This window comes from Telopea speciosissima, chromosome 3, assembly GCF_018873765.1.
Source record: "Telopea speciosissima isolate NSW1024214 ecotype Mountain lineage chromosome 3, Tspe_v1, whole genome shotgun sequence".
Lineage (NCBI taxonomy): Eukaryota > Viridiplantae > Streptophyta > Magnoliopsida > Proteales > Proteaceae > Telopea > Telopea speciosissima.
The window spans coordinates 69,088,009-69,222,370 of NC_057918.1; the positions used below are offsets into that span (position 1 = coordinate 69,088,009).

General features: G+C 39.4%; 9 protein-coding genes, 1 non-coding gene and 1 pseudogene across 13 annotated transcripts; 5 read left to right on the top strand and 6 right to left on the bottom strand.

Annotated features, from left to right (window-relative positions):
- Positions 1 to 1,136: 1,136 nt before the first annotated feature.
- Positions 1,137 to 5,238, bottom strand: LOC122653734 (LRR receptor-like serine/threonine-protein kinase RGI1). The gene is made up of 2 exons (XM_043847672.1): positions 1,923 to 5,238; positions 1,137 to 1,813 (listed from the first exon to the last, which is right to left on the bottom strand). The coding sequence occupies exons 1-2, from the start codon at positions 4,873 to 4,875 to the stop codon at positions 1,299 to 1,301; spliced, it is 3,468 nt and encodes a 1,155-aa protein (XP_043703607.1). The 5' UTR covers positions 4,876 to 5,238; the 3' UTR covers positions 1,137 to 1,298.
- Positions 5,239 to 15,080: 9,842 nt separating this feature from the next.
- On the bottom strand, positions 15,081 to 26,913 carry LOC122656871 (golgin subfamily A member 6-like protein 1). Of its 2 annotated transcripts, XM_043851559.1 has the most exons (4): positions 26,443 to 26,913; positions 15,245 to 15,471; positions 15,162 to 15,209; positions 15,081 to 15,124 (listed from the first exon to the last, which is right to left on the bottom strand). In XM_043851559.1, exons 1-2 carry the CDS (start codon positions 26,866 to 26,868, stop codon positions 15,301 to 15,303), a joined length of 597 nt encoding a protein of 198 aa, XP_043707494.1. In that variant the 5' UTR covers positions 26,869 to 26,913; the 3' UTR covers positions 15,081 to 15,124; positions 15,162 to 15,209; positions 15,245 to 15,300. The 2 variants fall into 2 exon arrangements, with proteins under 2 accessions (XP_043707494.1, XP_043707495.1); XM_043851560.1 differs by lacking the exon at positions 15,081 to 15,124 and having other exon boundaries at positions 15,152 to 15,209.
- A 94-nt stretch (positions 26,914 to 27,007) lies between these two features.
- On the top strand, positions 27,008 to 29,688 carry LOC122656872. Its single transcript, XM_043851561.1, has 4 exons — positions 27,008 to 27,290; positions 28,821 to 28,882; positions 29,025 to 29,129; positions 29,348 to 29,688. Exons 1-4 carry the CDS (start codon positions 27,029 to 27,031, stop codon positions 29,486 to 29,488), a joined length of 570 nt encoding a protein of 189 aa, XP_043707496.1. The 5' UTR covers positions 27,008 to 27,028; the 3' UTR covers positions 29,489 to 29,688.
- Positions 29,689 to 31,181: 1,493 nt separating this feature from the next.
- On the bottom strand, positions 31,182 to 33,221 carry LOC122655471 (annotated as a pseudogene).
- A 3,220-nt stretch (positions 33,222 to 36,441) lies between these two features.
- On the top strand, positions 36,442 to 48,741 carry LOC122655843 (ER membrane protein complex subunit 4-like). The gene is made up of 7 exons (XM_043850206.1): positions 36,442 to 36,462; positions 36,504 to 36,644; positions 36,853 to 36,909; positions 38,159 to 38,312; positions 46,844 to 46,941; positions 47,084 to 47,149; positions 48,323 to 48,741. Exons 2-7 carry the CDS (start codon positions 36,522 to 36,524, stop codon positions 48,359 to 48,361), a joined length of 537 nt encoding a protein of 178 aa, XP_043706141.1. The 5' UTR covers positions 36,442 to 36,462; positions 36,504 to 36,521; the 3' UTR covers positions 48,362 to 48,741.
- A 1,539-nt stretch (positions 48,742 to 50,280) lies between these two features.
- On the top strand, positions 50,281 to 52,826 carry LOC122655842 (putative kinase-like protein TMKL1). 2 transcript variants are annotated; one of them, XM_043850204.1, is made up of 4 exons: positions 50,281 to 50,311; positions 50,348 to 51,721; positions 52,022 to 52,669; positions 52,702 to 52,826. In XM_043850204.1, the coding sequence occupies exons 2-3, from the start codon at positions 50,365 to 50,367 to the stop codon at positions 52,663 to 52,665; spliced, it is 2,001 nt and encodes a 666-aa protein (XP_043706139.1). In that variant the 5' UTR covers positions 50,281 to 50,311; positions 50,348 to 50,364; the 3' UTR covers positions 52,666 to 52,669; positions 52,702 to 52,826. The 2 variants fall into 2 exon arrangements, with proteins under 2 accessions (XP_043706139.1, XP_043706140.1); XM_043850205.1 differs by having other exon boundaries at positions 52,022 to 52,663; positions 52,696 to 52,826.
- An 8,305-nt stretch (positions 52,827 to 61,131) lies between these two features.
- On the bottom strand, positions 61,132 to 66,133 carry LOC122655726 (probable pectate lyase 8). Its single transcript, XM_043850023.1, has 7 exons — positions 66,029 to 66,133; positions 65,520 to 65,573; positions 64,401 to 64,472; positions 61,962 to 62,604; positions 61,748 to 61,851; positions 61,486 to 61,624; positions 61,132 to 61,373 (listed from the first exon to the last, which is right to left on the bottom strand). The coding sequence occupies exons 1-7, from the start codon at positions 66,124 to 66,126 to the stop codon at positions 61,152 to 61,154; spliced, it is 1,332 nt and encodes a 443-aa protein (XP_043705958.1). The 5' UTR covers positions 66,127 to 66,133; the 3' UTR covers positions 61,132 to 61,151.
- A 21,453-nt stretch (positions 66,134 to 87,586) lies between these two features.
- On the top strand, positions 87,587 to 92,980 carry LOC122655724 (purple acid phosphatase 23). 2 transcript variants are annotated; one of them, XM_043850021.1, is made up of 7 exons: positions 87,587 to 87,901; positions 88,064 to 88,255; positions 88,934 to 89,270; positions 91,292 to 91,509; positions 91,671 to 91,861; positions 92,120 to 92,401; positions 92,661 to 92,980. In XM_043850021.1, the coding sequence occupies exons 1-7, from the start codon at positions 87,628 to 87,630 to the stop codon at positions 92,976 to 92,978; spliced, it is 1,812 nt and encodes a 603-aa protein (XP_043705956.1). In that variant the 5' UTR covers positions 87,587 to 87,627; the 3' UTR covers positions 92,979 to 92,980. The 2 variants fall into 2 exon arrangements, with proteins under 2 accessions (XP_043705956.1, XP_043705957.1); XM_043850022.1 differs by having other exon boundaries at positions 92,676 to 92,980.
- A 1,138-nt stretch (positions 92,981 to 94,118) lies between these two features.
- On the bottom strand, positions 94,119 to 94,893 carry LOC122656711 (transcriptional regulator SUPERMAN). Its single transcript, XM_043851329.1, has one exon. It carries the CDS (start codon positions 94,847 to 94,849, stop codon positions 94,232 to 94,234), a length of 618 nt encoding a protein of 205 aa, XP_043707264.1. The 5' UTR covers positions 94,850 to 94,893; the 3' UTR covers positions 94,119 to 94,231.
- Positions 94,894 to 96,693: 1,800 nt separating this feature from the next.
- On the top strand, positions 96,694 to 96,773 carry TRNAL-UAG. Its single transcript has one exon. It is a non-coding gene; the product is annotated as a tRNA-Leu (tRNA).
- A 3,202-nt stretch (positions 96,774 to 99,975) lies between these two features.
- LOC122656155 (sterol 3-beta-glucosyltransferase UGT80A2-like) lies at positions 99,976 to 117,532 on the bottom strand. Its single transcript, XM_043850611.1, has 9 exons — positions 117,420 to 117,532; positions 117,139 to 117,196; positions 116,845 to 117,022; positions 116,192 to 116,322; positions 110,625 to 110,727; positions 110,414 to 110,490; positions 101,733 to 101,780; positions 101,497 to 101,646; positions 99,976 to 100,305 (listed from the first exon to the last, which is right to left on the bottom strand). The coding sequence occupies exons 1-9, from the start codon at positions 117,512 to 117,514 to the stop codon at positions 100,123 to 100,125; spliced, it is 1,023 nt and encodes a 340-aa protein (XP_043706546.1). The 5' UTR covers positions 117,515 to 117,532; the 3' UTR covers positions 99,976 to 100,122.
- Positions 117,533 to 134,362: the final 16,830 nt, after the last annotated feature.

Genomic DNA, 134,362 nt, shown 5'->3' on the forward strand with positions numbered 1-134,362 from the left:
CTCCTGTTACTGCAGAGTCTGGGAGTAAAGATGTAAACGGATCGAATTTGATCGGCTAGTGGCATTATCATATTCATATCCAATTATATTCGGATGGATTCGGATAACATCTTAATAGTTTTTGGACGGATTCGGATAATATCCTATTCGTTGACATCTTTACCGTTCTGTTGATGAGGGTTAGAGTTGAGACTTGAAAGTTCAGCAACTACCCTTTCTTCTATTCTTCTTAGCCTTTGTTTTTCTTACATTTTTTACTTTTGATGTTATCTTGTATTTATTTTAATAGATATTTGATTCCATGTATCACAATGCATAAAATAGTATATATAAAACATTGGAAAATCTTGAAAAAGAATCACATTATCTAAACTTATAAAATTATAAAAATAAAAAAACTTAATCGGATAGGCGGACACAAAGATGTATTTCAGACATTTTATTACCGTTGAATTGTTAAACGAATCGGATAATAATCGATCGAATAGGGTGATTATCATATTCGTATCCGATTAGTTTTCGAACGGATTTAGGTTCCCCTAAATAGATAAGAAAGTGGATCGAATAAGGAATTTTTGAATATCCGTTGACATCCTTATCTGAGAGGGGCAAATGTACGCAGCCTTACCCCTGTTTCGAAAAGAGGCTGTTTTCATGTTTCGAACCCAGAACCCTATTATGTACTGAATTTTTATGCTATCATTCTACTGCAAGGCTGAGTAAATTTTTTTTTTTTCCTCATCTTTTCCTACCCTCAAAGAGAAAGATCAACCCAAGCAACATTGTACTGCATTTGACCATCTAAGCATCATTCTTTCATGTCTGTTGCTTAATGAAGCAGAAGGTTGTGTGATCAAATACAAGGGTTTAGGATGACAAAATATCAAGCAGAACGTCCTTCTGAAGCCTCACAAAATTCAAACTCATCAGGATCGTTTCCGGATCAAAGTCTGTTGAAGTACAGTATTTATCATGGTTTGATCGTTGCAAATCACAGAGAAACTGTGTGAGTAAGATTTTGCAAACTTCTGTCCAAGGAGATGCTCTTCTCATCTCAGATTCTCAGGTCAGGTGTGATTTGGAACTTGGGAAGGAGCTTTGGGATCCCAGGGTAACAAATCACAATCAATCAAATATTCAAAAAGCCAAACTGCAACTATTGGCTTAATTTGTTGGACTACTTTTCATTAACAAATTGTCAAGCTTTCTTCTTTACATCAAGAGATCATGGAAATGAGAAAAACTAAGGGAGAGGACAAGCATCTTGTGTTGAGAAGTATCTAAGTGTAATTATTAAATCACTTGAAGAGCGTTTTGGCGATTGAGGAAGATGAGTACAGGAGTGAGGATGCAGAGAAGCTGGTGTTGTTGCTTTGTGGGAAAGAGCAAGTCTTCGGTGTGGTGGATGATGAAGTTGTTGGACCTGCTCCAGTGTTGTTATTTTGGCGATCGGTCACAGGAGATCCTTTGAGGAGTGCATCCACCTTTGCATACTCCTCTCTCTCGTGCCTGATTTCCTTGAGCATGGCTGCTACATCTTTCATGGTTGGCCTTTCATCTGGGGAAGGATTTACACATAATAAGGCCACACCCAATGCCTGCATCATCTCCTCCACCTCTGACTCAGGCCGAGCACATAGACTCGGGTCAAGAACCTCAATTCCTCCCTTCCTTTGTCTGACCCAGTCTACTACATGGAGCCCATCTGGTATTGTTGGATCAATGGGTTGCTTCCCTGTTAACACTTCCAGTACAACAACACCATAACTGTAGACATCACTCTTTTCTGTGATCTTCATCATGTATCCATACTCTGCAAAAATAATATGACAACCATGTTAGTGTGAGGACCAACAAACATGTAAGTTGGCACAGATCCAAAATTGAGTTGAATTGATTTGAAGAATGGAAGGGATACCAACCAGGAGCAATGTACCCATATGAACCAGCAACTGTATTGGATGACCGGGCGTAATCTCCGTCATCGACAAGCTTAGCCAGGCCAAAATCAGCAATGTATGGCTCGAATTCAAGACCAATGAGGATGTTGTTGGCTTTGATGTCCCTGTGAACAATGGGAGGGACACAATCATGGTGTAAGTAAGCCAGGCCTTGTGCAGCTCCCAGCACAATCTGGTACCTCAAATCCCACTCCAAGCAACCACCATTCCTCTCATGGAGGAGGCTACCCAAGCTCCCATTGGGCATGTAATCATACATTAGCAGTCTTGTGTTTCGATTCCAGCAGCAACCCAAAAACCTAACAATGTTCTTGTGACGGATAGAGCCCAATGTCTTCACCTCTGCCGAAAATGAGTCGCGAACACTGCACCTGTCATCATCATTGGCCACAGCCATTGTAGTTGGCCACAGCTTCTTCACTGCAATTACTTCACCATTGTCCATATCTGCTCGATATACCATTCCAGAACAGCCCTTCCCAATCACATTGGCATCCACAAGGCATCTCAATACTTGATCAACAGTGAAGTTCAGCTTCTGGAATGGAGTGAATCGCCAAGGCCAAGACTCTCCCCCCATCTCCGAATCATCATCTCTGATGACTCTACGAGCTCGAATCACTGCAATTGTTCCAAGAACCATCATCACCGCTGTCAATGTGATCAGCAATGCAATTGCCAACTTAAGCTTTCGTGATCGAGCCAAGTCATCGCTGCTTGTCATTTGCATCCCAGCAACATTGCTCAAGAAACAAGAGTCCCGGCCCCTAGCACACAAGCCTTGATTTCCACCCAACTCTGCTGCCGATAACTGTCGGAATAGCTTGTTGTCAGGAAGATAACCGGTGAAATTGTTGTAGGAGATATTCAGAGAGACAAGATTCTGAAGCCCAGCAAGCGGGGTCAAGTCCCCCTCAAGTTTGTTATGTGAGAGATCAAGGATGGAGAGCTTGTTGAGTGATGATATCTGGGTTGGAATTGGCCCTGTAAGCCCATTGCCACTAAGATTGAGAGCAATGTCAAGACCCTCTATCTGACACAATTCAGTCGGGATATGGCCAGAGAGTCCATTACTGCTAAGATCAAGATATTGGAGATTTGAACAGAGGCCGAGTGAGGGAGGTATTGATCCAGAGAACGAGTTCCTGCTGAGAATGAGCTTATTCAGTGAAGAAAGACGGCCAATGCTTGCTGGAATGGGACCAGTGAACTGGTTTGAGGAAACATCTAAGACCTGAATGGCAATGAGAGAGGATATAGAGTTGGGCAGATCTCCTTCAAGTGAGTTGGAACTGAGATCCAGCATCTGCAACTCTGTACAGTTTCCGATCTCATCTGGGACAGACCCAGTTAACCGATTCCCAGAAAGATCGAGGAAATTGATGCTCTTAAGACCTCCGATCTGCTTTGGGATCTCTCCCCCTATCCTATTGTTCCCGAGCCGCAACCGAACAAGAGACCTGCAGTTGACCACCTCCGGCGGAATCGAACCAGATATGTCATTAGATATCAAGAGAAGCTTAGTTAGATTCTGAAGATGAAATAGGTCAGGTGGAATGCTCCCAGTGAGCGCATTGTGGGACAGATCAAGCAATTGAAGGCTACTACAATTCTCCAAGCTCGATGGAATGCTACCCTCAAGCTGGTTTTGCCAAGCGAAGAAGACGTTCAGATTCGTCAACATGCCGAGCTCCAGTGGGATCAAACCCGAGATCTGGTTAGTATCGAGTTGCAACTGTACAAGATTCGTAGCATAGGAGAGAACAGAGGGTATCGAACCAGAGATGTTATTGTTACTCAGCATGAGCTCTTGAAGCTCAGAGAGACGCTCAATAGATGAAGGAATGCTTCCAGAGAAAGAATTGATGGAGAGATCGAGCATAATCAAGCTGCTACAGTTTCCAATCTCATCCGGAATCGCTCCGACGAAGTCGTTCTGCCATAGAAACATCCTCTCCAGCTTCCCAAGCTTGCCGAGCTCCGGCGGAAGCGAACCAGAGAGAGAGTTCTCATAGAGATACAGATTCACAAGCTCGGAGCAGTTGCCAATCTCCGCCGGAATCTTGCCAGAGAGCATGGCAGTGTAAACAGAGAGAGTCTGGAGCTTGCTGAGCCTACCCAATGTAGCAGGCAACGACCCAGAAATCTGAGTATCTGCCAGACCCAATACAGTCAGGTTTCCACAGTCACCGATTTCCTCTGGGAGTTTTCCGACGATGTCTTTGTTCCCTCCTGCACGAAGGACTTGAAGGCTAGACAGTTTGCCGAGCTCTGGCGGCAGAGAGCCCCCGAGACGGTTATCTAAGAGGATTAGATTTTGAAGGCTAATGCAGTTGCCAACCTCTGCTGGAATCTTGCCTGTGAGCTGGTTCGAGTTCAAAATCAAGTCTTGGAGGTTCCTGAGCTTACCGATACTTGCAGGAATGCTACCCACGAGACTGTTGGAGCTGAGGTCGAGGACTGTGAGTGAAGGGAAGTCTCCAATGTCAGCGGGGATAGTTCCGGTAAGGTTGGCGTCGGAGATAATGAGCTGTTCCAGGAAAGCGAAGGAGGAGAGATTGGAAGGGACAGGCAGGGCGAGCTGGATGGATTTGATAGTAATTTGGGTGACGAAGCCATGAGCAGAGCAAGAGATGTAAGTCCACTTACAAGGGTTTGGGTCTTGTGGGTTCCAGTCGTGGAATGCAGAGGATACAGTAGAATCATGTATCCATGAGAGCAGTGCAAGTGCTTCATGGTTGCCGGCGGTAACGGCTTCTGATGATCCGACATCAAATGCTAATGCAATTGAGACAACGACAACAATGGCAACGACGAAGATGGGGGTTCTGTGAATTTTGTTGTAGATGTAACAGGGTGGTGATGGTGGTGGTTGTTTTTGCTGCCGTAGTTGCCTCGAGCTGGGCATCGACATTGTTGCATCAAATCCCAAGTCTCACTTCTCGCGCTTGCATCGGGTCTCCTGCCCACACCACCTCTTTTCTCTCTTTCCTTAAACTCCTCTGCTCTTCTCTTTCTCTTTCTCTTCTACTTAGTTAGCAAGCAAAAACACACACGCACACATACAGAGGAAGGAGGAACAGGGGAAGGAAGAAAGAAACAATAAAGAAACAGAAGACAAATAAAATAAAAGAGGTTTAGCAGGTTGCAGCTGTAGCGCCACCTCCTCCTCCACCACCACCTGCTCCACCGTCACCTCGGTTGCTTCACCACCCTCCTCTCTCTCTCTCTCTCTCTCACAGTGTGTTGTGTGTGGAAATTTAAAAATACAATAAGCACTAAGCACTAAGGCATAGTCTGGTTATGAGCAGAGGGAAAAGGGCAGAGAGAGAGAGAGAGGATTTTTATATAAATACATGAATGAATGAAACCCAGGAAGCATATATAATTAAGCTTATAAGGTACGTGGTTGAGGGAAACAATGCATGGACACATATGGTGTCTCAGCTTGCTTCCTGCGCGTGAAGCCATCTAGCTCCACCCAACACTTAAATAACCTATACAAAGAATTTAAATAAAAGCCAGAGAGAGAGAGAGAGAGAGCAGTGGGTTTGGATTTTTTTTTTCTTCCTTTTTTGGGTTCAAATTAAGAGATTCTCTTGTGAGCTTTATAGTAATTGATTTGGGTTGGTGTTGAGTAAAGAGTAAGGGACTCAGGTGACTAAAGAAGGGTATGGTGTGATGATGAGAGGAGTAGTGTGTTCTCTTAATTGTGCAACATCAATGGACATGCTGTTGCACGTGTCATGGTGTTGGGACCCAGCACAAGATCATGCAATGGCACAGCCATGAAATGATTTTAGAAGATTTCATATCAAAATCTTATGTCTCTCTTGTAGTTTTTTAGTCTTCCTAGAGTTTGCTTTTTCCCACCACTCTATATTCATTAATCTAACTCCCAATTATATAGAAACACTAGAATTTACAAGCATATAAATGCAAGTGAGAAACAATTCCTCTAATCTCTCATCCACTCTTCCTTTTAGGTGTGGATATGGTGATAAAACTTTGGGAGGAAAGACTTCCCTACACTGCCCAAGTGTAATTTCGGGCGAATGAGAGAAACTCCCTTTAGAATCCGACAATAGGGGAGGGGTATTTATGATATATCACCTTCTCTCACATGAACAGTAATGTGTGAGGGGGGTGTACAATTGCAATTTCATTTTTGAGCTGGCATCGAGTATATTTTTTCCCTCAAAACTCCTACCAAATATCCCCCTCAAAGGACAAGTACAAGAAGTGTTATAAATGGACTAGGATTTTCTTGTGCTAATGGAATATAAAAATCTCTTCCCTACGAGTAATAGTGACCATGTGATTGGACTCTTGGTACCTCATATTGACTAAGTCAATATCCCTCTCTAATGCAATCCGATGGCACCGATGGAAGTGGATGTGGAAATCCCCTCCACACCCACGATGTAGAGAAACTCGATCGATCCCCTAAATATTATTTGCTTATATTTAATGGAAAACAAGAGAAGCTAAAAATGTGATCGCAAAATAATTGCTCTAAGATTCCTTTCATTGCTTATTGATTATCAAAAAGAAGAAGAAGAATTAATAAGACAAAGTTTTCCTCCACCGCCTAGTGAACATTCAATCACTATCCTAGGGTTCACAAACTCATACAGATTTTAATATGCTCCCCAAAATACCTTCACGATATCCCCACACGCGCATCTGAATCCACCATGGTGAATGGATTTACACTGAAGTTAAAATCCATCCTAAGTAATATGATGAGTCTAATCAATTATTGCTAACCCTAGGCAAAATCAGGTTACATAGAGTACTTAGACTACTTAAAAATCTGAAAATGCGCTTAACCAGCTTTCAAATTTGCAACTTAATAGACAAGTAAATTAAATAATTGTATGCACACCTTACGATTAAAAGTTCAAAATATTTTATTTGTATTAAGATTAGAGTCTTTTGTTTAACTTGAACTTTAATAAAACTAAGAAGTACAAATATTGTTAATGCTCTCTATCTTGCTATGAGAGAGACTTAAATTGAGAGTTACACAATAGGTTCTTCTTCCTCACTACAAGAAAGGCGCCCAAATATTTGATGCTACCCTCTCATATTTCTCCATGAAATACTCTATATAGGAAAAGGGGGACTTAAATTCAGAGTTACACAATAGGTTTTACTCTCTACAAGAAAAGCGCCCAAATATTTGATGCTACCCTCTCATATTTCTCCATGAAATACTTTATATAGGAAAAGGGACAATATTCTCTGTGCCGCAGCGCAGGCTATGCCCAGGGACATGGGCCTACCACTCAGGGGGGTAGGGTGGTCATTACGCCCATCCCCATGTGCCTGAGCGCAGCCTATGTTGCGGCATAGAGAACAGCGCCCCATAAGAAAATTAGCTGTTCTAAGTCAATTTGGATCCTCTATTGCTGAGCTGCCCGGCAAGACCGTGCTGCCCAGACACGGTGAGGCATGCAATGACCACCTCACCCCTGCCCGAGCGCCTTGCCCGAGTGGGTGTAAGGCAGTCATTATGCGCCTCATCATGTCTGGACAGCACGGTCCTGCCGGGCAACTCGACAGTAGAGGATCTGGATTCATTCTAAGTGCTAAAGAGTGATCATTTCATAGCAATTAAATTTGAAGACAACTTTTAACAAGTAATTGTACGGGCCAAGATTAATTAATAAAGTTATCAATCTCGTACTTTACTTAAACATGTCTCCATTGGACCCCCCTGAGCGATTATCCCGTGTCATTAAGCTGCTCCTAATTTATGATATTAGCATAATAATGCGACAAAGGTTTCGAAGACAGAAAGTGATGGGAGAAAAAAATTATTGTTAAGAGATTAATTAATTAGTTGTTTACTATATATAAGAGATTAGCTGTTTAATATCTATGGATTATGGTACTACTAAAACCTCAAAAGTTCTGAGAAAGCCACATTCTTAAGATTTGATTCCCTTCAAGACCCATTCAAAGTCTTGAGTTCAAAATAATCTTGTTTATGAATATTTCTAAATCCATCTGATTTCCTCAATGTGATTGAGTTAGAACCCTTTTCCCTCTTATTGCTGCAGTTAGCATCTTTAAATAAAAGTTAAATTGGCCCTAATTCAGAATGTTAATGAGTTAATCTTGAGAGTACTCAGATCTGAGATTGAGGATTGGATAACGGGTGCATGGTTCGTAATCTTGGATTGGGTCGGCCGATATCGGCCGGATTGGATCGGTATCGGTTGAGGCTGATCCCGAGATTTGATAGATACGGAAAGGTTTGACTGGATCGGTCAATCCGATCCGATCCTTGACCGATCCGACTGAATATTTTTTTTTCAAAGTTTTTAATATATATATTTTTTTATATTATCTAGAGCGATACTGACCAATACCAACCGATCCGATCCGGATAATATCGGCCGATCCGATCCCGAGATCAAAACATCCATTAACTTTGGCCGATACATAACCCGAGCCATAAAAAAACTATTTTGGGGGTTTTTTTTACTGATCCAATCCCAATCGGAAAAGGTTTTGGCAATGACCGACCGATACCTGGATTTTGAACCTTGAACAGGTGCGATTGACCTTATTAATTAACTTCGTTAATAAAACAAATACTAATACTAAGATTGTATATTTATAGAATTGTACTAAATTTTCCTTCTTTTTTTTTTATAATTTAGTTTTTAAGAGTATCCATCGATAAGCGATTAGTGCTGTTCGCCGTTAGATCCAATGGGATTTGTATGTTAATATTCAATTAAAAATACTAATCTCAAGGTGATATAATCATATTTCTAATGGATAATTAACTTCTCTTACCTTTATAAACCCATGATTTTAACAATAGGGAGAGAGCATAACTCTTAAGTTTTTGAGACAAGTAAACTAATCTAGATTATAGTGGTATCCTAAGAAAAGATGCATTATTAAATCTAAACCATAACGGTTCGTTCGATGATGATCGGACGGTGAGGAATGGATGAATGATTATGATGAAAGGGATTCTAGGTGGGACCCCATTCTACAATGGTTAAGCCCACACTAGATTGCATACTAAAAGAAGAGAAAAGGAAAGGCATGGGTCAAATTAAGATTTTTAAGTAAAGGTTAGAGATAGAGAATAATTAAGATTTGGAAGGAGTGGGGAGGGTTAGCTTTTAGAACACATTCCTGATTTTGAGGCTAAACCACGTGGTGGGAATCCAATTTCCCCACTAATTTACCTGATTACCAAACAAAACCAAACCAAACCAAACCCTCTTTTGTCACAGTAATTTTAATAATGTAATTGAAATAGAACCCTTCTTCCATGGAAGGGAAGGGGTTAAGGGAAGCTGAGAAGATCACTTTTAAACAAAGTGACTTTAAAAAGGGCCACACTACAAAGGCACAAACAATAAGGACCCAAAAAAATTAAAAAGCTAAACGGCGCAAATCACAGCCCTCCCTTGTTTTTAGGGTCATGACCTGACCTGACCTGACCTGACCTTGGGAGGCTCCCCAATGGAATCTTTACATGTTGTTACCTGTCATAAGCCCACCTAAAACCCTCATTTCCTACTACTATACCCACTTTAATTTTCTAAGTTTTTTTTGTTTTTGTTTTTTGAGTTTCAAATTTGTGAGAGAATGAATGGAGTGAGATAAGCTAAAAGAGTTATAGCTAGGTTCTATGTGATAGTGATTCAAAGTTAGAGAAGAGAATGACCATTTAATGAAGACTCATGTGCACTACTGAACTCTCTTATATAAACAACTCAAAAAGGAAAAATGCTCTTTTGACCCAAAAAAGGCCTCACTCAACCAAATAACACAAGCTTATCTGTCTACCAAACTATCTGTTTTGGATATATAATATATATCGCTCGTGTCATACGTGTGTGTGTGTGCTTGATTTTGCTAGGAAGACTGTGAATTTAGGAAGCAATTGGTTGGACTAGTTGTATTTGAAGCATGGAGGTGATCATTGTAGTATGTAGATTGAACAAAGTTCTCACTTGTAATGATAAATCCCACATAAGAGTTCTTTGTAGGGGATAATATGATGATGGGAAAAAAGAACTCTGTCCGAGAGTGTGACCTACGTTAGCACTCACATAAGTCTATCTCTCTCCTTTTCATATGAAAAGACAGAAAATTATCGTTTCTATTTATCTGCCCTTCCATTTCCTCCATTACATCTAATAGGGGGGGAGGGGGAGTGGACCCCACCTGGGTAGTGTGTTCGGGCAAAGGGTAGGGGTGGTCATTTCCACCCCCTATTAGATGTAATGGAGGAAATGGAGGGGCAGATAAATGGAGACGATAAAGATCCTGAAAAGACACCTTTGTCCCCTTATTTTGAAGAGGAGTGAGATAGACACAGATAGAAAACTACTTCCCTTTAAGGGGCAATGTTCTCTATTCGGGAGCACACGAGGTTGTAGACTATGCCAGACACATGGGGTGGAAAGAGCGCATCATTTCAGTCATTCAAGAGGGTGGGCCGATCATTACGCCTACACCATGTGTCTGGGCGCAGGAAGTCCGAGAACATTTTCCCATATTTTAAAATCTCCTCTGAAGTCAGCTTTTGGAGTAAGAGATATCCGATGTTGATATTCCCATAATCTCTCTTCCTTTTCATGAACTTTACAGTATTCCCTTGTTTGTGATTTCAAGTTCCCACTACATAAGAGTATAAACATCCTCTCTCTCTCTCTTACCAGATTAAGCATTAAATTTGAGGGTGTTCCATTGTTAACCTGTTGGTGAAAAATCCAACACCTACACACAGGGGCACAACGCACGTGGTGGAGGTAGCGCGGGCGTGCCAGAGCCTTTGACGCAGGTCCAAACGGAATTGAAAATGGCCTGTTTCAACTTTCGACCAGGACGAAACGGCCTGTTCTAACTTCTAGCCAGGCCAAAACGGCCTATTCTAATTGGCGAAACGGCCTGTTCTAAGAGGCCGGAGACGGCCTGTTCTGACTTCTAACCAGGACGAAAAGGGGATCTTTTCGTGCCTGAGTAGCTCTAAGGTCTTTTGGGTGAAAAAAATTACGATAGACGAAGCAAAGGAAGAAGATTGAAAATCAAAGTTGCTTACTTGCAATCTGTGTCCGCTTGGAGTCGGTATAATTTGTGAAATCCGACATTGATGAGGTTTACAACTTGGTATTTACACTACAACTATTCTACGACCAAATCGCATAATCTCCCAAAAAACGAACTCAATGAAGCTTCCACAACTCTGCCAGCCATGGATTGATGGAACTTGCAACTTGATGTTAATGGTCGTCTCCTGAAACACGGACCAAAAGACAAGATTGCTGGAGTTGTTCTCCAAGCATATCCCAAAAAGGGGATCTGATGAAGTTTCCACAATTCTGCCAGCCACGGACTGATGAAGTTTACAACTTGATGATGATGGTTGACTTCTGAAACACGGGCCAAAAGACATGGTTGCTGGAGTTATTCTCTAAGCAAGACCTACATGAATGCCCCTTGAAACACAAGCCAATGAGACATTGGTGGCTGGAAGCCAACTCCAGCAAAAATTACAGGGAAAGATGAAAGACTACATCTTGAAAGATAAAAACAATGAATAAAGATAATAGAGTGTTGTGTTGTTGATTGTGGTATCCCTCTTTTGCTTGGCTTTTGTTTTATATATAGAAGACATTACTTGGTAACTCCCGTAACCACCACTTCCACTTCCTTGTATTGAGGCCACTTTCATTGCAAAGTGTTAATCTCCTGCGCCGTGTGGCCATGTGGGGTTTGTAACCTCCTACCATCTATAGTCATGGCGGATCCCACCTTTCCACTTCGTCATTCAAAATAAAAAAGGGAACCTCTATGATGGCAACGTGCAATGCATAGCCTTAAGGCATTCATAACCGAAATAATTTTTATAAGCAAAAATGGGGTGTAACATAACCATCATTCATTTTTTTAACTAAATGAAACTTTTAGAATCCAAGTATATGAAGATACATTCATACACATTCGGGCACTCTGAAACTGCATGCTCTCGACTCTAGATTTCAAGTAATTTTGATGTTGTCTCTGCATCTGTTCTCACTCTCACTCTGCTTGATGTCACTTTTTCATCCACTCTCGATCTCACTTTGCGGTTTGGCACTTTGTTCTATGTACCCTTCAGCAATTGGTCAACACATTTTTTATTTAACTTAAAAATAAAGATGAGGGTTCTCTACAACACCAATATGGGAAGGAATCTTCTTATCGCACCAATGGTTGTCCTGAAAATCATATCCTCACAGGACGACAAGACTCACATATTCAAAATAGGAGAAACAAAAAAGCATGTGAGAAAAATTACACTCTGGCATCATGGGAAAGTTTTATCCTTAAATAATTTAATGTAAATAACATTTAGTTCAATAAGTTAGGGGAAGTAGTTTTATGTTCGGGAGTGTACCCTACGCTAGCACTCCCATGAGTCTATCTCTCTCCTCAAAACAAGGGGGCAGAGGTGTCTTTTCATATGGGGAGGAGAGAGATATACTCATGGGAGTGTTGGTGTAGGCAACACTCTTGGATAGTCCTTTTTCATAAGTTAATTGGTTATATTGTCAGGTTATTTTTGAATATTTGAAATGATGTGATGTCTTCTCTGAAAAGAGAAACTGATATATCCGAGAACCAATTTAGTTTTATGTCAGGAAGCTATACAACAGAAGCTATTTACCTTCTAAGGAGGCTTATGAAAATTTTTAGAGATTACAAAAAGAATCTCTATATGGTCTTTATCGACCTAGAGAGGCCTTTGATAGAATTCCTAGAGAACTCATTTGGCTTTTCCTAGGGAAGAGGAGCTCAAGTCACTATGTGGATATAATTAAAGACATGTATAAAGGTGTGGTGACAAGTGTCAGAACTACAGAAAGCCAAAGTCGTGAATTCCCAATTACAATTGGGTTACACCAAGTATCAACTCCAAACCCTTATTTGTTTGCACTCATCGTGGATGATTTAACCAGGCACATCCAACGATGGGGTCCATTGGTGTATACTTTTCGTTGATGATATTGCTTTGATAGACGAGACAATGGAAGGGATTAATGTGAAACTGGAGTTATGGAGATCATGCTTGGAATCAAGAGGTTTTAAGTTAAGCAGAACAAAGACTGAATATATGATGTGTAAGTTTAGTCAAACCAGGAGATACGATGAAGTGGTGAAACTTGAGGAGCGAGAGATACCACCAAGTGAATACTTTAGATACTTGGGGTCAACCATTAACAAAGAGGGTGATATATATAGAGGATGATGTTTCTCACAGAATTAAAATAGGATGGATGAAGTGGAGAGGTGTATCGGGAGTATTGTGACAAACGCATGCCTATTAAACTTAAGGAAAAATTATACAGGACAGTAATAAGACCAGCGATAATTTATGGGGCAGAATGTTGGGCCGTTAAGAAGAGTAATATAGATAAGATGAGTGTAGCGAAGATGAGGATGTGCGGCAAGACCAAGAGAGATAGAGTAAGGAATGATTGTAGTAGAACCGAATTGGGAGTTGCACCAACCAGGACAAGCTCCGTGAGAGTCGCTTAAGGTGCTATGATCATGTCTAATGGAGACCCATGGATGCACCAGTAAGGAAGAGTGACCAGATTCAATCTGAAAGAGCTAAAAGAGGTAGGAGCAGGCCTAAAATGACTATTAGAGAAGTGGTAAGAAAGGATATGCATGTGGTAGGGCTCGATCCTAGTATGACCGCAGATAGAGTTGTTTGGAGGACAAGGACCCATGTAACTGACCCCTTATAGGGGGATGTCCCTAGGGTGCTACTTTGACTACTGCTTAGACTTTTTCCTTTAGTAATTTTATTTTATCTTTTTTTATTTTCATTTACTTTTTACTTTTTTTTTTCTACTCTCTTCCACTTCTCTCATTTCTATTACTGTCATGTCCTCTTCGGATCGACTCCATTTAGTTGAGATAAGGTTATGGTTGTTGATGTTGTTTGGTCTGATGTCTTTACTGGTTCGAAGCATGGCAAGAGTCGAGAGATGATGGGCCTGATGCCTATTGTCCATGAGATTCAAAATCCTTCACAATGGGTCACTGTTAGAAAAACAGTGATATCAAAAGAAGAGGACAAAGAGATAGCCTGAGTAAATGAAAACGCTCTGTCCTTAAGACAGTATTTGCACCTTATTACTACACTGGGTTACAGCAAATCTGCCTCCCAAGATAAAACAGACTAGACTGATTACTGATTTGCAGAGACAGTAATCACTTGAAACTATCAGAGAATTGAAAATTTGTTAATGCCTAACTGACTGAAATCGTATTACAAAAATTGAACGATTTGGACTGTCCATTTCACCTCTATTTATAGTGGTGGATGTATTCCTTCAAGACACCTCATGGAATGGGTGTGTCCATTGACATGAGTGGATAGGATTAAAAAATTCTAATCCAAGCACTTATATGTAAGTGTCTCTTGAAGATACCCCATGGTGTAGGTGTGTCTCTCGGTTCAATGCATTAGATTTAAAAGATTCCAATCCTAGTGCTATGAATGCACCTATACTAAATGGATGTCTCTTTGAAAATACATGTCCCTTGGATATATCTCTTTGAAGATACATGTCCCTTAGCCAAAAAATCAGACCAACATTGAATCAAAGAATGATCCAAAATCGCTAAAAAATCAGGCTAACATTGAACCAAAGAATGACCCAAAACCGTCTACACAATTATTGAAAAAATTCCAACAGTTACTTTTCAAATAGTCCACCTTCTCCTTATAAAATTGTAAGGGAAAAAGCTCTCTAAACCACCAGGGCAAGATACATTAGCACCTCTGTGTCTATCTCTCTCCTCTTCACATGAAATGACCTTGTTGCCCTTTAATGTACGATGACCTTGTTGCCCTTTAATGTACGATGCCATTTTGCTACACCTCATTGTCATTGGTGTGCTCCTCTATGCGCTTGCTCAGAGAGCCCTCTCTCAAATTATAATCTAACCTAAAATTTCAGCTGTGAAAAACCCATATTTTAAATCTTTTATTTTTTGGGGGGGGGGGGGGTGGGGGTGGGGGGGAGGGGGGAGGGGTTACACCAAATTTTAAATCTTGCGACTCAGAAAAGGGCTAGGCATTTTGGAATTCATTCACTTCACAAATGGCGAGTTCAACACTTCACCTGTAGCACATCAAATACAAAAAAAAAAACACTTCACCTGTAGGTCAATCCAGAAGAGGCCGATAAATTGATCAGTCCCCATCATTTATTATTGTAAGAAAATCAAAGTAATGAATATTTATGAAAAGACTAAAATATACATAGATTGATGGGAGGAAGTATAGAGAAGCTTGGACTTAGAGAGGGGTCATATCAATAATGGCCTCCAATATTTTCTTCTCCAGCTCCTGTTCATCTACCCACATGGAACTCTGTCGATGCAAAAGCTCTTTCTTTTCGTTCTTTCTATCCTTCACTCTTTTTTCTCTTGATCTCCAATATTCGAGCTTCTCTGCTCTTTCTTTCAACTGCATCAACCAGAGACCCGAAATGTGAGGGGATGACCCAAAAGAAAATCAAGAATTTAAAAGAACTTGTTTACTGACCGAGTTTCATCACATACAATGCAATCCCAAAACATTAAATGATTGTAACAAAGACTAGAAACAAAATAACAAACCACTTCAACTGTTTCTTCATCCTTGCTAAGATTAATGGTAAATCAACCAGGTTCTTTACCAACCAGGGTTGACTACCTCGTCAGGCAACATTTGGTTATTGATAAAACAGAAAATTGCTCTACATTCTCGTGGGAACTATTCGGTAAAATATCATTTCTGATTATCAGAAAAAAGGGGGAGGGGGAAGGAGGATTCCTACAGTTCAAATCCCACAACTACTTAAACAGACAAGATCAGCCAACAGTTCCACCAAACAGCCTCATTGCCACATACAGATTGCCAGTCCTTAAAGGGAGAAATATGAAAAACTTCCCAACTTCCCATTACAAACTACCAACTTTGCCAACATAAAGAAGATGTGAGTTGGACGAGTTCTCAGTCTTCATACACAATATTGACACTTCTATGAGCCTTCAGACATTAATAAAAGTTTATAATTCCACACACACATGCACCTATAAAAGTTTCAACCTAATGTCAAAATCCATGGTAAAAACCTATGGAAGGTAATCTAGCACCTACAGCAATCATCTCTACATAACCATGGAACAGCAAAAGCGGCACCCTGAGTCCCTTATTACCCACAGCCAACCAGAACCTTTTGGGAGAGAAGCCTCTGAGCCGGCAGGGTGGGGGAGCCATCCAATAGAGAGTACGGGACACGGTTCATCACTAGGGCGCAGAGAGGAGAGAGATAGAGAGCGCTAGTGTAGTCTACAACTTGTGCTCAGAGACACTAACGAAATTGGAACGAAAAACCATATTTATTGATGGAAGTGGAATTTCTTGAATCTCTTGGATTCTACTCAAGAAAATTTCAGGGGAAAAAAGAGAGAGAAGCAGAAGCAGCTAGTAAGCATATGGAATTGATTCTTTTGTTCTGCATAACACAATAATTAATAACTGCGTTGAACTTCAATTATCAAATGGAGAGCTCAAATAATTGTTTTGAAATCAGATTGAAGACCTGCCAGTAAATATCAGAAGATTGTTCAAGGAGTTGACATTCAAGGTCTCAAAAGAATGGAAACAACTCCCAATAACTTAACAAAATGAATGTGTTGAGCTAGTCCAAAGTTGGACCAATAGCAGACTTCCATTTTTAACTGAGGAAGAAACAATCTCCATCATATGTGAAGAAGTGGAAGATTCTAGCCGTTGGAGACGTTTCAGAATTTGATTATAGTCATCTAGAGACACAGGATCTGAAGGAGCAACCCCAAATGAAGAAGCAAGATTAGTGTCATTAGACAACACCATCTCAGAACTCCCACCATTCACTGCTGAGTTTGCCGATTATTGTACCCATTCAGGTTTACCATATTTCACCCAACACTTGTCGGCAGTATGGTTAGATCTGCCACAGTGTGTACACTGTTGAACTGACTGGTTGGTCTGTTGTCCTTCCCGACCACCTGCACCAAGTCCTCTACCTCCCCCTGAACCACGACCACTACTACCAGTAACAAATGCCAAACTATCCTTGGACGAAGATGATGAAGATGATTCAGATTTTACAAGATATATATATATATATATAGATATATATAATGCGTTGAATCCAACAGAACGCCTCATTCATGCAGGGAACTTCTCACATGCAAGAATCTGACTTTTGGCAGATTGCAAGTCGGAATCCAATCCAAATAGAAATTTTACAAGAAGAAATCCAGCACACTGAGATTTCAACACTTCAAGACCAGTAGGTAGGGGTTGATAAACATTGACTTCTTCCCACATATCCTTGAGTGCACTATAATAATCACTAACAGATTTGTCACGCTGCTTGAAGGAGAAGAACTTTACATAAAGATCATATACTGAAACACATTCTTATCTTGAGAGCAACTTTCCTTCAAATCATCTGAGACACCCTTAGCAGCATAGTCGTCAAAGCGCTAGGTGAACCAAGGCGGTTGAAGGGGGGTTTAAAAAATTAAGGCGACACTAACAAGGCACCCATCAAATAAAGTTGCCAAGACACCTAGGCGATGCTTTGAAAACCTTGCTTAGCAATTGTGTGAAACATTAGTACATCACATTAGCAGCCACAGATAGTTCTATACTATTCCATAACCATACAAGTAACGTATCATTCTCATGCATCCATTCTTATATCCTTTATCTCTACAGATGGTGGGCATAAAGAAAGGTAATCCAATTTACCCTTTGCATTGATGTAAATCCATATGGCCAATGACCATAGTAGGTAATTGGAAGCACCACTCAACTTGATAGAGGTGATTTGAACATTAAAAATGTCCACACAAGGCTTTGGATAAGCCATTTATAACAATAAATAGGATCACAGAAAAATCCAGCAACCAATGAAATAGAATAAAACTGTCCAACAATCACACTGCAGACCAGCACCAAGCCACAGAAGAGGATAACCAGCAACCAATGAAAGATAGAATATGGGTAGACCAGAACATTCTACCAACCACACCGCAGACCAGCAACCAATCCACAGAAAAAAAAAAATAAATAACTGCAGGGGAAAAAACAGGACAGAATAGGAGAAGTAGTATATCTCCCAATCCCCTAATCTGATCCTCTTCAAACTTTGGTCGAGTTAAGGGAGTAGGCAGCAGATGTATTCCTCAAAATTTGATATAAATCCAACGGTTGGATAGGTGTATACTGCTGTGTAACAAAAATAGCAACTCAAGATCCTAAAAAATAGGAAGCACCACAACTTGTAATCCAGTTACCTAATTTAGATTTAAAAAAATTGATCAAATGAAAGTTGCTGTTGTGTAGAAGGCAGCCCCAAAATATGAGCAGAATCCATAGTTCAAAAACTCACCAAAATTCCGCTAATTTTGACGTGTCCAAGACGAAACAAGAGGCGAAACCCAGAATCAGCACTGTTTCACTGAAATTTCGCTCATTTCGGTCACAAAAATGCACTGTTTCGTCAAAATTGCGGTCATTTCATTTTGCTCATTTAAGACCGTTTGCCATCCGAGATGGCCAAGCAAAACTCAGTAACTCACAGAAAAAAATACACTTTTTCGGCGAAGCTCGTTTTGGTCTGACCGAAATGGCCTATTGAAATGAAATTTTGAACTATGGCAGAATCCAATGACCACATTTCCCTATATGTTGTCTCCTATTAGCAGCAGGAAACACTCAAGAACAGGGAACCATGGGACAGGAAATAATCAGGAACTGCAAAACACAACCACAACAGTACCTGGGAAGAACTGTATAGATATGAGATGAACTCCATCTTCCACAGCAACTGCAGGAAGGAACTTCACCAAAAACAGCAACCACAAGTCTTCATAAGCAGCCGCAGGTTTTCATGAGCAGAGAATTCCATTGCAAGTAATGGCCAAAACTGAATCTGATATTCAACATATTCAGCAGAACGAACCCTAGTTTATATTCATACTGGATCAACTAGGGTCTCACAACACACAATGCAACATAGGTTGTTGCAGACCTCAATCAGCAAGCTTATAAGGGACATCAGAGTACAGCCACTGTTTATTCCCGCTCGGATACCATGTGACAAAATCAGAGATAGGAAGAACAGCACCAGCGTATGACAAGACCAGGAGAAGAAAGAGAGAGATAGAGAAAGAAGAACAAGAAGAATAAGAAGTCACAGTTGTGAGAGAGCTATCCCAACCGTGAGTCTATGGTGTTTATTTACAATTTAGAGAAGGAGATTACAAAACAATGAAGGACTGCTTATGTAAATTGACATGATATTACACAAAAGCCCCTAAAAAATTAAGTTCTATAGTAGATGATAAGAAAGAAATATAAAAGAACTAAAATTAACAAAAAGAGTAAATTACTCTGACCTCCCCTGACCTTTGCCTTAACTACAAGGACCTCCCCTGCCTTTCTGACAAATACCCAAACCTCCCCTACTTTCCAAACTTCATCATACTCAGCCCCAGTCCGTTAGTGTTTTAAGGTTAGGTAACGGCTTAATTTGAAAATCAGATTTTTATAGACCATACTACCTTTGATAGGGTTGAAGTTACCGTTTTGCCCCCTTAAAGAAGTTACCCTTTTGCCCTTAATGAAATGCAAACTCAATCCATCGTCTCTGCTACCTTCCATGTCCCAAAAAAAACCCTAATCTGCAAATCTGAACAATCTCTCGACGATCTCACAAGGTTAACCGGCAACCCTGCTTCCTTTTGTCATCACAGCACCTCGCTCTGATCAGAGTCTCATCATTTGAGAATTCTCTGCAATGCTTTTATACCAGATTTCTCCATTCCCGATCGATTGAGGGGCTTCGTTGTTCTAAGAACATGCACAGAGAAGTGATGGTCACCCTACTTGGATCGAGTGTAGAGAACAGTAGGGGAAAGCTTGCCTTCAAAATTGGTTGAATTCTAATGGTCTGATGTAGAGATATCAAAGAGTTACCAAAATAGAAGGTTTGAAGAAACCTTCCAAAACAATGCTGTTTTGGGCTTCCAGCAGCAACCGTGTGTAAGGCTTGGTGAATGAAGACTGGTCTGCAACTTTGGATCAACTCTGATGGTTAGAATTGGAGATGGAAGGGTGAGAATGAAAATAGAAAGTGAGAGGATTATGGAAGTTTCGGGCAGTGGAATGGAATGGAAGTGACAATCAAGTGTAGGGAATGGAAGGGGGAATCTGAGTTTCAAAACCCAGCAGAGTTGGTGATGATTTGAAGGTGATATGGAATTAGAAAGTTTCAGTCAGAAGAGTTGCAGAGGTGTACAGCAGCTTCAATTAATGGATCTCAGCAGCAGCAATCACAGTGAATGAGAGTAGTCTTCAGCCTTGAATATTGTTCACCAGCAACAGCAGCAACCACTTGGAACAGCAGCAGCCCACTCGAGTAAGCTTTCTGGGCAGAGGGAAGATCACAAAACAGTCCTGGCTTGATGGAAGAGAAGAAGAATCGAGAAGGTGACAGTGGGGGGCTGGGATAGGTGGATTTGGCTCTCCCAGCAGGCTCCTTCTGCCCTTCAAGTCACAAAACTTGAGAAGAAACATACTTGCAGCAAACAAAGCTAATTTTCATTCAACTTGTAAATCGTGGGGAGTGGCTACAGCAGCCTTACAATTAATAGAGGACAAGACTTGCTCCTCAAGAAAAAAGAAATAGAAACTTGACTTATTAACTCAATCTAAAAATTAGAAACTACTCTAATTACTGACTCAACTAAAATAGAAATATAATAGATACTTCACTCCATCAAGTGGGGACCACTATAAGTGAAATCGGCCCACACTTGAGTTACAAAATTTTTTTCAATAGGTTGACAAATATACCCCCACGATTCTGGGTTTGAGAGACCCAGCAACTCCCAGCCCTATTGGGCTGGCCCAACTTAAAGTTGGTTGGCCCTATGGCCCAATGGGTTGGTCCACCAGTTGATGAAGTGAACTAGCCCATCTCCCATGTGTACCCTTAGAGTATTTCTTGCCAAACAATTTGGCTTCTGCATCACCTTGATTGTACTCTGTTGAAGCGAATGTATCGACTTGTTTCTACTGTTAACTCCATAAGTACAGAACGAAGAAGCACTAATTAGCTCTTGAACGAAAATCACAAATTGGGGAATAGAATTGAGAGTTTTATGACGGAATATTGGAGAAACAGAGAGCCAGTTCGAATTTGGACTCTTTAATGGTAGGAGATAAAATAGGACAAGCTTCTCGTCCGACTTCTCCCAGACGAAGGAATTACAAAGAAAACAGATAATCAGTAGTAGTAGTTAGATCTTTTGAGAAGGATTCTACGCAAAGTGGAAACCAAATGAGGGAAGGACTTTAATTACAGCAGTAGTACAAGCACTAGGTCAAGCGAGGGAAGGACTTTAATTACAGCAGTAGTACAGGCACTAGGCTTTAAACAGCCAATCAAAGTCTGCAAGCAATCTTCCTCTCAGACACTCTACAGTCCTTGCATTTTCATCTCTCTCTCTCTCTCATAGTACAAAAACTCGCGATATCTCGGTCGAGATCTCAAGAATTTCGAGTATTACGACCTGTCCGAAACGAAATGCTAGTTCAAATTGAAAAAATACAAAATCTCGGTCAAGATTTCGACCATCTCGCGAGATCTCGAGATTTTTAGTTTTAGTCTTTTGTATAAAGTTGATTTGAAAGGGAATCTCGAGATCTCGAGATTCCCTTTCAAATCAACTTTATATAAAAAACTAAAACTCGTGAGTCTCGGTCGAAATTTTGACCAAGAGCTCACAAGGCTGGTCTTTTGTGATTTTTGGTAATGTGTCCTTCATCCTTCAATTCTCTTTGATGATTTATGTACCGGCCTTTGAATCTTCGCCGCATCTACCCCGGAAGCACTTGGAGAACACAAGATTCAACCTTCTTAGCACATTTGTGAAGCTTTTCCACTATTTCAGGTAAAACCATTTTCTCCAAAAATGTTTTTTTGAAAGAAGCATGATCAATACATGTTTGTTTGTGATGAAATTAATATATGTCAGACACCGGAGGCCGATCTACAATACACATCAGTCTTACAAGAGGGGGCATCGTGGCCATTTCCATCCTCCTGGTGCTAGTAGGCAGGCTGATCTTATGGACATTGATACCTTATCTGGCTCTGTTGGTGGATTGAGTATTGGCGACAGAGATAGCAGATCAAGTGGGCATTTCTGTGCCCCATCTTTTCAGGTAGAGAGCAGTCCATCTCCATCACCATCAAAGTACAATTCATCTCATTCACATCCATATGGCCATGGGTAGTTGACTTTGGGGGGGGGGGAGAGCATATATCTTCTCCATCCATTACCACTTTTGAGTACAAGTCCTACTCACAGGGATGTAGTGGATCGTCTTTTGTGGATGACATCTTCTCCTACCCAACCCACCAGCCGTACCCGTATATGCTCCCAAAGCCGTCATATCACAATGGATCAGTGGTAGTCGTGGTTATTCGCAATTTGGTGACCCATATCCTAGGATAGGTTACTTTCAGCATGTTGATGATGCAATTTACATGGCAACTGTGGATGACTACACTTGTTTCTTCTCCCAGACTATGATGTGGCATTCATATATCCTACAATCGGAGAACAATGCATGTCAGCTCCATCAGACTATGAGTGGGGTCGATCCTGGACGGCTTGTAAACATTTGAGTCACTTGATGACTACTTGACTTGTATTAGGAATTTGGGATATTGATATCATCTTATTATTGACTTATTATACTTAATATTATGACTTACATTATGAGTCATTCACTTTAGGTTTCCAAGTGAATTTACTTGTTTAAATTGCTTATTAATTATTAATTTATTATGTCCTTTAGTACTTAAAGTCTTAAACAATGTGTATGTGTAATTAACTAAGTTATACATTAGCATTCGACCGTATACTGCCAATCAATTGTGCAAATCCAAAACACCACTTTGGATGACTATTTTTGCAATTTGAACATTTACATGTTTCCATGAAGTTTCAAGCCTTAACTTGGCCAAAAACCCACCGAAATGACCTACCGAAACCATGTAGAAAAAATGCAATATTTTGACTGAAATATCCAAAATTTCGGATATTTCGAAAATTTCGGTCAGCCCGAAATATTGAAACGAAACGAGTTTTTAAACCTTGCTCTCTCGATGTGACTCGAACTCTTTAAAGCATTTCACTCCTCGTCAGGTCCCCAACATACTTGTCTGTGTCTGTGGTTCCATCACCTCTGGAGATGGGTTTGTGCTTCTCTACAGATGCCACTAATTGTTCCTTCGCTCCCTCCAGTGCAGAAGTCATCTCTGTGAATGGGAATTTCTGCGAGTATCCCATACCATCACAGTATCGCAGGTCCTCAAAATTGAAACATCACCCTGCTTCCTCTACAACTCCGATGGTCTCTCCTACGACGATTACATTCCTGCCGTTGATTCCTCTGAAGAACTACAGCCCGGTCAGATCTACATCGTCCTTCCCACCAGCACTGATCAAGATCCCTCCCATAATTTCAGCGACATCCTTTGCGAAATCAGGGGATAACTCCACCGCCTTGGCAACATAACCGAGGAAATTAGAGTAGAAAGCAGAGATGGAGCCAATCCCATAAGACTGCGGCCAGAATGATTGATGAAACGACCCCTGAATTGATTGAAGAAACTCGATGACCTGCGATCTAGTGTGGGTTTTGGTGTGGTTGGGGCATTTGGAAATAAATCTCACGACCACAAGAACATCATTAAGGTGTAGCTGCGTTAGCCTATGAGATCCAACGGAAAGAGAACCCACAGGAGGGCATCTGCCCAAATCCATTCAAGTTTCTCGGCGAACTGTGAGGGATTCTGAGATATTAAGTCAAAAAGCTCTGTCAGTGCTTCACTTAAAGTATCGCCTCACTGCTCTTGATATGGCCGCCTAGCCGTCAAGGCCAACACCGCCCTTGCACAGAGTTCCAGAAAGAAGGGCCAACGGAACAAGAAGAGACGGATATCTCCTGATTTAGAAGTCAAAAAAAGAAGAGGGTTGGGAATGATGGGTATGCTTATGATGAGCTAAAGAGTGCTTCCGATGATATGTCGAAAATCAGTGTTTTGAGATTTGGATCCATTAGGAAATTACAGAGAAATGCTTCCAAATGTAGATGAAGCGTTGCCTGTGAAGTTGCAGGTACCGTCGTCTTCTTCTTCACTCCCTCCCCTTTCCTCTGACTCGGTTGGAATAGTGTTGGTGTTGAGAGAGAAGCCAACTTTTGGTCGTTTATATATAAGGGCATTTTAGTCACAGCAGGTTTTTACTAACACCGTTAGCTTCAGGGGGTAAGGTTGTAATTGTCAGAAATGCAGGGGAGGTCCGTGTATTTAGGGCAAAGGTCAGGGGAGATTAGAATAATTTACTCTAACAAAAACTAGACAATAATACTGGTCTATAACCAGCAACTTTCACAAAATCTACATATGTGGCTGTCAACAGAGCTCACACACTGGATGATAAATTTTTCACAGCTCAGACTCAATTAGATCTGATCATAGGCTGGATCCATGATAGATGATAGACGATAGAATCCTTCTAGGGTATATGGATCCCTCACTGTTATCTTTTCTTCTTCTTCACTTCTATTTCCTACCATCCTGTATTCCAGACAGCCCAAATCACCGGGTTTAAGAGATAGCAAGATTCAAAGCAAATAGGTAAGAGTATGCCTACATATATTGCTTCCTTCATCTACAGACATGAATTCGAATGTGTTGTATTGAAATTGTTTCTAAACATTGCTGACCACTTCCTTACATCAACTGTTCAAAATGTGATTTTCCCAAAGGGAGTTTCGGGAGGGGGAGGGGGAGGGGGAGAGTAAGTGAAAGGTATTCTAATCAAAGAAAACTGAACCATATCCAGAATCATTCTCCAATCATCTGTTGAAGCCCATCAAGAAAAGTCCTTTCATAGATGCTTTCTGCAGATCAACTTTGTAGAGCAGATTTTTGTACTTTCTGCGGTGTATATATGCTATACTTTTGCTCAGTTTCCAAATGTGAACTTCCAATCAGCTGAGAGAGATGGAGAATCTGACTCTATTGTGTGTGTGTGTGTGTGTTCGCGAAATTGTTTATGAGACAAATTCACGAATCCCTTGATGGATAAGTCCGAATATTCAGCTGCAGTGCAGAATTGAGTTTCTCGTCCGTTGGATCTTTCCAGAATCCAATTCTTCAATGGCCTCCTAATCTCAGTCCTCTATATTGTCCCAGAATTTTGCTTTCTAAATCATCTACTGCGGATGCATCCTTTTTACTTAGAGCTATGTAATTGTTCTTAGTAGTCCAAATGACTAATAGAGAACTGCTTAATTACTTATTTCTCCCACTATTTAATCTCATATGCATTAGGTTTACTTCTCAGCATTTATTAGGTCATATATTGGTCTTAAAAAGAAAAAGGCATACATGTATTAGACTAACTCTTCTGTCTAAAATTGAAGTCAACCACAAACTCATTCTTTTGTTTGTCTGATCAACATGTCTGATTTTCAGACTCCGTATTACATTCAACTAAACCCATTCAGGCATCCTATTAGACTGATAGTTCCTGCAGAAAATTGTTCTTATGTCTCAATTTATATCCATGAAATAGTATGTAGGCTGATGGATTGCTCTCCAAACTCTTAATAACATGTAAGATCCCTTTCCTATTCTTTCCTCTGATTCAGTTCTGAATCACATTGTCAAGGAGCATCTACTGTCTTACTTAATCTTGCGTGAAAGAATTTATTTTCTAATAATTATTATAGATTCTCTATCAATATTGAAATTTTAAGTTTAAAGAATAACATGAACATATTAAAATCAACAGTTAAATGTCCAATATCATTACCTCATGAGCAAATGACCAGGATGACTCTAGTGTTATCGAGATCACCTAACAGACAAGTTTTAAAGGTCATCCACAAATAGAATTTTACAAACAAACTGAGTTGAAGGCATCCAATGTCAATCAATCATAAAATTAGAGATCATCCATATACAAGACCTAAACAGTCTCAAAACAATAAGGTAGGCCTCCTGTCAAAACAATAAATTAGAGATGATCCAAATAGGCGATTATGAAAGCGAGATTATGTCAGATGACTAGTTTCCCTTTCCCCATGGTTTGTACTACTATATTCTCTAGTTATCTCAATAAAATCAGAGATTCATTATCAAACCAACAAATGATCGTTTATGATAGTAAAGATAACAATTGATGATGAAGGGGAAGGAGGAATTGGTTTCAATTTCTCAAAAATAGATAAGTTAATAAATGAAATGGGTAAATGAGAATAATAAAAAAAAACACCAATACATAAAACAGAGGAAGAAGTGAATCAACTCACTAGGGTTTGACGGAACTCCTCTTCTATGGCCTTCCTCTCAGCAGCTCGAGCCTGAGCCATGGCAGCCTTGGCGGCCTTTCGTTCCTCCCTGGCAAGACGAATAGCCTCTCGCTTGGCCTCGTCCTTCAATTGCTTCTCTTGCCTGTGCAACTCCATCTCATAGATATACTCTTTGCGTAGCTCTTTCACCTGCTTCGCATACTCTCTTCTCAGCTGTGCTAGATTCGCCTCAGCTTCCTTTGGATCCTTAGGGGGTTTCCAGCTCCCTAGGAACTCGTTGGGTGTCGAGAACTCGTGCTGAAGCTGGTGTTGATTATGGTGAGAGGGCGTGGTTGATGTGCTCTTGAAGCGAAGGGTTTGAGCGAGAACAAATTTCACGCTTGGAGAGGATGAAGCAGAGCGGAAGATCGGGCGAGTTGCCGCCATAGATGATCGTTTTGAGGGACTGAACTGAGGGCTCAAAACCTCAAAGCCTGATAGAGACAGAGAAGAGAAGGTCCTACACCTACCCCAATAGGCCACGTGTAGGCCAAGCAAACGGAATAAATAGAAATTAGAACAGTAAATTAGCGAAAACAGAAATAATATGGCATCGTCCTTTTGCATCCACCAGGTCTCGGTGCCCTTCTACTCCTCTGCTATTCATCGGAAACGCAACACAGGCAACTGTTTCTTGAACAGACGTTCTCAATTCGTTTCTCCCCAAACCCACACGAGGCTTGAAAGGAAACTCCAGCTTCCGTGCAAATTCAGCAACAGCAAGAAGAAGAACTATAAGCAACAGCTCCCAACAAGAAGACCCAATTCGGTAGCTGTCGTCGTTGCCTTGCAAGCCAACTTCCTAAGAGGTTTGCTTCAGTCCCCTTTTCCTTCCCACTTTAGTTTATTGGTTCCTAGTTCTTCTTTGTTAGAATCTGATTAGGTATTCTTGTGTGGGTATCTCCATTTTCGAGTTATTGTTGTGAAAGTGCATTTGCCTCTGTATCAGAACGTTTTGTCCCCTCACTTCTGCATGTGACTTTGTATCAATTCTTTATTGGCTTTGTAGTGAACCTTTCTGTCATCTATATGATCACCGAAATTCCCGAGAAAACCAATTACTGTTTCTTATGCAGAGTATATACCATACGAATTTCTCATGTTTGAGGAGACATGAATTCTCTTTTACCTTCTTTTTTTTTTTTGTTGTTGTTGTTTGTGACATAGATGTTAGCCTGAGTAAGAATTGATGGCAAAAGGAGAAAAATGACTAGTCCTTTGACTACTTTGATATAGGAAAGCAGCATAAATGAACTCTAGAAAAGCATAATAATGCACTATCCAAATACAATGCAAAAGACTCAACCTTTGCCTGAAAAATAGTAATGAACCACAGAGTACTGGAAATATGAGGAATTCTTAACTAAAGACAGCCCCAAATAGATCATTGGAGTAAATTATATTAGTATGTCTGAGAAACTTGAATAGTTTGAAAGATTCCCTTGTGAGATTTCCTTTTGTGCTTTGAAGGGATGGTGATTTCTACCAGTTTTGGGTTGCTTGTTGAGCTTTTTCCCCTTTCAAAGGTTACTTATATTTTATTTAAATCTTTCTCCATAAAACGTTACATATCAACAACCCAAAAAAAAGTGGAAAAGCTTTAGTCACCATAACTGAAACACATATGAAAGAGAATTAACAATTAAAAGGAAGTCACTTTACAATTCCTATGTTTTGATCTGTGATCAATTCTCTTCTGTTGAAGTCTTTGGGGGACTGCAATTTTTTTTTTCTTTGGTGAATATTTGTGGACTGCATTATCCAAACAAAATTGAAGCTATCGGTAATATCTCCGTGCGGTGTTTAATTCTTACATAGTTCACTTCAATGCTGCGGTTGAGTTAATTTTTTGGGTTGGAATCTGATTGATGGGATGCATTTGCTTAAGACTACATAGTTATTGAGGCTGAACTTGGCTTTCCGCAACCTAACCAAGCTAGATAGCATTTTGCAGAAATATTACTAACATTCAAGAAGTTTTGTGAGCCCACTCTGGTGATATACAATTTGCATCCAGTTTCTACCCTCGAAATTATGTGATCACTGTTAAAGATTTATATATTATATATATTCTAGCGTTGGATAGGAGTTTGCATTCACATGCTATTCATTTCCTTCTCTTCCTAGTTAGTTTCAGTAGGATGCCACATTTTATACCTAAAAGAACAAATTGTCTCCGAATTCCATACACGAGCAAACCTTGGCATCATCACTAATATCATATTGGGTTGTGTTATTGCAGGTTCTTTCTTTCATGAAGCAAAAATATAGAAAATGAATCACTCTCTAGTTTTATTTTCTATATTGCACTAACTTCTACATATGAATCTGAAATATAGTTCTTCAAACAGTGTGGCGGGTAGCAAAGGATGGAATTGAGGCTGGGACCAATCTTGTGCCTGTAAGTTCATGGATTTCTCACTCCCATTTTTACCATCCTAATATATACAGTTGTCATAACCTAAATTTTCACCTTGTGCCAAAACAAAGGTTAAAAAACCATGCTGATTTGACCATGTTTATGTATCGTATGTTGGTGCTAGGTTTCTGTTCCAAGACCAATAGCAAGGGTTGGTATAGCTGGGGTTGGTTTGACCATTTCTCTCTTTGTGCTCAAGTCATTCCTGTCTACAGCATTTTTTGTACTGGTATGTTCGAAAACCAATATTTCTCCACAAGTAAGGTTATATATTTATATATTTTTCCACAAGTTGAGACTTCATAACTTGCCATTGAGTACTTTATCTTGGTTTAGGTTGCTTTAGGGTTGCAGGTGGTATGAATGAGCTTCAACAGTCAAATGTGTTGTGATTTTAAATGGAATTATGAAACTGTAATGACACAAACATTTCTCTTTGATAAGCAGGGCACAATGGGGTTTATATACTTTGCATTCATAGCCTTGAACAAGGACGAAGGCCCAAAAGGTGGTGGAGGGCCTGGTGGCACCACTGGTGTGGATGATTCTTTAGAAGAAGCAAGAAGGATAATGGAAAAGTACAAGTGACAGAAAGTACAGAAGAGTCGGGAGATTACCGATTCTTTTTCTCCTGCATTGTGCTGACCCGGAGAGAGTTATGGATATGTCATAACAAAGAGAACTTCCCATATTGGAAATGTATAGATCTATTTATTTATGCACATTTGCTCTTTCTTTCTTTTGCTGTAGATGTTCCTGGCATGTGTGTTTTTACTGTGTATTTCTTCCCAAAATATACGATTTTGTTGAATTTCTTTGGTCAGGCCTTAAACTTTAAAACCTTACAAGTCATTTTCTTTTTCTAAGGGACATGAAATTAATGAAGCAAGAAGGAAGAATGCCGCAAAATGCAATGGGGAAGAAACAGTATAAGGTGGTTGAATTACCCAACTTGAGCTTAAAAAGCACCTTCTTGTTGGAAATTTTGGGATTAATAGACCCCAAAAAAAAAGGTCTCAAATTTGTCACTGGCTTCTTTTTCTAACAAACGGATCTCAAAATTCACGGTTGCAACATCTATGATCTTATTTGCAATCTTATTAGATACATTATCATGTCACTTAAATAATTCCAGAGACACTGAACTAGAGCTTATCAAATACATTATCATGTGACTAGAAATTTTTTTTGTGTATGTAAATAAAAGTGTTATGTTTGATCCTTTCTGGTTCTCATGGAGAACTCTGTCATACTATAAGCTGTTTTGGTACTTCTTTCTGACCCTTGCCTTTATGGGTTTTGACTTGAGAAGATAAATTAGGGAAAGTGAAAATTTTGCCCTACCATTCATTTATCCTCTAGGCATTCTACGTGGAAACAAACAGGTTCTTAAAAAAATTGCGACCCTAATTTACAACTTCAATTTTTTTTCTTCTTTTTATAACACAAATTCAAAATTAGTTTGCAAAAGAAGCAGGCAAGGGTGCTTACCATAGGGGTTGTAGTTTGAGACTCGAAGGAGAAATAGTTACCCTCTAGAACCAAAGGATGTTAGAAGCTTCTTAGGCTGCTTTTGTTTCATCATAAAATATTTTATGGGATTTGGTAAAAACCAATACAAAAATTTATAAAGGATTAGAAAAGGGGAAACTGTTTCATAGAAATTCAATACAAAAAGTTGAAAAATAACAACCATTTCAAAATTCAGGATGTTTTTACTCACAAAATTATTTTCTTCAAAAAACTGTAAGATTTTGTAATTTTACAAAATCTCACCTACCCTGTTGTAGATTGTGAGTATGGCAAAGTGGTAAAGGAGCTTATAATATAACCCAATATATGGAACTCATTTTTCATAGTAATAGAAATACACGTCTGACCAAGACAGAATTTATAACTTGCTATCCTCTTACCTAGTAGGCAACGATGTACTTATGTGGAAAGACTGATTAAAGTCATTTCATGGCAATGCAGCAAAGAAGGCTTGTTTGGTTCAGATAAGGACTTGAATTGGTCTTATGAACAGAATACCATGTGCATATCTGTTGAGTGAAAAACCTTCCTCAAGGTATTAGGTCTTAAAAAGTTGGCCACTCTTAAAGGGTTTCTTGTATTGGGTATATATCTCACATCATATCCAAACATACAATAATTTTGATCAACAGAGTACATGAGGGAGAGCCATTGCAGAATTTAGGTATGATTATTACATCTATGGAACTTATTCCAATTATGCAAATTTATGTATGGAACTTGCACTGTAAAACAGAAAGGAGTAACTCTACTCTTCCATACTAATAACGCAACATAAGCCTTTGCTCTTCAACATATACTCGAAAGCCTTGTTGATTTCAGAGAAAGGCACACGATCGGTGATGAATTTTTCCAATTCCAATTCCTGCAAAAAGAAAAGAATGTTCTCTGTTTCAAGGTTTTGGTCATTGATACAATGTATGAAGGACTTTCACAGATTACTAACCAGTGAAATAGATGCATATAATTACCTTATTCATGTACATATTTACAAGAGAAGGAAGGTCAGTTCAGTGTCTTTCCACTGAGAAAGTTAATGGGCTTAGTCTTGAAGATTGCATCCTTGTTGGGAACTCCAGTGACCACAGCTACACCCCATCCCTGAATTGTTGCATGGGAAAATTTGTAAAAGTGAAACTTAGGTATCAAACACCAAACAAAACAAGCTTTTGTTATCATATTGAAGAAGCCTACATCATGAACACATTCAAAAGCAGATATCATGGCATCAATATTTCCTGTGCATTCGATGCTTCTGTCAACCCCACCATTAGTCATCTCTATAAGTACCTGTGTCAAAATAAGTTTTCAGTACACAAGAGGCAGAAATATATGGAAATATAGGCAAAGCTGACAGCACTCCACCTCTTGTACTGGTCTGTCATGGTCCTTGGGACTCACAAATTCAGGTACACCAAATTTCTTGGCTGGAAAATAAAGAATCACAGATAATCAGAAAATATATAGCAAATAATAGATTAATATCCAGTACTATTCACCATTAATCGATACCATTGCTTGGAAATAATTAGTGCTTAATGTTACCTTCTTTGAACCTTTTGGGATTTCGATCGACTCCAATAATCCTCGAAGCTCCAGCAATTCTTGCCCCTTCGGCAGCCTACATATCGAGGCAAGACATAAGACCCTGCATCTGAGAAATGCAAGGAAAGTCAGTAGGTGATAAGCCCCATCTACTCACAGCCAAGCCTACAGTTCCCAGCCCAAAGATGGCAACTGAAGAACTCCTTTGCGGTTTAGCCACGTTCAGAGTAGCACCCAAACTTGAAATTTAAGTGAAATTATGCACACTTAAGCAATCATGTAATTCTGACCAGTGAACATAACTTCAATTAGTACCTGTTGAGATGCCACAACTGAGGATGCAGACTAACTGTATTCAGTAAAGGTTGATGTTCCAAGGAAGTGATATATCGGAGATCCGTTAATGGAAAACCTAGATTTTCCATCATTAATCATGACTCTCTGTTTATGTTTACTCTGAGGAGGTCACACATATTACTTTCCTCAGACTTGCAGTGCTTGCACTCTCCACACTCCCTTGTGAATACAGGTAGTACATGGTCCCCAACTTGAAGTTTTGTCACACCTTCAATTCCCCTATGCTCTCCACAATCCTATCAGCAAGTTCTATTAATGAACAATCTATATTAATAATCCTACTTTCAACTACCAAACTGATCACAATAAGAAAATTTTGAAAAGACAGGGCATGTAGTAAATTGTTGAATATTAATTCACTTATAAACTCTTGATGGATATGCAGAGTGAACAACATACCCTGATGCTTCATGGCCTAGTATGCGAGGAAACAATGGTGTCTGTTCCTGAAAATCCGGTCGAAAGACCAAACTGTTAAGGTCCATAACCCATAAGAACACCATATATATTTCAGTGAAAATGAGCAGTGAGTGACCCAATATTAAGGACGTTAGCTATGCACATAATAATATCAACCTTGGCTTCCCAACAGATTGGAATGACAAAGTGAAGTGTACTTGATCTTGATCCTAACCTCCATGGCCTGTGGTGCAGCGACCTCCACTTGCTCTATCACCAATGGTTTTCCTGCTTCCCATGCAACCGCAGCTACACAAGCAAAGAAATGAAAGAAAGGGCACCCATATCACAAAACAATGAAAAATATATATACCATTAATGAACCCAAGAATTAAAATGAAAAATCATGGAATGAAGAATGGTATTCAATCAACCTCACACCTTTGCAGTGAATTGCTTGACCAGTAGTGGAAGTCAAAGAACCCATGGAGCCCAGGGGTTAGATTCTTCAATCACCCAAGAAGGAGAAGGGAGGAGTTTGTGTGTATGGGAGAGAGAGAGGTTTAGAATGTACATTTCAGAAAATCCATGAGCCTAGTTCGCTTGTGTTTGGGGGTAGATTTGACATTTGATCAACACTCTTTTATCATTTGATAGTTAGTCTTTGCTACCGTTTCACCTAAAAGCTCGAACTGTTAAGGAAGGGCAGTGTCAATGTATACATCAACAGTTAAGATCTACCTAATTGACTTGTCAATGTGGAAATAACTTGCTGAGTTGCTAGAACTGCACTCCATATCTGTACTACCAAACAAACATCCATTTTACCTTTTTTTTTTTTTTTTAATAGTACTCATCAGATATAGTAAGTTTTCCAAATCAGGTAAAAGGGACAATAGATTTCATGACTGAGACTTGAAGTTGTCATTCACTACCAATTTTGGCGGTTTTGTTTTCATTAGTCATTTGATCTGTGTGGCCTTTTGGTGTATATTTCATCTCCTTTTCCCATGTGGTTTGTGATTTTTCAGTTTTATTTGTGATAAGTTGCAGGTCGGATTTTGATATATTTAGGATGTGTTTGGTATGCATTCTTGAAATGCATTCTAGGTCAATTTTGCATTCTCGGATGATAAAAATAGTTGTTTTTGTCATCCAAGAATGTGAAATCGACTTAGAGTGCATTTTAAGATTGTATAAACTATTTTTATCATCCGAGAATGCAAAATTGACTTAGAATGCATTTTAAGATTGCATGCCAAACACAACCTTAATTTTTGTTACGTGATATGGTAGAGAGTTATTCGGATATGAGGACTATTATATGGTTACTTCATGGTTAATTATTCAACATTGTAGATGGGGTGAGTGTAGTATGAGTTGTTACTGAGTTTTAGTTGAAAATTATTCTAGTAGTGGGTTAAGTAGTTTTAACTACTTGTAATTCTTATTTATATTAGATAATGAAGGGAGGATAGAGAGACTTGGATAGACTTGATGGTTGCTACAATTTCTCATTTGTGAGAAAAAAACTTGATTACCTCCTAATAAGCCAAGAGGCCCTTGTTTCATCCGGAAAGCAAACCTATCTTTTTCCTATTTAATCTCTTATCTTATGTCTCTATCTCTTATTTTCTCTCTAGGATATCTGTGTACGTATAAGTTTTCATTTTTATTAACATGGACAAGAAACTAAAATTCAAGTACAAATAAGGTATCCCAAACTAATTAACGATCACATATCATCTATCAAAGAACCACTTCTTGCTACGATGAATTGTTGACAACATCATATGTAAGAAGAAGATTCGACATCTTTAATTCTCTGAAAATGGTTACTTCACAATTTTTAAAGCATTAACACATTATCATTCCGATAGTTGGGTATTGGTTTTCTTCAGTTATGAATCTAGTTGGATGATGAAACTAAGGCTCTATTTGGTTAGAAGTGAAAGTGGAAAATGAAAATTTTGTGGTAAATTGAAGGAAAATCAAATGAAAGAAACTATGAAAGAAGAATTCATTTGGGGTGTTTGTTTGAAGGTAGAGTTGATATAAAACATAAAAACATGTGGGTCCATAACATAGCTAAGGTTTCGGTGATTTTTTTGGTTGAAAAAAAGTAAAATTTAGTTACTATTTTTTGCATGACTTTAAGTAAGTTAATTATACAATTATTCTTGGTAATAATATATTAGAGAGTTTAGTATTCATTTGAAGAGAATTAAGAGAAAGGGAGATTAAGTATGGTCACAAAATTAGAATAGAAAACATGAATGATAGAAGGCCTACTCAAGGAAAGAGGGAGTCATGAACATGCACAATATCTTTTTCAAATGTTTAAAAAAAAAAGTGAGCAAGTAATACTTCGATTTTTTGTTTAAAAATGAATCTTTTCTTGGTATTTTTTTTGATGAAAATAAAGGTGATATATTAAAGTAAGAGGAAAGTTTGTACATCATATAAAAGGGGGGGGGGGGGAAGGTGTGTTGCTCCAAATAGCATGTCGGGTTAGAGATCGCAATGCATTGGTCCATTGGTTATACTGGTGGGAGATAGGTACAGCTGAGAAATTCGAAGTTAGTTCAACTAGTTCCAAAAAAACCAGTAGCTAAGTTCCGAGGTATGCACATATATCCTTGTGGGTTCAAAAGGAATCTTTTCTTGGTTTTGGTTTTAAAGGTAAAACTGTTCATTAGAACCAAATCGAATTGATTCTAAATTGTATTAGTAATTTAAAATTAGCTTTCGTGGACTGCCATCAAAAGCACTTTGAAAGCCACTGGTGCACGAAAGAAAATTCGATAAGAAAAAATCAATTGAGTTTTCAAAGATAAAGGCATAAAGCATTCTCAAGCTAAATTGAAAATATTCAGACATGTGAATATTCATCCTTATGAATCCAAGTGATTAAATATACACTGGTAACTTTGATCTATAATTTCTTTGATTATTCCTTAAACATGATATTAAAATTTTCTATTTTTTCTATGGATCATACATTGTAATCAAGCCAATCTTTATTAATAGTTGGAAACTCAATTCTATATTATTTATTAGTGAAATGCCTTTGTGGGTGATAAGACCTAAATTGAATAAAGAATCGAATACGAAAATGAATAAAATCGAAACCAAATCGATTTTGGTCGTAAAAATGTGTTCTTATTCTCGATTTGGTTTGATTTAAATTTTCACATTCAATATCTTCAACCCAACCAAAACTGAACAGATGAACACCCTTGAGAACAAGGTTTTAAAACTTAGAATCAGTCAAAGAGGATTCCAATCCGAATTGGATCAGAATCGACCTAAATCGGTCAAGTTCAAAATGATTTATAAAGAAAGCGATAAGAATCGACCAATATGATTTCAATTCGACCGATCCGAATCCAATATAGGAAGCAACGGTGGAAATCGGGATCCAAATCGGACGATTCACCGATCCGATTCCAGATTCTTAAAACCAACCATGCTTGAGAAGGGATTGGAAAGTTTGGTGCACCCATAATTGGGGATTTGGAGTGTGACTGTGGGATGTCAGAAACCAGTGATAGGCCGGACTTCCGGAATCCGGATTCGTATCATAAAATGGTCCGATGACCTAAAAATTCCGATATATCGGCGATATGATCATAATCCTTATACAATTCATACGTCTGATTTCCGAAACTCGATGTTAAAACATTGCAGTGGTTTCTGAAGTTTGGGTAACACTCAGAGAGAGAGAGAGCGAGAGAGCGAGAGAGAGAGAGAGAGAGTTGATCAATATTTAATACACGCAGAGACCATGGACAAGGGTAAGGGAGTTTTGGTTCGTCGATGGGCCATCGATTTCACCGACAATTCAACAACTACATCATCCCGTGATATCCCAGATCCTCTTGGTTTCTCTCGAGCTTCTCAAGATCAGGTTTTTTTTTTTTTTATCTCGCCAAATCCTCCTCGCACCCCTTTTCTTTACGTTCCCTTAAAATGTTAAATTATTTTTCCTTGAATCTAGAAGAAGGTATGACATGTGGTTTTTCTTGATTTTTCAGTCTCACTCGATCTAGATTTAGTCTACTTTTCTTTTTTTTGGGTTGTAGTAATCTTTTTTTTTTTTTTAAATCTTGCTATAGGACGATTCGTCTGTAAGTAAACAAAAGAAGGATGCAGAAGCCAATTGGAAAGCTCAGGTATTTGCAACTTTCGTCGTTTTTTGCCCCCTTCTGTTTTTTTATTTCGTCTAGTTGATTTCAACTAAGCTTCTGTGAGTTTTGAGTCCCTATTTTCCTGTTTGCATTAGGATTTTTGCTAGAACATTAATTCGTAGCTTTATTACCAAAAAAAAGTTTGATATTCTGCGGAGAGGTTATAGTTGTCTTCTAATTTTTTGGGGTTGGGGCAAGGGATGAATTAGAGAAAGAATTTTACCGAAATCTCCTCTGTTCTGGCTATCTGGGAATTTTCGAAAATGATCTGTACTATGGTGTTACATATGATATGAGACAGATTGCTTTGTTGAATTCACCACGACATGGGGAAATATTAAACATCAAGGGGCGGCTAAATGGATGTGTTTTCCCCATACAACTCAACTCAGCCTTATCTCAACTAAATGGGGTCGGCTACATGGATTGTTACCCTCCAATCAGCTCTATTCAAAGCCATACTTGATACAAGGCCTAAGCTATATATGTCTTTACTTGCCACTTCTCCCAGAGTCATTTTAGGTCTACCCCTTGCTCTTTTAGCTCTTTCAATCTGAATCAAATCACTCCATACTAGAGCATCTAAAGGCCTCTGTTGTACATGGCCGTGTCACCTCAAACGACTTTCTCACAGTTTATCATGTATCATAGCTTAAGCAAATACTAAATAGTATGGGTCCCACTATACAGGTGGGATCCAAGCTGTGTGTGACATGGTGCGCATTGCCACATTGTGTTAGCATTTTCCAAATTTATGCGTTCATGTACATTATTAGTTTAAGCCAGCAGACCAGAAATTAGGGAAGGGAAGAAGAATGTGTGTGAGGGATATAATTTCTTACTGTCTAATGCTCATTCATGTTCAGAAGACAACCTGCTCCCCATGTTTTTAAGAAAAGCCTATGTGGTTGTGGTATTTACTATTGGCTTGCGAATATGTATGTAATGATAAACTGTTATTAATCTCTATCCTTAGAATTAAGGATGGTTATGGACAACATGCTGAAACTGTTATATTTTTCATCGTATTTTTGGCTACCTTTATTTTCTGTGCCATTTATGCAAGCTTTGCCTTTTGTTTGCAGTTGATTTTTCCAGTCTAATACTCTAGTCTACATTATATTGGTTTCCACTTGATATGGCTACTTTTAATATATTTTATTACTACCAGATCAAAGTTAATACTTCTTAACATCTTTCTTTCATTCTTGTCTTTTATTCTATTCCTGAATAGAAAGCCTGGGAAGTGGCCCAAGCACCTTTCAAGAATTTATTAATGATGGGCTTTATGATGTGGATGGCTGGAAATACAGTTCATTTGTTTAGCATTGGCATTACCTTTTCAGCTCTTTGGCAGCCCATAAATGCCCTTCAAGGTGTTGGGAAAGGTATTCCACAAAACTACTACTATTTGATTGTACTTAATCCATTTTTATGCATACCCTATGGTGGCTTGTTTCCATTTCTGAAACTATTCTACCATTGACTAACTTTCATTCTAAAAAAAGTTATCTAAATCAAACAAGTGATGCATGTAACTTCTACCTCCATCAAATGCAGGCTTTGCGCTTTATTTTCTCCTTTTCTTTCTTTTCTTCTTTTATATGTGTGTACATATATATATATATATATATATATATATTCTATTGAAAAGGGTAGACTTGAACTCCAGTTACCTATATGAACGTTAACTTCCCAAGTTGATGCAGCAGCTCAAAATCGAATTGGAGTATAAACTAGAAAATGAGAGTCCTATAGAAAATGGGAAAAACAAAAACAAGATAACAAGGGTCAGGGAGGACATTAGAAACCTTGTTCATCCGTCTAAGAGAATTTATTTCAAATTTTCTTCAGTTTTGATGGCCAATAATTGGTGTGCTTCATTAAGGTTGTTCAAGTGGTGTAAAGTAATTTCATCTTGAATAGAAAGCTTTTAAACCACTTACATATCTAGCCACCAATTGATCGTCTTCTTCATGTAAATCAAGTCAGCATAAATATTTGAATGCTTCTTTGGTAATAGTCATTCATACTTTGGTCACACTTTTGCCGAAGATGATGAAATTTCTTATATAAAGTTGGGGAAAATCAAGAAGGAGAAATTTCTCATCTTATATTTCTTTCATATCCGCTTGGTTATTAATTCAGCAGAGACCTCTCCTCTCTCGATTTTGTTGAAGTTGCTGCCATCAAACCAAGGCATGACCCTTAATTTTTGTGGCCACAAAATCGACCTTTCGCTCCTCCAATAAAATTTTTCAATAAGAAAAGTTTCAATGGAAGCAATCCAATCTACATGGAGTTCGAGATCGAATTTATCATCAAAGTTGTTTACATTTATCCAAATACTCTTGTCGGCTTGTTGATGTAGATCACAAGTCCATAAGAATGGATCAGATTTGGAGAACAGAAAAAAAAAGGCTCTTCCCATCTTGAAAACAACTCGCCTTCGAGTTTGGTGGAGTTATCGAATCAGACTTGCATGATGAATCTTCAATTGGAAGTAGAATGCAACAACTGTCGATCGTGTCTATCACCACTCCTTAGCTTTGATACCAAATAATGCACAAGTCAACCTCGAACCAGGGAAATCCAACAGGAGATCAATTGCAGCCAGGATCAACACGATAAGGAACAAATTAAATAACTAAATCTCTTTGTTTTATTTCTGCTTTTTCTATTACATATGTATGGAGAACATAAAGGATAAGAAGAAAGGGGAAGAAGATAAAGGGGGTAGGGGATGGGCTATCTCAGCCTTGGGTCTCTCATCCACAGCTATTCCAGTTGTTGAACAGGGAGTGTTCTCCCATAACTAATGACAAGCATGGCCTCAAAATTCTATTATTCAATTCTGATTCAAGTACAACTAAAAAAAAAAAGGCCGTACCCAGTGCACAAGGCTCCCGCATTTAGCAGGGTGTGGGGAGGATCAAATGTATGCAGCCTTACCCCTGTTTCCAGAGAGGCTGTTTCCAGGACTTGAACCCGTGACTAAGCATTCAGCTAGTGAGCACTTGACCAACACATCAAGCACGACCTTCGATTCAAGTACAACTGATGGGGCCTATTTATAGCTTGGCGTAAATCAGCGATAAAATCTGCCTTGTCTTGCTATCTTCAGTGGAGCCCACAAATATTTGCTTGGATCTCCTTCTCCATAAAAGGCTTATGGACTCATAACACTGTTCATGTGAACAGTAGTTCGAGTACTGTTCATGTGAACAGTAACCTTTCTTTTCGACTGCTGTGAAAGGCAGCCTGGTCTGATGATATGGCAAGTTTTTGTTGGTTTGATGGAGCATCACCTAAGGCAGCCCCAGCCCAGAGAGAAGCATGAAGAACAAGATAAAACAGACTTAAAAAACAAAAAAGGTTACTATTCACGTGAAACCGTTCACGTGAACAGTGTTATGGGTCCATAAGCCTTGTATGGAGAAGGAAATCTTAGCAAATATTTGAGATTCTGTGGGCTCCACTGAAGATAGCAAGACAAGGGCAGATTTTACTGCTGATTTAGTTATTTAATGTTCACTTAAGTTTCTATTTGTTTACTTCCTAATTTTATTTCAGTTTACTTAGTTAAGTCTTACTTAGTCAAGTCTTAGATTACTTGGTATACAAGCCTCAATATTCTCTTGTAAGAGGCTTATAGTAGTTTCCTTTTACGTTACTTTCTAATTTTCAACTTTCTATTTTGTGAAGCTTAGGCCAAGCTATAAATAGGCCTATCAGTTGTACTTGAATCAGAATTGAATAATAGAATTTTGAGGCCATGCTTGTCATTGGTTATGGGAGAACATTCCCTGTTCAACAGCTGGGATAGCTGTGGGTGAGAGACCCAGGGCTGAGATTGCCCATCCCCTACCCCCTTTATCTTCTTCTCCTTTCTTCTTACCCTTTATGTTTTCCATTCATGTGTAATAGGAAAAGCAGCAATAAAACAAAGAGTTTTAGTTATTTAATTTGTTCCTTATCGTGTTGATCCTAGCTGCAATCGATCTCCTGCTGGTTTTCCTTGGTTCAAGGTCGACTTTTGCATTACTTGTTTTGAGGCTTGTACCAACCATTCAATCATCCAAAGAGTTTGCAGATGCACTTGTTGGGATTGAAGCGAAGTAGAACTTGAGAGTCGTCATGATCATCATTAAGAGGATCTTCGAGATGCGGAAAGTTGGGTCCGTACGCATTGTTGAAGCCATAGGAAGTCGTCACAAAACCTTTTGCATCATTTGGTGGAGGTTGTCAATTGCTTGTCGTAATTGATTCACTTCATCTTGAGTGTAACTCCTTGTACCACAGCTGTACGTTGGTTCCCTCTTCCTCTTGGCATCGTGAAGACAAACAAGCTCCAAGATCTGAGCCCGTGGCTCTTCCGCAGTGACAAACAAGAGGTCTTCATCGGAGAAGTAATGCGATCCCAGGGTTGGAAACCCTGGATGGGTTCGCTATGGCCCCCAAGTATTAGGTAACTCAAATCACAAGCACTGGGATGGGAAAGAGAATACTAGAGAGGAGATAGAAGGATGTGCACACAGCTCTTGGCAGCTAACGATGAACTCAAATTTTTCATTCCATAAAATCCAACTCAAATTGTTAGTCTACATGCCCTTATATAGATTTAAGCAACATAAAACCTTATCCTATTATAGAACCGAAATCATAACTTGACTCTAGCTCTATCTAATCCAAAACAGTAGACAAATTCAAAAAAAGTTGGACTCTTACCTTCCTACGATTCTAATAACATGAATAAAATAAGAAAAGAAAAAATTACAACTAATCCTTGAATAATCCCCCGCCTACTGCGTCAATTCTCTCGGTCTATAAAGAACTCGACTTCGTCGAGTTAGGTCGCAGACCCAGGATATTCTTGTAATTATCTTGACATTGAGGTGGCACATATCTTGAGGAAGATGTCCGGAACATAATTCCAAGAGGGGGAAGAGTAAGCTGACGTATCACTAGAGGAGGAGACTCGTCGACGAGGCACATCTGATAACAATTGTAATGTGATTAAGTATGTACGGCCTCCTTGTTTCACCTTGATGGTATTCTATGCACCATCATAGAGAATACCAGCATGTCGTTGCCAAGGTCGCCGTAGAAGAATGTTGTAGTATGCCAATGAGGTGACTAGGCAAGGCACATGGTATTATAATGGCCCAAACTATAGCATAGTTGTCACGGCGTCTAGACAACCAAGGCGTCCAAGGCGCCTCGACGCCTTGACAACTATGACTGTAAGTGTACCATAGTTATCATGGCAACGCCATGGCGTCCAGGCTCCTTGGTCGCCTTGGACACCTTGGGCGCCATGGCAGGCGCCTTGCCGCCATGGCGGTGTCGCCTTGAATTTTGACCATCTAAAACGCCATGGCTGCCTTCCCGCCTTGATAACTATGAAGTGTACTTGAACTACTTTAGTGGCCTCTTTTCGAGCTCTAGGTCCAAAACCTCGCGCATGAATCTTCTTAAAGAGCTGCTTCTATGGAAGGTTGAGTGCTTGAACAAGATCAGTGGAGTTGAAATTGGTTTCTACTCCGTTATCAATAACTGTGTGAATATTTGTAGAATCAACACCGTGCAAAAGAATACCCTTTTGTCTGAAGAGGGGAGCTCAACTAGTCGATTTGAGAATGACGTAAGACTAGCAGATTGAACTTCAACTTCATCATCCGGATCATCATTGGGGTCAACATCTTCCGCAAGAGGAAGACGATCATTAATCTCCACATCCTCCTTGTTCATATTAGCCAACAACTGCTCCAACTCAACCGTAGTCAGAGGATAAGTACCTTTAGGACACTTACTGGCAAACTGACCTTTCTCGCTACATTTACTACCTACAATGTTCTTCAACCATTTATTGCCTCAGATAACTTCCGGCTTCTTTTCTTCCACTCTACGAGATTCAGGCTTCTTTTCTTCAATCCGTGGTGGAGGTCTATTAGTTGGAGGAGCCTTGAGCATATTTTTCAGATAACTGTACTTCTCTTTAGTTGTCTTGGCATAAACTGCAGCTACATCAATGGACCTGAAATCAGTGTTAGCTAACTCTAGTTGAATCTCAGTATATAGCCCGCTGATATATCTCATAACCTGTTGTTGGTCTGTCTCTTGAAGTCGACACCTCAAAGATAATTTGTGGAACTCTATCGTGTAGGTATCACATCCTTGTTGCCTTGTTGAAAATTGAGCAAGTTGTGAAACAATACCTTTTTGTAATTAGAAAGAACAAATTTCTCGTTCATAATCTGTTTCATAACCTCCAAATTAGTAATGGGTCCCAGTCGCCTGATAAACCTTGAATGCAATATGTCATCCCACCATAAACATGCTTACCCAATAAACATGGTGAGAATGAGCTCACACTTTTTTTTTCGTCTGGAAAGGATATATAAAAGAAATTCCTTTCAACCTTGGTAAGCCAATCAAGAAATTCCTCTAACCCCTTTTCACCACTAAACTCTGGAACCTCAACTTTGATGCCATAGTCCCTGTCGGAAAATTGCTGTGTGATGTCCTGGGGTATAATTGGATCAGGTTGATGCCTTTGAGTTGTATCTTCGATCCGAAAGGTATGAAACTGAGGAGGTCGTGTAGACGTGTGTGTGCTTCAACTTGTTTTCCCGTTTTCTTCATAAAAGCAAGAATCTCAGCAAGGGTGCTCTGAGTCTCTTCCATGAACTTCTCGTACTTTGCCTCATTCCTCTCAATTCTGGCCTCAATCTTCTGTTGATTCTCAGCCAATTTCCGATACAACTTGTGCAACTCAGAATTTGTAATGTGACTTGTCATGGTTAGTATTGCCAGAGATTTCGGCTATGATACCAATTGATACGATCCCGGGGTTGGAAACCCTATATAGGTTCGCTATGGGCCCGCCCAAGTGTTAGATAACTCTAATCATAAGAACTAGGATGGGAGAGAGTACCGGAGAGGGGATGGAGGGATGCACACACAGCTCTTGGCAGTCAACGATGAACTCAAATTTTCATTCCATAAAATCCAACTCAAATTGTTGGTTCCACATGCCCCTTATATAGATTTAAGCAACGTAAAACCTAATCCTATTTTAGAACGAAATCATAACTTGACTCTAACTCTATCTAATATTCTAATCCAAAACAGAAGACAAGTTCAAATAAAATTGGACTTCTACCTTCCCACGATTTGTATAACATGAATAAAATAAGAAGAAAAAATTACAACTAATCCTTGAATAATCCCACGTCTAACTGCATCTGGAAGTTTGTCTTCACCGGTTCGTAGGCTGGGACGGGCTGTGTGGTCAAGTGATCGTCTGATATTGAGTTGATGTGGGCCATACTCAAAAGGTAAAGAAAATAAACATAGAAGAAGGAAAATGGAGGAATTTCATTAACAAGAAAGGAGTATACAAGGACAGTTCTGCAAGATTCAGAATGCTTGCTGCTGTGGTGATTCAGTAGTGCCTGGTGGTGATTCCTGAATTCCACATCTTAATCTTATCTTATTTTATTCATCCGATTGGTTCTCAGATCAGTTCTGAAACGTCTTCATCTTGTGTGTGCTGTCATCTTCAGTTTCTAATTTCTAGTTCTTTTAATTAGTTGCTATTCTGCTGGTTGTTATTTTGCTCCATTCTTCTTCTATTCTTTGTCCTAAACAATAGTTCTTAGTTCAGATTTGATTTCAGTTTCAGAAACCTTACTTTTCTGGTCGGTTTCAAGTCTCCGACATGAAGTCAAGTGCTTCTTAAGTTTCTGTTTCTGTTCTCAGTTGCTGATTCTGATTACATATCACTATTCGGGTTTCTGTTTGGATCAATCTTGATTCTGGAATCTATTTTACTGCTATTTGAGTTCTGAAAATTAGACATATTGAGTTCTGGTTTTGTGTTGAACTTCAGTTTCCTAAATCTGATAGGAAACTTTCCTATGTTAGAATCATACCAAAATTGACAGTATTACTCATTCAGTCAAGATCAGCCTTCAACCAGATAATTGGCCAGATCAGACCAGTCTTTAGTTTGTTTTCTGATTTCTATTGAATCTGGGTTTTATTCCCTTGTCTGCAACTCTGGTTTCCTTGGGTATTCTAAACCCTAATCTTTAGCTATGTTTGTTTGGCTTATGCTCCACTTGTATATTGATACATACATATATTGTTTATAATTAAAGATACATACATATTCCCCATAAACTATATAGTTTGTATATTTTAAACATGTTTTATTCTTGTTTACACCTCTGGATGTGCCAAATTGTTCTTAACCGGACCTTTTTACCCTTGTGTTCCATTCTACAATATCTCAAAAGTGAAAGGATAAAAGGTAATACTATCTTCTTCTTCCCTCCAAGAGTGAGCATGAGCCCCCCCCCCCACACCCCCAACACACACACACACAAAAAAAAATAAAAATGCCCCCAACGACCTTCCTCTTTCCAAGACCAACTAGCAAGGGTTCATCCATTTAGGGGGAGGTTTTAGGGTTTTAAGATTACACGATATAAGGTTTCACATGGCTGGAAAATATGATTGAAGATCTAGTAGTGACCGGAGATGAAGAAGATTGATTTCATGGTTGACATTTCAATTCAACAGAGAAGAATCATAAAAGGAGAAGATTATTGATTCATTGTGAGTTTTAACAAAGTGATCACTTTTGCCTCTTGTATTGAAGTATTACAGGGAATAAATGGAGGGTAAACAAAGTCCGGTTACAATAGCCAAATGTCACCTATAGGGTGTCACATAAGGCATATAGAACCTTTTTAATTATATAATTGAACATAATTACACCCCCCCCCCCAAAAAAAACAAAAAAAAAAAATCTATTTATCCATGTTAAGGAACATTGGGATGCCGTTTTGAACTCCATTCGAGATGCCTTGGATTCTTGATGGAAGTCCTGGCAGTTACATTTTAGCATCTCGTTAGCAGTCTACCCTTGTATTTTCAACAGCTGAACTGAAGTTTTCCCTAAAGTTGGCAAACTTGATTTTTCAGTTGATTTGCGATGCTTTATATGAATTGGCTGAAACCTACCAGATGGGTAGATGATGATATGAACTGACATGTTGGCAAATTTTGAGCCCTAATGAAGATGCCATGTGGCAGATACATGGGCCATTAAGGAAACCTTTGCCCTGTGTGTTATAGAATTTTCCTTCTGTGTACTTACCCTATGTTATAGATTATGAAAGGGTATATATGTCATCATAATTAGGTCACATACTGATTGGACCAAATATAAGATATCTGTGCCCAAAATAATACATGGATCAGATCCAGATAAAACCTGGTCCATTGACATCCATAGCCCCACCCTGAAAATCTAAAAGGGGGGGGGGGTTGTTCCAGTATGTCCATGAGTATTGTATTAAATCATCTATATATATTTGATAAATGGCATTGCATCATATTTGACTAGGCCAACATTTAGAACATGGGGTGTCCTTTTAATAATGCATATCAGAACTAGATTGTTTTGTTTTACTCCTTAACCTAATAGACACTTTCAAATTTGAGAGTAGAATGCAATCAATTGAATATTATTGACAAATCTCACTGCATTAGATGGTAGCTTTCCTCACCTCAACCAATGCACCACCCACAAACCCGCAGCACGCACATACTTGGACAGTGTCATGTTTTCTAATAAAATATCATCACATATCTCTGTCTGCACATGCTTGTCCAATGTCATGTTTTCTAATAAAATATCATCAGATATCTCTATCTGCACACACTTGGACAGTGTCATGTTTTCCAATAAAATATCATCAGGTATCTCTATCTGCACACGCTTGTAGAGTGTCATGTTTTGTAATAAAATATCATAAGATATCTCTCTGTTTGTTTGTTTTGCCTATTATTCCCTTTCAGATTTGACTTTAACCTTCAATAATGCTCACTGTTAACTGATTTGCAGTTTTTGAACCTTACAAGGACTCAAAAGTAGATACTCTTACTCCTAAGTTACTTTTCATTGCCTTGAACTTGGTCAGTTTGGCATTGGGTGTCTGGAAGGTGAGAAGCCCTTACTTTTGTCCCTCTAATATTAGCTCTTTTATCTATCTATCTCTCTCTCTCTCTCTCTCTTCTCTTTCATATTGAGCCAGAAGTCCTCCTGAATTCTTGATTATTCATTCGTCTTCTTTTGTTTTGACAGCTGAACACATTGGGTCTTCTTCCAACACATGCTTCAGACTGGGTCTCATCCTTGCCCCCTGCTCAGGTGCTTTTTCATATTTCCAAGAAAATGAACCTATATTTAGCATCCTCACATAATTATCTAGGGAGCCTCTGTTTTTCTGGAATCAAAGATGCGCACTGAAGAACAGTTTTAAACAGTTAAACAGCTGTCCACTTCTATTCTGATGTACCTCCCACCCCTTCTGTTGGATTGTGTGCATTCCTTTGTCCATCTCCAGGCCTGCATGCAACATACTTACATACATGATATGTCCTTCGTGCTATATATTCGTCATGCATATAACTTTTGAATTTCAACCCTTTATATTAGATTCTTCAGCTTGAATGGTATTATGTTATGTCAAAATATAAAATACTCTTCCAGCATTCTACTATACTGGCACTTGGAATGGTATGCTATTCCTGTTTAATTGAGGATGTAATATCTGTTTATGTGGAACGATGTATGCCAATAAGATAAAGGAAAAATCTTGTTGTAACCAAATTTGGTGAAAAAGAAGATGTAACCCTATTTTTTTGTCCTTTAGGATAACACATTTTTTCCCCTCAAGGTAAATCCTGTTATTTCGCATAAGTCAATGACAGATCATAATGACAAGTCACTTTCAACTTGTATTGAATACCTTTTTTTACCCTTGCCTTAATTAACTTTGGAAATAAGACAAAGGGCAATCAAAAGAAGGTTACAACTTCTCAGTTCACCACTTTGGTGACAAGTGGCACCGTAAGATAAATATATAAATGCTATTTTTATCATGCCACAATGAGCTGCCAATGACTATTGGTAAAGTGGGTTAAGGGGTGGTCAGCTGTCCAACCCTATGCACAATATCACACTGCAAGGAGTCATTGCTTTTTCGGCAACAATCCCCCCATTGCTTGGTCAATGTGCATGCTAGTCTGTTTTAAACTAGTCAATCAAGTTTACAGAGAGAGGAAAAATTTGGGATCAGAAAGTACCATTTGTTTCTTCTGCTTTGAATCTGGTGCAGTGCACTGCAGTGCTGCACTTGAAGATTTGACCTATGTTGAAGTGCTCAATGATTACCCAGCCATTGTTTACAGGAGTCTCTCACAAGCCAGGGTTACAACTCTGGAGCTTTATGTGATATTGATTTATGTACTGAAGTTGTGTGCCTGACTTGCTTACGTTTCAAGGTGCCTCCTAACATTCTACTGTTCCTTTCATTTTCAGGAGGTTGAATATTCCGGTGGGGGTCTTCCACTCCGTTAATGTTTGATTTGGTGCGACTGGCCAACGCCATTTATTCTAACAGCAGTTCAAGTGGAAAGCTTACCAGAATGGGTGGGAAGTTTGCTGCTCTTGAACCTGGAGGATGTACCATTCATGGTTCACCATGTGGAATATGGCATGTGGGTTGAGGTTGTCTCAGTTACATGGACCACAATTTCGATTTCAATTTCAATGTCTGGGCTCAGGAAGAGACTCAAAGTTGATCATGGAAGTGCTGCCCATTTGATTTGATCATTTAATGGTACTGCCATGACTTCATTTTTCAGAAACTATATCCAACTATGTAATTTATTACTATGCAGAATCATATATTTGCCCCGCTAACTTTGAAACTATGTATGCTTTATAAGACCCTTTTTGCCATTTGACACTGGTTACCTGATCATTTCAGTTAAGGCAAAAACATTTTTTTGGGGGTTCCCATATGGTTTCTAGCAAAAAACTGGCTTTTCTGGTTTCTGTGGGAGAAATTGAAGCTGCATTTGGAACTCCACTTGGAATGAAATTACCACAGACGAAGTTCAAAAGTATTTTAGCAGACTATACATAAAAAAAATCCTAACAAAGCCTCCTTGCCAATAACAAAAGGCAAGCAAATGAAAACGAAAATAAGAATTAGAAGAGAAAATAAAGCTCCATTGGAAGGGGACAGGCGAGTTCATATGCAATTGAGTAGGCTGGTCTCAGGACCAAGAAGAATGAGCTGTTCATTGAAGATACCAAATATCGAGTTTTGTTGATAAGATGCTGAAACCTTCAATGACATCAAGCCTTTTGATCTCATCCACTTTATAACCAAATTTGTGTTCCCTTCCAGTATCAATTTGTCCAATCTGTCTAGAAACAACCACCTCTAACCCATTAATCTACTCTCTTTTTCTCCCTATGTCATCTCTCACTAATTGGACCCGGGAAAGCAACCTAAATTTGACTCCTATTTCACTAAAATGGGATTATATTTCTTTAGAAATCCATATTTTTTTTTGGTAGAAAACAAAATCATTGGAAATAGGATACTAAACATTCCAAAAAATTACACATTCATTTGCCATGAAGATTAAAGTCGTAAATTGGAATTAAGTTCTTTTTCATCCCCACTATTATGCTATCCAGGTGTAAAGAAATAATTCAATGAAAGCTTTGGAGTGTTTGATGTAAGACAGTCAAAATTAGAGACTAGTGGCTAACCAACCCTTTTACAGTGAGCAATGTGGGAGTGTAGTATCTATTGAGACAATTGAATAAGACATATTTGATTGAGATGTTTCCATTTCACTAATCTTGTACTATGAAAAAGCAGCAAAAAATCTAGATGATTAATCATATCCAGAAGAAGAATGATTGGGGAGGGGCTCTTTTGTGTCATTTTTCAATTTGTAAGATACGCGTTGATATCGACTTTGGCATGCGCAATAAAAGGTCTATTCCCTGGATTTGGCTCCTACACAGTCGAGCTGCCTGGTAGGATTAGGATCGTGTTGTTTTGACACGGTGAGGCGTGTAATGTAATGACTGTCTTACTCTCACTCGGGCAAAACACGCCTCATCGTATCTGGGTAGTACGATCCAGCCCGTAGAAGATCCAAAACACCCCCGAGATAGAGATCATTGAACGTGACAGCAGGCATCAACACGTAGCCTAGATGCCATTCAGATGGCGCGGATGGAACTGAAAATGAGGATTTCAATCATTCTCCACATCGCATGTGCACCACACCACGCCACAGCTGTTAAGATTTGTGTTAAATGAAAAGCCAGTTTCGAAGTTTCTTCCCTTTGTCACAGTTAACATATAAAAGAGCCTTTTTTGTTTTTTATTTCGCTTTCCTCCTCGTGAGGCATAAACACGCTCACCTCAAAGCTCAAACCTGAAAAGTAAAAGCAAGTAAGAATCCCCACCGCACTGCCTTTTCCTTCCTCTTTCAGACCGGCCTCTATATTTCTTTCCATTTCCCCTCTCTTTCTCTCTCTCTGATTCATTCATGGCGTCTCTACGGCTTTACCCTCTCTGCATTTTCCTTTTCTGCTTCCTTTTCTTTACTTCTCTCTTACTTGCTTCCTCTTCGGATGTTGCACTTGTCTTGGGAACGATCAAACCTTTGCTTCAAGGTAGCGAGGAGAATATAATGCTCTCTTCGTGGAACTACTCGATTCCTCTCTGTCAATGGAGAGGACTTCATTGGGTTTTCTCTAATGGTTCACTTCTTCGCTGCAACGACGTCTCCTCCCCTCAACGGACCAACGTTTCACTCTTTAGAGACCCGGGTTTGCTTCTCTACTCACTTCAGCTCCCATCTGCTGGTCTCTCCGGTGAAATCCCTAGAGAAATCGGTGAGTTCTCGTCGCTGCAGAGTATCTACCTTGGTGTTAACTCGCTCAAAGGTAATATCCCTCTCGAGCTCGGCTACAGTCCTTCGCTCTCCGATGTCGATTTGAGTAGCAACTCCTTAAATGGGTTTTTCCCTCCTTCAATCTGGAACCTTTGTGATGGACTTGTTTCTCTTCGGCTTCAGGGTAATAATCTCTGTGGTCCTCTTCCTGAACCTGCATTACCCAACTCCACTTGCGCCAGTTTACAGGTTTTGGATTTGAGCGATAACAAGTTATCAGGGGAATTTCCGGAATTTGTAACTCAGTTTCATGCTTTGAAGGAGCTTGATCTCGCGAACAATTCCTTATCGGGTTCGCTTCCGCAGAGTATAGCTGGACTGGACCTTGAAAGATTGAATCTTTCTTACAACAACTTTAGTGGGGTTTTGCCGGCGTTGGGGGAGTCAAAGTTTGGAGCCCAGGTTTTTGAAGGAAACAATCGTGCACTATGTGGACCTCCTCTGGAGGGTTGCAGGGGAAGCTCTGGTATGAGCTCTGGTGGCATTGCGGGTCTTGTGATTGGGCTGATGACTAGTGCTGTAGTCTTAGCTTCATTACTCATTGGGTATGTCCAGGGGAAGAGGAGGAAGGGAGGAAGCGAAGATGACATAGAGGAAGGAGAAGAAGAGGAGATTGATGACAATGGTGATGGGAAGCTTATACTATTCCAGGGAGGAGAGCATTTGACGTTAGAGGATGTATTGAATGCTACTGGTCAGGTAATGGAGAAAACGACCTATGGAACTATTTATAAAGCTAAACTTGCAGATGGGGGTACCATTGCTCTGAGGCTGCTCAGAGAAGGTAGTTGCAAGGAGAGAAATTCCTGCTTGCCGGTGATAAAACAGCTTGGCCGAATCCGACATGAGAACTTGGTTCCACTTCGAGCTTTCTATCAAGGGCAAAGAGGAGAGAAGCTCCTCATTTACGACTACCTCCCAAACAAGTCCCTCTACGATATGTTACATGGTATGGAAGTTTTCCAGCTTATCTTGATCAGCTTAATTTCTATGTATTTTTGTTGTTCAATTGGTGTCTTTGATAGGTGAAAAGATGGTTTTTTCTTATTGAATTAAGTAGGGCTAAAATTGAATCTCATACTCATGCTAAATCCTGCATTAAAGGCGAAGAACTGCTTGCTTTAGCTTAACTGTGGTTGGGTTCTATTTATTTACTGAGTTGATATACTCTTCGTATGTGACTGGCAGACTCTAGATATCCAACAAAAGTTCTCTCTAACTCTGTAATCTCTTTGTTGCTCCAATTCAGAAACTAGAGCAGGGAAGCCTCCCATTTTGAATTGGGCTCGTCTTCACAAAATTGCATTGGGTATAGCCAGAGGTCTTGCATACCTACACACAGGCATGGAAGTGCCCGTAATCCATGGGAATGTGAGATCAAGAAATGTCCTGGTTGATGAATTCTTTGTGGCCAGGCTAACTGAGTTTGGGTTGGATAAGATGATGGTACCTGCTCTAGCCGATGAAATTGTGGCAGTTGCCAAGAGTGATGGCTACAAAGCCCCAGAGTTACAGAAGATGAAGAAGTGCAATCCAAGGACAGATGTGTATGCATATGGGATACTGTTGTTGGAGATTTTGATGGGGAAGAAGCCTGGTAAGGATGCAAGGAGTGGGCAGTTTGTCGATTTGCCATCCATGGTGAAGGTAGCAGTGTTGGAGGAGACAACAATGGAGGTTTTTGATGTGGAGGTTTTGAAGGGGATCAGGAATCCAATGGAGGAAGGCTTGGTTCAGGCATTGAAGCTTGCAATGGGCTGTTGTGCACCTGTGGCCTCTGTTAGACCTACCATGGATGAAGTTGTTAAGCAATTGGAGGAGAACAGACCCAGGAATAGATCTGCACTGTATAGCCCAACAGAGACACGTAGTGAAATAGGCACTCCCTTTTAAGCTTTTTTTCTTCAATTGTGACATAACCTGAAGCTTCTTTCATCGCTCCCTGCTCCCATCCCCAATTCTAAGATGTAATATTGCTTGGTGATTCATTATGTTTGAGTCTGGAATTTGTATTTTGATATATATGAGGTTAGTGCTCATATTATCTTTCTTAGTTATTGAAGGGTGATGACAGGTGAGGGATTATGGCATTTTCCCTTGATTGCTTAAAACTGAATGAATGTAGGCTTATTAAGAAGTGGGTCTTGCTCCAATGGTTACCCAGAGAAATGCATGAAACACTGTACGAGCTTCACAGAATTGGGGCATATTTTGTAAGCTAACTTGTAGAAATTTTCATAATATATCAATTAGTCTTTGACTTGGTTTATTCTAACCCACCTTGATAAACTAGTTCAAGAGTCAAGGACTTGAAGCCTCTGCCTCTGATACTCTGGAATGGGTTATGTGTGAGTAGATGTGTTAGGCCTCAAAGAACACATCATCTCAATATGGTCTTGATTGCTGGAACTTGCATTGCATCGACTGATTGAAACTATCTATTCGTGGAAAGTTCCACGAATAGATTGTTGAAGGCACCCACTCACCCACCCACCCACCCACCCACCCAAAGGGTGCTAATGTTTGCAATTCAGAAATGTAGATTAGTGATCACAGATCACTTAGTAGTGTCTAACGGACTGTAAATGCTTAGGTAGGATAGTGAAGTGGTCTCACTATCGTTGCTGTGAGGTTAGCAAAACCCTTAATATTAACTGTAAGTGTTAACATAACAGATTTGTGATGTTACAGTCCAATTTACTCCAATCACCTTTGGACCACCAAAAAATAAAATAAAATAAAATAAAAATAAAAATGTTATATAAAATAAAATTTTATTTATTCTCTTTATTTTACCTATTCCCAGGATCTGGTGTGTTGTTATGTTCAGAATCTCAGATAGGATGGTGAACTGACCTCACTAATGGCTATGAAGTTAGCAAAGCCTATATACTTGTATAAGTATCATTGAGTCCTGGGCTGTAACCTATGAATTTGACAACCTGATATCATGGACTTTAACCTTTAGAATTGTTTGAGCCTAACATGTTTGCTCGACTTAATCTTTTGGGATTGGTGTGTGGTTTGTGTGATTACACCTTCATCAAAAAAATTAAAAAAACAAATGTTTACTCGACTTATTACTTGATTTAAACCTTCTCCCAGAAGTAAAGAGATCAGGTTGTATCTTCTGGAACTAACCCCCTTTAATTAAGGGGTGTACAAACTTGACAGAGAAGACTATGAGGGTGGTTTGCTGTCCTTTACAAACACTGCATATGAGATCTTTGGCATTGGGAACCCTGTACAGTTGTCCGACTTCATGATGGGGCGACAAGGCTTATGACAGACACTACAACAAAAAGGCCTATAACTGCAGTTTTTCCCCATAATAAAAGGTCTAAAATCCACAGCGATAGCCTATAGGTACGATTAACTGCTGTTAACTATCCGCAACTACAAGTGTCATCACTACGTCTATAGCCACAGATTACTTACCGTAGGAAAATGGAACCTTTTAGGGATGGATTTTTTCATAGCAAATTTGTAGTTTCGGAATTTTGCACCCCAAAATTTATGATTGCGGTTTTGTAGTTACAGATTTTTTTGTGAATTTTAACTGCAGATTTTTTATTATGAGGACATGTAGCTACAGAATGTAGTTGCAGATTTATGTGCAACAAAAACCATAACTGCGAATATTAGTTGTGGATTTTTTGTTATGAAACTTGTAGCTGCAGATTTTTGTGCAGCAAAGTTTATAACTGTGGGTTTTAGTTGTAGATTTTTTATTTGTGAAACTTGTAATTGCAGATTTTAGCTATGGATTTTTTTTAGGAAACCCTATAATTGCAATATATATATATATATGTATAAAACTGTTTCTTAAACACACATAATCCATTCAATACACAATATATAATAACAATTTTACATTTAAAATACATATAAATGCCTAAATCATGTTTATCATTCAAATCACTTAAAGACAAATCACATCCAAAGTAAAAATCATGTTCATCATACGAATCACTTAAATCCAAAACACCTGATACAAAGATAGTTCTATCCTAGGAAACTCAACAATTCATATTGTATGCTAGGAAACAAAAAAAAAAAAAAAAAACAAACTAGAGAATACTAGTAGTTGAGTGGTCCTTGTTGTTCGAATCTTGACCGGGTCCAAATTTACCAAGCTTTATGTTGTTGGGGAACTCTGACAGGGTCTTACTATCTTATTGATTGACTATATTTGTGGCTTTAGGGTACGACCTTAAAAAAAGTATTTTTGAATGTTACGTACGTGTACGCTGTGTACTAACTAACTATGGTCTATAGTCATAGGTAAAGATCACAAGTGCCAAAGGTAGGGCTTATAGACCAAAAGCAGAGCTGATTGAGATGATTTGGTGCTCTTTAAAGGGGTTGGGGGGGGGGGGGGATTTGGGAACAACATGGAGTATTCTCAAAAAAGTATAGAAATGTCCCTCAATAAGTCCAAACGATCCTCCCGATTTGGTTCGGACCAGAACTGAACATATGTCGAAATACGTATCGATTCGAAGGTCTCGACACTCCATGTCTCATCCACACTCTCATAAGAGATAAAGACACTTTATAGAAAAATCTGAGAGAGAGGATCGGGCATTGGAATCCATTGGAGATCGGAGAGTTTGAAGTAGACTGAAATCTACTGGGAACTTGTTGAATTGCTGTTGCAATCACGGGTACTGTTCGAGATGGAGAAGATGAATGGCGTTGACTTAATACCGCCACACAGAGAACTCGTCATTGCCGGCACAAGGAAGAACAAAAATCGGACTAGGGTTTGAAACCTAACTCCAGAGAAGAAATGGGTGATTTCCAATGAAATCGGGATTTTGGATTTTGGGGTGTTGAATATTGATTTTTTTTTTTTTTTTTTTACTTAGAACACCGCTTTTTTAAGTCATTTAATACATTTAAAATTCATAAATGTGTTTGGTACTTTTTTGCTATAAATCGGAAGTCCAAAGTGAGCAGAGTTGTTGGAGAGTGAGAGTGACTAGGGGGAACAGTTTGCAGGTGGATTTGGGTGAGATTGAAGTTGGGGGAGAGAAATTAGTGCTTGCGGGTACTGGGGGATGTAATTTGCTGCATTTTTTGTTTTTGCAGATAAACGGTCCTATATTATTGCGGTTTTAAATATCACAATAATAAGTATTCCATATTAGTACAATTTTTAACTGTGGTTTTGTTTCCGCAATTACAGGGTCCTCTGTTACTGCAATTTTAAATATTGCAGCAATAAGTATCCTATATTATTGAGATTTTTAACTGTGGTTTTGTTTCCGCAATACAAGGTCTTATGTTACAGCGGTTTTAAATACCACAACACTAAGTATCCTATATTATTACGATTTTTAACTGCGGTTTTGATTTTGTAGTTATAGGGTCCTCTATTACTACAATTTTAAATACCACAGCAATAACATTACTCTGATTTTTTACTGTGGTTTTGTTTCCACAATTATAGAGTCCTATGTTACTACGGTTTTAAAAACCGCAGTAATAAGTATCTCATATTACTACAATTTTAAACTACATATTTGTTTCCGTAGTTACAAGATCATTTGTTACTGCAATTTTAAATACCACAACAATAAATATTCCATATTACTACGATTTTAACTACAATTTTGTTTCCATGGTTACAGCTTCTCTGTTATTGTGGTTTTTAAATACCGTATCAATTAGTATCCCACATTACTACACATGAAGAAATCATAGTTATAGTCTTATGAAACATTTATAGTTGCAATTTAAAAAAAATTGTAATTAAATATACACAGCTACTAGTGTGTTTTATGGTAGTGAGAATAGAGGTTAACCAAGTAATCTTGTAGGGTTGAGTTGGGTTGGGCTGAGTTAACATGGCTTAGAGTCATGAATGGGCTTGTATTGGACCCTCCTGGCATATTGACCCAACATGGATCTGCCAAGCCCAATCTGACAAGGGGTTTTTAGCTCTCTCTGCGATTGTGAATGTGTTGGCTGCATGCGCTTCAGGACACTATTATTTATGTGCTATGTTTGAAAAGAATGATAATATCTGAACATGTCAAGGCCAAGGCTACATCATCACCAACCAACCATTTTGATGATGGTGCTTGTGGAAGTCAAATGAAGATTGCCCTTATGGCAGAAAAAGTTAATAATGAGTTTTCGGAATAGAAGTGGGCATGCATGGACTTGGCAACTCATGTGGGTGCGCTTTATGTCTCTCTCATCAATGGCGGAGGGAAAATGAGCAATAAATAGCCAATAGGTCTTATCTCTCCATTCTCATTCTCCATAAATGTATCTGTGTCTTGCTTGAGTCACGGACGAAGAAGCCCCAGGGGCCAGGGGTAATTGAATAAAACTTGGCTCAGAGGAGAATTTTCATTAAAAAGAGTCATGTAAGTGAGGAACGCTTGACACGCCCTCATATACCCTCTCGTCCCCACTTCACGTGCGTGCTATCAATGTGGCATGGCTATTTGGTTCATCATCTCCCCGTGCATCACCAACCAATAACAACTTCTTCTAATATTATTTTTTTTGGGGGCAATTGGATCATGGGCTGTATTGTTGGCAACTTGTGTGGCAATGTTTGGTGACATTCTGGAGGTGTCTAGTTGATGCATACATGTTGTGAGAGTTCTGCCAGTGATAGACAAGTCAATTTCGGTGTGAATAGGATTTTACTGTGTTACGGAGGTTTCTAAGCACGTATGGCAGGTGATTGCAGCATTACACACTGTATTACATGTTTACACAGTGTGAAGCCCCCCCCCCCCCCTACATAAAAAATTGTGAAATTATACATTCCAAAAATGTCAGTATGTTCTTAATGGTAGAATTGGGCAAAATGATCTATCGAGTTTTGGTTCTAATGTAACTTGTTTCATGTTGTTTTGATACAAGACATGAAAGTTACATTGTTTTTCGTATCGTTGTGTGAAAGCGAAGCAACTTGAGAGAGTTAATAGATTTTTAAGATGCATTCTGTGAGTTTCATACAATACGATATGTAGAATTAAGGTCTTCCCTGGCACGAGCATGGTGGCGATGACGGAACTCAAAAATTCATTAAGGAAGTTATAGCCTAGATTCCAACCATTTTGGGCTTTCTGGTTGGTCAGGAGGATGAGGTTCTAGTACTACTGTCATACACCAAATAAGAGTTTAAAATACATGGATTGTGATAAGGCATAAATCACATCACCAATCAGAAGCTGCCATGTGGCCGAGCCAAGGACAGTCTGATAACCGAACCGAGCAGTGCGGAGTTGGGCCGACCCGACCACTGATAGAGCTGGCATTTTGTCTTCTGTGTGCCGAGCACCCGCACCGCGGGGTGCCACCCAAATCAGCCATCGACTCTGAGCCGACCTCATGGCTGTCAGCCGAGGCCGAGGCCGACCATGGAGGCCGAGCCCTCCACAAAAGCCATCGTAACAGCTCGCCAGGGATCGCAGAGCCACATCAGCACAATCCGAGAATCGTAGGATAAGGATTGAGCCACAATCCTATCGCGATACGGAATCACACTTAGATATGGACTCTTACCTTAACGGGAGTCCGACCGCGAAAATGACTCTCCACTCCGCGCATGGGGATAGAGCCTTCCAAGAGAAAAACTCCTACCATACTAGGACTCCTCCAACCGCCTCATCTCCCTCTATAAATACTCAGGTATGGAGCTCAAACGCTCATCTCACTTTTTACTAGTTGTTACGCTGTTGCACTGGAGACCTGACTTGTGCGTCGAAGAGTCCTAGGCTAGAGCCACATCGGCTCTCTTGCGCTCACTCGATTTTTTGCAGGCTCATCCGTGGGCGAACAGGGCGACGGAGGTTTTCACACGCAACAGATTTGGCGCCGTCTGTGGGAACGACATCAGCAGGCCATCGTCCTTTCTACCAACTTCAAGAGCAAGAATGGTGCATACGAGATCAGGGCAGCATGGCTAGACTTCCCGGGGAGACGAGATACAACCGGTTGGGCAAGCGAGGCGATCACCGCCCCCTGAAGCATTGCGGCAAGGCGCCACCGGAAGACCCCCTCGGGCAGGGGGTGTGCAGCCCAGCATGGGTGCTGCGGCCAATCCAATTTCGTTGTCGGAGGGTGGGAATGGTGGAAGTGTGCTGGACACTGCAGCGGCTGACCGGACACAGGTCGAGCCAAACTTGAATGGGCTGAGCCTACCACCGCCGCCATTACCAAAGAATTTGGATCCCGAAGCCCCAGCGAATAACCGGCAAGTTATGGATTTGCAGCTGCAGATGCTCCACACCAACGAGACGCTGCGTACTTTCATGACCCAGATGGCTCAAGGTGGGCTGATGGGTCAACCACTGGTCGCGCCCCCTCCAGGCACCGGTGCGCATAGAGGAAGACCCGAGCAGGCAGGGTGGCCGGCATCAAACAGAGCCGAGCCTGGTCGCGTCATCACACCCGTCTCGTCAGAAGACTCCTCCTCCACGCCCTAGTAGGGGCGCTCGACAAGATAAGCAAGAGCATCACAGGAGCCCGGGGGTAGGATGAGAAATTGAGCCGTGGGTGACCCAGGCGACAGAGGTTTTCACATGCAACAGATTGTTCCATGTATCAAGATTCCGACTATGCGGCTATAGTTAAGGCGTGCGAATGCGTGGGATCTTGGATTGGAAACATTCCCATGCGAGATTGCAGGTTGGATGGCTGAATGAGGTACGATACACCAAGATACATGCTAACATTGCCCCCTTAGACTAAAATATTGTGCTTCGATACTTTGATTTTCAAATTATAATTCTAACAAATTGGGACTTGTCTAAGGTTTGGGATTGTTGTCCTTGTTTGTCTATTGAAGTGTGTTTGATTTGTAGAGTGTAGGGGTGCAAGTTTGGCCTTGTCGGTCCGAACCCACCCTGAACCCGAACAAGGCCTAGGTTGAGATATCTGGCCCTGAGGGTGGGTCAGGGTTGAAAATTTCTAACCCTAAGTCAAGGTCAGGGTTGAGGCCTCAGGCTGAGCCCGACCTGGCCCAACCTGATCTTGTTTTAAGTTGTATTATAAAATATATTGATATACTATATTTATTATAAACTTTAAATGTCACACATATTTTGTTATATAATATATTATATATAAAGATAATAAGTGATAATATTTATTATAGTGTTATTTTATGTAAATTTGATCATTTTCTCCTGATCCAATCCAACTTAGTCCAGTCCATGCATCTATCCCCTCCCCCGGTCCATGATCAGGGCCAATCAAGGTCAGCCCAGCCCGATCCTAAGGGCAGGTCAAGATTGGATTTTTTAGGCCCCGAGTGAGGGTTAGGCCAGTCCTACACCCACTTAAGGGATACCCTGGCTCAACCTGACCCTGGTGCAGCCCTAGTAAAGTGAGGTGCACTATCTACTAGATCTGACCACACTGTGGTTGTAAGGTGGACGGCATAAGTGTTGTCATTGATTGATAAAATTGGGTTTGCCTCAGCCAATGATTTGCTCGAAGACATCTCCCTAAGGGCAGGCATTGCTGGAATTTAAAGAATTTTTTTGTTTTTTTGATAAGGACTAGAATTTAAAGATTAGAGTTTAAAGAATTTGTGTTGAGACGGATTCATCCCCTTTGAGAGTCAACATGGGATTCACACTTTCCACCAAGTCTACATCTCGCTCTCTCTCTCTCACACGCGTGCGCACAAAAGTAAAAACAAAGAGCAGGGGCATTATCAAGAAAAAAAAAAACATACTTGCAGAAGAAAAATAAGAACACACAGACTATTTCTATTGGTAAAAGGAGACGCTACATTCATCTGTAACAAAGTTTCAGTACTCAAATCTCTATCCATACCATGCAGGTATCACTTTAAAAGGACAAAAAAAAAAAAAGGAATTACAAAATCCTTGGTCACTGTAAACTAGGAATAGAGAGATATTTCATAGACGCAGATACTGAGAACAGAGACATGAATGAGAGAAGCTATGGTTGTGGGTGATGTGAGGATTGAAGAGGAAGACGGATATGGCGTTGAGGGAAGAAAAGAAGAAAATAAAGGGAAAAGGAAAAAAAGCAATGAACAACGCTTCCGCACCTGGCTCCAAAGGACGGCAATTTTAGTTCCGCAGTGGAAACAGGCCGAGGTTGAGCAATGACACCGAGAAAAAGAAAATATACCTCCCAGTGGAATAATGAGGAATTAAGAACAATAGGGCTGTAAAATCAACGTCAGAGACACGTGTATTAAATGTACACTTGTCAAGCCGGACAATAGGTAGGTATGAGAGACAGACCGAATGGAAGACGAACAGAATCAGGGCTTACCAGAGACTCTTCTATAATGGTAAATGGGAAAGAAAAATCTTTTTTTGTTTTTTTTTGTTTTGTTGTTGTTTCATATGGATTGAGAGGTTAACTAGCTAGCACTCACGGCCCCTGCGGCAGCTGAGAGGGCCAGCACCAGATGTCATGGAGCCCACCATGGAAGAAGACTTGGCTGAAAGGCTTGAAGCCTTTGCATAGTTGGCTGAAGCCCCAGCGCCAGATGGGGTAAAGTAGGCTCCGTTCAACATCATGTCCCCTTCCGACCTCCAGTTCCAACCCGTCCACATACCTTCCGCTGTATTCACCCTCTTTGTCACCTGCTCACCCACATACGTCACTATCATTATCCAAATGTCAAATAAATTACACTTTTTACATAAATTCATTCGGTAAAGACATACAAGATGAACACAGAAACAAAAACAGTACCTCCTTGGCAAAAGGGTTGGTTGGGGCAAGGTATCTGTTGCCTTGACTGTTGATGGTTGGGTTCGCACTTCCTCCAATTGCATACATTTCCCAATGAGTATAATCGTTGTTCACCACATGGAAATACCCATGCCTACACCTGCAATTTTTTCCCCCATTTCATTTAACTTGTAAAACTTTTACCTCCACACAATCAGAAGGAATCTTGACTCATGTTACCAAAAGCCGTAAAAATAACGAAGACTTATTATTGTTCTCTTACCTTGGCATCCTCTGAATGAGACCTTCTCCGAAATGGTTATAAGCGATGGTCACTTGCATCTGCTTGTCGTTTGTGTAGGAGTCACTATGACCCAAAAGCATTACCTGTTCCACATTACACGCATAACGTAAGCCCATCATCAATTCTACACTCATAGGCATTAAGCCGTGTGAAGACAAAATGTTGTAGGGGGAAAAACATAATATAGATGTACCTCATTATGGTGGGCGAAGTGGTTATTAGAGATGGTGATGGCCGTCGAGCCCATAATAGCATCAATGAGGCCATCAGCGCATTTAGAGATAGAGTTGTGATCAACCCAGACATGGCTAGCTCCAAAGAGGGAGACGCCATCACCGTCAGCCATTGTCCTCCAGCCGTAATGACTTGGGGAGCTCCGGACCATGGCATTGCCAGTGGACTTGCAGTCGTGAATATGTAGACCATGGATGATAATGTTGGTGACATACTGGATAGTGATACAAGCCCCATTGGCAATATGGACGTTGACACCACGGCCATCTATGGTCTTGAAGCTATTCATTAAGAGCTCTTGCTTGAGAGTGATAACCATGTCCCGCTTGAACACGATCCACAGGGGCTCTTCCTGGATGACAGCATGGCGGAGGGTGCCAGGTCGAGGGTTGACTGCGTCGTCATCACCAGGATCGGTGACCACGTAGAAGCGGCCTTCACGACCACCGACTGCATTTCGCCCAAATCCTATGCCACAGTCAGCGAGGCGCTTGCGGTGTTGTTGCCAGTTTGGGTCACAGCGCCAGCAGTCATCAATGGGATTCCCTGTGCCACAGGAAAGGTAACCCAGGTTCCTCCTTTCGGTGCTGTTGCGTATGGTCCTGCCAAGCCCATTAATTACATCAAATCCATTCATTAATATAAATTTTCATTTAACCAATATGTCTGAGATTCTATTCCTCTTCTTCCTCCTCCAAGCGGCATGCGATGCGATGATGCGAAAGCTTATTCGCATCCGAAACGAAGCAATTAAAATTGGAACATCGAATCGAAACAGGGAAAGTGTCTTTTACTGTTTGCTATTTTTAATTTGACAATTATGTCAGAGAGATAAGTAAACCAAATTCCTACATGCAAATATGTAATGTAACGTGGGGAATTTAAGATGTAACCAGCTGGAAGCTAAAAACTGTCCAAGTCCTAATTCAATTATGGGGGCTACATGGACAAATGGCTTCAGGTATTGTCCCTGTGGAATAAATAAATAGTAAAGATGGTCAATTAATTCAAGGGTCGTGACTCGTGCGTCGGTGGAACTGGAAGTAGGAATTTATAACTAAAATACTTTCTCGAGATCTTTATTTCAAAAAAAATTATGAAAAAGAAGAAGACTAAAGGCAGAGAAGGGGTTATTTAGTATTATTTTATTGTACTTTCGAAGAGAACGGTGGTTTCATAGAATTTAAAGAAGTTCAACAGTTTGAGAAAATGTGGGTGTGTGATGGGGAAGCAGCATAGGAGACGGTGAACTTCTTCCACAATGCAATGAATTAAGGTGTCACATGAAAATGATGGGAGAACTGAATACGACTGCAGATCACATTAATTACACAAAGCATTACATCCGCATTCCCACCCTCGTGAAACTCAAGCATGGATTAATTGATCAAATTGATTTCTTAAGGTGAAAGAGTCCCAAAAGATGATCTAAATCTGAAAAATCCAAGCACTTTAGGAAGGTTCATGAATACTGATCAAGGTCCCTAGTCCCCCTAGTCAGGCTAGTCCCCAATTACCTGCAGGATGTAACAACATAAAATTTCATAATGTAAAATTTTGTTAGGCACCAACACTGACAAGGAAATAGTTAAAACACAGCCCCGGATCGAATATATGGAGAGAGAGAGAATATGTTAATTTTTTTGCGGGTACAGTAGTAATGTATGTGATTGGAGAAGAAAAAAAAGACGAAATGAAATAAATTTAATGCGTGAGGCGTGGATCTCACGACAATTGCATGTGGGAAGTGTCAAAAAAGAGAAGAAATTCAGGAATGTTAAAAACTGTTTAGCCCTCAAGGTCCAAATCGGGATTACTGCAGAGACGAGTAAAATCAATTTAGGGAAAAAGTATGTGGTTATGTAGATGAATTACCTTTTGAAACAAAAGACGAAAGAGAAAATTTGATGGATAAATAATAAGAACTTCCTCTAATCAAAATATGTAGTTATGTTGATGTTAGCTTTATTTACTTTTTGGAATTTCCGCTTTTCCTCAGGCGAGGAAGAATTTTGACTGGAATTCTTAACCATATTAACTTGGGATCGATTGAGTATTAAAAGTTCAAAAGAAAAGGAGGTCGAGCTCATTGTTCGGTTGATGAGGGGATTGTTATTAAAGAGGGCAAGGGCCATGTGGATTTGTTCTTGTTTCAACGTGCGTATCATGTGTGTGCATTCAGACCTACCCCAACTCCCCGAATAACTGACCGAATCATTGAGGACACAAGATTTACGAGTGAAATACCGAAATAACAATTGAATAATAGCTCTAATTAGTTTCATTCAATCCTACTTATAGCATGTGAGGAAAACATATTAGTTTCTTTTTTTTTTTTTTTGGGGTGGGGGGGTGTGTTAAAGAAAAACAAATTAGTTGGAAGCCACGGAATACTTACATCTCCACCATGGAAGCGACTTCCTCCGGATTGTCGACGGCATGTTCATTCAGTTCATCAACCTCATCCAACCTGAAACAACATCCGCCACACCAAACCACACAAGTCGATTAGGTTAAAAACAATTAAATCATGTTGGCAAGTATAATCTCATCAGTCCAAAAAGAGGAAAATGAAAATTCTAGTCCATTTGAGCTTAAACTAGGTCAATCTTGATCTTGAGCAGAGTAAGCCAGAACCCTTACTCTGTTATTTCTCGGATCCAATTGTATCTCGTTTCTCGATTCTCATTGAATTCTATTCTACCATTTTAGACAAAGAGAAAAGTGTACCAAGGGCGTTTTTGTAATTTCGTTTTCCCTATAACAAATTCTCCTCCAATCAAGGGGAAGCTTTGAAAAAACAAAGGTAAATAAATTGAAGAATATCATATCTCCGTACATATTCAATCTCCTTGTCTCAACACACACACTAGAACGGATCGACACGTACAGTGCCCGATGCAGTCGTTTTCCGATAAAACTGTAAAAGGCGCATTTTAGCGAGAGAGCCAGAGAGAGAGAGAAGAGGTCCTACACTCGTCGGAGGGAATTTCCTTCTTTTTGGTTCTGTTTGGAATCCAAACTTTGGACTGAATTTCCTTCTTGAGGAATCTCTTTTCACATTCCCTTGACCTGGATGACTGCTAGATTATCCTCTCATACCGTACGACAGCCGTAGGATTTTTAACGTTGATACCTAAGACTGTAATAGGAACGGTTCCGAGGGGGAATATTTAGAAAAACGAAGAAAAGATCCATTAGAAGGTCTCGGTCAAGAAAGTTGGCATCCCACTCAACGATGATGATGCCAGATGCCCTACAGGGGCTACCACTAACCAATGAGAGCTTCCACTCGAGGGTTGAGAAAGGCTGGATCCGAAAACGAACGTAACGGAATAAACGATTGAGCTTTCCGGATCTCCGATCTTAAAGGTTAAGATCACTCCCAAGGTTCGGTTAGAATATATCTAGCGATACAGATATTACCGGCTACAAAACCGACAGCCTAGATTCGCCGGGAATTGAGGAAGAGAGAACCTAAGATCCGAAGCAAAGATAGTGAGAGTAGACTACTGACCTCCCGGCTAATGATGAGTTCTTTGAGCTCTGCGAATGCTCCGCTTCTATAATCCTGCGAAGAACAAACAGGCATTGAAGGATAAGAAGCCGTACTAAGAAGAAAAAGAAGTGAAAAACACCGTTAAACCTGCAAAATTCACCCAAATTCAAGCTATGCAATGCCTACAAAGCTACAACCAACGAAATCCTCATTTGCGCTGAGATTTACCCCCAATTCCGAACAGAACAGAGGACAAGCCCGCAATGCAGCTAAATTTTGAAAACATTGAGCCAAATTTCGAAAGAAAACCTAAAATCAAGCAAGAAAGAACACAAACATCCTCCATTACTTGAAGTAGCCGCAAATAAATCACTCTCTCCTGATCTCATTTCCTCGAGAGATTGACAGAGTAAACTGTAACTCTAGAAGGAACTCTTGAAAACCTTAAGATACACACCCTGCTTCTTCCGAGTAACTAATTAATCTTCACTAGCTTGCAATTTCTTTTAGCTCAAGTAAAAGTATACCTCGCATCTGAAACCGCCTCTCTCACTCCTGCCATTACCGCGACGAACAACAGCAGCAGAACAAAACCCAGAGAAAACCACCTCAGAGAAACCGCCATTGTCGTTTCAGAAGTATCTTTCGCTTTCTTGCTTTCTCGCTTTCTCGTTTTCTCTCTCTCAGTTGAACCTCTGCACGCTCTCTCTGTTTTACTCTCTGGATCTCGAGGAGGTATGTATAGAGAGACGAGAGAAACAGAGGTAAAGAATGAAGTAAAAAAAACTTCATGAAACAGCCCTTTTATAGGAAACGTTGGCCTACGTGCCTAACTCCGTTAACTAAACCCACTCTACCATGGTTAGGTTTAATTAACCCATTATAACAGTATTACCCCCTATACAGTTTAACCACCTCACTAAAACCCTAACCGCCAGTAACGGACTCTGCTCTCTCTCTCTTCTCCGACGTTTTTAACCGCTAACGGTGTCGGCCAATCACGTGCCGTACCTCTTACAGTCTCTTCCACCTCCCCGCCCCAGGTGAATCCTTGACACGTAAACTAACTTTAACGCTTTAACTGAACCTATACCTCTGGGGCCCACTATTTCCATGTCAGCAAATCCACTCCAGGATACCGGATTCAGCCGGTGACTATCCGTACTGTCTCTCTCACACAAATTCCGGAATTTCACCGATTCTTTCTTTCCCTCCTATTTTCTACTCCTATTCATTGTTTTTTTCCCAATTTTTTTACTCATTCCGAAATCGTTCTGTTACCTTTTGGGGGCACGATTATGTTCCCATGCAACAACCAAGAGGTCCCCATCATAACAGCGATCTCACGCGCATTCTCAACATTTCCAGTTTAATTACGGATTTACCCTGGTCTGGTTCATCACCGAGTTATTTAACTGCAATTGGAACATTTCCAGCAAATCCGGTCCACTTAGGGTAAGCTTTGTAGAGTGGGTTACTGGTTCGACCAGCCAAACTAGTTGGTCGTTCTCCTGTTTAGCTTTATAGCTTGGATGATTTTAACTTTTAATTGTAGACAAAATGAGATTAATTATGGGATGGGACCCACGAAGTCTTTTTAACATTTGCAAACCTTGGGTTACACGCCAGGTAAGAAAGGTACAACACAACCAGGGTGGGTTTACTTTTGTTGAACTTATACAAATGCAAAAGTTAGATTTTGTAGGCCAGGTTGTTCTCTACTAATGAGAGTGGATAAATTTTAATCTTTTTTTGAGCTGGGCTTCAATCAATGCTAAATTAAAGCCCATATAACAATTTAAATATAGAAAAACAACCTTACCCCACTTTCAATGAGATTGTCAAATAGATCCCAAACATGTCTTTTAGGTTTTTACATTAACAAGACTTTCTCAACCAATATATGAAAAGAAGAAGAAGGAAGTTTTCATTGTGGCCTCTTTGTTACTATCAATCACAAGCAAATTTCCATGCTCTTTAGTCATATTAACTTGTGGAATTCTGCCTAACATCAAGAAACTCTACATGGTGAATAGTTAACAATCAAAACTAACTCGATTCAAGGTTTAAAAGCTTGGAATTGGGAACGATATCGGTTTTCATTGATTTTGATTTGAATTGTTTTGGAATCAGCAGAATCGTCCTAGAATCGATCAGACTCGGCCTAATTCAATCAGACTCAATAAGCAAAGAATTGGGGTTAATTAGAATTGGTCGATCCAATCCAATTTTAAAAACCATGACCAAAAGTGAGCCAGCAATTAATATCAAAGCAGCAATGTAAGTGGTGGAGGAATATTTAGTTTTCCTCAATTAATTTAGGATCAAGTTTTCCTCCATCCATGGTGATTAGGATTCCATTCACTACGCAAAATCGTCTCTATGGTCGGAGGAAATCTTTGTCCATTAATTTAAGAGATAATGCTAACTTTCCATTCTTGATAGGATCATGTTATATTGGATTAATTTTCTGAAAAAGAATTAACAAAGATAGGTGATGAAGAATTTAAAAATGAGAAAAGGTTGGGTATGCTAGCGATATACCGAATGCTAGCACCCTGTGTGTGTGTGTGTGTGTCTCTCTCTCTCCCCCTCCCCCCTTTTAAGGGTAAGGGAATCATTTCAAAGAGGAAAGAAAGAGATAAACACATAGGGTACTAGAATTCGGTATACCACTAGCATACCCATCCCTCTCCCTTTAAAAACAAAAATAAAAATAAAGAAACAGAATTCAAGAAGAATAAGATTCTCCTGGTTTCTTTGATTTCTTTCTTTGGATTAATTGGTTTTCTTTTACCAAATTGGATCTCAATTTTCAACCACCAAGTCCTCTCCTTTCACTACTGGGACCCTGATACTCATGGCTCCACATTAGATATCGAGTTTGACACAACTCTTTGGTAGATAAATCTTAGGGCCACCAAAGAAAAGGGAAATCATGATCACTGACAGCCTGAGCCAACCATTCCATAGAAAAATGACCAGAGACTAGAGACTTGAGCCTTATTTTCCCCTCCCAAATCCCAATCTTAATATTATCTAGCTTCTAAGGCATTGAGTTGAAAGTTTATATTGGACCAGCCAATTGGATCAGATTCACTGGTTCTATGCCCCTTAAAGTTTCAAACCCAATGGGTCCAAATGAGATGCTCCTTGTAGCCTCCATTTGTTTTGATGTAAGAGAGAATAAAATAATAATAATAATAATAAATAAATAAATATTTTTTACTGTAAAATCTAATGTTCCACTATTTTTTTTTTTAATTTGTAAAATTTTCATGGGAGAGAATTTTACGAGGTTTTACATATTTTTTGTGAAAAAATTAAAATTACTTGCAATTTAACCATAAATTTTTTTCCTTGTTAAAATTTAATATCTTGAAAGCATCCTTTGTTAGTTTGTTACCTTGGATGGATGCATATGGCCTACTTTGTGGGACCCATGCCATTATAGGGTTCTCACAATCATATGATAAGGGCTACATATTAATTCAATCTCAGTTGTAATGGCATTTTATGCACTAATTTTAATTTTTTTTTATCCTATAAAATTAACGGTAAAGATGTATTTGAAAAATTTTACCATGACATTTTAGGACATATTTAACCTCTTAAAACTAAGCAGTGGAAAAACTTTCAAACATATAGTACTTACTTTTAAATAAAATTATCCAAGCGAAAGAATTGTGTATAATATTTTGGACAAAGTTTTCCTCTACCCTTAAATGACACTTTACCTACCATCCTAGGGTTACAAACCCCTATAGTGTTTTAGTATTTTCCCAAAACATCTTTGCGATGCCTTCTCCAGCACATCCGACACCCGCGATGAATGTAATCACATTCACCGTGGATGGATCAAAACTTGGTCCTAATATTTTACTTGGAAATAAAAGTACAGACATTGGAAAAAATTTCATATTTTAAACACCCTTATGATGCCCTCTCCCCCCCATCCGACACCCACGGTGAATAGGTGGGTGGAGGGAAACTCGGTCCTAATACTTTACTTGAAAATAAAAATACACACATTGATCAAATTTAAAATTATTTTTATGTAAAACATTCATGTTGCCATATTTGCTTTATTGTAAAATTTTCTATGCAAATGAAATTTGTATATTAAAACTTTCATCCATATAAAAACCGTATATTTTTTCAATGCATTTCTATATTTTTTTAATTAAAAACTAATAATGAAAAATCATTATCTCACATAAAAGAAAAAATTTCCTACCTTTTTACAGGGAAACAAACAGAGCCATAATCATGTAACTCAAGAACATGTCTTAAGTATGGGATATGTTGCATTTATCTCATTAATGGTCTATCGGATTATGTTAATTCATATACCCTATACATAAGGGTGTTAAACGGTCCGGTTTCGGTTAAACAGTTTGGTGCGGTTCGATTTTGGCTGCTTGAGGGTAGAAACAGTAATCAGGCCGTTTAAATAAACGGTCTCATAATCAAAGCCTGAACCGTTTGGTAAACGGTTTCGGTTAAATGATTTTAAAATGGTTTCGGATGGTTTTCAAACGGTTTCGGTTAGATGGTTACTAAATGGTTTCATAAACCATTTACTAAATCTAATTTACACTGGTTACTTGTTTGCATTTTTTAATATAAAATGGACTTTCTATTAATCTTTTCAATCATAAATTCCACTTAGTGCATCTCTTTTTATCTTCCTATTTCATTATAGCTTCTTTAAAATTCACAATTTTCCTAGAACTTATAAAATTTATACATTAGAACACCTGAGATAAAATTTATGATTCTAATTTTTAAACGGTTAGACAGTTCGGTTTTAATTACACAGTTTGAAACTGTTGAATTAATCGATCTAAATCGAACCGAACCAATTAAATAAACAGTGTCATTTCTAAAACCATAACCGGATCATTTAACTAAACGATCTATCAATTTCGATTTACATGATTCGATTCGATTCGATTTGGGTTTGGTTTTGATAACCTTACCTATACATAACATTATACTTCATATTTAAAGTTTAAACAAAAAAAATGGAAAATACTTATTATGGAAGGAATTAATTCATTAGTTGTATTGTAGAATAAAAATAGTGGACCTTAGAGGACAACAGACGGCCCCACATGGAAGACCATAATGGGTTGGCTATAGGTCGGCAACAAATCCTAATCCAATCCAATTTTGCCACCTGGCCCAATTCCGTAAATAGAAACCCCATTATCCTGATACGGTGTTTACGTCCGACCAACGTCCCCACTAATTTGACGGATCCAGCTGCCAAATTTAGGGGTAGGAAGGAAGAAGGAGGAAAGAATGAATGAATGAATGAATGAATGAAGAAGGGGAGATCAGAATAATAGTTTTTTCAGGGTGTGTGTGGTGGGGCCCACATTTAAATCACCGACGGTCTAAGAAAGACAGTAGTCCAGAGAGTCTCCAGAATCCCAGAGTCACATGGGCATGATTTACACGCTCCGCTCATTAAGGAGACGGATTGGGATTGGATAAGAAGACTCTCTCTCTCTCTCTCTCTCTCTCTCTACGTCTACGACGACAATTCCCTATAATAATAATATTCTATTTCCCTGTAATAATATAAGTATATAACCCTCCAATACATAATAATTTTTCCTTATCTTTGCTTACGGAGCGATTGACGGTCCTGATGACACATCATAGTTTTTTTTCGGTAAAGGATGACGCATCATAGTCGTCTGTTTTTATATATACTTTTTAGATAAAATAAAAAAATATATATGAAAAAGGAATGAGGAGTTGATAACCCACGTGGTATGGTCAAATTGGTCCGGGCGGCAAGGAGAGTGCAATCCTAACGGAATAATCTTTGGTGATCAGAATGAGATTCTGACTATTATCCACTTTCTCAGGAAGAATATGGTGTGTTTGATCAGTGGGTTGGAACCGGTCTGGATAATAATGGAAGGAGGAGGTGGGTTCCATATTAGCTACTAAGTAAGTATTATCAAGAACAAAGAAGAATAAGCCCCATGATTAACTGACATTAAGAGTTATGACTTAAGTGCATATCCTCAAGCTCTCTCTCTCTTTTGTTTTTCTAGCTCTATAATTTAATTAATACTTTGGATTTACATGTATTAACATACTTGAAAAATCGGGTTTTAATTGGGATGAGCCATCTGAGTTGAGTCAAATTTTTGAAAAACCTGGTCAAGAGTCTTGTAGATTCGATCAGAGTAAAAAATGACGATACTGGATTATAAATCGTCAGAGTCAAATAAGACTCGGTATTTTTATTTGAGTCATCACAAACTTGGCTAGTTTAATTGTTTTTTAAAAATCATAAAATTGGTTCACTTAGAAACTGAGTTGAGTAAAATAGTAAATCTATATTCCAAAAACAATAAGAAACCCTCAGCTCCTCAACTTCCTTCTCTTGCTCAATGGTATGAACTAAAAATGTATTGATATGTGGTTCTTTTATTTATTTTTTTCTAATTTCCCCATATTCTTCTGTATTTTTCTGATATTTTTTTACTAATTTATACATATTTATTGCATTAAAAATTAAAACAAACATGACTTACCTTGACTGGATTTGATAAAATCGAATCACTAGATTTTTCTACAAGACTAGTCTTAGAAAACCTGATTTTCCGACTATGACATTAACCATCATAGAGGGTCTAACCTAACCATGCATTGTCTTAGTTTCTGTGAATGTGTTGGTGATGAAAAGGACTTTAGACCAAGTTATATATAGAAGAAGTACTAATGGAAACATAAACTTACTATCATGTTTGACGGATAAAATTTGGCCGTATTTATAGAAATAATTAATCACCATTGCCAAACACATTTTTAATTAATACATTCATCCACCACCAACCCACTACAGTCATACTTTGACCTAAGACGACGAGCTTGTAACAATTAATCACTGATCATACATCATCAAGAAGTGATGCAAATGCTGCACATTGTTACATCATGTTTGCTTGACAAAATGGTCAAAACTGAAGAAAATCACCGATGGGAATTTGAAAACTCGATCTTTCTTAGTATACCCACCACCAACTACTTCTAAATATGAAACCCAAATTGTGATTAATTAAAGGAGATAGTTTTCTTCCATTACGCGAAGGTTCATTGCATCATCCTAGGATTCACAAATCCCTTTAGGGTTTTAATATGTTTTCCAAAATATTCTCCCAATACTCTCTCCCATCCATCTGAAGCCTCCCTTGGTGAATTTCAATTCGCCACGGCTTAAGGAACACTCGATACTGAACTAAGTGTTTCTATCATCCATAAGTATAAAGGGAAAACGTATTGCAAAACAGATAGTAGATTTGTTTCTATCTTTTGTTGAATCTTTTTCATGGTTATAGTTACCAACGTGTTAATTAATCAATTACGATAAATTGTATCAGATTTAGTAGTTTTTTCTTTAGTAATACCTTGACGTGACATGAGTGTGAGAGAGGTTCAAGAATCAATTTTCTTTTTAAAAGGGCTAAAATCAGTTATTTTGGCTTTTTGACCCCATATTGTAGGATGGATCTCGAAAAATATGAAAGATCTCCCTCCAAGATGTACATATTACTTTCATCGAATAGGGCATTCCACAGAATTCTATATGTATCTATGAGATCGAGTATGGACCGATCACGTGGTTCCTGCACCTAGACACAAGACCACACAAAATTAGCGATAAACCACCGGTGAACTAAAAAATATCATTTAGTTAAATGCCCTTGAACGTGCTGTTATTAGCCCCTTTTTTAGCTAATGGTCAGCAATTTGTATTAATATGAAACATAAATAGTACAACTAATAGCCTTTAACCAGCCAAAGGGGAAAAAAACCGACGATTCAAAAGATCCTGGCATACTAATGACTCAACACATTACTGAAATCTATAGTTAGGTTGCCCAAGAGCATCCCTGCCAACAGTGTTAGCAATGAAGCTTGGAGTAGAGTTCCAATAACATGTTGTTTTTCTCTTGGCTGCCTAGTTTGCGAGGGCGTCCGTTGCTGAGTTTGCCTCCCTGTAGCAGTGTATGACCCGCCATTGAATAGAGTCTAGGAAAGACTTTGCGGTCCACCTTTCTTGCAAAAGATTCCATGGTAAATTCTCTAAAAATATTGCCGCCACTGGTGCAGGCACTACAAGATCAGATAGTTATCTCTTGCCCTAAAGGTAATTAACCCAATCTCATGGTTACCAAAAATCCTAACCAATATCCTTTTAAAGTCAAATTTCAACAAATTGAAGAAGTTTTATAAGACTAACCAAACCCATTCCTAATTTATGACTTTAGAAAGTAAATAGGCCATCATTTACCATTAATAAACTAATTAATTTGATGATTTCGTTTAGTACTAGTGGTTATACACAAGATTTTGATTCCATGTTACTTTCTACTTCAAATTAATTAGGTAGCTTTAAGAAGGTAAACCCCATTACAAAATGTTGGCATGTTTGGTGCATTCATAACGCTTTTAGTTACATAACTTTTCTTTCTTTTGTTTCTACCTATAGTTAAGGTTTTCCAAAAGTAAAAGTAAATAAAAATGTTAGCAAGTTGCACTGGAGAATATCTTAATGAAATTTTTGCTCCTTGTTCTACGCCGCTATATCTTGCTAAGCAAAAAAATTTCAATTCAAAATTTTTTTTTTTTTTTTTGGTATTTATTTTATAGTTGTTTGATTCTTTCCCTGAATCAAGTGATGAGGCAAGTTATGATCTCAATAATCCCTTAATTTTGGGATGTTAGCTTCAAGCAACCCTCTCCTCCTCTAAACCTCAAACCATTTCATTATTCCTTTCTTCCTTCAAGGGGTGGAGCATTAAACAGTTTATTACTTCAGCGTGAACAAAGATTACAAAACATTCATCGCTTTCATTTGATTGCACTAAAAATCTTTAAAACCCAAAGATTAGATTTAATTGAAGTAATGTATATATTTATGGTAGTGCCATCAGATCCCCAGCTTGTAAGAAAATATTTTTATTTTCGACTGCCTTACCCCCACTTGGGCAAGGCGCTTGGGCAGGGGTAAGGAGGTCATTGCGTGTCTTACTGTGTCTGCGACAGTAGGGAATTTGGGACTGCTCGGCAGTAGAGGGATCCGACCCTTCTTTGAGCTGTCGAACAGAATACACTAACATATTTGTGTCTATATATCTCTCTATTGCTCATATGAAATGACCTTACTTCATTTGTGAACTCCTCGATACCGTTTGCTCAAGGAACCCTCTCCCTAGGTTTAATAAGGGTATAAGTTCCTCACAATAATACAACCTCATGCCACTATAGACTAGCATACGTGAATCTAGGGGTGTCAATTCTAAGCCCTCACCGATAGGATTGACCTGTCCTGACCGGTGAAAGCCCAAAACCTACCCGATACGTTAGCTAAATATATAGATCATGGTGCAAAGGGATGGACCGACGGGCACCCGACCAAGCCCGATTGGACTGTTTGTTTTACCCCCAATTACCCCATAAATTCTCCATTTTATCCCAAATATATCATTTATTAATCACCTTGATTAATTTATCATTTTGTATTATGTAAGTTATAAATAAAGGACTATGAGCCGAGTAAAAACATAGAATTGATAATTATATGTTATTGCACTATGAAGTTGATAGGCCAAAAATGAACGAAGTACATTTATATTGTTTGAAATGACATTATATAAATTAGAGATTTACTTATGGATGTCCCTTAGCCTAATAAGGAACATTCTCTTAAGTAAGTTTTTGTTTCATCACAAGGAATTGAATCTCATTAGATGCTATATGGACCAAACTTGCATAACCCGATTGTAGCTCATTTAAAATGGGCATGTTTAGTACAAGACCAATTAAAAACTGACATTCGATCGACCGTTTATAAATAGGACCATGCCTAACTTATGAGAACCAATTACTTAAACGAATCAATCACGATGCAAGATTCTACACTAGAGAAACGGCTTAGGCCCCTACAAAAACCAACCTAGACCAACGGATTGACAATGCTACGTGAATCCACCTCCTACCACCCCTACCGAAGGCAGTGTAATTGTATAAACCAACTTAGTGGGTCCAGGCAAGTTGTCCCAACCGACCCACCCACCTCTTGCTATCCCTACAAGATCCTAAATAGGATCACTCAACAAATCCCCCAAACTGTTTACCAAATGCGCAATCCTAAAGTCTTATTAGAAGTTTCCATGTATGACAAACCATGATCATTTAAACTATTTCTGAATTCAATTCAGAAAATGATCACTTCTATGCCCTAATCTTCAGTATGGATTGTTTTCTAAAAGGCATAAAAGTCAACCCTTTCAGCATAAAAGGCAATTTTAGGAGATTACCAGCTAGACATAAAAATTAATGATGAATAAGATTAAAGCCTATGACCTAATAAGTATGTAGAACATAATTAGGACCGAGTTTCTCTTCACCCACCGTTGTTATTTTGATTGGATATGTAACTCTAAGGGAAGTTTCAGACTCCATACTCTTGGTGGTGAAATTAGAGAGAGAGAGAGAGAGAGAGAGAGAGAGAGGGGGTGTCTTATGACATAAATGTGAGACTCGATCCCTTGACCTTCAGAGGCATGCACTCTATTGGCTAGCCATCAACTAACTAACCAAGCAGTTGTTCATTTCTTTGGCCTAATCTGGCACCTGCCATAATTAGGCCCCAACCCTCCACACAACATGAGATGTACAATCAACCACTGGCCATCTACAATTACATTTTTCTTTTTCATTTTTAGAAGACGGGTCTTGGTGCAACAATAAATTTTGTTGCGTCAAGAAATCTCCACCAAGGGTCCTCCTGGGCTTGGACCTGCACAAGAGAACAAGATGGACACCAGAGAGTTGGTTTTCACTAGCGGGGGACTTTCTGATGCTTAAGTCAGATCTGTTTTAGCAACAATTGAGAATAGTGAAGATGGTTTTCTAAGAGATTATACCTGGATATATATAAGGTTTAGTTAAGGAGTAGGCGGTTCATGCGAGAGTCCCAATATGGTAGTTTCTATTCTCTGTGAGAATATTTTTGAGAGAGATCTCTTTAGGAGTAAGATCCTTTCTTTCTTTTGTTCCAACTTTTTCCTTAGTAGTTTCCATATGGGAATGGAGGGTTACGTGACTCCTGAGGCCGTACTTGGTGTTCTCTTCATGGGTCTAGATCTTGGGTATGATTTATTGGATCTCGGGTTATCGTTCTTTGATGATGTGGTGTAATTCTATTGAGTGATTATATTTTTAATATTATAAAGTTGTTCCATTGCGACATAGTGATTATGGGTTTGAATCAAGAAACAGTATTTTCGTAAAACGAAGGCATAAGGCTGTGTACATTATGACGAGAACCTCGTGCAATGTATGAAGTTACATGGGAATAATTAATTCTTTCTTCTATAATTGTTCTTTTTGGGCAAAAAAATTGTGATCAAGACAGGTCATTATGATTGTCATGATCATTCTTACAATTTTAGAGAGCTTATAATCTCAAGTTATATACACTCTAGTGTTTTTGTTCAAGTAAACTTTCGATTTCAACACAAGCAGCCTCATAAGAACTAGAACTCAAAACTAATGTAAGAAGTAGTGTTGGTGATGATGTTGCCCATGATTAGCTTAGGGTTTGGTCCCTCCCTTCGGTAGGTGTGCTTAGTCGTCCGTGAGAAAGCCATTATTATCGCGGCTCATTTTACTAGCAAGTAGTAATAATATTAGAACATGAAAGATGATGAGAATTTATTATTCCCCTCTTTCTACCATGCGTAGCTAATGTGGCAGACAAGGTTTTTTTTTTTTTTTTTTTTGGTTCCAAGAACCTCTTCACACATTAAAAAAAAAATACTTTACCCAATTACTACAACCATGCTTTTAAACTAGAATTTAACTCGTCTTCAGGGAGCCCAGCATGCCTAGGGTGTATCCAGTCGTTGGGCTGTGTCGTATACGTTCCTAGGTGTACGTTGAGATGTGTGCGGCATAGCTCAACTGCTGAATGCCCACTGGGCGCTAGGCTCCCTAGAGACGATCCTAATCCTTTAATCCAAAGGATTAGGATCATCTATTATTTTAAATAGACAGTGACATGGGTTTTCCTTAGTTCTTCTCTTCACAAATTATTATTTGGGTAGTTTTTGGTAATTTTGTAAGCTGTTCAGAAAACCAGTTTCACATACATATCTATGGGAAAAATTATCTCCTCCAGTTGCTTGCCCGGCCCAATTTCCTAGTGCCTATAATAAGGGGGGGGGGTGGACCCCACCCAAGCAGAGTGTTTGGGCAAAAGTAGGATGGTCATTGCACCCTCTTATTACATGCACTAGGAAACAGAACCGGACAGGGAATTAGAGGGGACGCATGGGATAGCTAGTAAGAGCTAAGGATGCCTCGTAGAAGGAATCTAACTAAGCAACCAATCAAGGAACGACCTAATCATTAACACATGTGGCTTACCAATGTTGTTTAAGTTATAGAAAACTAGCCAATTAAGGGCTTCCTTAGGTAGGTCTACCTGGTTGGGGTCTCCATGAGTACTCCAGTTGTCCCTATAGAAAGCTAAAGAAAAACATAAATTTCCTTGAGAACATAAAATGTTTCCTTTTTGACTTCTAATTAATCTGGATGATTATCCTTAACCATATATGCTTAATTCTTTCCATAAAGGTATCTCTGCCCATGTATGCTTATTCCCCTCTCTCTCTCTCTCTCTCTCTCTCTCTCTCTCTTTCTTGTTAATATGTGTTGTTCTACTTAGTAGACTTAAATAGGGTTCACATGCTATACGTATGTGGCACATGTTAGAGTTACTAAAGTCCAAACCTGCTAAATCATAGGAAGATATTAATTAATTAATTAGGACTCTCTCTCTCTCTCTCTCTCTTTACTAACATATATATTCCACTTTGGGGACCCATAAGAGATTTGGTGCCATTCATTGCGCTCTGCATAGATTGATATCTGTGAATAATTGCTATTCAATCTTATCCTCCTCCTTAATAAAAGCATAAATCGTTCCCTACTCTACGTTCTTTCTTCATTATCAGGATTAGGTTCGTCTCTAGAGAGTTCAACGCCAAGGGTGCTGTCAGGGCCGGGACATCCAACAATTGAGTTGTGTCGTACACATCTCGATGCACATTTAAAGATATGTGCGATAAAACCCAATGACTGGCAGCACCCTTGGCGTGCTGGGCTCCCTATAGATGAGCTAATTTCTCATTACTAATACTATGTTGGAAGAAAAAAAGGAAAGAAATGTTTAAGGACCCAATTAGCTAGAAACAGTAGTGAATTAGTTAGTAAAGGGAAAGAGAAAGTAGGTTAACTGAAACAACAACGATCGACAATAACTACCAAACAAGACCTTTTGTGCTTTATTGGTTTGAGTGACAACTTCGAACTGAGAAGCTCGAGAAAAAGGAAAGTGAGAGAGAGTGGGTAGTCAGAGAATGAAAGTAGAGTGAGTTTGTTAAGTTCATAAGTCCATACCAATTAAGTTCCCCACCAACCACGCAATGCGTCCATTAGCCCTCCCGCTATCAACGCCGTCCTCTATGCCTTCTTCTTCTTCTTCGTCTTCTTACTTTTGCTTTCTAAGTTGCTACTCCGGTTTAATTTTTAAATAAATAGCCAACTAACCACCAATCCACCAACCTATCTCTCTCACTCACAATCAAAAGAAAGCCTAAATTTACAAGTCTCTAACATGAACAACTTGTAACTTTTGGTTACAATGTTGGCAAGGTGGTAGTTTTATTAGATGGGTAGGAGTTGTACTAGTTCCCACAGATAGTTGAAGAAAGGGAAGACATCAGACAAGGTAAAACAACCACTTATCACAAGCAAAATAGAAAGAATATTTAAGAAAAATCATATCAATCTTATATGAAACTCAGTCAACTGTAACAGCTCACCATCCACTTAACTGAGTCGTAGCACAAACCAACTCGGAGTATAAAAAGAATAATATCTGACAGAGATAGGTATTCACATCTATTACTCTTCCCGTATTTCACCCTTGCTTACCTATTATCTGGTTCTGACTATATCATCGAAGTTACCACAAGTTAACATCGGGTTCATCCGACCATTCTCTATTTAATTCTACAAGTCATCCACCTCAGCCATATCAGAATTAAACGGCAACACAATCATATACTGAACAGAACCCAAACCCTCTCCTCTCCCATCCACTCCCCCACCAAATCAAAGCACTAAATCTCACGCTCTCTCTCTCTCTACTGTTTTTTCTGGGCTGGGCTGGGCTTATGGGGTTGAGTTGGCCCACAGTGGGGGAAGGTGGGGGAGACCTATCATCCACATGACTTCATGTGCACTCTAAAGGCACAAAAGGGTTCCCAACACGGATGACAGAAAGAACCCATGGCCTCCTCTGCCCATGTGCGCATGATTGGTTGCTAGCATGCACATGTTTTCCCTCTAGCTTTCTCCTTCTCTTACACCCTTGTTATGTAGTTTGAAGGCTCATGAAGAGTGTAGGGATGTTGGAGCAAGCTAGGCTAAGGGTTGGAGGAGTTCAAGTTTACATAACTGCAAGGGACTTGTGTAAACAAAAAAGATACTCTCCCTATTTCTCTCTTATGGACTCTGAGTAGGGATTAAAAGGTATTTTTCAAAAGTCTTAGGAACCCTTAATTTATAACTTAAGATGTTCCCCACGTCCAAAGGGGGAGTTCCTCATCCAAACTCTTAGAGATTTCCTTGATCATAAGGAGATTAAGTTACTTATTAACTAAGAATGTAGGTATAGTACTCCATCAAACAACCAAGACTAAGTATATGATGGACTCCAACTCAAATAGTAACCTCCAGCATCAAGGTCTATGGAATCTTTAGAAGGGTTTAAGTAAGTCTTTTGGTTGGCACTGACGAGATAGGCCAAATACATACATTGGAAACCTCAAACTCAAGAGTCCAAGTTTATGTAACAACCTAGAATCCAACGCTAGCTAGATAAGACTATTCCTCATCCAATTCATGTTTCATTGCATTTTTTTAATTTTAAGGTTTTTCATGTTGCCTATTTTCTTTGGTCAAAGTTTTCCTTGATTGGGAGAGGAAGAATCCCCTCACCATTGGTGATGTGACCATTAATGGGACTCTTGTCCCATCACATTTGGGATCGAAACTACCCCTCCCCTTGGGTATCCGACAATGATTCCCATGATGAAGGAATTCTTCCTTCACAATGAGTCTTTCACCATGGGTGAAGGGAAACTAGTCATTTTTTTTTTAGTCTTTTAAAAAATGTGAATCATAATTGTCACAATGGTCTATTATTTTTTCAAATGTCACAAAGTAGTTATTCTGCCATGTGGACAAATGATAAGTTCATTTCGACCGTTGAATAGAGAGGACATGGTTTAGATTAGTCTTGTGTCAAAATTTAGAGTTTAATTCAATCAAATATATACCTCCTTTTGTATTGGCACACATCTCGTATATATCTATGCAGTGTCCAACATTATTGCGCATTCTCTCAACTTTGAGTATGAATAAACATAAAAATTGATGACTCAAATTTATCTTATGATTTTTGAAAATATCACTTTCTATTGTTACACGGATTCCCGCCCTTCAAAAAACAAGCTTCTAATTTTGAAAACAAAGTAGTTTTGGCTAATGAAGACCTATTTGAAAGGTCAACATGGATGGGTCACTGGGATCTTTATCCCCTCAATTTACCTGCCCCTCAATCTCCTCAATTCCATCTAAAAGGGGGCAAAAATGATCACCCTACCCTTGCCCGAACACACTACCTGTGTGGGGTCCATCTCTCCCTATTAGAGAGAATTGAGGAAATTGACGGACAGACAAATTGAGGTGATAATTTTTCCACTGGGCTTGGCCAGATTTTTAAAATGTATATGTATGATCTTCTATGAATTTATTGATTTTACAATAAACTCAGTCTTATTCCAACTTAATGGGATCGACTACATGGATCCAACAAAACAAAATAGAGAAAATTAAGGTCTAAACAAAAAAAAGGGACTGGAGAAATAGGGAAAGAGTGATGGAAAACGAGATGAATAATAAATTCTAAAAAACAAAAGAGGGAGAAATGATGAGAACAGCTTAATGGGTTAATAGGAGGGGACAATTTGAACATTTCAAAATAACAGAAGAAAAAAAGAGGTAAGACTTCCTTTTTTTTATCCCAAAAAATCAAGGTGAAACTTTTAACAAGAGAAGTTGAGTAAATAGAGTGTAAGTTTAAGGGAGTGATAAAAATTTTCCCATGATAGAAATACATAGGGATTTTTTTTGTTTTTTAGGGTCCAAAATAAAATACACAGAGGAGACTTTTAAATATCAGTCAAAGTGCATATCAGATCACACTCATCATTTGGGTGGGGGCTTTGGTTTAAGCCACTTTCTTTGTGCTTTCATGAATTACAAACATACAAGAATGAATAATAGTGCTCAAACTCTTTTATATCTTTAGCTTAATATATATTTTTTATTCCCATAAAAAAAAACATACAATAATGAATAGCCTCAAAGGAGAGTCCCACATGGGCCCCAACAGGATCTAAAACAATAGATTGGTGGGGCCGTGGTGGAGGTGCACCTTGAGGAGTGACACGTGGCATATCCAACAAAGCAGAGCAATGGGGTCACACTTTCTACAACTGTGATTGTCAGGTTGAAAGAACATTAATTGAATCTTATCTTCTCAAACAACTCAACTCCAAGTACGTTTCCGTGTCTATATTCATTCTTGTTCTTGCTGGATTGATTTGTTATGTTCCCATTCGATGCTCAGTTTCCATCTCTCATCACAGAGATTGCAGCAGCACATGCATTGAATAATTCAAGTACACATACATTTCTTATTGTGGGTTCTGATGGGATCGAACTTTTTTATTGCAGTTTGTACGGATTATGGATTTGGAGGGAATGCCAGAGAGGCAGAAGCCAAGGGATTGTCACAACTCACAAGGCTTGATCTTTAGAAGCGTTCAAATTGACATCTACGATAGGATTCATGTGAATAGCCTTAGAAGGGTCTTCTATGTTCTAAAGGTTATATCCAGTGCAAGAGGCTCCCATCACGCAGAGAGACTATTTAAAGAGACTTGAATGTGAGATCGTTTGATTACGATGAAGCAACCTTATTGTTGCACAAAGGTCCACCCTCTTTGTCTTCTATGTTCTACTAGACATTAAGTCCATTTTAGAAGTGTTTCGTTACTGTTTCTCTTCATACAAAGTGTACACAACTATACATCTCATATATTATTTCGATGTAATGAGAAAAACTTTAACCCTCTTTAATTTATTTCAAGTCATTTTATGTCCAAACAAACAGAGCCTATTATAGTGGAAATAGATAGGGGAGTTTCATTTGGATTCTAAACACAACAAGAAGCTCAAATTCAATTTGAAGGTTAAGTAGTGATTTCTTGTTGAGAAATCTCCGATAACTTAGGGCATTTTAGTCCATTTGCAAGGGTACAAGAAGGTATTTCCATGTTGCAAATGGGGAAATCTAGTTTGTTTTTGGTGGGGGGGGGGTTAAGATGGGGAATTCTAGTTACATCACAATTGGTTTGGTTTAGATGTTGTCACTGTTCCTCGTGTGGTGCACATCGATGGATGCAAGTCCGACCTTGCCAAGATTTTAAAACTTGGAAAGGGAATGGAACCAGTTAGAGAGGATTCTGATCCGTCAATTTCGTTTCGAATCGGATCCAAATCAGCCTGAATCAATTCAGGAATTGGGAATCTAAGTTATTTTACGGTGAAAATCGAATTGGTTCAAGAATCGGACTCTAAGCTATTTTATAGTGAAAATCAAATCGGTTTAGGAATCAAGAATCAATACACAAATTGATCCAATTCAAGATGGATTATAAAGAAAATGACTAGGAATTAGTCAATTTAGATCCGACTCCAATTCAGAAAGCAACGATTAGGGTTGGTGGAAATCAGATTTGGTGTCAACGGATTTCAATCCAATTCCCGATTTTTAAAACCATGGACCTTAGCCCATCTCATAAGTCAAATTTCAACCTGAAATTAGCACTGAAAGTGGTTAAAAATGTAACAGATTTTTTTTTTTCCGGTCAGGACTCAAGTGTGCTTGTGATAAAGAGAAATTCGTGGGCTAGATGGCCCATTAACCATTTTGAGCCATATTTTGTATTATACTGGTTTGGGCCTGACAGTGGGCTTGCTCAAAATTCAAATTATCTAGGAGAGCAGGCTGTGCAGCAAAGTTGATATTTTAGAGGTTAAACTCCCCAGCAACAAGAGAAATAGACAATAGGGAAAAGGTTCTCTAACCCGCTGGCCTAGGGTACACCAACATATCTCTCTCTCTCTCCTCCTCACATGAAAGGTCTTTCCTCCCCTTTAAAATGACTTCTTTACCTCCTCAAAAAGAGGAAGAGAGAAATAGACACATAGGGTGCTAGCTTACGGTATACCGATAGCATACCCAATCTTTTCCCCTAAATTTAACAGTGACTAATTTGTTTGGGTTCTGATAGTTTTCAACCATGCAGTACTAGGTAAACTAATCTCTTCATGAGCCCATGAGTCTTTATCTTTTCTTTTCTTGGCTTTCTTAAAGTCCAAACATAGCCCAAGTGATCCAAAACGTTGGATTTGATGTTCTAGGCCCATATCTCATCTCCTAGATTTCGGTGGCATATCAAACAAGATTTTATGGACCATACCACGAAGTGGCATTTTTTCCTGTACTATTCAATTTTTGGTCCTTTACCTCAAAAAAAAAAAAAAAACTATTTTTGGTCAAATACAAGAGAGTAATAACACACATCCTTCAAGTAAGGGTTTTTGACCATGCTGTTGATCTTTCAAGCTATAACACACATCTTAAATTAAATTATCCTATCTTGATTTGTGCAGGAACTTCTAACTCAGTCCTAGACAGAACAGGGTAGACTTCCCGCATTCTGTTAGAAGGACATATTGTTTTTTATCATTGCAGGTTTTTTGGACACGGGTCATTTTTTAGAACCGATTATTACAAGGGTCTTGACCATGTTGTGGATCTTAAAGAAGATCAGATAGATTTAGTGTGTTTCAATGAAGGGCTGCTTGAACTTGTACCAGTTCCAAAGATTCCCTGGCCTTGGCACCTGATTCCACATCTTTTGAAGATTTTGAATTCCACCAATGGAATCTCTCTGTCATATCATCAGGACCCCATATTACTGATGCTCATGAATCGTTATTGTCTACGGTTCCCTGACCGGTGCGGTTCCCTAGTGCCTCTCATAAGAGGGGGGTGGGACCTAGCCGAGGCACCTGACCAAATACTCTGCCTGGGTGGGGTCCACCCTTCTCTTGTGAGAGGCACTAGGGTATACCAACATATATCTCTCTATCTTTCCTCCTCACATGAAAGGTCCTTCCTCCCCTTTAAAATGACTCTTTTACCCTTCAAAAAGAGGAAGAGAGAGATAAACACATAGGGTGCTAGCTTACAGTATGCCGATAGCATACCCAACCTTGTCCCCTAAATTTAACAGTGACTAATTTGTTTGGGTTTTGATAATTTTCAACCATGCAGTACTAGGTAAACTAATCTCTTCTATACATGAAAACGAACCTATTAAAATGCAGGGTGAACTTCCTGCATTTTGTTAGAAGGACATATTGTTTTGATGGTTGCAGGTTTTTTGGAACCGATTATTACAAGGGTCTTGACCATGTTGTGGATCTTAAAGGAGATTAGATAGATTTGGTGTTTCAATGAAGGGCTACTTGAACTTGTACCAATTCCAAAGATTCCCTGGCATTGGCACCTGATTCCATATCTTTTGAAGATTTCGAATTCTACCAATGGAATCTCTCTATCATATCATCAGACCCGGTATTGCTGATGCTCACTAATTTTTTGATTCACTTTGCCGTATCAAATACGCAACATTTTGTTTTAAATGTTTTAAAATATTTTAAATGGTGACATTATAGGGAAAAAGTTCTCTGTCCAGGAGTGTGGTCTACGCCAGCACTCCCATGAGTCTATCTCTCTCCTCCCCATGTGAAAAGACATCTCTGCCTCCTTGTTTTAAGGAGGAGAGAGATAGACTCATGGGAGTGCTGGTGTAGGCCACACTCCCTTGCAGAAAACTGCTTCCCAAATACTGGTGGTTTCTTTTAGTTATTTTCTTTATATTATCAAAAAAAAAAAGAAAAAAGTAAAGGTGTTTTATCTAGAGATGTAAACGGATCGGATTCGGCTCGAATAGTGATATATCCGCATCTGCATTCGATTAGCTTTTGGACGGATTTGGATAGTGCTAAACAGATACGGACCAGATATTTTATCCGTTTACATGTAAATATAGCTTTTCGGATTGCTATAGTCTATCCATATCCGCATCCGTTTAGTTTTTGGACGGATTCAGATAGTGATAAACAGATACGGACACGGATACAGAAATGGATTTCGGCTATTCATTTATACCCCTAGTTTTACCAAAGAAAAAAAAATAAGGGTGTCAAACGGTCGATTCAGATTAGTCAAGTTTCAACAGATTTTTCGTTGTTTTTTGCATATAACGGGCCATATCGAAACCAAATCGATTAAAACCAAACTGAAACCAATATTTATTGTTCTTGTCGATTTCGATTTCTTCTCAGTTTCTCTTAATGTGCTCTTATCGGTCTGTAATTGATTTTGTTACCTGTTTGGTTTTCAATATATTATCTTTTTAAAAAAAAGGCAAATGAGCAATGTTTGGTTGTGTAGTACTTGCACCAGTGTAGGGCCACTAAGAGCGCATGTAGGAGCATTTGATTAAATGAGAATTTTTAGTTCATCGTGGGTTGAGAGGTAATTTCGTATGGACCTGTGTCTGGGTGTATGAACCATGTGACTCAATTAATGTTCTTTTTCAAAAAAAAAAAAAAAAAATTGTAAAAAGGAGAAGGTTTTCCTCCACCCACAGAGGACAGTAGGACACATCACCCACGAATTTTTATCACCTACAGTTTTCCTGCCCGGTACAGTTCCCTAGTGCCTCTAATAAAAGGGGGTGGACCCCACCTGGGTAGTATATTTGGTCGAGGGTGGAATGGTCATTTCAACCCCCCTATGAGAGGAACCGCACAATCGTACCGGTCAACGAACCTCAAGGGATAAATGTCCCATCACCCACATCTTAGGTTCACAAATCCTTTATAGGGTTTTAGTATGTTCCCAAAATATTTTCTCGATAAATAGATGTAAATGGATCAGATTCGGCATCGGATGTGATCGGATCTGGATAGTCCCTGGCTAAATATGGATACCTCTAAATGGATTCAGATATGGATCCAATGCGAATTTTTTGACAGTCTGTTTACATCTTTGCCTTGTGTAACCTGGATCTTCTTCCCCCTAGAAGATACAATTCATTCTCAATCCATATCCCGTAGATCATGATTATCTTTTCCTCATATTCTAGTATCCGTTGAAACTTAAAAAACCTTCAAGATCATTATTTACTTAATTTTTTATTATTATGTTTGGATTTAATTTTTTCAGATATTTCTAAATGAATACGAATATCCTAAAAGGATACAGATGCAAATCAGATTCGGATTTCCGATTATCCATTTACAACCCTATCTCAAATTCCTTCCCAACCTTCTCGGTTCGGGTTGGATTGGCAGAAGGTTCCAATCTAACAGTCATAGCGCAATGACAGATCGTCATCAGATGGTCACTATCACTCCAGTTCAAAAGTCAATATCACTGACCGAATGGTTACTATTTCTCGATGTGCACGGGTTATCTTCTTCGGCAAGTAGAAAGCCTATTGATCAACTACCGACCAGACAAATAAAGGTCATGATCCAGATCTGCGAAGGTGACAGCACGCGGTATCGGAGTCGGGAAGCATCAAGCAAAATGCTCCCGTAAAGTAGCTTATCATATTTGACGCTAACCGCTTGAAGAAATCTGAATCCTGCCAACGGATTAAAACTAGATAGAATATTCTCTTTGGGGATGCTCCCCCAAACTGCTCTGCTAAAGCCCAAGTAGAGTGGAGTGGCCGCAATTCTTAAGAAGCTGGTTTTAAACAATATGATGAAATTGAATTAGACCTTAGAAGGTTGGGAATTGGGATTAATGGAGGATTGTAAGTGTAAAGTATGGTCACCTCTATTCATGGTTTCACTCTTCTTGTCAAGTACTACTCTAGTGTTTGTGAATTCAATCCCAACAACCCTTGAAGGACCATTTGAACCAGTAACTCAACGCTTCGATCCATCTTTGCGTCAAGGAAGCGATGACTTACCAATGACTAATTCTCGGCTGGCCAAGAAGGTTAACTCTACCTTCCCTGAACAGATCGCTCTTGCCATTTCTTCTCCAACTTCAATCTGGGTTTCTTGGGTCACTGGTAACTATTGGAAACCCCTAACCTACCTGTCTTTACTCTTTATTACTAAAATCCTCAGTTTTTCATCCCTTGTTCTTTTTTTTTCTACTGTTTCATTAATGGGGGAATTGATTCACAGATATTGCAAAGATGGGTTCATTGGGTTACTTGCGATTTGTGCAGGGGATGCTCAGATTGGTACCAATGTCAAACCTCTTGATCCTTCGACAGTGGGCAGCGAGGTCTGGTATGGAAAGGAGAGTGGGAAATACCCATTTACCCAAAGAGGGACCTCGACGGTGTACAGTCAACTGTATCCATACGAGGGGCTGTTGAACTACACATCAGGCATCATTCACCATGTGAAACTTGAAGGTAAGGGAATCAGGTCACTCTATTACTTGTTTTGATTATTATTAATGTGCCAACACCATTAAAATTGTGGCACATTAATAATAATCATGTACCCAGAATCTACTCTAATTGCAAGGTTTTACCTATTATTTCAAGTGTTATCTTCGTTGAAAATTAGAATTTTTAAGATCCCATTTGATTGTATCAATTATAGGAAATCTTAGCTGGAGAATTGATCAACATATTGTCAATAGAAAATCAATATTAACTGTTTACAATCATATATTTTCTGTCTTTTTCTGGAAGGAAATTTTGATCTTTGCTCCTATATTATATTTTTATGGCAAATGCAAGGATTAATATATTTGATTGAAAAAGAGGAAAGATGGTTTCTTTAGCTTGAATCTTTCGCAACTCACGAGATTGTTGATGCTAGTTGGTATTGATGGTTTAGAACTGAAAAATCTTAGTCACAAACTAGTCATAGTTATGAAGGACAGCTTGCTTGTTAATGCCTATGGGCTTGGTACCTTAGACCTGGGTTTGAAACTGAATTCCACTCTCTAAAATGAATTTCAATCAATAAAAATAAATAAATTAACATTGATTGTAAACAGAGGTTACTTGTTAACTTTTCATAAACAGTGCCTTTTATGTTGCCAAAGTGATTGATTAGTTACTATTTTTTATTTCTTGTAGGTCTTGAACCTGGGGAAAGATATTACTTCAAGTGCGGGGACAGTTCATTATTGACTATGAGTGAAGAACGTATATTTGAGACCTTTCCATTGCCTGGTCCAAATAGTTATCCTCGTCGGATAGCTGTTGTTGGAGATATAGGCCTGACAAGCAATTCATCAACTACTCTTGATCATCTGATTGAGAATGATCCCTCAATGTTATTAATGGTTGGGGACTTAACTTATGCAAATCAGTACCTTACAACAGGTGGTAAAGGAGCTTCATGCTATTCCTGTGCTTTTCCAGATGCACCCATCAGAGAGACGTATCAACCCCGCTGGGATGGCTGGGGAAGGTAGTATTCCTCCTCTCAGAAATTCTTGTGATCAGTGTTCCCTGAGTAGGCTAGCCTAGTTATGACTGGAAGTGGCCTTGAAGTAGATCATGAATGAAGCTTTATGTAGTCATCTGAGAATTGCTGCACATTAGGAACCAATTTCTCTTCTGAAAAAATGATTCTAGTTCACTTTATCTATGAAAATTTGTTCTATTTCATTAGGTAGATGGATTTTTTTTGTTTGAATTTGGTTCTTCTCCTACTTTGTTATCATGAATGTTGACATTCATAAAAGGTATAACTTGGTTTACACTGCCCCGTTGAGATAAGTTTATCCCACGGTCCACTATTTGAGACACATGGTGATTCTCAACGTGAGATAGACATGTGTTGGTTTGGATTAGCCAGAAGTCAAAATTTCAGAACCTAATTCAATCAAATACCCTCTCGTGTTTTGGCATTCATCCTTGTATTTTTCAGTCATCCGTGTATGCCCATGCACCCTGCCATAGTCCCTAGATTTTGAAAGTTTTATTTGTCACTTGGCAATATCCGTTTGGGCTGAAACTTGACATGTAGGCAGGGGACATTGGGGGTCTACCCCTCCACAAAATTTGGGACTCATCCGATTTTCCACGTGGAAGATATTTGGGCTGTTGAGATAACTTTTGCCCTACATAAAGTCACTCATTTTGAAAACATTGAAAGAAACTTTGCAAGACTCTTCTATTGTTGTAAAACTCCAGGTAGTCTTCTGAAACAATGCCTTAGCCAAGGTTTAAAGTATTAATATGTTTCCTTGATATGGTCCAATTTGTATCCCTTTTTCTGCCTGGCATTATTGTTAAGATAGGTATCATTTGGGGTATTATTGTCAAACCCCAGTGCGGTACATTAAGTGATTGACCATGATAAGGTGGAGTGTCCCTATTGTGGTATAATTGGTTTAGTTGTAGTTTGTTTCTAGTTGTGTTAGTTGATGTAATTAGTAAATCTCCTATTGTTTCTCTACATCAGCAAGGACTGACGAGCCCTTGCTGCATTGTAAATGGTAATTGCTATATATATACAGTGGGGGGCTGCTGATATGAGGAAGTTAATTTTTACTTCATTTGTTTCTTCTACAGATCAGCTGGGTGATATGTTTACCATGCCGCTGTTTCGTCCTACTTTCCGGAAAGATTGTTCCAAGCTGGGCATGGGTGATTTATATGCTCCAGCTTGGGGGGGAGTATTAAGATAGATACCATAGGGGTATTATTGTCAAACTCCTGCAGTACATTAAGTAATTAACCATGATAAGGGGTACCTATCTTACCAAATATGATACAGAAGACCAGAAGTGTCTTAATTAAATACGGAGTGGTATCAAACGTATCAGGTACATCTATGTTTAAAGTATTTAGCTATGTCAAAAGCTATGTTACCATGGGATATGTCTCCATATTTCAACATCCTGACACTGGTGCTAAGAGGGGGAACTGAAAGTTCCTTTATAAGTGAGTGCATCAAATTGTCAGTCATGTTTGGTAATGGTAGATTCGATTCATACATATAACAGAGCATCTCAAAAGAAATTTTTTTTTTTACTTCCTTATCTCTAAACTCTCTTTCTGTTGTATGTGATAATAAAAAACTTTTACAGAAAGAACCGGAATGTGAAACTTAGTCTTTGGTTTGTCACGCATGTGCTGCCTGTTGGGGGTAGGATGTCTTGTATTCTGTCGCTTGGGTTTGTGGGCTGATTCTGAAGAGCCGTTAAAATCCCGCAGGATGTCTTGTATTGATTGTTAGGATGCTAGTTCATCAACCAGCACTAGCTGTTAACCATCTATCTGAAATTCAGGAGTGTTGCATATGATGGATATGTTTCCCTAACAACTATTTTGGACTTGAGATAAGGCTTGATTGAGTTCATTTCTTACAAAACCATTTTGCTGAAACATAATAGGATTTCAACAACTGCTAGAGCATAGAGGTAGTTAGATTTGCAGATGCATGATTTTCATATGGTTTGACGTTATTTAATTCAATTCTAGGTTTATGGAGCCACTGATTTCAAGAGTGCCTATGATGGTGATTGAAGGCAACCATGAGATTGAGCCTCAAGCTGGTGGCATCACTTTCAAATCATATGAGACGCGATTCTCTGTTCCCTCACAGGAGTCGGGCTCCAATAGTAGTTTCTACTACTCATTCAATGCAGGGGGAATACATTTTATCATGTTGGGAGGATATATTGACTACAACAGTACTGGTGATTGTTATTATCTCTATAATTCAATATTTATGTAGAATTGTAGTAGTATTAGGCTTTCAGCTGCTTTTTTTGTTCCCCAATTCATGGAGTGTTTTAGGTTCCATTGCTCCCAGTTGTAATACATCCTTTTACAACTCTAAAACAAGTCCTTGTTGCAGGTGCTCAATATGCTTGGCTAAAGAAAGATTTACATCAAGTAGACCGCAGTGTGACCCCTTGGGTGGTGGCTGCTTGGCATCCACCTTGGTATAATAGTTATTCATCACATTATCAGGAATTTGAATGCATGCGGCAGGAGATGGAAGCACTTCTTTATCAATATGGTGTCGATGTTGTCTTCTCTGGTCATGTAAGTTTTAGCTTTCTTAATTCACCTAGATTTGGCAATCCTATCTAGTTGTTCAGGCATCGAGCTATCTTCATTTCCTAGCCAACATTAAACAGTAAATACATCACATCTATCCTTTGTACTTTTAGCTAATCTCTAAGTACAGCTATGTAGCACACACTATGGTTGATTTGTACTTTTAGCTAATCCAATAATAGAGATATTGTAGTATAAACCATAGTTTATCTGGTGTAAAAGAATTTTATGTGCCAATGACAGGTTCATGCTTATGAGCGGATGAATAGGGTGTACAATTACACGTTGGATCCATGTGGACCTGTCTACATAACAGTAGGAGATGGTGGTAACATTGAGAAAGTGGATCTTGAGCATGCAGATGACCCTGGAAAGTGCCCTTCATCTGGAGATAACATACCTGAATTCGGAGGGGTATGCCATTTGAATTTCTCCTCAGGACCTGCAAAGGGAAATTTTTGTTGGGACAAACAACCAGAGTGGAGTGCTTATAGGGAGAGCAGCTTTGGCCATGGAATACTTGAGGTAAGCCCTTCAAGTCTGCAAGTCAATCTAATCCATTGCACACTGAACAGAGTATCTTGGAAATATATAAAACATACTTGTATATAGAACTTCACTGGCACTAAGTTGTACAAATTTATATATGAACACCAAGAAGCAATAAATTCAAGTCAGGTTTCCCTGGCCTTAAAAAACTCATTCAATATATTGGAGTCTCCTGCAAGTCTGCTTAATGTTGCATCTATCAGCTTTTATAAATCTTCCTTATTTTTGTGGATGGATGTTTTCCTTGCAGGTTGTAAACTCGACATATGCCTTGTGGACTTGGCACAGGAATCAGGACATTTATAACAACAGCTATGGGGATCAAATATACATAGTTCGCCAGCCTCAATTGTGCTCCACGAATACCAGCAATTCGACCACATCAAGCTCCACAAATACTAGCAATTCGGCCACATCAAGCTCCACGAATACCAGAAATTCGGTCACATCAAATGTTGGTTTTTATGGCCTGAAATTGCATTTTTCATTTTTATATGGATTTATTTATTCGTTCTTTTATATTGTAATTATAATTGCATCTGTATTATTTTGAGATACTTACAGCAATGTTCCCCCTCCTTCCCCCCAGTGACCTCTTTTGTGGGTTCAATCTCTTTCACTTTCTAGGCTAATCAATAGACTAAATCTAACAGTTACTACTGTAGGTAAAAAATTATGAAAACTTCCCATTTAAACTAGCTATATAGTACTTGTATTAGTAATTAAAAACCTTAAATTTAGATTACTTAAGTGATGAAATAACGGAGTTGGCACTTGTTGGATCTGACCAAATAGAAATTTTTTTCCTGAGCTGGGGTTTGGGCTTATCGGACTGGACATGGGCCAGTTGACAACCACAGGTCTAGTCCTCCTTAGCTATCAATACTAGGGCTGTAAACGGATCAGATTCGGCTCGGATAGTGCTATATCCGCATCCGCATCCGCATCCGATTAGCTATCGGACGGATTCGAATAGTGCTAAACGGATACGGATCGGATATTTTATCCGTTTACATGTAAATATAGCTTTTCGGATAGCTATAGCCTATCCGTGTCCGCATCCGTTTAGCTTTTGGACGGATTCAGATAGTGCTAAATGGATACGGATATGAAAACGGGTTTTGACTATTCATTTACACCCCTAATCAACACCAGTTCTTTCAGCCTTGGATCTATTTCTGAGATTCAATTTTTAGATGGGCCAAAGCCCACAAAGTATACAACTAAAAGAAGGACATAAGCACGAATTCCAAAGGGACAGCTGCAACTTGGATTGGTGTGGAATGTTTTATGCCACGTTTTTGTTCATTTATATATCTGCTGACATCATGCATCCATTCCATGCTAGACCTTAGTAAGTAACATGCTGTGTTTCTTCTCTCTTTTCCTCATCATGGATCCCTCTTATCATTTATGAGCAGCAGGGCAGAGGCCCATAAAGCCCACTATGGACAAAACAGCTCCCTTATGTTGTTGGGAGTTTTTAGAACTTAGACCAAACACCTTAAGGCTTTGCCTTACTTAAATGGAAATATCAAGGAGAACAAAGAGGAACACACTTCAAGAGCAAAAGGATATACAAAACTGAAACTCATTTAAGTTTCCAATTATGGCTCCTTTATTTTTAAAAATAAATGCTGATACCTCTCTGGTTCATTAAACCGTATGAGCATTAATAAAAAGTTAAAAAACAAAATGAGAGAAGAAATACAGTGAAGATGAAGTCTATCTGCAACAGAAGAATTTAAGATTCATTCATTTCTTACTCTTCTTCTTGACATGAGTGAGTCTCTGTTTCTTCAATGTTTATAAATGCAAAGTCAGATCAAGCTTCTTTTCCTCATCATCATCATCCTTATCACCCATCTCAAGGCGTTGGTTCTCATTCTCAGCCAAAGAATTAATGGATGAAACTCCACCATTGAAGGGGCGTTTTAAGTTTCTCTGCCACATTTTGATGCTCTCTTCATCTTCTCCATATAGGTAAGGAGAAGAAGATGAAGAACCACCAACGTTGCAGACAACAGGACCAAACCTTGGTGCACCATTGGGTCCAAACTGATTAGAGTAATGATGATGACAAGGGAAATAGCCAATGCTTGCTGAAAGTGAAGTGATGTACATGGAAGGGTTTGGAGCCAAAACTAATGCTGGTGGAGGAGGACGAAGAGGTTGGGGAGATGAAGCTAAACTGCATAGTCTGTACTCTGCAGCTCTCTGAGCCTTTCTTGCTGCTGTTCTCTCCTTTTTGTGGGCATTTTGATGGCCTCCTAAAGCTTGAGAACTGCAAAATTTTCTGGAACAAAAGAGGCAAGGGAACATTCTTCTTGTTGTTGTGACCTCATCGTTGCAACTGCCTTGCATGGACATGTCTGGTTCACCTTGGATTCCTTTCTCTTTATCTCCCATGTCTGTTAATATCATGTAAAGAACACGTCAAGATTAAGAAAACAACACAACCCATTTGATAAAAAACCCAAATGAGAGAATTAGTTGGCAACAGAAAAGAAAAGGAAAAAGGGAAACAGAATCGTGGAACTCTTAACTGTTCTTTTTAGAGTTCAATAAAATGAAGATAGGGAGGGAGAAGAATTCCTTTTTCCCAACTTATAAAGTGTTGTTGTGAAGACTGAAAAGCGGCTGATAAGCTAAAAAAAAATTTTGAGGAAGAGAGAAGAAAAAAAGATAAAACAGAAGAATAGAAGAAGAGGAAGAGAGAAAGGAAAGAAACAACTGAAATGGCATCTTCTTCTCTCCTCTCCTCTGAGACATTTATTGGTTCAATGGGCAATTGGGTTTCCCTTTTGCAGGCGTTTTTTGGTTTTTCTCTCTCACTTACTTTCTTTGTTTATTTCGTTAAGCAATTGAATTGAATTGAATTTAATTTTGGTAAGTAACAGTAATTATGACTTGTGAGGAGTTGTTGTGCATGGATGACAGAGTCTCTCAGCTGCTGCTGCTGCAGAGAGAGAGAGAGAGAGAGAGATGATCAGGTTCATTATCTCTGTGGCCAATGTGGAAGGATTAGCTGACTTAAAAGCCAGGGCAAAGACAGTCCCCCCACCTCCATCGCCCACTCCTCACTTGGACCAAGTGGTTGGCTTAATATTCCTCTCTCTCTCTCTCTCTCTCTTTGTGCATGTAATGGTAATGGCTCTGTCACTCTGCCTTTCTCCACAGCCAATAGAAGCAATTTGCTATTTGTCATCCATTCTTTGCATGCACTGAACTTCATGCCCCTTATAAATAGAGTCCAGAATCACTTTACAGTGGAGTGAACCTACACAACAACACTCTCTCCCTTCAAAGTTCAAACAAACCCTGACACCTGCTTTGGTCCCCTGTAGTGTGAACGTGTCAAGGTCTGATTGAAGTCCAAGATGGATCCGACTCCAACCAAGGACATCTCTCTGTTGAACATAAATAATCTGACCTCTACAGCTTCCTCTACCCAATAATCTATTTCCATCCAACGGTTCAAAATGAATAGACTAAATTATATTCTTCAAATATTTCTTTTTTTTTTTTTTTTTTTTTCTGAAAGAAGGAAGAAGAATAAATATATATAATATTGGGTGAGGTTATCTAAGCAAGCGGCATAGGGGAGTAAACCAATAAAGTCATTTCATGTGTGTGAGAGAGAGAGAGAGAGATAGGTGCTTGCGTGTCTTACCCCTGCAACTCAAAAAACTTTTTCCCAATAATATTATAGGGAGGGAATTGCTACAAGACTACGTGGCCCGTGCACCAATGAGGGGGCCAATGAGAGTGCACAGGGGCATCCAACAAGGATGGAATTTTATTTCATGAGCGGTGGGATGGTCATTTCGCCTTTCTTGTTTCTGGGCTCAGGTGCCACGCAATCCAGCAGCCATCTTTGTCCTAATATAATATTAAGGCAATGTTTGGTATGCATTCTTGGAATGCATTCTAAGTCGATTTCACATTCTCGAACGACAAAAATAGTTGTTTTTATCACCTGAGAATGCGAAAACGACCTGGAATGCATACCAAACACAACCTAAATAAAATACAAAGATGGAGGACTCAAGAATCCCCCAAGTATGTAAGGCCTCAACTAGACTTTGCACATTTATGACCCTAAGATCTTTAAACACAACCATTTGGATCTATCTGTTTTGAAAGCAAATATGTTGGTTGGTTAGTTTCTCTATACATAAATTTAAACAAAACGGCATCAAAAGGTGGTAAAAGAGTCTGGACATGGTTAAGAGAATACATATTTAATAACGTTAACAAAAGGAGCTGACAGTTTGGCCGAGTGGTCTAAGGCGCCAGATTTAGGCTCTGGTCCGAAAGGGCGTGGGTTCAAATCCCACAGCTGTCAATAGAATAAATAAACATCTCTTTTTATTCACCGAAATAGAAAATTATCAAAACAAACTAGGGCGGTGTTTGATATGCATTCATACCCTCTTTTATCATTGTGTAGAAAATATCACAATTTATAATGGAGCTTTGAAGGCACATGTTATTGAAGAGAAAAAACTATTTTGTAAACATTTCAGTACACTTTCATCAAAATTCGTCAAATTTTTTTTTATTAAATATAGGAATTTTTAAGTTGGCCTCATCTGTTGTTGCTTTAGATGTGGTGTTTCCATTAGCCTGATTAATATACTTTTTTTACCAGAAGTTTAACTTAGAAAGTTTATAGATATCTTTTTTTTTAAGCATCTTTTGTTTTTGAAAAGTGTTTAAATAAAAAATAAGGTCTTTCTGTACTAGATCAGATAAAGGAATAGTATCCATTTCTTATTCTGGTACAGATTTGAATACTTCTGTTTCTTCAGTTTTTTCGAAAGAAGCTAAAGCTTGACTTGACTCTTCATTAGTCATGAAAATTTAACTCATCTTCAGAGTCAGAATCGGTTTCACTATTTATAGAAAATAAGATATTATCAAAATCTGATATGTCATTTTCATAACAGATTTCGTAATCATTTTTTTCTATAAATTTAACCATTTTACGTGTTCCTTTTCCCTTATTTGGACAAGAGTTTGCGTAATGTCTTGGTTCTTGACAAATGTAACACATCCGTTTTTAGGAGTAGTTTCTTTTTTGTTAGTATTCTTTTTCCTAACAAATCGTTGTTTCTTATTATAAGAAGGCTTAGGCATATTTTTATTATATCTAATCCATCTAAATTTTTTAAACCTATTTTTGTTAAAAGGTTTAACAGATTTCTGAGGAATGGGTTTGCAACCAAATTCCCAGTAATCTTTAAGAAGAGAGTTACACATGGTAGGTGTAAGCTTCTTCTTTATTTGTTTAGTCGCTTTCGCTTCTAGACAATGAGCAATGAGTTAGTGATGAACAAAATTAATTCTATTTCCTAAAGTATCTGTACTACCTGTTTCAGTACAATATTTGGGTATGAAGAATAACATATTTCATCCCAAGGAGGTACTAATTTCTAAAAGAATTGATCAAGCCAAAACTTGGATTGTTTTGAGTCGAGGAGATGATAATTCTTAGGGGGGGTCCAAGAGACCCAAGAGACCCAAGTCACCAACTCAAAAATGGATGGTGGCAAGAGGTAGAATATTCCAAGCCCGGTCGATCTATGATATAAGAGCATATGAGAGAGAATACTTGAGATCATGTTTTGTGATCTCGGTAGCGGCTGATACGGATCAGGATCATCCAAACTCGGGCAAATATGACACTTTTGTTCCTGTTTTTTTTTTATAAACAAACTAATTTTTTTTTATATTTTTACCCCTATTCTTACAACTGGATCGGGTCAGTATCAGGATCGGTTTCGACCGATACCAATCTGATCCGGCCAAAATCGGCCAATCCGATCCAATACCTCAAACCATGCTTGAGATGGAGTTTTCCTAGATGAGGAAAGCTTGAGAAGTTGAAAACAAATGGAGTCACTATCAGAGTAAGTAATAACCCTATGGTTGATTAACTCGGTTAATATGGGAGGCAGTGAGCATTACGTTTCACACTAGGATTGAGAAAGCCCCCCCACACACACACACACATATGTGGCAAATATGGTCAAGGTTGGCCCCCATGTCAGTAGTCGATCCCTAATAGTCAAAGCTTGGATGTGGCTGACCATGTAAGGAAGCTATGCCTTGAAATATGAAGGAGAAACCAAATCAAAGAACGCTATTTCACCTTCTCTATACAAAGTCTCACCGTTTCCCAAGCTGAAGATAAAGGAAATTTAACATTAATATGTAGTTTCCATATAATATGATCCTGAGTCCCTGACAATTGGGCCTGGGGTAGCTATGTGAGATATTGGGTATAAGGTCTTCAAATCTGGGTAAGATATGGGTGTAGGCTCTTGTGGATCGATCACCGTTAAATAATGGTGTAAATGTTTCTTTTTCGTTTTTCTTTCCTTTTTCCCGTTACCTGTAAATGTGAAAGCTATACATCTACTACAAATAATAACAAAAACATTACCATGCTAGGGTAGCGTTGAATATCAGTAGGCCCTTTAAGTACTAGCATTGTTATAGGGAGGCGGAATGGTCTTCAACATCAGGTCATGGTGAAGTATGAAAGAATGACCAATTATTGTTATTTTTTGTGCCATGATAGACCATGAGAAGTCTCGTTGTACGAGTTTCTTCGAAGCGTCAATGCATCATCAACAAATACATGGGCAAACTTCTTAAACTCCTATGTCCAAGATCTCCAATGTTTTTCTGCATAGCGAATGCCCAAGAGGCTTCTTCCCATTGAGTTTGGGAGATACTACCTGAGTGAGCTGCAGAAGATTGATCGGCCATGGAAAAAACCAGAGAAATGCAGAACACCAAAAGAAGAATATCCCAACTCGAAGATGATAGCAATCAAGGAAAGGCCACGATCTCTGTCGATGCAATGCCGATCTCTACCGATGCCCTAGGGCGAGACCCACGATCGAAAGAATCCCACACAAGGATGAGATAGACAAAGTCCTAAAATAAAAGAGAACCTTAGAAATGGAAAGTCGGGAAGGAGAACGGGAAAACAACACGGTTCCCAATTTGAGGAAGATCCAGAGAGTCACCATTCAACAAGAGAATCCTGAGACGGGTCCAAAACAGGGATGTGGATCATCATAGAAGTCAGGAAGAAGACAAGTGGATGCGAAATCACCGAAGGACCAATGATCGCTGCGCACTAATTGATTTGCCCTCCCTCTATACTTAAGGGCCTGCGATTCTTAGGGTTTCTAGATTTTAAATAGTTTGGGGGGGGGGGGGGGGGGCTAGATTAAGGCCTTTCGGTAATGTTCCGCAAGAATGATTCTGGCAATTTTTTGCACCAGAAAACACTTTAGGAGTAGAATTGCGTTTGGCAATTCCGAGTTGATTTTGCATCGCACTGAATGAAGCAGTCCAAAAAGTGCTGCGAGAACCAAAAACCAGAATTAAAAGATTATTTATTTTATGTTCTGAAAATCACTACTTAAATTGAGTCCCGGCCCAACATTTCTCGTGGATCACAATAGTATCAGATTACACATTTTGATTTCAAAAGCACCTGTGGTACTAAGAACATGATACTTCTTTTTCTCAAAAGAAAAACTAATTTTGGGAGATCAAAGATTAGTACGCTGTAGTCAATACAAATACATAAAGGGACAAAAGCATGATCAAAGATTAGTACGCTGTAGACAATACAAATACATAAAGGGACAAAAGCATAATAAACTTGCAATTCAAGAACACCCAAAACATCTTCTTACAGAGCCAACATATTGTTCAAAGAAACCCGGCGGTGCTGGGGATGGCTCTGGTTCAGACTTCCTGGGAGGAAGATGTTTAAAGAAGGCTTTTACCGCTCCTGTCACTCCATCCTCAGTTTCCATAGCCTTGGCCAGTTCTACAGCTGACTGCTTCACCTGCATTGATTGTTTAGGAAGTCTAAGGAAATAGAAGAAGGAAGACAATACAACAAAAAAATGAATATGAATTTCAAATTTAATTCAAATTAATATATATATATATATATAAACTTAAGTATTAAGTTAAAGGTTAATTATATGTATGATATTGTAGTTTTAGTATACATAGTGTTAAGTTCTAGGGGTATTTTAGTCTATTTCAGCCTCTAAGGCTATTCTCAGTTGTATTTACTTGGTTTAGTAGAGTGTCATGAGTACAGGGGTATACTCTCTCTCTCTCAAAGCTGGTTACAGAATCCTGGTATTGTAACATATAGAAATTAGGAAAATTCATAGATATTTTGTTTCAATATCACTAACAAGATTCAAGCATAAGATTAGTTGATGGACTACTTTGCAACTATATTTTCTTTTTTAGTGCCACACATTGAATGTTCAATTTATGCATTACTGCAAGTTATTTGTCAGTGACTTCATTAATTTTGATATTCTCTTCATGTCATCTGGATTAATAGAGCTGCTATATGATGATGAAATGATCTAAGACGCCCAGATACGGATTGAACATACACTGGAAACAAGATAAAACTCCTGTCTCAGATATAAGATACAGCATTGAGTATTATGGTCAATAAGTAGATAAAAAATTTCTCCACTTTTCTTTCATTTTTTTCTTGGGCTATGCATCTTGTTACGGTATTTTATTATTGATAAATTTAAGGTACCTCCTAATCTTTGCAGACACAAAGCACTTGGACACATTCATAAGGCTGATCTGATGTAGTTTGAGTAAAGATTAGTTGAGTTGTATACATACATAATTTTGTATTTATTAATGAATGTATTTGATAACACATATCGGACATGAACTAATATTCAAGAGGGAAATCATGCAAAGCCACTACCAGTAAAAGGTTTGAACTGATGGGTATGTGCACCTCTCACAAATGGGGCATATAGTCATTGATTTCAAAACAAGATTTGAAATGGTTTGACCTGACATTTTTGTCAGTAGTGAATTATGGCATATTATTAGGTCACACATCCTAATTATTACGCACAAAACTGAATAATGGTTCAATGTAGTGGAAGAACCAGAGTGACCAAGTATGGATTGAAAATCATGTAGCCTCATTGTCTTGAATATTTGAATAAAAAAAATCCAACTACCCTGGACTTAATTATTACCTTGGGGTCTAGCATGTAATTTATTGCACCAACCAGCTTCTCAAGTGAGAACTCATCAACTGGTATAGGAGCAGGACCTACTCCTCTAGCATGCACTCGTTCTCCCCAGAAAGGTTGGTCGCCAAAGAAAGGTACAACAGCGGTTGGGCACTACAAATCAGGATAATCACACAATCAGTCACCAAAGCAATAACGTGAATAAAAGTCTTCAACAAGAAAACTACAAAAGCAGTTACCGCAGCTTTAAGGCCAGCAGCTGTTGTTCCTGCACCCCCATGATGAACCTGAAAGCAAAGGGCAGAACAATACCGCCTCACAGTTAATAACCGAATGGGAAATCAGAGAGTTAAAAAATATGAGTGAAAGAATGATTTGAATATGAAACAATCAACATGAAAATACTTGCACTGAGGTTAAAAATTCCAAGGGCTTTGCCAACAATTTTCATCACACAGAAAATTATTATCATAAAACTAAGAAAGCATATGGACATCAAAGACTGTAACATCATTCATGTCTTCATGATCCTCTTTTTAAGAAGTTAAACAGAAATACTCTACTCATTTATACAAGTATGATCTATCCGTGGTTCTATATAAAATTTTGATATTTTCAAGCATTAGTTTATGTTGTGATGTATTTCTTTCATAGTTTATGTTCACAGTGTATTAATTTAATCCATTACACCATCCAATGGTCTTTCTAGAATGAATCAGCTACCAAGCATTGTTGCAGGAAGAGGAACACACGTAAGAAATGAATTTGAGATTTAACACAAAACAACCAATCAAAGCATTTTAACTTCATTTATCATGACTATGAAAGCAAATCTGGAGCTATGTTGGAGACAGATACATTCGAGAATCAGTTTTCCCAGTAGGCATGCTATTCCAATGATCAAGCAAAGCTGAACACCATGTAGACCAAGTCATAGTAAGCAGTTAACATTAACAGAATGAATTTTTCTGTTCTAAGCAAAACAGTTTAAGAGCATTTTGCAGTCACTAGAGAGTTCACATAATACCTCTCTTGTCTTTGATAATGTCTCTTCTCCTAAGGTTTAATTTAACTATGTTGGGCAACTGGCAGTATCTGTAGTGTGTTGTCATTGTTGGCAATAGTTCATCTGGGTACATTGATGATGTGACAGAGCAACAAGTTATTTCTTGGCAAATCCAGTGATGAGACCATGAGGAGGTCATTCATGACACTGAGGTATGAAGATGGCCACTGGGCCCACTGGCAGTGATTGTGTGGCAGTAATGGTGTACTAATGGCAGTGGTCAAGTGGAGGAGTAGATGAGGTAGATAAAGTGGCTAGAGTGCTTGGCTAAAAAAAAAAAAAAAAAACAATTTATAATAGCGCTGCCACGTGGCCCTCCCAGCCAGGCCATCAGGGCCAGCCGGGTCAGCAAGACTAGCCTGCCCAGCAACAGGGCAGGGCTGTAGGGGCCATGGTGCTTGGCAGCAGCATGGCAGCAGCCAGCCACGAAGGGCCAGCATGTGCATGGGGGCGTGCATGAAGGCGCATTGGCGGAGGGGCAAGCAGAATGAGTTGGGCTCACGTTCACGTACGTGAATGTGATCCTGACTCAAGCAGACTTGGGGTGTTTTGGTCGAAAATTGACCTAGGCAGGTCATGCACACAAGTGCTCGACCATTTGCCTGAATAAAGTTCAGAACTCATGATCTCTCAGCCAAAAATCCCTCTGATGATGTAAGTCATCTTAATACGAATTGTTCCAGAATAATGGTAGCCATCCCATCAGCATCAGATCTCGATGATCCAAATCGCATGGCTTGAATCAGTCTTTGACAGGCGCTGACACCCTGTCGCTACATGTTCCCGCGTGTGGATCCTCATTTATCAAGCATAGAAATGCTCGATACACAGAGTTACACTGAAGACGTTCTATATGTGTGTCACGTGCTCAATTAAGGGCGCTTAAAGATTCTGATTGCCTGATCTTCATTAGCCACGCAATATTGGAGCTGATCTGACGATCGGAAATTCCTCTGCCATCTGAGATCAAACCAATGGGCCAGGTTTCTCCCGTATGTCCCTGCCAATCGGGATGCAATATGTCAAAAGCTGGATGGTGCTTTGGTGTTTCGTGCATCCTTGCTCACCAGAAAAAGATGCCGATCAGTGCGATTTGATTGCTTGCATAAGTCGTTAGTTCCATCATGCGAGGCGCCGCAATCGAACGCGGATATCAGACCCTCGCATATAGAGAGCCGATCAAACGGCTATTGTGCATTCCGTCAAGCCGTGCCGCTACACCCTGTCACGAAACTTCTTTACTCGGCCAACAATTCCTTTTTAAGGGCATCTAAGCCACCCCTTTTGGTCAAATCTAATGGTCCAGCTTTGACTGGCCATATCCCTTGTTTGGACTCCAAATGCAGTGGGGTTTGTTGTGTTGGTCTCTATTCTTAAAGACCTATCTACTGACATCGTGAGAGAGGGATTTTTGGAGCATTGAAGCCTTAGTTTTGAAGATAAATTTAATGAGGGATTGAACGGATTGTGGGGTGCATTCATTCTCTTCACCAACCATTGTTGAGAGCTTGTGAGCTCCATTGAAGGCCATTGCAGAGAAGAATGGTTGAGCTATAATTGAAGTGTTGAAGTCTTTTGAGGTGCAAGAGGAGAGAGAATAGGCAAAAGGGGTTCCATTCATTGAGTGCTTGAAGATTCAAGTGTCCCCACTTGCAAGGGGTCAGTTGAAGATTCCAGTGGGCTGTATTGGGGACCACTGTCAAGCCATCGCAGTTGAGATTACTCTAGAGAGGTAACCACTCAGTCACAAGCATAGTTAGTAAGTTCGGGTACGGCAATAATACGGGAACGGATCCGTACAGCAATTAATTGGCCCATATGACAATAGTACGGTTTCAAAAGTCCGGCGCAATAAAACGTGTACGGCAATGATACGGTACGTGTTTTAATACGGTTGCTCTGTAAATGTACGTGTTAGAATATATGTACTCCAGAATACCGTGGGGATATTCTGGTCCTTTTGGGGGTATTTTTATGTTATTAAGTGTTATTAGCTTATGTCGGCTATGTGGGTTTTAGTCCCACATCGCCTAGCTTCTATTATTTGTAACTTCCCCTCTATTATAAATAGAATGGCCTTTCTCTCATTAATACAATCAATTCCATTATTTTATTTCCTCTCTCTGACCCACGGTTCAACCACCATGGTATCAGAGCTGGTCTGATCTAGGTTAGAGAGAAGAAAAACCCTAATTTCTCCCTCCTTCCTTCCAATCGATCTTCTCTTCTTCTCCTTTTTTTCTCCTTTTTTTTCTGGTTCTGTTTTTCTCCCTTTCAGCCCAAAAACAGAGGCAGCACTAATGAGGTAAACATATGTCGATGATTTAGTGCTGCCCCCCCCCCCCCCTTTTCCTCCCATTGATTTTTATTAAAAAAAAAACCTGCTGGAAGCTTTTTGCAATTTGGAGTTCCTCCTTCCTTGAGATCAGATTTCGATACACCTGATCCTCTAACAGAGGAACACCCTGTGCAGCCTTTTTCCAGCCATATGTTACCCTATTCCTACACCTAACTCCCCTCTTTTCTTTCTCTCCACCAATTATTATTTTTTCCAGCCTAGATCCCCAGATCGATTTCACCTTGTCAGGGTTTTTCAAAACCCTGACTCCAATCGATGTTGGGGTTTCCTTTGTCAGATGTAGCCAATATTTCAGGGATATTTCCCACCTAATCCAAGCACTAATTAACCTCAGTTTGAACCCAATCTGATGGCTGGATCTGTCCCTACAGCAAAAACTTTTCATCCTGCCTTTTTTGGTCCCTGTGAAAACCCTAACTCAAATCGACATTAGGGTTCCAGGTTTAAATACTTGCTGTCTTTTTGAGGGATGACTACTCCATCTATAGAGACCACTCTACCTCAGGTTTTTTTTTCAAAACCCTGGGCCAAATCGATTTTAAGGTTAGGGTTGTTTGCTATGGGAATTTTTAGTTGGTGTTTCTAACATCAAGAAGGACATTCTACTTCAACTATTTATGGCTTGAAGAAGGTTTACTGCCCAAGATTGCTGCTGCCCTCTTTTTTGCGATTTTTGGTGTTTCTCCCACATGAAGATCAAGTTTCCATTACCAAGGAGGTTGGTCGTTCGAACTAGAGATCCATTCCAGTAGTGGTGGTCAGTATGTATTACAATATACAGCACCTTTAACAAGTCATCCTCTCTTTTGTTGAAGCCCCTTCCCTACAATCGATATTCCCTTTCAGGTTTTTTACAAAACCCTGGCTATAATCGATATAAGGGGTAGGGCAGTCCACTATTGCTGATTTTTTAGGAGAGTTTTATCAACCTCAGAGGAGTATTCAGCCCATGATTCAGCATCTTACATCAGGTTTTTTAAGTCAAAATTACTGTTCATTCTGGTGGCTTGGATTCTTCAATTTACAACCTATTTCACTTAATTATTACTCTATGGCTGGCTGCTTCAACTGCCTATGGATGTGTCTGGTTGTTTATCTTAATTTGCTGGTTATTTTGAGCTTCACTACCTACCTTGCTGGTGTTATTGATTAGCTTCTGCAAGCATGACTGGTTGATGTGTTATTGCTGCCTTCATGTGGAATCCTGCTGCTCTATGCTTGTGACTAACTTTCCTCTTATTGGAGATCGAATTACTGCCATTATTGAAGACTCGAATCTGCTACCCTGGAGATCAGCCCATTTGGATTACATCAGTGTTCCACGATTTTTTTGGTTGCACCTATGAAGTTATTCAGTTATGTGAAGCTTCTCTGGTTCAAATCCAGCATACTTTGGAGCTTGAAAACTAGCATAGTTACTGATTCAGATCTGATCCAGTTTTGTTGAGGCTACTTCCATTCATTGCTGTCCGGATATCTTCTTAGTACTGTTTAGCATGTGGGAGTTTCTACCTTGGAGTCTTTTGCACAACTGCTCCTCCCTGTTTGAAGATTGAACAAGCCTTGACAATTGGGGCATTTCCTTACTTCAAATCAGATTTGTATCTTTTTTCAGATCTGAATATTGGAGTTAGGAGTTTCTCCCATGCAGGGATTTCCATTCGAAGTGTTTGTTTGATTGATGGAAGAAGGTTGGAGCTTTCTATGTTACCCAAGTTAATCCTACTCCATTATCCCACTGCTGTTTTTCTTTCACCACCTCCCAAAACATACCTTTGGCATTACCCATAACACCCTTGGAAGTTAATGGTATTCTCTTCTTTACCATTTCTTCTTTTTCCATTACACTTGGCCGCCATTGAACCATTCTGGAATGTTATGTTTGGCCCTATCTCTAACCTAATCTCTCTTATGTCCACGTGCACTACACGTGAGGGAGGGGATTATATACAGTATACAGTATACCTGCAGCCATTGCAGAGAGCAGAACATGCAGGGACACTTGGTGCAAAACATAGAGAAGGTTAGAGGTTTCACCATTGCCAATAAGTATCTACCTTGTTATTGGGTTACGTTTGCCGTAAGGGGGAGGCTGGTGTTAAAAGCTTTGAAGATGTTTGGTTATTGCCTGCCCATATGAGGTCCTACAGTTTGGTTGTTTCCGCTGCTTGCTGCCCTAGTTACTTACCTTCAAGATTATCAGTCAGAGATTCATCCCTGGACAATTGTTGAAGATTGGTAACAATTGATCAAGTCTGCCCAAGTTTGAAGGTCTATTTCTTTCAAGTTCTTGAAGGTCTATTTGGGAGCTGCATTCCTTTTGGAGCTGGATTCTGCTACAACTTATTTTTCCCATTTTATTCAAGTTGGGCATTATTACCTTGTATGCACCAACTTGAGGGGGAGTGTTAGCATTGTTATGGAGAGAGTTTTTTTTTTTAGTAGAGAGTTTTTTTCTTTAGTCCACGCTGGATCTTCCTTCTTTCATATTTGTATAATCCAGCGTGAGGAGGAGTGTTAGAATATATGTACTCCAGAATACCGTGGGGGTATTTTTATGTTATTAAGTGTTATTAGCTTATGTCGGCTATGTGGGTTTTAGTCCCACATCGCCTAGCTTCTATTATTTGTAACTTCCCCTCTATTATAAATAGAGGGGCCTTTCTCTCATTAATACAATCAATTCCATTATTTTATTTCCTCTCTCCGACCCACGGTTCAACCAACAGTATGGGAGCAAAAATACGGGTTTATCCTAGTAAAAATAAGGAGCAAACTGATTTTTTTGCAACTAAATTCTAATCTCTCATAGTCTCATGCCTTCATAAACACTTCAAAGTACAGTTAGAAGAATGAGAAGATAGGTGAGCACGGTGCACTATTTTATGGGCGAGAGATCTCTACTTGGTCGCATGGTCTCTACAAGTGTCTGGGCCAATAGGTGAGCACGCCTAGGTATCTACTGAAGAGAGGGGTGTTGAGTAAACATGTGGATATAATTAAAGATATGTACGAAGGCGTGGTGACTAGTGTGAGATCTGTGTGAGGTCAGGGCAAGGAATTCCCAATTACGACTGGGTTATGTCAGGGATCAGCCTTAAGCCCTTATCTATTTGCTTATCATGGATGAATGACCTAACCAAGAGCATTTAAGACGAGGTCCCGTGATGTATGCTCTTCGCCGATGATATCGTTTTGGTGGATGAGACGAAAGCAGGGATTAACGCCATGCTAGAGTGATGTAGATCGAAAGACCTACATCTGCAAGAAGAAGAACAAGTGTCTAGGTAGTTAGTGGATTTCTATGTTTAATACATTTCCGTACTTTTATTTTGATGTAATAAAAATTGAACCTGTCCAAAGTTGGTTGAACCAGTGGTTCAATTTAAGTAAATAATTAGTCTTTATTTATTTTGGTTTAGTGGTCACATGACCTTTTAAGTGTCCCACTCTCCACGGTTTTGAGAGAGGAGGTGCTGATGTAATAGGATCCGGTCAGGGGTTTCTACTCCTAGATTGAATAGGAAAGTTGGCCTATTGGCCTTATAAATAAAACTAATTTTGTGGGGGCCCTCTTCACCTCACAATTTTGAATTAAACTCTTGAACTGCTGCTGCAACTTGTCTTCTCCAAGGAGAACTGTCTTGTGTTTGATCAAGGCTGGTGGGATTGGTGCGGTATGAAGCCCGGGTGGTTCGTTCAAGCTCTCTTTGTTCTTCAACATTGTTTAAGTTCTGATTTTTCAAGGGTTGCTCATTCAAACAAGTTGTTGTCCAAGTACTGATTCAACAACTAGTAAGTTCTAACCATCCCAAATCCTAGCCTTTCTTCTTCTAATCCTCTAAGCATCCAAACCCTAGAATCCCCTCCATCTTTTAACCCTTTTGCCACACCCCACTCACTGCCCAGACCAATTCAGCCATAGAAACAGCCCCATAATTGGATCGAGCTCTCCCCTCACCCTATAGAAAACTCGATCCTAGTTTGGACATATTCTGTCCAGCCAAACCCTAGAAATTCTTTACTTCTCCAACAACAAACTCAGCCTTATCCCAACTTAATGGGGTTAGCTACATGGATCCAAACAAAGAAAGTAGGGAAAACAGAGTCCTAACTAAGGAGAGAGATGAAAAATGAAAAGTGAAAAAAGACCAGTGAATATTGGGAATTAAATAGAAAAATGAAATATGAAACATAAAAGATAGTAAGAGGAAAAAGGCACAGCCTAGCACGTCAGGAGAATCTCAGCTAAATGGGGTTTTCTTTACTTCTCCCTTCTTCCCAAAACCTAACCCTAGACTCCAAACCTGCTGCCGATTCTGTTTAGAAGTCCTAGACTTGTTAAACCTTAACGAGACCTTCACTAGAAGACTTCTCTACATCAATTTACCCTAACCCTACCATCAAACCCTAGACCTCACTAAACCCTATCCCTAATTGGCCTACTTCACCTATTTTAACCCTAGTTGATCCACCTTTGGAAGCAAATCCTGGTTTTTGGTTTCTAGTTGGATTACATCCAATCTAGAACTATATTATAGAGCTATGAAGATCAACCTTGGAAACAAGAGGTTTTAAGATTAGTAGAACGAAGACAGAGTATATGATGTGTAATTTTAGTCATACTATGATGTATACCGACATGGTGCGAATTGAGGAAAACAGATACCACAAAGTGACTATTTTAAATATCTAGGGTCAATCATAAATAAAGAAGGTGACATTGAGAATGATGTTTCACAGAAAATTAAAATGGGATGGATGAAGTGGAGATGGGCGTCTAGAGTGTTGTGTGACTGACGTATTCCTTTAAAGCTTAAAGGAAAGTTTTATAGGGCTGTTGTATGACCGGCTATGATGCATGGGGCATAATGTTGGGCAATTAAGAAATGTCATATTGAGAAGCTATGCATAGCAGAGATCAGGAGGTTAAGATGGATGTGCAGAAAAACTAGGAAGGATAAAGTAAGGAATGAACGTATTAGAACTGACTTGGGAGTTGCCCTGATCAATGACAAGCTCCGTGAGAGTTATTTGAGGTGGTATGGTCATGTGCCTCTTTCCTCTTACTTTTATCTTTCATCTTTAATCCTTCATTTTTCTTTTTATTTTCCATCTTTCATTTGTCATTTTCCATTTTTCATTTTTCATTTCTCATCTCATTTGCCATCTCTTAATTCCCCATTTTTGTTTAGACCTCAGTTTTCCCTAACCTTGTTTTGTTTGGATCCATGTAGCCAACCCCATTAAGTTGGGATAAGGCTGAGTTTTTTGTTGTTGTTGCAAAGAAACAAATACAACATGAGCCAAAATACAAGCATGAGTAGACAAAATTCTGATATCCACATGACTATGAAACAGACATGAACCAAACTATAAACAAAAGAACACAAAATTCTAATATTCACATTGACTAAAAAATGATCTTCTAATGCAAATGATGATTGTTTTCGAATTAAGCTTCAAGAAATAATACTAAATAATTCACATCTTACCACTGCTTTGCACCTTAAAAATAGCCAGTCATGAGGGCAGTTGTCCAGTAGATACACAAAATCAGGTGGCTCTGCCACTAGCAGAAAAAATCCAGGTAAACAACTACAACATGCTTCCACAAGCTGAGAATAAAGGAAATCCATTAATTGTTACAAGACTAGAGCTAGTCTATGGTACAGAGTGGGTCGGCAACAAGAGGTAGTTACTTACAGTTTCCAAGACCACCCCACCCTTTGTTAATGATGCCTCTCTGTCCAGTACTTTTCAGTGCCTCCACAATTATTTGTGTCATTTTCTCTGGTTGTTGAACAGGCTGTTGCAAACTCACAAAGTAAAAAATAGAATTACTAAAACATACTACAAAAAAAGAGTTGTGAATTAACAAAGTTAAAAATAGACGTACAAAAGAGGATTCTCCTAAAAAAGAGCACATCAGATCTCAAGAATACAGAAGCAAGTAAAGATTCAGAATATGATAAATGTAGTATTTGAGTAGTCATATAACACATGACACAGCACAAATTTTTTAAGTGCAACTTCAATGACATTACAAACAGAACTCTAACCGTTTATGCACCAATCATATTTAAAAGAATATGCATCTTTACAATTGACAAGTTTTGTTTTTTTTCCCTGGTGACACAAGTTCTAGAGCTCAGACTTATCCATTCTATGACTTTGGTACTGGACGTTCCCAAAAAATGGCAGGTCAGGTGAATTCAATAATAGATGGCTGTTGGCATTCCAGCCTTCCTTCTCCTTTCTTTTTCTTTTGTTTTTTGGTAAAGCCTTCCTTCTCATTTCAAGGCCTATCTGAAAGAGAATCCAGTACCTCTTGGTCGTGAATTTCTAAATAGGACGAACCGGAACCCGTGGATATCTTTGCTTTGGAACAAAACAATTAGAATTAGGCTCGGTCAACTGAAATGTGTATTCTCCATAATGTGCATTCTCTATATAGGATATCTTCCAATTGATCACAATTTCCCAAAGCACATAATACTAAATCTCGTCTCGGAGGGCCATTTTGGCCAGACTGAAATTTCACCGAAACATTGTATTTTCTCTATAAGTTTTGCTTGCAATTTCGGGGTGCAAAATGCCAAAATGAGCGAAATAACAAAACAAAATAACCAAAATTTCGACGAAATGGTGCATTTTCTAGACCCATTTTTCATTTCGAAGTAGCATTTCATCTCGGTAAAGTGGAATATCCAAAATCTCGGCAAGATTTAGTACTATGTGCTTAAGTGCCCCTCACAAAACCAAGCTTACACTTATAAACAGTCAATTCAGCCACATTGAAATCTGTGATAAATGAAGCTACTGCACTAGAATAGTGCAGTACTGCTATATCTGAGAGGATTCTTCTTAAATAATATTGGGTAAATTAGAGCTGGGATACCTAATGTTTAAATAAACTACGCTCCAGGTACCTCACATATATATTATGTTTGGGGTGCTTTTTCCATATTCCAACTTTGCCCATATCACCGCCTCCAAAACTTCCCATCACCACCAGCTCTTCCAATCCAAATTATTCCAATAATTTATTTATTTCTTTTTTTGTTATTTTATTAATAATTTTTTCTTTTTAATTATATTTATTTATTTATTAGTTATTTTTATTAATACATTTTCTGTTAATTAATAATTAATAATTTTCAAATTTCATTAAAATCTATATTATTATTATACAACAACAACAACTCAGCCTTATCCCAACTTAATGGGGTCGGCTACATCGATCCAAGAAGAGACAAACTTTAAAAATATAGAAGGGAAGTGGCATTCAACATCGACACAAATTCTAGGGCATTGACCCTTTTCAGCTATGTACCGCTTCTTAACTGCCTAACATTTTGCTCTAGTCCTCAAAAAAGGAGTGTAAAACAACAATAGCATCACAACGTCATGGTCCAACTAAATGGGATCGACCTCAAGGATTTTTGCTCTCCAATCAGCTATATTTGAAGCCATTCCTGGAAGAAGGCCTAAGCTAAGCATGTCTTTCTTCACCACTTCTCCAATGGTTATCTTAGGTCTGCCCCTAGCCCTTTTGGTTCCCTCAATCTGAATCAGGTCACTCCTCCGAACTGGGGCATCCGGAGGCCTTGGTTGAACAAGGCAAAACCACTTCAAACGACTCTCTCTAAGTTTTTCATGGATCGGAGATACACCCAATCCAGCTCTAATATTGTCATTTCTTACTTTCTCCTTCCTAGTTTTCCCACACATTCATATCAACATCTTCATCTCTACAACACCAAGTTTATCTATATGACACTTCTTCACAGCCCAGCATTCCGTACCATACATCATAGCTGGTCTAATGACAGCTCTATAGAATTTTCCTTTAAGCTTTAAGGGATACGCCAATCACATAGAACTCTGGACGCACCTCTCCACTTCATCCACCATATTTTAATCCTCTAGGTAACATCGTCTTCTATGTTGACCTCCTTATTTACAATTGATCCCAGATATCTAAAGGGATCACTTTGCGGGATCACCCTCTCACAAATATTTACCACCTCATTCCATCTCAGAGTTGCTGAAGTTACACACCATATATTTGGTCTTAGTTATACTTATCTTTAGACCTTTTGATTCCAAGATTGATCTCCACAGTTCCATTTTGGTGTTAATCCTTGCTTTTGTCTCAGCCACCAATACAATATCATCTGCAAAGATCATACACCATGGGACCTCATCATGTATGCCTCTGGTTAAGTTATCCATGATAAGCGCGAACAAATAAGGGCTTAAGACTGATCCCTGGTGTAACCCAATTGAGATTGGGAATTCACTTCCTTCCCCCTCCCCTCTCTCCGTTCTAATGCTAGTCACCACATCAGCATATATATCTTCAATAATGTCTACACGTCTACATGACACTCTTCTCTAGGATATTCCAGATTAGCTCTCTAGGGACTCTGTCGTAGGCTTTTTCTAGGTCTATAAAGACCATATGGAGATCCTTCTTGCCCTCTCTATATCTTTCCATTAGTCTCCTAAGTAGGAAATTTGCCTCCATCGAGGATCTTCCCGGTACAAATCCGAATTGATTTTCCGAAATAGTTCTCTTTTCTCAGGTGGGTTTCAATAACCCTCTCCCATAGCTTCATGGCATGATTCATCAACTTTATGCCTCTATAGTAATTACAGATTTACAGTTCTAAATATCTCCTTTGTTTTTATAAATTGGGACCACAATGCTTCTCCTCCATTCATCTGGCATTTTCCTAGTGCTCATAATCTTGTTGAGCAACTGGTTTGCCATGAAAGACCACAAAATCATAATTTTGATTACCATTATACATATACATTTTTTTTTATTATAATCTTTTCATTTTTTTCATTCAAGAAGTTTGACCCCTCCTTCCAATTTTGTTTTCTTTGGTCCACTGGGGAAAAAGCACCAGAACTCTTTCTCGAGAATCTGCAGCAGCCACTGCTTGGTTCGTGTCTCAAAAGAATATTTCAGGTCTTAAGTTTGACCATCAGAATGTATGTTTTTCTTAACGAGTTTGGTGTCTGGACCCTCCACCCCCATGGGGCTGGGAATCAAGTGGCAAGGGGTTAAAGAAGCTTGCTCATCCGATTTCCCCCCAAGAGATGAAGGTGTTGTTTCATCCTCAGAATGTTCTCTTCCGTTTCTTAAACCCATCAAATCCCCATTGCTTATTAGTTGATTTTGCTGCCCTTTATTCAGGTTCAGGTATATGATCGCCTCTGTTTTCCTTTCTTTTTCTCTTTGAAACAGAGCACAGATGGGTTTCTTCCTCACCATATTAGTGCTGACCTTGTCCATCTCAGCCTTGATGGGATTCAGGGGTAAGCTTTCAGCCATAAGAATGGAACGAGTATCACTCTCATTTGATTCCATATTCCAGAGTGGGTTTTCAGCCTTGTTTGCAGAGGAGATGTATCATTTGATACCATTTGTGTCAACTTGCATTTCTCAAGAGAATATTTCAGGTACGGCAATTTCAAATTGTGCTCGAATAAGGCAAAGGAGTGATTCCAAATGACCTTGCTCACATAAGTATCCAAGAAAGATTGATTCCCAGAGGGAAAGACAGGATTGTTGAATCACTACAGCAGATTCCACAATAAGTGTTGAATCAACACCAATCCACCCATTGAATCACCACAATAATTGTTGAATCAACATCAATTCACCTATTGATTCACCACAATAGGATTGTTGAATCAGCACAGCAGATTTCTGACTCACCACAAAAATAAAAGGCAGAAAGCCATGCTTCATTCATTCAAAATCGGGGGTCTCTTTCAGCCTTACAGCTGCCTTATATAACTTCTAGTAGACCTGAATCATATAGGCCTCAGGAATACCTCTCAGCCAATAGGAAACAACAACTAGGAAAATAAACACATAGAAGATAAAAACTCTTACGCAAGTCTCTTAAGAGAGTCCAAATTGGACTGATCTCTATCAAGATAAGATAGACTTCTAATAACTTGGTAACTCTATTACAACTAATAAAAGTAGTAAGATAAGGAAGAAATAAAACAATAATGCTCATCCAAAAATATCCCACGATGGGAAGCTTAATCCTGGTTCAATTCCGAAACAGAACCATATAATTTAAGTACCTCTGATCTAGCATCATTAGGCCATGAAAACATGAATCCTACTCAAACTTGAAAAGGAAAGGTAAACTATTCGACAACATGTGCCCATGGTTTAAAGTATCGGTACGGATCGTATCGGCCGATACATATCGGTATCGGTTGGTACCGATACGTCCCTTTTAAAAAAAATAGACTGTCTCAGATTATATCAAAATGTATCGGCCGATATGGACTGATACTATACGATACGATACGATACAACCGATACATATCGATACGTCCAGTAAAGGGTTCTGTGAGTGGTTTAATAAGTATCGATATGTATCAATAAATATCAGCCGATACGGCTCAATACATACCAATACTTACTGATACATTCCATAAAAAAACCATTTTCACTCTCAGAGTCACAGACTAGATACAACTCCTACTCTAACAGAAAAATGAAGGAAAACTCTCAACCAAGGGACTAAAATCTTGCATTTTATCTTGGTTTTTCACACTTTTGGACTCAAAAACGAATCAAGGAGTGCTACAACATCATTTGCATCATCCAATACTCTTCATAGCTACAAACGATTAAAACATGTAAGAAACATCATCTTTTATAACAATTTCAATTTAACGCACTTGTCTGATATATGTTATTCTCCATTTTAGTGTTTATGCATGATATATGTTATATATTGCTTGTTTATATTGTTTTTAGTGTCCAAAAGTGTATTTCCATGGATACTTTGACCATTTTAATGTGTTTCTGCACCGTTCAACACGTATCTTCGATATAATACGAAACATCTCTTAAAATCGCCCGACCGATACGTACCAGATACCGATACTTTAAACCTTGCAGGTGCCTACTTAGTAAACACACTTTACAAATATCATTAGAAAAGGATCATTTCTAAAGAATAGTGAACTGTGAAACACTGAACAATATGATTGGATTGTTCTTTCTCCCCCATTCTATTTTTCAATAAGCTTGAAAGGCTCAAAGCACAAACAAAGAAATTGGATGTACTCAAGTTTGCTTGTGCATTTGAAACAAGTATTCCTTCAGCAGAAGCAATGACACGAATGCAAGCCATCATGCCTCTTAACATTAATGCCTAAATCTGCAATCTCTATGGCTGGCAGAAACAACAACAACTAGAGAGTAAGGACAAAAAGAAACTCACAAGGCTACCAAATCCAATATAGATAGGCTTGTCACCTGCTTCAAGCCATTTCACTAGTGCTTCTGGAGGCACATAATTTGAAGCAAGGTCAAGGAAGCAAAAACCAACAACATCAATCTTCGGCCCCCAGTCTGCCAAAAAAGCAAGTAAGCTAGACCAAATCAGATTAGAGCTCAGAAACATCAATGATTACAAGAACAACAAATCCTTGAACTAGCTACAGCAGTCCTGCTAGCTTACAAATAAACAAGAATATAAATGATTGTCCACAGGTAATAAATTTTCCTATTCCTCGTGATATGTTAATAGGACACAGGTTAAATTAGCCAAGCTGGATTATTTTTTTTTTCTATAGGAAAAATGAAAATGACTTAACTACATGAGTGCCATAAAAGTAGAGAAAATATGCAATAGACGATACCCTAAACTCGTGTCCTTAAAAGTCCAAATGTAATTAACCTGCTCGATGTTTCAAACAACAAATAGAAATAGGAAAGATCACAAAAAAAATTCTTGGTTTGTCATAACACCCACCTTGAATGACCAATTTAAATAACTGGAAAAAATGACGCGAGCATAACTTTTTATAATGTATGACTGAAGAAGCTGAATTTTACCACTATATCCATGATATTAAGAATCAAAGGAATAACCTTTCGGTTTGGGGACAAGGTGAGGACTCCAAATGTATCCATAAGGCACATCAGAGGCAGACCCTTGGGCACCACTTAAATATGTGACAGGTCTTAACTTCAGCTTTTTCTTCCGGAATTCATTTATCATGTCTCGTATTCCAAGCCATATTAATGAGTCAACAATATGGTATGACAGCTGCGCAATTTACTCAAAAAATAAATAAATAAGAAAAACAAGTGCAACTAACCAAACATAATGAGATATTACTTCAGTATAAAAGACAATGTAAGGAAGGTTTTTTGTGATCTCACCCTATACCCAGCTTGTTGTTTGACACGAGATAAAGGATGTGGAAAGTCATTGGTTGGCCTGCCAAGAAATATTCAAACGTCATTATTAGTTGCACTCCCAATATTACATCTCATTGAACCACATAACATAAAAGAAAGAGATATTCTGTGATACATAAAAGCAATTTAAAATGCTTAATTTCCCACAAATAAGACAATAAGCCCTTGCAGAAGTCAAATCAACAATTAAAGTCAAGTGAACATTAGAAACATTGACAACCCATAGGCCAAGCAAAACTTACGTCCATGGCATAGTAAAAAATATATGGAGCGGTACTTTCAGTGCTTCTGCCACATGTGTATGTCCTGAACAAGTAGTATCCATGCCAGTTAGCATTTGAAGCCAAGACCTCCATTTAATTGCGCCCAGAGCAAAAACATTCTAATTTCACAGATCTAAAGAAAGTCGAAAAACAAAATAACATGAAACTGATTTAAACAGAGTTTAGAGAACTTAATCCAATCATCCCCAACATCATCAAAATAAGTCAATAGAAAGAGCCAACTATCAAAAACAAAAATGGTATCTATATCTTGATGATAGCTGGAATCAGTCTAGAGCCGGTTCATTCATGCTCCAAGGACCATACAATTAAATTATCTCTGAAACTTTCCCCAGGACTGGGCATTAGACTATAATATGAACAACAGATGTCTCTTCCTAAACTGGTTCATATTTTGTACTTCATTGATGTTCTATCTACAGTTATTACAGTTCTCTTTCAAAGTATCTTTTTACTCAATGACGAGTTCAATAAATCCACGAGCAAGACCCATGATTCATGAGAACCAATGAAACAAGGAACAGACGGGAGAACATAATTCAGTGATCAATTAACAAAAAAAATTAAATGGTAACAACCTGCAATAGATGTTTGTAGATTTTTGTTACTTCACAAACTGTCAGAAGAGAAGACATTCCATCCAATCTCATATAACATGGGAGAACCAAGAATCTGGAAGCATACCATCACTTGACCATAGAATAAAAAAAAAGGGGGGGGGGGGGGGTTCACCTCCGACCAACTAACAAGAATATGGATTGAAGCTGGAATAGGATCACTAGAGAAGTATCTTTTGACATTAATGTTTGTTTACTCAATTAGAAAAGAAATCATTAAGGCAGCATTTGTAATTTTGTAAACATACCTATCAATTACTATCATTTAAAACTTAAGTTTTATATCAGCTTCACTTTTTCGGTTTAAAGAAATCAATTGGTAAATTACATTTGTTACCATGAAATTGGGGGGGGGGGGGGTGGGGAATGCCATTGAATGTAGCACTGCTGGTTGCAGAATCAAGACTAAGGTCCATAGAAAGACCTTAAATAGTGATGCAGGAGAATAGAACTATAGTGGTGGGTCTGGTCATCGACCTGCACTTTCCTAAAATAAGGCTAAAGCAAACTCGACCTCGAACCAGGGAGAAACCAGTGAGAGATCGATTGCAGCCAGGATCAACATAATAGGGAAGAACAAATTGAATAACTGGAACTCTCTTTTTTTTTATTGCTATTTTTCAGTTTACATATGAAGGAGAACACAAAAGGATAAGAAAAGAAGAAGAAAGGAATATAGAAGAGGGGGGGGGGGATAGGATCAGCTCTCTCAGCCCATCATCCTCTCACCCATGGTCTCTCACTGTTGCCATGTCTCACAGCTTCAACCATAACTCTTTTTTCTTAAATCTTTGTACTTTTTCTGTTCAGCCTCATACTCTTATTTATAATAACCCAATTACAAAGCAACCCAGTCCCAATCTAATTAAGAAACTAAATAAATCTAGAAAAGGAAACTACTAATTCATAAAACCTATAAAATAGAAACTTCCTATAAAATCTAGCTGTCATCAAAATAGAAACTTCTATTTTAGAGAACAAAATAAAAATAGCAACAAACTGAAATTACAAACCTAAGGAGATAGAAAATCCTACTTTCGAAATATGAAAATAGAAACTAAACTTTTGCAGCATTAGGATAGAAGCTTTCTCCACTTGATGGACCCACAAGATCTTCTAAAAAGCATCCCCACACAAGGCAAATATGGGCTCTGACACTGTTCACGTGAACAGTAACGTGAACAGTGTTTTTGGTCTTTTTTTCTTCATATTTCAATCTACATCAAGGCTCAATACATCAAAGAATGAGGCAGGATAACCCAACCCCCCCAACACCGTCCAATTAAAAAAAAAGCATACCCAGTGCATGAGGCTCCCGCCACTGCAAGATCTGGGGAGGGTCATAATGTACGCAGCCTTACCCCTGCTTTCGCAGTGAGGCTGTTTCCAGACTTGAACCAGTGACCATTCGGTCACAATGGAGCAACCTACCGTTGCTACAAGGCCCGCCCTATCCCCAACACCATCTAATAGGTGCACAAATTATTAAAGGCTAGCTGGTACATTCAAGCAAGGATCAAGAAATCGGTGCCGACACTGGTTGACCAGCCAGAAACCAAGATTTCCCAAGTTTTGACCATATCTCGATCAAAACTGTTACTTACTCCAGGCCAACTTGAAACCTTGGTTTCAAGGCCCATAAATAGTTTTTTCGCCCTGATTCTTGTTGTACTGCCTATTTTTGACATTTTGAACCCAATCCATGAATTAGTTTCACATAGAGAACAGTCAAAATAATACTTGGTGGTTTTGACCCAAGTTTAATAGTGTATATTGTTCTTGGACATGGTATCGAATAATGTTTAAACGGAACATAACTCCTTCAATATAAATCAGATTTAAGCGATCTTGGATTTGTTGGAAAGTTTTCAAACAAATCCAAGATTGCTTAAATCTGATTTATATTGAAGGAGTTATGTTCCAATCAAACTTAATTTGGTGTGCAAGAATGCTATTTAAAATCGCTCTGAATGGAAATAAATTTTAGACATAAAAAAAATGAATATTTTACCGCTCTTTTGGTTTTAGCAATGTTTTATAATATTAAAATTTATAGAATTTTTTGATTTGAGAAAAACCCCAGAGCATTAAAAAGTTAAAAATTGCATCTGCCAAAAATCCAGTTTTTATTCATGAACTAGGGGGTTGACTTTTTATCCTTTTAGAATTTGATTTTTTTAATATTTTTATTGGATTCAAATAGGGGGTATTTGCTTATTTATGAATAATATCTGAGGTAAATGCAAAAACATTTACTTAAATTAAATGATATTTGGCATAACTAAGTGCTTGACCTGGTTTCGAGCCAGGTTTCCACAAGTTTCGATGGGAATAAGTGAATTTATATAGGTATTCAGGTCGCAACTTGCTAAATTACTGAAATATGGTCGAAACATGTCGAAACCAACCGAAACCAGGTTGTTGAGTTATGTAGTTATGTAACCCGATAAGGGTACTTTTGGTCTTTATCCTTGTTTATTCCCTGTTATTAGCATAGTCGGCTGTACAGGGACAGTATTGTAATTCTGCCTTATTATTGAATGATATATATGAAGGGGCTGAGTGATCAAACAACTCACTTAAGCCATTCCCCTATTTCCTGTTTAGGTAACATGGTATCAGAGCTAAACCCTAAAAACCTATTCTGATCTAAGTCCAAAAAAACCCCTTCTTCCTTCCATCGTTTTCTCTTCTTTCCTCCTTCCTTCAATTTTCTTTCTTCTCTTCTTCTTGGTTCTTCTCTTTCGCTTTAGGGCAGCACTAATGAAGTGATCTTACGATCTAGTTGCTGCCCTCAAACCCACCTCATTTTCTCCATGTTATAAAACCTGTTTCTGCCCAATAGTTGCTGCTATTCCTCTTTGCGATTTTTTGAAGCTCTCTAGATTTTGAAGATTCAGCCTCGATCCCTTTGTAGGTTGATCTTCCATTGATTGAGGCCTCCTCTGCAACCCTAACCAGCAACTATCCCCTTTTTTATTCCTTCTTTTCAGTCCCTAACTTCCAATCGAATCTATTTCAGTTTTTTTTCTAAAACCCCAACTCCAATCGATTTCTTTGGATTAGGACTGCTGGGCTGCTGTTGTCGCTGATTCTTTTGGAGCTGTTCATTACCATTGAGAGGCTCCTTCGACCTCAGTTTCAGCTACTATTTCTGCTGTTTTTTGGGAGCTCCAACTTTTTCCTATTTTGAGATCGATCTTCCCTTATATCGATCTTAAGGTTGCTGGTTCTTCTTGGCTGGTTACATCGGGTCATTTCTTGTTCCCTTCATTGTTTGGCTAAAAACTAATGACAGGCTCAGACTCCTCTTCTGCAACCTCTGGGCTTGATGGACAGTCCCGGACAGAATTTCTTCCCTTGGCTGCCCCTACTCCAATCGATTTCTTTGGATTAGGACTGCTGGGCTGCTGTTGTTGCTGATTCTTTTGGAGCTGTTCATTACCATTGAGAGGCTCCTTCGACCTCAGTTTCAGCTACTATTTCTGCTGTTTTTTGGGAGCTCCAACTTTTTCCTATTTTGAGATCGATCTTCCCTTATATCGATCTTAAGGTTGCTGGTTCTTCTTGGCTGGTTACATCGGGTCATTTCTTGTTCCCTTCATTGTTTGGCTAAAAACTAATGACAGGCTCAGACTCCTCTTCTGCAACCTTTGGGCTTGATGGACAGTCCCGGAAAGAATTTCTTCCCTTGGCTGCCCCTATCAAGCTTGATGGCACCAATTACCTCAAGTGGTCTCAGACTACCTACTTGACCATTGTTGGTCGTGGCCTTACTAGCCATATCCTTGGGACTAACACCATGCCAGCTGAAACTGGTTCTCCACAATAGAAGTGGATGTCACATGATGTTATGGTGATGTCTTATTTGCTCCACTCTATGCAACCAGATCTGTCCAACAATTCCTTGCTTCTGGAGACAGCCCATCAGATCTAGAGTGCCGCCAAGGAGACTTATGGACGTGTTGGGAATGCTGCTCAGGTGTATGAGATCCGCAAGAAGGCCCAAGACCTCACTCAGAAGGAGTTGACTGTCTCTGCGTACTATGTTGCCCTCAAAAGCTTGTGGCAGCAATTGGATCATTACTCCGACTATCAGCCCTCTACACCTGCTGATGTTGCTGCCTACCATAAACACGTCGACAGTATCTGTGTGTACGACTTCTTGGCAGGTCTGAATGTGGAGTATGACCCTATTAGAATGCAAGTGCTGAACCAATCTCCCTTTCCTACACTAGAGCAGTCATTTTCCATGGTTTATATAGAGGAGACTCGTCAGGCTGCGATGTTACATGCTCCTACTGTTGCTAGATCTGCCCTACAAACCACTTCCAGCCCTACTCCCATTACCATTATTGATGGTGGTAATGCTGCCTCCAAGGAGCCTGTCAAGTGTGAACACTGCAACAAGCTTTATCACACCAAAGCTCAATGTTGGAAGTTACATGGGAAGCCTGCTGATTTTGAGGCCAAAACTGTCGTGTGAAATCCAAACCCAGGGCAAATCTTACGGAGTCTTCTGCTGCTGCTGTTGCTACCCCATCTACTGACCTTGGGTTTACTCAGGATGAACTCCTAGCTTTCCGTCGCATGCTGCAGGCCTCTTTTGCTGCACCTACCACGGCATCTGCCTCTTCTGGTTCTTACTTTGCCTCAGGTACACCAGTCAGTAGTCATTGTGCATCAGTTGTCTCAGTTCCTTGGATTATAGAGTCCAATGCCACTGACCCTATGACTGGTTCTTCTCATGTGTTTCATCAGTAATTTCCCTGCTCTGGCAAAGACAGTGTTCGAGTAGCTAATGGTTCTCTTTAAGGGATCCATTCGTTGCTCACCTACCCTTACATTAAATTCTGTTTTCCATGTTTCTTCATTTTCTACCAATCTTCTTTCCATTAGTAGTCTGCAAAATAACCTTCTTTCCCTCTCATTGTGTTATCCAGAATCTGGTGAAGGGGCACACGATTGGGGGTGGTAAGGTACATGATGGTCTCTACATACTTGACACGGGTGAGACTTGTTCACCAACAACTTCATCTCAGCCTCATCATTTACATTCGGCTACTTCTTCGGATCTCCATCTATGGCATTGTTGGTCACCCTTCTCTTCGCACTTTAGCTGTTTTGTTTCCTCAGTTGACTAAAGATTGTAAAAGGGATGAGTTTTTATGTGAAGCCTGTGTTTTGGCTAAACAGACTCGTTCCACTTACTCTCCATTAAATAAAGGGAAATTATCAGTGCCACCCCCTGACGTTTGCCTATATTTTAAAGCACACCCACTAACTACCATAATATCAAATCTGGTCCAAAAACTAACGGGATTAACTGTGTGACATACGAATGACTAAAATACCCACTACACTAAAACAGAAAAGATAAATTATAACTGAGGTGCCCATTGTTTAATGTACCTTTGTGAACTATTTTTCTTCACTAAATCAAACAAATTTCCTATTTTACCCTCTCCAGCTCATCCTCCACCTCAACTTTGGCCCCCACCTCATTTTCAGGCACCGCAGCCCTGTTGCTCAACCTCCACTCCCACCCCACACTGCTCTCCCCCACCACCGCCTGTCCTTGGAACCCCCTACCGTCTGCTCCACAAACCATTTCAAGGTCAAAATCAAGAAGCAAACCCTGCAAAAGTTTAAGCAAAGCTTTCATCTGGAGCGCTAGGTACTTGGTAGGGAACAATTTCTGTAGATTTTCCCCCCTCTTCGCAAGCTATTCTGCTTCATTTCTTGGAAACCGTAGATGAATAACTCATTCTCTTAAATTCGAAGAACTCTCTCTCTTCTTTATGTTCTTGATGGTGAGAATCGAATTTGATCAGTGGATTCGTTGATTTTTCAATGTTTATTTGGCTAAACTGTGGAATGATACTGCAGATGCTGCTGAAATTATTATTGTCGGATAACCCTAATTAAAGAAATTTCTTTCATTCCCTATGAAATTTGAAATTTTTATATCTTTTGGACTTGAAGTAGTAGCGTTTCCTCCCATTTGTTGGAGCTACTGCATGCCAAAATCTAGAACCGAAAGCTTCTGATGAATCTAGAGACGATAGAGATACACCAGTTGAAGCCTTAAACAATGCAACCAGAGAAGTTCATGCCTTCGAAGAAAGTGAAGCTGTAACATAAAAAGATACCGAAGCGGAAAACGTGGTGGAATCCTCTGAGTGTTCCCACCAGAGTATGGTTGAAGAAGGTGATGGGGAAACAATAAAGGGACTCAAAGATGTCAAGGAAACCAACTCGCAACCTGGCATTACTATTGTAAGAAACTTGGATGAATCTCCTTCCGCCGAAAACAGAGAGAAAAACAGGGACGACATCGACAGCAGTAACCACAACAAGGGGAGGGATCTGAATCTGATAGAGAGGGTGGCTGAAGATAATGAAAGGCTGACGGGTTTGATGACCGAACTGTTAGAACGGAATTGCAGACAAGGTTGATAAGTTCACTGTCGCAAAGGGTCCGAACAGCTGGAGAGAGGCAGGTTGCCGCCATGACTGTCGAGAGGCAGGGTACTTCTCCAGAAATTGTAAAGGGGTTTAAAGAAATCATCCTGAATTCTTCAATTAGGAAATTGTAAAGGGGTTTAAAGTTCGAAATGGTATAAATAAAGAATGAAAATGTAAACTGCAAAGAAATTACATTTAAGGTGATAAAATCATTGAGACAATGTAATTGATTACTCATACTTGTTAGTTTTTTTTGAAGGGTGTGGAGTTGCAAAAGATTTTGAGTTTAGTTCTTGATGCTCTGTTTTTTTTGATAAAACTGAACCAAGTCCTCCAGCTATCAAATGAATGGAGCGTTTTCAGCGAGGTTGATATAGTTTAACAAAGATCGGTGACTAATTTGTTACTCACTCAAGTGATTATGGCTGGGTAAAGTAGAGATTTGCTTTTCATTGGCCATCATCTAGCGACCCTGTTTGTGTTCTTGACCTGCCAGTATATGGTTTTCCATGGTGCCTTCGCCATTCTTGTGCTTCTGATCCTTGCAGAGATCACCAACGGTTGTCAGAACATTTGGAGGGGAGAGGGATGGAGTCGGAACCGGAGCCGGAGCCGGAGCCGGCGAGGGAGGGAGAAGGAGTGTTGGAGGGGAGAGGGATGCCATGGTAGCCGGAGACGGAGAAGAAAGGGAGAGTGGGAGTGAGAGGGGGAAGAGGTGAAATTACAAAAACATCCACAGTTCATGTCATAATAAGGGCAATTTTGTCTTTTAAGAAAAACTAACCTGCTAACATCACTAATTAATTGCTAAAAGGCTAACGCCGTTAGTTTTTGGACCAGATTTGATATTACGGTAGTTAGTATGTGTGCTTTAAAATATAGGCAAACGTCAGGGGGTGGCACTGATGATTTCCCTTAAATAAAAGAAGTTCTTCTCCCTTTGCTTTAGTTCATATAGATGTGTGGGGCCCTGCCCGTTGTGTTTCTATTTCTGGCCATAGATGGTTTGTTTCCTTTATTGAATGCTTTACAAGGACCACTTAAGTGTATATGATGCAGGACAAGAGTGAGGTTTATCGATGTTTTCAACTATTTCATCGTATGGTTCAGACCCAATTCAATGCCACCTTAAAAATTCTGAGTAATAATGGCAGGAAGTACATGGAAGGCCAGTTCCAAAACTACTTGGCTGAAAATGGCATCCTTCATTAGGCCAGCTGTATAGACACCCCAGCCCAAAACGGAGAGGGTGAAAGAAAAAATCAGCACCTTCTGGAAGTGGCTCGGGCAATTATGTTTGCACGGCAGGTCCCTTGTCCATATTGGAGTAATGCTATCCTCACTGCTGCCTACCTCATCAACCATATGCCTATCACTGTCCTTGATGGTCATGCCCCTGTTGACCTTCTCCAGGGTTCTTCCTCTTTTGTGGTCCCCCCCAAAAATATTTGGTTGTGTTTGCTATGCTCGCAACCATCATCTTCATGGCAAGCTCGATCCTCGGAGTAATCGGTGTATCTTTTTGGGCTACTCCGCCACCTAGAAAGGATACAAGTGTTATCATCCATCCTCTCGGCGTACTTTTGTTACCATGGACATTGTCTTCCATGAGTCCCTGGCATATTATTCGCAGCCACCTCTTCAGGGGGAGCATGATTCAGTGCTTGAAGATGTGTTTGCTCTTCTACCGGCTCCTATTCAAGGGGAGCCTTCATCTCCAGAACCACCAATGTCAATCCCATTCCTATTCAAGGGGAGCGTAGACCAATGAGTCAGATTCCTATTGATAAAGTCTATACCCGGATGCACAAAGAGCAAGTTGAGACTACCACTGTTGTACCACTTCTCCAATTGTCAGAACTTGATCCAAATCCAGACTCTGGTACATTACCTGGTAAGGATCCCTCTCTTGATTTTCTTATTGCTGTCCGCAAAGGCATTAGGTCTTGCATCCAACATCCCATCTCCAATTTTGTTTCCTATGATGCTTTGTCTCCTTCCTATCGTGCATTTGTGTCCTCTCTTTCCTCTGTTTTTATTCCTCAAAAATGGCAGGAGACAATTGCAGATCCAAAGTGGAAAGCAGCCATAATGGAAGAGATGACAGCCTTATCCAAAAATGAGACGTGGGAGCTGGTGATTCTTCCTTCGGGCAAGAAACCAGTAGGTTACAAATGGGTGTTTGTTGTTAAGAAGAAGCCGGATGGAACAGTAGACAGATATAAGGCCATGCTTGTGGCCAAGGGCTTTACTCAAACCTATGGGATTGACTATCAAGAGACATTTGCCCCAGTTGCAAAGTTGAACACTGTTCGGGTCTTGTTGTCATATGTTGTCAATCTAGGATGGGATTTGCAGCAATTGGATGTGAAAAATGCATTCCTTATGGAGGAGGAGGTTTATATGGAGGTTCCTCCAGGTTTTTCTTGTGACAAGACTTATGGGAAAGTTTGCAGGCTGAAGAGGGCATTATATGGGCTGAAACAATCACCTAATCACCTAGAGCTTGCTTTGGCAGGTTCCACAAAGCAATGGTCTCTGTAGGGTACAAACAGAGTAATGCGGATCACAACTTGTTCATCAAGGGAAATGGGGATAGAGTCACTCTTCTTATAGTCTATGTTGATGACATAGGTGTGACTGGTAATGGTTCAGAGGAAGTTTCCCACCTGAAGACCTTTTTGGGACGAGAATTTGAAATTAAAGATCTAGGACAGCTTAGGTACTTCCTTGGGATTGAAGTTGCCCGTTCTCCCAAAGGCATTTTTCTCTCCCAAAGGAAGTATGTTCTAGACCTACTCTTAGAGACTGGTTTGTTAGGATGTCCCACCTGAAGACCTTCTTGGGACGAGAATTTGAAACTAAAGATCTAGGACAGCTCAGGTACTTCCTTGGGATTGAAGTTGCCTGTTCTCCCAAAGGCATTTTTCTCTCCCAAAGGAAGTATGTTCTAGACCTAATCTCAGAGACTGGTTGTTAGGCTATTATCCATGTGACACTCCTCTAGAAGCTACCACTCGTCTGCAAGAGAAAGATGTGATCCGGTTGATAAGGGACGATATCAACGGTTGGAGGGAAAACTAATTTCTCTCTCCCATACTAGACCGAACATTGCATTTGCAATAAGCTTGGTCAGTCAGTTCATGCATGATCCCTACTCCACTCATATGACTGTTGTTCTTCATATTCTCTATTACTTGAAGTCAGCTTCAGGAAAAGGGATTCTCCTATCTCCGCATGATCATCTTCGCATTGAGGCTTACACAGATGCTAACTGGGGTGGTAACCCCGAAAGGAAATCCACTTCAGGCTATTGTACGCTTATAGGAGGTAACCTTGTCACATGGCGAAGTAAGAAGCAAAATGTGGTGGCAAGGTCCAGTGCTGAAGCTGAATTCCGTGCGATGGCCCAGGGCATATGTGAGTTATTGTGGCTTCAGAGTTTACTCCAGGATATTAGTGGTTTTGTTCATCCTCCAATGATGTTGTATTGTGACAACAAAACAGCAATCAACATTGCCCACGATCCAATGCAACATGATCGTACCAAGCATGTGGATATCGACAGACACTTCATCAAGGAGAAGTTAGAAAGTGGGCAGATTTGTATACCTTTTGTGAAGTCTGATGATCAATTTGCTGATGTATTCACTAAAGGGCTCAATGGAAAGTTATTTCATCCTAGTCTAGTCAAGTTGGGCATGTGTGATATCTATATCCCAACTTGAGGGGGAGTGTTGAGTTATATAGTTATGTAACCAAATAAGGTTACTTTTGGTCTTTTTCCTTGTTTATTCCCTGTTATTAGCATAGTCGGCTGTACAGGGACAGTATTGTAATTCTGCCTTATTATTGAATGATATATATGAAGGGGCTGAGTGATCAAACAACTCACTTAAGCCATTCTCCTATTTCCTGTTTAGCTAACACAGGTTGATTTTAAAGTCAACCTATATCTCGTCTCGGTAGGCAGTGAAACCGATGCAGTTTTGACCGAGTTCTTCCTCCATGCATTTAAGGCTCCAAATGAAATGTGCTCATGGGCTGTTGGGTTGTGCAATTACGACTGCAAAAGAAATGTTCCTATTGGCTTGTGGTTTAAGCCATGTGTAAGAATACTGTTGATATATGGGCCAGAATACCGTGGGGGTATTCTGGACATTTTTTCATCATTATTTCATTGTTTTATGTATGCGGTTTAGTCCCACATCGCCTATGTACAGTTTTTTTTCTTTTCTATTCATTATAAATATATGGCTTGGGGTCTGCCTCAGACATCCAAGCATCGAGTTCTAAATCTGGTCCTCTTAACATGGTATCAAAGCAGGATTAGAACTCAGATTGCAATTCACGATCTCCTTCTCTAATTCTCGATCTTTCTCCCTTTCTCTTCCCTTTTCTTCTCTTCTTCTCTTCTTCCCTTTGTTTCGTTTTGTTCTTCTCTGTCCCATAGGGCAGCACTGATGAGGTGATCAATTGATCCAGCTGCTGCCCTCCTTTACCTCATCCCATGATATGAAGATTTGATCGATTGGGTGCTGCTCTCTCTTTGCTGCGAATATTGAAGACTTCAGCCTTCTTTGGACAGAAACCCTCTATACAACAAGGGATTTGTTCACTATATTGGAGCTCCAGACTTGCAGCAATTTATAATTCCAGCACCTGCAGCCTCTCAAGGTCGATATTTTTTTCCAGATTTCAGGGTTTTTCAAAACCCTGACAATAGTCGACATTGGGGTTTTATATATCAGTTGATTCTGAATTTTTTAGGAGTGATTCTCCTCTGGCCTAGACTGATTCGACTGCAATTTCAGCCTCAATCCACTCACTGGTTGGGCATCTTCTCCTCTTATCGATTTCAGCACTTTCAGGGTTTTGTTCAAAACCCTGCAAAAATCGATCTCAAGGTTTCCTCTGTCTCGTATTGCTGATTTTTGGAGATATTTATTCCTTCATTATTAGAAGGCTTTCATCATTGTTGCAGCCCTTATCGTGGAGATTTTCTTGGGTTTCTCTTCACAACAGCCCTTATCTGCGATTTGGAATTCTTCACTATCGTCATGGGTGACTCTGTGGATTCGACTGCTACTTCTGTGGGTGATGGAAACAACAAACCAGATTACCTTACTTTTTCCCCTAATCCAATCAAGTTGGATGGCACAAATTACCTGCTTTGTTCTAGGTCTGCCTCCTTTGCCATTGAAGGCCGTGGCCTTACTGGTCATATTAGGGGAACCACTACTATGCCTACTGAGGTTGGAGCTGCTCAGAACAAGTGGCTTGCCAACAATGGAGTTCTTTTGTCCTATCTGATCGGTTCAATGACTACAAAGCTACAGCACAATTTTCTTCTCCTTGACACAGCCGCGGAAATTTGGGCTGCTTGCAAGGAGACTAATGGACAGCTTGGCAATGATGCCCAGGTCTATGAAATCAGGAAGAAGGTCCTTCACACTACTCAGGGAGAGTTGACAGTCTCCAAATATTATGCTACCTTGCGCAGCCTTTGGCAACAACTGGACCATTTCTCTGACTTTCACCCGAGTACAGCTACTGATGTCGCCTCCTATAAGAAGCATGTCGACAAGATTAGGGTCTACGATTTTCTGGCTGGCTTAAATGTGGAGTATGATCAGATTCGTGTTCAAGTGTTGGGCCATAAGCCTTTTCCCACACTTAAACAATCTTATGCCGTGGTGTCCTCTGAAGAGAACCGTCGAGCTGCCATGTTGCATCCTCCTGTTACTGACAGATCAGCTCTCAAGGCTGCTGCCCCTGCTATTCCTGCACCTAATAGCACTGCTTCTCTTGGTGATTCTACCACAGGGAATGTCGTTTGTGAGCACTGTCACAAACCCTATCACACCAAGGAGAAGTGCTGGAAACTTCATGTGAAACCGGCTGACTTTGAAGCAAAAAGGGCTGCCAAGACAAAGACAAAGCAAAAGCCCGAGGCCCATCAGTCTGAAAGTATTACTGCAGCCCCGGCTACTGACACTGGTCTATCCCAGGATCATCTACAGGCATTCCTACGTATGCTCCGGTCTTCGCGCTTCGCTGCCTCTACTACATCAGCTCTCGCCAGCTTCTTCGCTCCTTCAGGTTCACACTTTGCCCGGTCAGGTATTGCATTTGGAGGTCATTGAGCTTCTGTAGCTTCCCATCCTTGGATCATCGATTCTGGAGCTACAGATCATATGACCGGTTCTTCTAGCTTGTTTCACAGATATTCCCCCACGTCTGGGAAGGACAAGGTCAAGGTGGCTGATGGTTCCCTTTCTGCCATCTCTGGAAAAGGAATCATCAACTGCACTTCTTCTCTTCCCTTGTCCTCTGTTTTACACATTCCTAACTTTACTACTAAGCTTCTTTCTATTAGTAGTATTACTCGTTATCTTAACTGCAAAGTCACCTTCTTTCCTTCTCATTGTGTGTTTCAGGATCTGAAGTCTGGGAAGACGATTGGATTGGGTAAAGCGCACGGTGGGTTGTACCTGCTTGATGACGGTCGCTTCTCTCCACCACCATTACATTCCCCACCACACCAGAACTCCATGGTCTCTTCTGAACTCTACCAGTGGCACTCTAGGTTAGGTCACCCCCCTTTAGGGATTTTAGCTCATTTATTTCCTAGTTTGGTCACCCTTCGTACTAAGGATGACTTTTTTTGTGAGGCTTGTGTTCTGGCCAAACAAACACGTTCAAATTATCCTCTTTCAAATAAAAGAAGTTCTTTTGTTTTAATTTGGTGCATTCTGATGTTTGGGGCCCTAGTCGTAAACCTTCTATTTCTGGCCATCGTTGGTTTGTCTCTTTCATTGATTGTCATTCTCGGCATACCTGGGTATATCTTTTGCACACAAAAAATCAAGTTTTTTCATGTTTTCAGCATTTTCATAAAATTATACAAACTCAGTTCCAAGCTACTCTCAAAGTCTTGAGAAGTAACAATGGAACTGAGTATACAGAGTCCCAATTTCAAAAATATTTGGTTGACTATGGCATACTTCATCAAACTAGTTGTGTTGATACCCCTGCCCAGAATGGTGTGGCAGAACGGAAGAATCGACACTTGTTAGAGATGGCCAGGGCTTTGATGTTTGCGAGGAATGTCCCATCTCAATATTGGGGGGATGCGGTACTCACTGCAACCTATCTCATCAATCGGTTGCCTTCTCGGGTCCTTAATTCTCGCAGCCCCTCTGATGTTTTAGTGGGAAATTCCTCCTTTATTGTGCCCCCAAAGGTGTTTGGTTGTTTGTGTTATGCTAGGGATACTAGATCTCCTGGCAAGCTTGAACCTCGGGGACTTCGTTGTATTTTCTTGGGTTATTCTCCGACCCAGAAAGGTACAAGTGTTACCATCCCCCTTCCTGCCGTACCATGGTTAGTATGGATGTTATTTTCCATAAGTCCCTTTCCTACTATTCTTCACCACCTCTTCAAGGGGGAGAGTTCTAGTGAAGATGTGCTTTTTGAGATTCCTCTACCAGAGGTTCCTCACGCTGCTGTCCAGCCTACTTTGCCACCACCCACGGCTGCTGCCCAGCCTACTTTGGATGCCCAACTTCCTCTGGCTGTTCCTCCTCCTCTGGCTGTTCCTCCCTCACCTTATGGGAATCCTATACAGGGGGAGACCATAGAAAATGGTGTTGTTAATGTTCCTATCCAGGGGGAGCTGACTCCTGTCCAGAGGACTATTGGTGAACTTCCACAGAATCGACGACAACTCCAACATCATCACCTATACAAGGGGCAGATCCAACAAAGGACATTGCGACTCCATCGTAGCACCAGTACCCATCCAATTGCCAGCTCCAGACCCGGGTCCTTCATCTCCTGGTAATCTCTCTCCTTCCGACCTACCTATTGCTCATCGCAAAGGTACTAGGACTTGCACTTTACATCCCATCTCTCACTTTGTTTCGTATAGTTCTCTTTCTCCTTCTTTCCGTGCTTTTGTATCCTCTCTTTCTTCTGTCTCTATTCCTAAAAATTGGCAGGAAGCATATACAGATGGAAAGTGGAAGGCTGCAATGTTGGAAGAAATGAGAGCACTACACAAAAATAACACGTGGGATCTTATGACTCTTCCTCCAGGGAAAAAACCAGTGGGATGTAAATGGGTCTTCGTGGTCAAACAAAAGGCTGATGGTTCAGTGGATCGGTATAAGGCGCGTCTGGTTCCAAAGGGGTTCACTCGGACTTATGGAGTTGACTATCAGGAGACCTTTGCACCAGTGGCAAAGCTCAACACTGCTGTCAGCTTGTTATCTTGTCCGCAAATCTTGGGTGGGATCTTCAGACTAGATGTGAAGAATGCCTTCCTCCATGGGGAGCTTGAGGAGGAGGTATATATGGACATTCCACCAGGCTTCTCTGATGACAGGACTAGGGGCAGAGTTTGCAAGTTGAAACGTGCTCTCTACGGGTTGAAGCAGTCACCTAGGGCTTGGTTCAGCAGGTTTCATAAGGCTATGGTTACAGCAGGTTATAAGCAGAGCAATGCTGATCACACCTTGTTCATCAAACGAGTTGGTGACAAGGTTACTCTTCTCATAGTCTATATGGATGATATCGTGGTGACTGGTAATGATGATACTGCTATCAGGGATTTAAAGCTTCTCCTTGGCCGTGAGTTTGAGGTCAAAGATCTAGGTTCTCTAAAATATTTTCTAGGGATAGAAGTTGCTCGCTCTTCAAAGGGCATCTTTCTTTCTCAAAGAAAATATGTCCTTGATTTATTGACTGAGACAGGGTTGCTAGGTTGTCATCCCTCAGATATTCCTATGGATGCTACTGCAAAACTTAGGGAGAAAGAGGGTGAACCTGTTGACAAAGGAGGTTATCAGCGGTTAGTGGGCAAACTTATCTACCTTTCCCACACCAGACCTGACATAGCGGTTGCTGTAAGTATGGTGAGCCAGTTTATGCATGATCCCTATTCCTCTCATATGGATGCAGTCCGTCGTATTTTGAGGTATTTGAAGTCTGCTCCAGGAAAGGGAATTCTCTTATCTCCCAATGGTCACCTCAAGATTGAAGCTTATACTGATGCCGACTGGGCTGGTTCTTCTGACAGAAAGTCCATCTCTGGCTATTGCTCCTTTGTGGGTGGGAACCTTGTTAAATGGCGCAGCAAAAAGCAAAATGTCGTGGCAAGGTCCAATGCTGAAGCCGAGTTTCGTGCGATGGCCCAAGGCATTTGTGAACTTCTTTGGCTTAGAGGATTGTTGCAGGATATTGGTGTTGCTGTCTATCTTCCAATGATGCTTTATTGTGTCACAATAAAGCGGCTATTAGCATTGCTCATAACACTGTTCAGCATGATCGCACTAAACATGTGGAGGTTGACAGACATTTCATCAAGGAAAAGCTTAAAGCTGGCCTCATCTGTGTTCCCTTTGTCAAGACTACCGATCAACTAGCTGATGTATTCACTAAGGGGCTGACTTACAAGCTGTTTCCTCCTGTACTAGTCAAGTTGGGCATGCATGATATATATGCCCCAACTTGAGGGGGAGTGTTGATATATGGGGTATTCTGGACATTTTTTCCTCATTATTTCATTGTTTTATGTATGTGGTTTAATCCCACATCGCCTATGTACAGTTTTTATTCTTTTCTATTCATTATAAATATATGGCTTGGGGTCTGCCTTAGACATCCAAGCATCGAGTTCTTAATCTGGTCCTCTTAACAGCTATAGAGGGCCCTGTGCTTTCAATTTACTCATTTCTCTTTCTTGCAGGAATAACTTTTCCTCCCGTCATACATGGAGTTCTTGGAGGACTTGGGCTTCAACAAGAGAACACT

Excerpts from the sequence above, each read along its gene's own strand:
- LOC122656871 (XM_043851559.1), bottom strand. The coding sequence starts at position 26,868 with ATGGCGGCAACTCGCCCGATCTTCCGCTCTGCTTCATCCTCTCCAAGC. Across the intron at positions 15,472-26,442 it reads AGGAGTTCCGTCAAACCCTA|TTGAAAGAAAGAGCAGAGAA; the intron begins GTGAGTTGATTC and ends TGGTTGATGCAG.
- LOC122653734 (XM_043847672.1), bottom strand. The coding sequence starts at position 4,875 with ATGTCGATGCCCAGCTCGAGGCAACTACGGCAGCAAAAACAACCACCA. Across the intron at positions 1,814-1,922 it reads ATATGGGTACATTGCTCCTG|AGTATGGATACATGATGAAG; the intron begins GTTGGTATCCCT and ends TTATTTTTGCAG.
- LOC122655843 (XM_043850206.1), top strand. The coding sequence starts at position 36,522 with ATGGACAAGGGTAAGGGAGTTTTGGTTCGTCGATGGGCCATCGATTTC. Across the intron at positions 38,313-46,843 it reads CCTTCAAGGTGTTGGGAAAG|TTTTTGAACCTTACAAGGAC; the intron begins GTATTCCACAAA and ends ACTGATTTGCAG. Across the intron at positions 47,150-48,322 it reads CATCCTTGCCCCCTGCTCAG|GAGGTTGAATATTCCGGTGG; the intron begins GTGCTTTTTCAT and ends TTTCATTTTCAG.
- LOC122655726 (XM_043850023.1), bottom strand. The coding sequence starts at position 66,126 with ATGGCGGTTTCTCTGAGGTGGTTTTCTCTGGGTTTTGTTCTGCTGCTG. Across the intron at positions 64,473-65,519 it reads AACTCATCATTAGCCGGGAG|GTTGGATGAGGTTGATGAAC; the intron begins GTCAGTAGTCTA and ends ATGTTGTTTCAG. Across the intron at positions 61,852-61,961 it reads ACTTCGCCCACCATAATGAG|GTAATGCTTTTGGGTCATAG; the intron begins GTACATCTATAT and ends AATGTGGAACAG.
- LOC122655724 (XM_043850021.1), top strand. The coding sequence starts at position 87,628 with ATGGAGGATTGTAAGTGTAAAGTATGGTCACCTCTATTCATGGTTTCA. Across the intron at positions 88,256-88,933 it reads TCACCATGTGAAACTTGAAG|GTCTTGAACCTGGGGAAAGA; the intron begins GTAAGGGAATCA and ends TATTTCTTGTAG. Across the intron at positions 91,510-91,670 it reads TATTGACTACAACAGTACTG|GTGCTCAATATGCTTGGCTA; the intron begins GTGATTGTTATT and ends TCCTTGTTGCAG.
- LOC122656155 (XM_043850611.1), bottom strand. The coding sequence starts at position 117,514 with ATGCTAACTGGCATGGATACTACTTGTTCAGGACATACACATGTGGCA. Across the intron at positions 116,323-116,844 it reads CCTTGTCCCCAAACCGAAAG|ACTGGGGGCCGAAGATTGAT; the intron begins GTTATTCCTTTG and ends CTTTTTTGGCAG. Across the intron at positions 101,781-110,413 it reads TTTTAAGGTGCAAAGCAGTG|GTTCATCATGGGGGTGCAGG; the intron begins GTAAGATGTGAA and ends CTTTGCTTTCAG.
- LOC122655842 (XM_043850204.1), top strand. The coding sequence starts at position 50,365 with ATGGCGTCTCTACGGCTTTACCCTCTCTGCATTTTCCTTTTCTGCTTC. Across the intron at positions 51,722-52,021 it reads CCTCTACGATATGTTACATG|AAACTAGAGCAGGGAAGCCT; the intron begins GTATGGAAGTTT and ends GCTCCAATTCAG.
- LOC122656711 (XM_043851329.1), bottom strand. The coding sequence starts at position 94,849 with ATGATATTAACAGACATGGGAGATAAAGAGAAAGGAATCCAAGGTGAA.
- LOC122656872 (XM_043851561.1), top strand. The coding sequence starts at position 27,029 with ATGGCATCGTCCTTTTGCATCCACCAGGTCTCGGTGCCCTTCTACTCC. Across the intron at positions 27,291-28,820 it reads GCAAGCCAACTTCCTAAGAG|TTCTTCAAACAGTGTGGCGG; the intron begins GTTTGCTTCAGT and ends TCTGAAATATAG. Across the intron at positions 29,130-29,347 it reads CTACAGCATTTTTTGTACTG|GGCACAATGGGGTTTATATA; the intron begins GTATGTTCGAAA and ends TTTGATAAGCAG.